Below are 123,895 nucleotides of genomic sequence, written 5' to 3' on the forward strand. Positions count from 1 at the left end.
TATCCTTCTGGGGACGAAACAACGCCACCTAAGGTCTGTCCATGACAGGACCTCATGGTTCGGGCGTTCCCTGGATGGGTAGGACAAGACTTCAAAAAGTGACCTGCCTGGCCACAATAAAGGCACAATCTCTCTCTCCTCCTAAAGGCTCTCTCACCCGCAGAGACCCGTGAAGCACAGGTGCATGGGTTCATCTTCACTGACCGACTCGGTGCCAGGAGGCATGGGAGGTGAGGGAGGCATGGGTGGGACTACAAAGCTTGGAGGCAAACGTACAGGAGGCTTCCGCAAGTGCTCCTTAAGAGAAAGTCTTTCTCTGAGTCTGGAGTCAATGAGGATGGCAAACGAGATCAAGCTCTCCAGCTCAGTGGTTATATCTCGGGCTGCTATCTCATCCTTGATGGAATCCGAGAGACCATGAGAAAAAGCAGCCACGAGGGCCTCATTGTTCCAAGCAACCTCTGCTGCCAGAGTACGGAATTCAATGGCGTAGTCGGCAACAGTTCTTGTACTCTGTTTGATGGACATGAGGCACTTGGCAGCAGAAACGGAGCGTGCGGAAACGTCAAATACCCTTTTAAAGGAGGCCACAAACTGAGGGTAACTCAAGACAACAGGTTTTTGCATCTGCCATAGAGGGTTAGCCAAGACCAAGGCTCTCTCAGAAAACAAAGATATCATGAAACCTACTTTGCTTCTGTCCGTGGGAAACGCCTGGGGCAGCATCTCAAAGTATATCTCAACCAGATTGAGAAACCCTCTGCATTGAACTGGATCACCCCCAAATCGCTGGGGAAGCAGAGTGGAACCAGAGATATCTCTTATATAGATAATACTCGAGGCAGGCGCCTGCACAGAGACTAGCGCAGCAGCAGGGACGGCCTGCGACTCAGGTTGTACCAGAGCAGCCACCGTGGAAAAAGCGTAGTCAAAGCATAGCCAGAGTCCAGTAACCGATAGAGTAGTCAACCAGGCCAGAGTTCAATAACCAGATTGGGTAATCAGCCAGGCCAGAAGTCAGGGATCCAAGTAGAGCCACAGGAAGCAGAATAAGGAGCCAGAAGGGATGTCAGCAAGCCAGTCTTTAAACAGAACCGCAGGAGATGGTTTATTGTGATGTGACCAAGGCGAGGGCAGAGGTGAAGTGAGCTGGACAGCTTTAAGTAGGCTGATCAGACGAGCAGGATCAGGAACAGCTGATAGCTGTGGAGAGAGATGAGAGCTGGCAATTAGCCGACAGCTGAGCAGCCAGCCCAGAGAAGGAAGGGCTAAGCCAGCCCTGACACTCAGCCAGCAAGTAATCCAATGTGATTTCCATAGAATTCCATAGGTAAGCTGTCAGGGCCGGATCCTTACCCACTGAGAAAGACTTTATAGAAAGTATTATTACTTCCATGGTGAAATCTGCAACTAGGAGATTCCTATCTGTGTCAGAGAGCCAGCCTAACACCAGGGTATCTAAAACAGCGCTCATGGGCATGGGGTCATCTGGAAAGGAGGAGGTGTACACTGTAGTATAAAATCTAGTGGATTCAGTTAGAATATCGTCCTTAGAAACAACCATAGTACCATCTGCTGTGAGGAGTTCGGATACAGCTGCAAAGGGTCTATCCTGTTGTGCCAGCAGTGCCAACGATTTACTGTTCTTGTCTCCAAACTCAAAATATTCCTGTCTACAAGATTTTATGCCAAGTCTAGTGACTTCGGAGACATGAAGATGTAATTCTTGTCTGAGCGAGGAAAGGTGGTCAAAATTTGTGGCAGCAGGTGAAGTGGTGTATTGTTCTAGGGCCTGGTCTACTTTCAGTTGCAATGATGAGACTATGTCTCTTTGATCTGCCTTCACAGCAGCCACAGCAGAAATGTACTGCCCCTAGCTATGAGCCTTGAATGTGTCCCAAGTCATATGAGGGGAGGCAGACTCCGCATTATGTGCCCAATACTCCCGCCAAGGAGGAGGAATTCGTTCTTGAACTGATTCATGGTTAATCCATTGGGGTTGCAGTCTCCAAAGGGCATGGTTATGCAGCCTCTGAATTCTAATGGTCAATTTGAGCGGGTTATGATCCGAAAGGCCAGAGGGAAGATAACATGCCTCCTGGATCTTGCTAAGAAGGGCTGTGTTTGCAAAAGCCAGATCTCTACGTGAAGAGGTCTTGAAGGTGATAGAAAAACAGGAATAGGTTCTGTTTTGAGGATGCAACCACCTCCATACCTCAGTAAAGTCTGTAGCATGCGCCCAAGTGCTCAGGTCGGAGAGGGTCAGCAAGAGTTAAGCCAGGAAACTGCAGCAGGGGTTTCAAAGCAGCGTGTAGAGCCGCCATCCACAACCCTAAGCTTGCTGGGGTACAGGAGGCGGTACTTTAGCCCATTCTCTCTGAGGCATTTGCTGATCTCCACAAATGAGCCCGGGTGCGTTCCTGGCATGGTAGGGACCCTGTAAGCCTGCTCCACTTACAGGGTCCGTGAGGCCTAGCAGTGTGATGAGGAACCATTCAGCGAATTCCGCAGGTTTGGCTCCCTCAGTCCTTTCAGGGAGCCCCACCACCCGCAAGTTATTGCGACTGAGCCTGTTCACCATATGCACAGTCTTGCCATGCAGAGACTGCACCTTTTTTTGCAGGATCTTCAGCTCCCTGGAGTCAGTGTGAACCACATCCTCCCCTTGGGAGATGTGGGATTCTGCCTCAGATAGCTGGGACTGAAATGTGTCCATATCATGTCTGATGAGATTAACCTCCGTGGTCACCGTGTCCATTTTGGTGATCAGTGTCTACTTCAGTGAGGTTATAGCCGCCATCATGTCTGCCGAGGATGGCTCCGTGTCTCCCGTGCTTGCAGATGCCATCTAAGCACTCGCGGTTACACAGGACGAGGAGGAGGGGGCAGAGAACGTGGTCAAGATGGTCACCAAAGGGGAAGAGCGAGCCTGTGGTGATGCATTTTTGCAGTTTTTTTTCTCTTTCCCGGAGCCATCCAGAGTATTAGGAGTAGTGTCAAGTTGGAGAGGTACTGATCAGGCACCAAAATATGAGTATGTAAGTGTGGACTGCGATGTCAGGATGCTCAAAATGATAAGGTAGAAGGATAAGGTAGAAGCGGAGCTTAGCTACTGCACGTCTTCCTTGCTCCTTGCTTCATATCCGTTCACACCCCCCCCCCCCTCCCCCACAGCTTTTTTTCACTTTTAATGACAATAGTGAGCAGGACAAATAGAGAGTATGAATCTCCCTAACGGGGGCACAAATATCAATAAATATCGACAAGCACCCTAATTCCTCTCCACTCTATACAAAACAAAAACAAAAAAAAAGTTTTGTCTTTAGTTATACTTTAACCACTTTCAACCCCTTCCCCTTCCTTCCTAGCAGTGGGGGCTGGTGGTATATATATATATTTTTTTTGGGGGGTGGCAAACAATCCACATGCCGATACCCCTCTCGGTTGGTCGGGTCACAGGCACTCCCCTGATTGGTTGGTCACCAGCTCCGCACTTACCCCACCTTGGTCGTGGACAGCGATCCTCTGGGCATGCGGCTTCACCCTGCGTCTCTTCCTCCTCGGCTTCGGGGGCTTCCCCTGCTTCTTCTCCCTCCTCCTCCTTGGCGGCCAATAGAATCGCTTCTCCTCTTGGCCAATCGGTCGACGGGTCTCAGGACCCACTTCCTGATTGGCCGGAAGGAGAATCAGGAATACAATAGTTAATAAAAATAGATCTAAAGATCTAAATCTAAAAAAAAATAAAAACTGTATGGACGGTCCCCCACTGCTGCCTAGGCCAATTTTCAGATTTCAACGCTGTTGCACTTTGCATGACAATTGCACGGTCATACAACACGGTACCCAAATTATATTTTATCTTTTTTTTTTAGACAGATAGAGCTTTCTTTTTGTAGTATTTAATCGCCACTGGGTTTTTTATTTTTTGATAAACAAACGAAAAAAGACCAAACTCTTTTTTTTTTTTTTTAAGTTTTTCTTTGTTACATAGTTACATAGTTACATAGTTACATAGTTAGTAAGGTTGAATAAAGACATCAGTCCATCCAGTTCAACCTGAGTGAGTGTCTACAATTGTCCCTATCGCTTTACATTGCACACTCACATTGGTCGCTACCCTCAAGGAGCCACAATCCAAGATCCCCAGTTGTATACTAGGGCCAATTTTAGACAGAAGCCAATTAACCTACCTGCATGTCTTTGGAGTGTGGGAGGAAACCGGAGTACCCAGAGGAAACCCACGCAGGCACAGGGAGAACATGCAAACTCCAGGCAGGTAGTGTCATGGTTGGGATTTGAACCAGTGACCTTTTTTACTGCTAGGCGAGAGTGCTAACCACTACACCACTGTGCCGCCCTAAACTGTGCCGCACTGTGCCGTTTCTGTTATAAAATGTGGTAAATAAGTATGTTTTCTCCTTCAAGAGGAAGTAAACCCTAATGGGTTTACTTCCTCTTTGTCTCTCGCAAAGGTAAAGCATAATGGGCTACTATGCATCGCATAGTAGCCCATTATGTGTCACTAACCTGACACAGGAGCCAGTGATGTCACCGCTGTCCCCTGTAGTCCGGAGTGTCCATCTTCTTCTGGGTATTGCTGCTCTGGCCACTCACAGCGCCAGAGCAGTGATGACGTCACTCCCGCGCATGCGCACGGGAGCCGCCACTAACGGCATATCGCCCTTAGCAGCGGCATGTCGCTAACGCCTATAGTGAGCCGCATGCGCAGTAGACAGCTGTGACTGTCTTTTAGTAAATATCTCCTAAACCGTGTAGGTTTATGAGATATTTCTTGGACCTACAGGTAAGCCTTAATCTAAGCTTACCTGTAGGTCAAAGTGGTTTGTAAGGGTTTACAACCACTTTAACTGGTGTGCACTGATTAGGCTGCCCTAATTTTTAGCACTGATAGGCGGCACTGATATGCAGCACTGATCAGCGGCGTCACTAGGGTTGGTATCACCTGGTGCGGAAAAAAACAATAGTGTCAACCCCCCTCCACCAACTATAGTCCCCACTCAGTACAGACCCACCCCCACTAAGTACAGACCCCCCCCCTCCCTCAGTACAGACCCCCCTCCCACAGTATAGATACCCTCACTAAGAACAGACCCCCCTTCCTCAGTACAGACCACCCTCCATCAGTATAGAATCCCCCATAGTGCAGACCTCCACATTATAGACACCCCCTTAGTGCAGACCCCCCCATCAGTATAGACACCCCCTTAGTGCAAACCGCCACAGTATAGACATCCCCCATTTAGTACAGACTCCCGCAGTATAGACAACCCCCTTAGTGCAGACCCCCCCCATCAGCATAGGCACCCCTCTCCCCTCCCATAGTGCCCCGCCGCACATGTCCATCTACTTATATTAAAGTGTACAGTACAGACCTTAGAACAGCGTGGCTGTGGACGTATACACACAGCGGCGTGTGTCCCTCAGGCTCCTCCTCTTCATTGGATGTAAACAGAGAGGAGGAGGCGCCGGTGGCTTTAGTCTGCTCCACTGACACAGAGCGAGGCACAGATCATCAGGGCAGCGGGCGGTGTTAGCGGTGCCGCAAACCACGAGTGTAACCCCTCTGGCGGGTGTCACCCAGGTGCGGCCTGCACCCCCTCCGCCACCTAGCAACGCTACTGCCACTGATGAGGTGGCATTAATATGCGCACTGATGGGCATTGATATGCAGCCTTTATGGGCACTGATAGGTGGCACTGATGTGCACTGATAAGCAGCACTGATGAGAAACACTGACAGGCATCACTGATGGGTACTGAAAGGCATCACTGATGGGCACTGATTGACATCACTGATGGGCACTGATTGACATCACTGGTGATACTGGTGGGCATCACTGGTGGGCATCACCGCTGATGGGGGTGCTCTGACAATCACTGCGCTGATTATCAGTGCAGATCCCCCTGTCAGGAGAGCTGCTCATCATCTCTCCTCTACTCACGCTCTGTCAGCATGAATAGAGGAATGCCGATAAGGCCCGGTTCACACAGCGGGCGATGCGAGGCGACACGACTCGCCTCGCCTCGCTCCCGCAAGTCGCCCCCGTTCTGTACAATGGAACCGTTCTGAGAGGAGCGACTCGAGTCGCTCCGACTCAGAAAAAAGGTTCCTGTACTACTTTCGGGCGACCTCGGGGCGACTTGCATTGACTTCTATACAGAAGTCATTTGCAAGTCGCCGCCGAGGCCGCTGCAGGTCGCGGCGAGGCAAGTCGGAGTCGCCTCGCCTCGCCTGCAGTGTGAACCGGCCCTAACCGGCACTTCCTAGTTAAGCTGTGATCAGCTGTGATTGGACACAGCTGATCACATGGTAAAGAGCCTACATCATAGGCTCTTTACTGTGATTGGAGATGCGGTGTGTCTGAGTGACACACTGCATTACCGATTGCCACACTGCGCACACAAATGGCTTGTTCTAATGTCCAATCAGAACGGGAGAGCCACCGGCCGGCCATCAACCTGCTATAAGCCGGGTGGGAAGGGGTTAAAGTCTATAGTTCACTAGTACTCAATTAAACATTGCTACTATATCCTCCTTTCAGCTAGAAACATGCCACCTAGTGGCATATGGATACAGTACTACCAGGTCCCTAATGGGCATAAAGAGCAGTTATATCAATATCACTTTCAATAAGCAACATAGATACAATGAAGCTGAATCTTGCCAGAGCCCTGAAAAACAAAGCAGGAAAAGGTCTTATCTAATTTGAGGTATCTAAATATTTACATATGTACAGGACCTGCTTTTAAATAGAGCTCTCTAGAAATACTTAGATCCCTTTCACACCACTCCGCCCATAGCGTCGGCGGTAAAACGCCGCTATTTTTAGCGGCGTTTTACCGTCGGATTTGCGGCTCATTTTGGCCGCTAGTGGGGCGCTTTTACCCCCCCTAACGGCCGAGAAAGGGTTAAAACCCCCCGGCAATACACCGCAATAGCAGCGTTTTGCTGGCGGTATTACAGCGCTGCCCCATTGATTTCAATGGGGAGCAGCAGTGGAGGAGCGGTAAACACACCGCTCCTTCACCGCTCCAAGGAAGCTGCTGGCAGGACTTTTCCTGACGTCCTGCCAGCGCACCGCTCCAGTGTAAAAAGCCCTAGGGGCTTTCACACTACAGACAATGGTGCAGCTGTTTTAGGGCGGATTGCAGGCGCTATTTCTAACGCTTTAGCGCATGCAAAACGGCCTTGGTGTGAAAGGGGTCTTAGCGACAATATAGCAACAGTGGAAGAATCCTTTATCCACTTCAGCCCTGGAAGGATTTGCCCCCTTAATGACCAGGCCATTTTTTGCGATACGGCACTGCGTTATTTTAGCTGACAATTGTGCAGTCATGCAACGTTGTACCCAAATAAAATTGATGATCTTTTTTTCCCCACAAATAGAGCTTTCTTTTGGTGGTATTTGATCACCTCTGAATTTTTTTTGGGGCTATAAACAAAAAAAGACAGAGAGTTGTGAAAAAAAAAAACAATATTTTTTATTTTCTGCTATAAAACATACCAATATATATATATATTTTTATCAAATTTCTTTATCAATTTAGGCCAATTTGTGTTCTGCTACATATTTAACCACTTTCAGACCGGACCATTTTGCTGGTAAATGACCAGAGGTCTTTTTACACTTTGGCACTGCGCTGCTTTAACTGGTAATTGCGCGGTTATGCAATGTTGTACCCAAACAAAATTTGCGTCCTTTTCTTCCCACAAATAGAGCTTTCTTTTGATGGTATTTGATTGCCTCTGCGATTTTTATTTTTTGCGATATAAACGTAAAAAGACCGCAAATTTTGAAAAAAAATGATATTTTCTACTTTTTGTTATTAGAAAAATCCAATAAACTCAATTTTAGTCATACATTTAGGCCAAAATGTATTCAGCCACATGTCTTTGGTAAAAAAAAAGTCAATAATTGTATATTTATTGGTTTGCGCAAAAGTTGTCACATCTACAAACTAAGGTACGTTTTCTGGAATTTACGCAGCTTTTAGTTTACGACTGCCTATCTCATTTCTTGAGGTGCTAAAATGGCAGGGCAGTACAAAACCCCCCCAAATGACCCCATTTTGGAAAGTAGACCCCCTAAGGAAATTGATAAGAGGCATGTTGAGCCCATTGAATATTTTATTTTTTTGCCTCAAGCGATTGAATAATGACAAAAAAAAAATTTTTTTTTTTTTTTACACAAAGTTGTCACTAAATGATATATTGCTCACACATGCTATGGGCGTATGTGAAATGACACCCCAAAATAAATTCTGCTGCTTCTCCTGAGTATGGGGATACCACATATGTGGGACTTTTTGGGAGCCTAGCCGCGTACGGGGCCCCGAAAACCAAGCACCGCCTTCAGGCTTTCTAAGGGCGTAAATTTTTGAGTTCACTTCTCACTACCTATTACAGTTTTGAAGGCCATAAAATGCCAAGATGGCACAAAACCCCCACAAATGACCCCATTTTAGAAAGTAGACACCCCAAGCTATTTGCTGAGAGGCATGTTGAGTTCATGGAATATTTTATATTTTGCCACAAGTTGCGGGAAAATTACAAACTTTTTTTTTTTTTTTTTTTTTTTAACAAAGTTGTCACTAAATGATATATTGCTCATGCATGCCATGGGCATATGTGAAATGACACCCCAAAATAAATTCTGCTGCTTCTCCTGAGTACGGGGATACCACATATGTGGGACTTTTTGGGAGCCTAGCCGCGTACGGGGCCCCGAAAACCAAGCACCGCCTTCAGGCTTTCTAAGGGCGTAAATTTTTGAGTTCACTTCTCACTACCTATTACAGTTTTGAAGGCCATAAAATGCCAAGATAGCACAAAACCCCCACAAATGACCCCATTTTAGAAAGTAGACACCCCAAGCTATTTGCTGAGAGGCATGTTGAGTCCATGGAATATTTTATATTTTGCCACAAGTTGTGGGAAAATTACAAACTTTTTTTTTTTTTTTCACAAAGTTGTCACTAAATGATATATTGCTCACGCATGCCATGGGCATATGTGAAATGACACCCCAAAATAAATTCTGCTGCTTCTCCTGAGTATGGGGATACCACATATGTGGGACTTTTTGGGAGCCTAGCCGCGTACGGGGCCCCGAAAACCAAGCACCGCCTTCAGGCTTTCTAAGGGCGTTACAGTTTTGAAGGCCATAAAATGCCAAGATGGCACAAACCCCCCCCAAATGACCCCATTTTGGAAAGTAGACACCCCTAAATTTAGGGGTACACTAGTGAGACTAGGTAATAAATGGCGGGTGCCCTGAAACTATAAAAAAATAACTAACCAACCAGCGTCACCTGTAACAGTTATATGGTGATCACTGGTGAAAGGGTTAACTAGGGGGCAATTAGGGGGCTTTATGCGGTAGTATATGGGGGTCCCTGGCGGGTTCCCGCATCGCATGCCTCCCGGCGGCAGTTCACACTGCCCTATGCGAACTGCTGGGAGTGTCAGTGAAATGTTACTGACACCCCCAGATCAGTTCGCATATCGCAGTGCGATCTGCAAACTCGGATCGCATGGTGTGAACACCCATGCGATCCGATTCTGCTGCGGGCCAAAAAAAGGGTCCCGTGCGAATTTGCGGCGGGTGCGGCGGGTGCGGCGAATGGCTGAACTCGAATCGCACAGAGATCGGATGTGATTTGCACTGCAGTGCGGTGCGAATCACATCCGTTCTCATAAACCGCTGCAATGTGAACCCAGCCTTAGTGACACTGGCGACGGGGGGTGATCACGGGGTTAAACCTTTATTGGGGGGGTTAGGGGGGTACCTTAGAACTAAAGGGGGCTAACCCTAACTGCCCTAACAGTTATTAGTCACAAATGACACCCGCCGGGTGATCAGGGGGTTAAACCTTTATTAGGTAATAAATGGCGGGTGCCCTGAAACTATAAAAAAATAACTAACCAACCAGCGTCACCTGTAACAGTTATATGGTGATCACTGGTGAAAGGGTTAACTAGGGGGCAATCAGGGGGCTTTATGCGGTAGTATATGGGGGTCCCAGTGCTATAAAAAGCTGCGGCGAACCTAAATACCTACCTGCCTAACTAGCGTCACCTGTGACACTAATACGGCGATCAGAAAAATGATCGCTTATTAGGCTGGGTTCACACTGGAGCGATGCGGAAACGCCGCGAATCCGCGGCGGGTTCCCGCATCGCATGCCTCCCGGCGGCAGTTCACACTGCCCTATGCGAACTGCTGGGAGTGTCAGTGAAATGTTACTGACACCCCCAGATCAGTTCGCATATCGCAGTGCGATCTGCAAACTCGGATCGCATGGTGTGAACACCCATGCGATCCGATTCTGCTGCGGGCCAAAAAAAGGGTCCCGTGCGAATTTGCGGCGGGTGCGGCGGGTGTGGCGGGTGCGGCGAATGGCTGAACTCGAATCGCACAGAGATCGGATGTGATTTGCACTGCAGTGCGGTGCGAATCACATTCGTTCTCATAAACCGCTGCAATGTGAACCCAGCCTTAGTGACACTGGCGACGGGGGGTGATCACGGGGTTAAACCTTTATTGGGGGGGTTAGGGGGGTACATTAGAACTAAAGGGGGCTAACTCTAACTGCCCTAACAGTTATTACAGTCACAAATGACACCAATGCAAAAAAAAAAAAAAATGACATTGGTGTCACTGTGACTGGGGGGCAGGGGTAATTGGGGGGGTGATCGGGGGGTAAAGGGGGGGTGTGAGTGTGCCTGGCATGTTCTACTGTGTGTGTAGAGTGTTGGTGCAACTTACTGATCCACTCTCCTCCGTGTCGGAACGAAAAATACCGACACGGAGGAGAGAATACATCACTTCCTCTCCTGTGTTTACATTACAGGAGAGGAAGTGATGTCACCGGGGATTTCTATTCGTCGGGAGCGATCGCGAGGGGGTGGCCATGAATGAATGGCCGTCCCCTCGTCCGGGATCGCTCCCGAACGAATACCGACCGCCGCAGGCACCGGGCGGGGGCCCGATCGGGCCCCCGACCCGCGGGAGGCAAGGGACGTACATGTATGTCCTTATGCCTGCCCGTGCCATTGTACCGACGTACATCGGCGTGCGGCGGTCGGCAACTGGTTAAAAGGTATTTATTGATTGGTTTGCCCAAAAGTTATAGTGTCTACAAAATAGGGGATAGATTAATGGCATTTTTATTATTTATTTATTTATTTTGTACTAGTAATGGCGGTGATCAGCGATTTTTGACTTTGTCCTTGTGATTTCACCTCCCCAGACTCCAGATGGGGGCAGGTCTGGTTACGGTACGGCTTAGGCATGTCCATGAAGTTCCAAACATCTTCTTGGCAACGGGCATATTGTGTAGACCCCACTTCCGCCATGATTTCTCTAGCACATAAGGGAAGTTGCAACCATATTTAAGAGCCACCCGTCTCTGTACAATAAGCTGGAAATGGGAGAATCTAGGCAGGTCTTCAGGCCAGAACAAACAACACAGCCAAACTGATTACAGTGAGCCAACACTAAATTTGCCTAACAACTAAATACAGCTCCACTGGTTCCTCCACCCCAAACTCGCTCATTCATGTCTTTACGGACCTTGCTTTGTGCACTGGTGGGCAGTCATGTTGGAACAGGAAGGGGCCATCCCCAAACTATTCCCACAAAGTTGGGAGCATGAAATTGTCCGAAATGTCATGGTATGCTGATGCCTTAGGAGTTCCCTTCACTGGAACTAAGGGGCCAAACCCAACCCCTGAAAAACAACCCGACACCATAATCCCCCCTCCACCAAATGATTTGAACCAGTGCACAAAGCAAGGTCCATAAAGACATGGAGAAGCGTGCTTGGGGTGGAGGAACTGGACTGGACTGCACAGAGTCCTGGCCTCAACCCAATAGAACACCTTTAGGATGAATTAGAGTGGGGACTGCGAGCCAGGCCTTCTCATCCAACATCAGTGCCTGACCTCACAAACGCGCTTCTGGAGGAATGGTCAAACATTCCTATAGACATACCCCTAAACCTTGTGGATAGCCTTCCCAGAAGAGTTGAAGCGGTTATAGCTGCAAAGGGTGGGCCAACTCAATATTGAACCCTACGGACTAAGACTGGCCATACACCTATAGATTATCTATGGTCGGATGGAAAAAGTGGAACAGATTCCTCCATCGACACTGAACTGTGTCAATGGAAGAATCTCCCACTGGCCCAAGCTTCCATATCTTGCTAGTTGCTGGCTCTCACAATACCTGAACATTCTGATTGGGTGTAGGCATTGTTTAGGTTGAGAGCCAGCGGGGACAACTAGCAAGATACTGAAGCTTGGCCCAGTAGGAGATTCCTCCATCCACACAGTTTAGCATACATGGAGAAATCTGTTGCACTTTTTCCATCTAACCATAGAAAATGGCTGGGATACCATCAGACCCCTTTCACACTGAGGTGCTCAAAAACTGCCCATAAAAAGTTGGGTGTTTTTTTTTTTTTTTTTTTGCAAAATAATTTTTATTAAATTTTCCATTTACATACAAACTTGCCCACGCAGGGGCCAAACATTACCCCGCAGGGGGGGGGGATTCCTCTGGTGCAGTCAAAAACCACACCGGAGCATAACTTAGAACACATCACCCAACCTGTTGCATACACACGGTCGGACCAAGTTGTCGGAAAATCCGATCATTCAGAACGTGATGACGTTATTTCGTTACGATGGGACTACGTTCAGGCTAGTAGCCAATAGCTTTGGTGTAGGAATTTGATCTGAGCATGCGTGGCACTTTGTCCAATCGGAATTCTCTACACATGATCGGAGTATGTCCGATCGGACCAGTTTGCAGGAAAATATTTCCAACAAGTTGGAAAATTGGGTCCGACGGATATTCCGATGGAATCAGTCCGATGCATACCACACACGGTCGGATTATCCAACAACACTCCGACAGATTCTCCGACCGTGTGTACAAGGGCTTAGAGTGGTAGGATATTAAAGTTGGGTGTTTTTAGCGGCACTTTAGTGCCATTTTTGTGGCGTTAGTAGTGCGTTTTTTTTTTAAATTCACGTGACCATAGAAAAAAAGAAAAAGCCATTTTGCGGTGCTTTTGAAGCGCTTCCCATTCATTTCCATGAACAGGGGCATTTAGAGGTGCTTTTTAAAGCGATCCAAACATGCCCCAAAGATGCTGCTTGCATAGTTGCCAACTGTCCCGAATTTCCTGGGACTTTCCCGGGATTAGGACCCTTGTCCTGATTTAAGTTTGTCCCGGGAAATTCGGTTATTCACGATTTTTCACCGCCGGCTGCTAGAGGTCCGCGGCCATTTTGAAGAAGACCAGAAGGCATGGCTATTTTTCACAATAGAAATGCTGCGGCGCTGCCCACCCCCGCCCTGCTGCCAGTGTCTGTGAACTGTAATGGAAAGGGACGGAAGGTGGGCGGCACCACAGCTCAATCTCTTTCCATGCAGCAACGATGGTCTGGATGACGGGGGCCAGTCTGGATGTCGGGGGCCAATCTGGATGTCAAAGGGGGCAGTCTGGATGTCAGAGGGGGCAGTCTGGATGTCAGAGGGGGCAGTCTGGATGTCAGAGGGGGCAGTCTGGATGTCGGGGCCAGTCTGGAAGTCGGGGGGCAGTCTGGATGTCGGGGCCATTCTGGAAGTCGGGGGGCAGTCTGGATGTCGGGGCCATTCTGGATATGGCTAGTGCTCATGGCTCCCACTGATTCTGCATTATGGTGAGTGTAATGATGTAATAATAGAAATAATGCGCTTCAATCATCCTGATACCATAACAATCATGGCGCCGGGATGATTGAAGCGCTAACACCAGGTATTTGGAGTATCTTTATGTGCTGATTGTCAAACTCTGGAAAACACATATTGCTATTGTGGTGTAGGATCAGGGGCTGCTGTCCCTCCATCCCTCCCCCCCTTTCCCTCTCCATCCCGCATTCATCTCAGACTCTAACCACACCCCTTTGAGTCACGACCATGTAAGCCACGCCCAATATTTTACGTAAACCACGCCCATATTTTGCGCCACATTTCCCCCTTTGCCACTCCTATAACAGCATGCCCCGCCCCCTAATTATAATACAACTCTGCCTACAGCCAAAAAAGTGTCCCGGAATTTTTCGCAACTATGTGCTTGCAGGACTTTTTTCACTGTCCTGCCACCGCGTGAAAGTATCCATTGGAATGAATGGGAAGCAGTTTTCAGGTGCTTTTTGTGAGATATTTTTAGCACAAAAGCGCCTGGAAAACGCCTCAGTGTGAAAGGGGTTCATATGCGTACAAAAGCCGGCATCCCAATACTTTTAACGATATCGTGTGTGTGTGTATATATATATATATATATATATATATATATATATATACACATATATTTCATTTTTTTTTTACATAAAAGCCGAATAATCCAAGTGATGACGTCAGTGATCAGTCTAAATAACAGCATTATGAATCCAGCTGGTAACAGATGATGAGGGTTGGAATGGCTGACATCTCATATGTGGAAGTTGGAATGTTTCCCGGAACGTGCAGGCGTGTGCTCACTGTGCTGTACTCGTATAGCGGCGGGAAGGCTGCTGGGAGATGTCCTCTATATCGCACACACAGGCCGTAGCGGCATCTCCCATCCTATAGGACAGCGGTGACCGCCCATCCTCCTCCGTACAGCTCTGAGCTGGGAGCACCTGTGGGGGAGGAGCCAATCACTGACACATTCCCGGCCACATACTCCGAGCTTCAACCAATGGCCTCCAGCATCGCCCAGGACTGAGCACAACATGGAGCACATCAGGCTGCCGAAGGTTAGTGCGACAGAGGAGATCGGAGGATGGGGAGGAGGACATCCCTTCTCCGGAGCATGCACCCCGCTACTCATCCTCCATCCTTCCTTCCCTCCATCCTTCCATCCTTCCTTCCATCCATCCATCCATCCTTCCCTCCCTCCTCACTCTCCTTGTTTATCTGCTTCTTCCTCCCGGACAGTCCTCTATGAGCCCCGGCACCATCCGGCTCTATGATATCCCAGCATAGAGTCATATCAGTGCTGATGGTGACAGTGTGGGCTCCATCCATTCATAGCATGTAGAGATGGAGGCCTGTCTAATCTGAGATTAGGATGATGTGCTTAGTGCTGCCATTCTCATGGTTTTCCTTTACATTGCTCATGGCTAGTGATGTCTTCCCTCCCTCCTTCCTATGTGTGAGATCCTCATACAACCCATCCCTCTTGTTTTGGGGTACATTGACATTCATATTCACCATTCATCCCATACAATCATATCCACCCGACATCTCCATATCCATCATACATCCCATCTACAGTCATATCCATCATACATCTCCATATCCATCATACATTCCATCTACAGTCATATCCATCCTACATCTCCATATCCATCATACATCCCATCTACAGTCATATCCATCCTACATCTCCATATCCATCATACATCCCATCTACAGTCATATCCATCCTACATCTCCATATCCATCATATCCATCCTACATCTCCATATCCATCATACATCCCATCTACAGTCATATTCATCCTGCATCTCTATACCCATCATACATCCCATCTACAGTCATATCCACCCGACATCTCCATATCCATCATACATCCCATCTACAGTCATATCCACCCGACATCTCCATACCCATCATACATCCCATCTACAGTCATATCCATCCTACATCTCCATATCCATCATACATCCCATCTACAGTCATATTCATCCTGCATCTCCATATCCATCATACATCCCATCTACAGTCATATCCATCCTACATCTCCATATCCATCATACATCCCATCTACAGTCATATTCATCCTGCATCTCCATACCCATCATACATCCCATCTACAGTCATATTCATCCGACATCTCCATACCCACCATACATCCCATCTACAGTCATATCCATCCGACATCTCCATATCCATCATACATCCCATCTACAGTCATATTCATCCGACATCTCCATACCCACCATACATCCCATCTACAGCCATATCCATCCGACATCTCCATACCCACCATACATCCCATCTACAGCCATATCCATCCGACATCTCCATACCCATCATACATCCCATCTACAGCCATATCCATCTGACATCTCCATACCCACCATACATCCCATCTACAATCCTATCCACCCGACATCTCCATACCCACCATACATCCCATCTACAGTCATATCCACCCTACATCTCCATATCCATCATACATCCCATCTACAGTCATATTCATCCGACATCTCCATACCCACCATACATCCCATCTACAATCCTATCCACCCGACATCTCCATACCCATCATACATCCCATCTACAGTCATATCCATCCGACATCTCCATACCCACCATACATCCCATCTACAGTCATATCCACCCGACATCTCCATACCCATCATACATCCCATCTACAGTCATATCCACCCGACATCTCCATACCCATCATACATCCCATCTACAGTCATATCCATCCGACATCTCCATACCCACCATACATCCCATCTACAGTCATATCCACCCGACATCTCCATACCCATCATACATCCCATCTACAGTCATATCCACCCGACATCTCCATACCCATCATACATCCCATCTACAGTCATATCCACCCGACATCTCCATATCCATCATACATCCCATCTACAGTCATATTCATCCAACATCTCCATACCCACCATACATCCCATCTACAGTCATATCCATCCGACATCTCCATACCCACCATACATCCCATCTACAGTCATATCCATCCGACATCTCCATACCCACCATACATCCCATCTACAGTCATATCCATCCTACATCTCCATACCCATCATACATCCCATCTACAATCGTATCCACCCGACATCTCCATACCCACCATACATCCCATCTACAATCATATCCACCCGACATCTCCATATCCATCATACATCCCATCTACAATCCTATCCACCCGACATCTCCATACCCATCATACATCCCATCTACAGTCATATTCATCCGACATCTCCATATCCATCATACATCCCATCTACAGTCATATTCATCCTGCATCTCCATACCCATCATACATCCCATCTACAGTCATATTCATCCGACATCTCCATACCCACCATACATCCCATCTACAGTCATATCCACCCTACATCTACATATCCATCATACATCCCATCTACAGCCATATCCATCTGACATCTCCATACCCACCATACATCCCATCTACAATCCTATCCACCCGACATCTCCATACCCATCATACATCCCATCTACAGTCATATCCATCCGACATCTCCATACCCACCATACATCCCATCTACAGTCATATCCACCCGACATCTCCATACCCATCATACATCCCATCTACAGTCATATTCATCCGACATCTCCATATCCATTATACATCCCATCTACAGTCATATTCATCCAACATCTCCATACCCACCATACATCCCATCTACAGTCATATCCATCCGACATCTCCATACCCACCATACATCCCATCTACAGTCATATCCATCCTACATCTCCATACCCATCATACATCCCATCTACAATCCTATCCACCCGACATCTCCATACCCATCATACATCCCATCTACAGTCATATCCACCCGACATCTCCATACCCATCATACATCCCATCTACAATCGTATCCACCCGACATCTCCATACCCACCATACATCCCATCTACAATCATATCCACCCGACATCTCCATATCCATCATACATCCCATCTACAATCCTATCCACCCGACATCTCCATACCCATCATACATCCCATCTACAGTCATATTCATCCGACATCTCCATATCCATCATACATCCCATCTACAGTCATATTCATCCTGCATCTCCATACCCATCATACATCCCATCTACAGTCATATTCATCCGACATCTCCATACCCACCATACATCCCATCTACAGTCATATTCATCCGACATCTCCATACCCACCATACATCCCATCTACAGTCATATCCACCCTACATCTACATATCCATCATACATCCCATCTACAGCCATATCCATCTGACATCTCCATACCCACCATACATCCCATCTACAATCCTATCCACCCGACATCTCCATACCCATCATACATCCCATCTACAGTCATATCCATCCGACATCTCCATACCCACCATACATCCCATCTACAGTCATATCCACCCGACATCTCCATACCCATCATACATCCCATCTACAGTCATATTCATCCGACATCTCCATATCCATCATACATCCCATCTACAGTCATATTCATCCAACATCTCCATACCCACCATACATCCCATCTACAGTCATATCCATCCGACATCTCCATACCCACCATACATCCCATCTACAGTCATATCCATCCGACATCTCCATACCCACCATACATCCCATCTACAGTCATATCCATCCTACATCTCCATACCCATCATACATCCCATCTACAATCCTATCCACCCGACATCTCCATACCCATCATACATCCCATCTACAGTCATATCCACCCGACATCTCCATACCCATCATACATCCCATCTACAATCGTATCCACCCGACATCTCCATACCCACCATACATCCCATCTACAATCGTATCCACCCGACATCTCCATACCCACCATACATCCCATCTACAATCGTATCCACCCGACATCTCCATACCCATCATACATCCCATCTACAATCGTATCCACCCGACATCTCCATACCCATCATACATCCCATCTACAGTCATATCCACCCGACATCTCCATACCCATCATACATCCCATCTACAATCATATCCACCCGACATCTCCATACCCACCATACATCCCATCTATAGTCATATCCACCCGACATCTCCATACCCATCATACATCCCATCTACAATCGTATCCACCCGACATCTCCATACCCATTATACATCCCATCTACAATCATATCCACCCGACATCTCCATACCCACCATACATCCCATCTACAATCTTATCCACCCGACATCTCCATACCCATCATACATCCCATCTACAGTCATATCCACCCGACATCTCCATACCCATCATACATCCCATCTACAGTCATATTCACCCGACATCTCCATACCCATCATACATCCCATCTACAGTCATATCCACCCGACATCTCCATACCCACCATACATGCCATCTACAGTCATATCCACCCGACATCTCCATACCCATCATACATCCCATCTACAATCATATCCACCCGACATCTCCATACCCACCATACATCCCATCTACAGTCATATCCACCCGACATCTCCATACCCATTATACATCCCATCTACAATCATATCCACCCGACATCTCCATACCCACCATACATCCCATCTACAATCGTATCCACCCGACATCTCCATACCCACCATACATCCCATCTACAGTCATATCCACCCGACATCTCCATACCCATCATACATCCCATCTACAATCTTATCCACCCGACATCTCCATACCCATCATACATCCCATCTACAATCATATCCACCCGACATCTCCATACCCACCATACATCCCATCTACAGTCATATCCACCCGACATCTCCATACCCATCATACATCCCATCTACAGTCATATCCACCCGACATCTCCATACCCATCATACATCCCATCTACAGTCATATCCACCCGACATCTCCATACCCATCATACATCCCATCTACAGTCATATTCATCCTACATCTCCATACCCATCATACATCCCATCTACAGTCATATCCATCCTACATCTCCATATCCATCATACATCCCATCTACAGTCATATTCATCCTGCATCTCTATACCCATCATACATCCCATCTACAGTCATATCCATCCTACATCTCCATATCCATCATACATCCCATCTACAGTCATATTCATCCTGCATCTCTATACCCATCATACATCCCATCTACAGTCATATTCATCCTACATCTCCATATCCATCATACATCCCATCTGCAGTCATATTCATCCTGCATCTCTATACCCATCATACGTCCCATCTACGGTCCATCCTACATCTCCATCTCCATATCCATCATACATCCCAGCTATAGTCATATCCATCCAACATCTCCATATCCATCATATCTACAGTCCTATCCTTCCTACATCTCCATATCCATCATACATCCCATCTACAGTCATATCCATCCTGCATCTCTATACCCATCATACATCCCATCTACAGTCATATTCATCCCGCATCTCCATATCCATCATACATCCCATTTACAGTCCTATCCATCCTAGATCTCCATCTCCATACCCATCATACATCTCATCTACAGTCATATCCATCCAACATCTCCATATCCATCATATATCCCATCTACAGTCCTATCCATCCTACATCTCCATATCCATCATGCATCCCATCTACAGTCATATCCATCCAATATCTCCATACCCATCATACATCCCGTCTGCAGTCCTATCCATCCAACATCTCCATACCCATCATACATCCCATCTACAGTCATATCCATCCAACATCTCCATACCCACCATACATGCCATCTACAGTCATATTCACCCAACATCTCCATATCCATCATACATCCCATCTACAGTCCATCCTACATCTCTATCTCCATCATACATCACGGCTACAGTCATATCCATCCAACATCTCCATACCCATCATACATCCCAACAACAGTCATATCCACCCGACATCTCTATACCCATCATACATCCCATCTACAGTCATATCCACCCGACATCTCTATACCCATCATACATCCCATCTACAGTCATATCCACCTGACATCTACAGTCACATCCATCTCCATATCCATCATTCATCCCATCTACAGTCCTATCCATCATACATGCCATCTACAGTCATATCCATCCGACATCTCCATATTCATCATACATCCCATCTACAATCATATCCATCCTACCTCTCCATATCCATCATGCATACCATCTACAGTCATATCCATTTGACATCTTCAAATCCACCATACATACAATCTATAGTCCTATCCATATGATGTCTCCATATTCACATGCATCCCATCTACAGTCATATCCATATAATCTCTCAATATCCACCATACATCCCATACACAGCCATATCCATATGACATCCTCCGTATCCACCATACATCCCATCTACAGCCATATCACATCTCCATATCCACCATTCTTCCCATACACAGCCATATCCATATGACATCTCCATATCCACCATACATCCCATCTACAGTTATATGACATCTCCATATCCACCATATTCCCTATACACAGTCTTATTCATATGACATCTCCATATTCACCATACTTCACATTCACAGTCCTATCCATGTGACATCTCCATATCCACCATACTTCACATACACAGTCATATCCATCCAACATCTCCATACCCATCATACATCCCATCTACAGTCCTATCCATCTAACATCTCCATTACCCATCATACATCCCATCTACAGTCATATCCACCCTACATCTACTACATATCCATCATACATCCCATCTACAGCCATATCCATCTGACATCTCCATACCCATCATACATCCCATCTACAGTCATAGCCATCATACATCCCATCTACAATCATATCCATCCTACATCTCCATACCCATCATACATCCCATCTACAGTCATATCCATCTGACATCTCCGTACCCACCATACATCCCATCTACAGTCATATCCACCCGACATCTCCATACCCATCATACATCCCATCTACAGTCATATCCATCTGACATCTCCATACCCACCATACATCCCATCTACAGCCATATCCATCCGACATCTCCATACCCACCATACATCCCATCTACAGCCATATCCATCCGACATCTCCATACCCACCATACATCCCATCTACAGCCATATCCATCCGACATCTCCATACCCACCATACATCCCATCTACAGCCATATCCATCCGACATCTCCATACCCACCATACATCCCATACACAGCCATATCCAGATGATGTCTCCATATGCACCATACATCCCATCTACAGTCATATGACATCTCCATATCCACCATTCTTCCCATACACAGCCATATCCATATGACATCTCCATATCCACCATACATCCCATCTACAGTCATATGACATCTCCATATCCACCATACTCCCTATACACAGTCCTATCCATATGACATCTCTTTATCCATCATACATACAATCTATAGTGATATCCTTATCCATCTGACAGCTTTATAATGATCATAAATCCAATCTACATATAGGCGCATGCACACAGCACAGGGCTTAAAAAATGCCTCTTTTACAGGTGTTTGGATTTTTTTTTTTTTATGAATCTGTAAAAGCACCTCTATGTTAGCCTACTGTATGTGTCTATGTACACATAGGCATTTACAAGCATATTAGTAGAGGACGATTTAAAGGCTTAAAAAAACAACAGTTACCAGTGTGTTCAGGAGAGGAGCTTTTGAGCAGAAAAAAATGGGAAACGCACTTAAATCCAGATGCATTTGGGAGCTTAGCGCGTTCTAATGGCTAAAATAATATTCTGCCCAACAGAATGTATTAACACCCAACGCCTGAACGTGCATAAATGTGTGTGCAAAACGCAGCTTTATGTGCATTTTTTTAAAGTTCTTTTTATTAGTAGGAGTGAAAGAAGTTCAGAGGGAAAATTAAATGCCCAGGGTGCATGAGCCCTATCCATATAACATCTCCATTACCACCATACATCCTATCTACAGTCATCCATGTGATCTCTCCGAATCCACCATACATCCCATGTGATCTCTCCACAGCCACCATACATTCCAACTACAGCCATATCCATGTGATCGCTCCATATCCGCCATACATGCCATCTACAGCCATATCCATGTGATCTCTCCATATCCGCCATACATGCCATCTACAGCCATATCCATGTGATCTCTCCATATCCGCCATACATGCCATCTACAGCCATATCCATATGATCTCTCCACATCCACTATACATCCCATGTGATCTCTCCACATCCACCATACATTCCATCTACAGCCATATCCGCCATACATGCCATCTACAGCCAAATCCATGTGATCTCTCCATATCCACCATACATTCCATCTACAGCCATATCCATGTGATCTCTTCATATCCACCATACATTCCATCTACAGTCAAATCCAAGTGATCTCTCCATATCCACCATACATCCCATCTACAGCCATATCCATATATTATCTCCATATCCAGTATACATTCCAACTACAGTCATATCCATGTGATCTCTCCATATCCACTATAACATCCCATCCACAGTCATGTCTATATGTATGCCTACTGCAGGGATAGGCAATTAGCGGACCTCCAGCTGTTGCAGAACTACAAGTCCCATGAGGCATAGCAAGACTCTGGCAGCCACAAGCATGACACCCAGAGGCAGAGGCATGATGGGACTTGTAGTTTTGCAACAGCTGGAGGTCCGCTAATTGCAGATCCCTGGCCTACTGTTTACTAGGACAGCATCATACAGCTTGTCTGTAGAATGGAAAGTGTTTTCTCTTCTCCTTTGGCCATTTCCTGTTATCTGATTCATAGTGTCCTCATTGTCTGGGCAAGTGATGTGATGGGCAGAGTACCGGGAGATGATCTGAAGGAGACGATGCTGTAATGAGGTTACATATAAGTGGTAGCTAATGGGACCCTGGTCCATCCCAGAGAAAGCAAAAATCATTCTTTGCAGTAGCCAGTATATGCAATGCTTCGGTATTTTCTGAATAGATTAGAACATGCGTTTCATTCTGCCTTTATAACCTTTATTTTCTTAGTTAGGCTTCTATACTGGACCTAATAGAGTGTACAGTCTTCCAGTTCTGATGGTTTCGTATAAGGCTGAATATTAAACAGTATGCAGATATACACTGATCAGCCATATCTTTACAGTGCCTTGAAAAAGTATTCATACCACTTGAAATTTTCTTTATTTTGTCATGTTACAACCAAAAAGGTAAATGGATTCCATGTGATGGACCAACACAAAGTGGCACATAATTGTGAAGTCGCAGGAAAATGATAAATGGTTTTCAGATTTTTTTTTTTTACAAATAAATATGTGAAAAGTATGGGCTGCATTTGTATTCACTGGTTCCACTCGATTTTAGTTAGGGGTATCGGAGTAAAGCGGGCTGAATACAAATGCACGCCACACTTCAGATATTTTTATGTAAAAAAAATGAAAACCATTTTATTATTTTCCTTCCACTTCACAATTTTATGTGCCACTTTGTGTTGGTCTATCACACAAAATACATTTACATTTTTGATTGTAATATGGAAAATTTCTTTGTGAAGTCACTGTATGTCTGTCTATAAAACAGCATTTTCTTCATTAATAGCTTTCCCTAAATGTTTTCTGTTTTAAGGTTGAAAACGTCCGTCTACTTGACCGGATATCTTCTAGAAGGGCAGCATTGGGTACATTATATCTTACAGCAACCCATGTCATTTTTGTTGAAAATATCTCGGAGACCCGCAAAGAAACTTGGGTATGTTCATACTTTATCTTCACTGTTGCAGAAATAACCGGTTGTGTAACTAAAGCTAAATACACTGATATCATTTTGTTTGAAAATTGTTGTTTTTTTGAAAATTGACATTCGTTTTCCGACTGAAGTGATGAGAAAACTCGGGAGCAGGATGTAAAGCATGTCTCCAATGAATTTCTAACAGTGAATGTGGTTTTCATTCAGTAAAGTCCAAAATCAAATATTATACACCACACTTTCTCAACCTATTTGCCCCAAAAGAAACCCTTGAAATAATTTGCAGATCTCAGGGAACTCTTAGTAAAGCCTCATACACACGGTCGGACTTTGTACAAACTTTTCCGTGGACTTTTGTACAAAGGGCGTGGTCCACAAGTTTGTATTGCATACACACGGTCGGACTTTTTGACAACAAACACGAACGTAGTGACGTCACAACGTACTGACGCCACTTCAAAAGAGGACGTTCAATGACTCCAGCGCCACCTTTGGTCAACTTCTGTATTGTAGTCTGATCTTTTGCATTGGTTCTGAGCATGCGTGTTTGCACCTTGTACAAAAATCTGATGCTTTTGCGTACACACTGTCGGACTTTGCTCCATCGGACTTTTGTTGCCAGAAAGTTTGTCCGTTCGCACAGCCAACAAAAGTCAGATGAAAACAGAAAAAGTTTGTCCGATAGAGCGTACACACAGTCGGATGTTGCTCCAAAACAGCTAATTTGCATGTTTGTTGTCAAAAAGTCAGACTGTGTGTACGGGCCTTAAGATTAGTCTTTCAGGGGTCATTGGGAAAATGCCCCCTACATTGGTGACTAGAACAACATTGTTGTAGTCATGCTGCTTGCTCTGCCGTGTGGCGCTAGAACCATGAAGACACCAACAGATGGGGTTTAGTTAGCCACAGCTCAAGGAACCCTTAGCTCAGGGCTCGACAAACCCCAGGCGCCAGGTCGCCAACGCGACCAGAAATCGCAACCTGGCGCCTAAGCTGCCACCAGCCCACTCACTATCGATGCCCCAGACATGCAGCACTGACTGCCGTCCTCCTCCCTCCTCCACACTCAGCAGCGCCATGCTGAGTGTGTGAAACTGACAAGCAATGGAGAGAGGATGATCTGTCAGCCTGATGTCAGGGTGGGCGGGACGCGGCCGGTGTGGGCGGGACCCGGCCGGGGTGGGGGCGGGACCCAGCAGCTATCAAACACCAGACAATGGGATCTGGGCGGGCCGCTACGTGTATGTGGCCCGCCCCTTTTCTTAAGCAGCCCAATCGTTGGCTGATGTTTGATAGCTGCTGAGTCCCGCCCACCCCGACATCAGGCTGAAATCTGACATATCCGCCTCTCTGTTACTTGTTGGTTTCACACCCCGGCCGGGTCCCGCCCATTCCGATCATCCCGCCTCAATTCTGACAGCTCCTCTGTTACATTTCAGTAACAGAGTGCTCCGTGTGAAACCTACCAGTGCCACCTGCCAGTGTCAGTGCCACCTGCCACCACCAAACAGTGCCTCCTGCCACCAATCAGTGCCACCTGCTAGTGCCAACCAGTGCTACCTCCAATCAATACCACCTGCAACCACCAACCAGTGCCAGCTGCCACCGCCAATCAGTGCCAGCGCCAACCAGTGCCACCTGCCAGCGTCAGTGCCACCTGCCACCGCCAATCAGTGCCACCTGCTAGTGCCAACCAGTGCCACCGCCAATCAATACCACCTGCCACCACCAACCAGTGCCAATCAGTGCCACCTACCAGTGCCAATCAGTGCCACCGTCAGTCAGTGCCACCTGCCAGTGCCGAGTGTCACCGTCAATTAGTGCCACCTGCCAGTGCCACCTGCCACCGCCAATCAGTGCCACTGCCAACCAGTGCCACCTGCCAGTGCCAACCACTGCCACCTGCCACCACCTACCAATGCCACCTGCCACCACCAACCAGTGCCACCTGCCACTACCAATCAGTGCCACCTGCTAGTGCCACCGCCAATCAGTGCCACCACCAATATGTGCCAACTAGTGCCACCGCCAACCAGTGCCACCTGCCAACACCAACCAGTACCACCGCCAATCAGTGCCATCTGCCAGTGACAACTAGTGCCATCGCCAAACCAGTGTCACCTGCCAGTGCCAAACCAGTGTCACCTGCCAGTTCCAACTAGTGTCACCTGCCGGTGCCATCTGGCAGTTCCACGTGCCTTCCAGTGGCAACCAGTGCCACCTGCCAGTGCCAGCCAGTTCCATCTGTTGCCAGCCTTACTCTTTCTGGTCAGCCCATACCCCTGATGTAACAGCGTCTCAATGGAGTTATTGACTGGGTGCTCCATTGTGAGTTAGGAATAGGGGGTGAAAATTAGTGGCCTTACCCCAGGAGCTGAAAAAAAACAAAACTGGCTCCTAACTTTTTTAACTGGCTCCTAAATTCAAAGCAAATTTGTCAACCCCTGCCTTAGCTAACCTTGGAGGAACCCTGGAGTTCCACGAAAACCATGGTTGAGAGTGGCTGTTATACACAAATTCAAGCAACATTCGTCAAGCCATGGAATATACTGAGAATTTTAATATACGGTTGTTCTTTTGAAATTCTATTATTGTATGGCCAGCTTTTTTTTTTTTTTTTTTTTTTTTCTTTTTTTACAACCGCTTTTAAGTATGCTTGTCTTTAGGGGCAGTCAAGGATCGGGCTATATACATATTGAGGTTCATATGTTTTAAGAAAATGCATCTTGGGATCACAGTTTGATTCTTCAATATTCATGCTTTATGGACATAACAAAATCAGAACCAGATAGCGATTGGTTCTATTTTAGTTCTATTTTAGGACTGGATTTTCATTATTGAAGCCCTGCAAATGGTAAAACTGGTCCTGATTGGCAATGAACAGCCTAAGTAGACTTTGATGCGATGGCCTGATGCAAGTCTTAGACAAGGATTGTGTCATTTAGGCAAACCCCTGGGAGCAAATAGCTTGCATTTTCTATATACTGTTTGTAATTATAGATCTGGCCAAAAGTATTAACTGTGTATGCATGAGAGCAGAATAGCAGGTCCCAGCAGTGCAGATGACGGGAGATTATTTTACTACCCATAATTCTTAGTGATTACATCTTTCTGTCTGTGACAAGCCCAAGGTAAAGCTTGTTTTTTTGCTTTGACTGTTCATGAAATTTAGTACATATTACGTATTTTTTTATATTGGGACCTTTTTCATGATTAAGAGTTGTCCCATGCGTGAAGCATATTTGGCAGTATTTTGTCTTTTTTTATTCTGGAAACACTTGTATATCGCTAAAGATATACTTGGGAAGGCTGAAAAGGATGATGGTGATCCACAGCCCAACCATCACATTTTCTAGATCTTTGACATCTCCAATGTTCTCCACAGCAGGCATGCTGTTAAACAGAAATTCTAGGGTCATTGTAGTTTTCCAATCTGTTGGTTACATCTGACTAAATCCATAGGATGTCAACTCTATGGTATTATGAATATTAGTTGCTTAAAGTGGTCGTAAGCCTCAGACATGAAATCTGAACAAAACATATCCCTCTATAGTGCATACTTGTCTGAATTCGGAGCATAAAACTGATTGTAAAGTCTTGTTTTTTTTTTTCAAAAAAAATAATAACATACATGTTATATTTACCTGCTCTATTGCAGTGGTGGGTGCACAGAGCAGCTGTAATCCTCCTCTTCTCGAGTCCCTCTTCTGTGCTCCTGGCCCCTCCCTCCTGTTGAGTGTGCCCACAGAAAGCGGCTTGCCTTCGGGCACCCAAGCCGAGCTGTAGCTCCGTGTGTCCATTCAGACACGGAGCCCCGATTTGGCCCCACTCCCTCTCTCTCTTGATTGGCTAACTGAGTTTTATTGACAGCAGTGGGAACCAATGCTGTGTTTCAGCCAATCAGGAGGGAGCGTCTCAGATGGCTGAGACACTCGTGGACATCGCTGGACAGAGATAGGGCTCTGGTAAGTATTAGTGGGTCTGAGGGGGGCTGCTGCACACAGAAGGCTTTTTATCTTAATGCATAGAATGCGTTAAGATAAAAAACCTTCTGACTTTGCAATTTCTTTAAGTGTAATTTTTGTCTGATGAATCACTTTTCACAAGTTTTCCTAACACAATAGAAAATAGGTGACAGAGGAGGGACCTCCCAGCAGATTGACAGCTTCAGCTCTGTTCTGGTGTGCTGTGTGAACGGGGGTATGTCCCTTCCCTCCAATCAGCTCTCAGAGCTCTCCTCACTGAGCTTTGCAGAGTGTGACTTCAGCTCTCCGCCCCCTTTTTTCTAACCGCTCAGACGAGCTTTATAAATTCTGGACTTTGAACAGATGTAGAGGGGAGACGACTGCAGATAAACAGGTACAGCTTATGGAGGAGGATTTGTTTCATCTCTGTGTATCACCTGAGTCCAGTCGCTTTACAACCACCTTAAGTATACGCAGCACTATTGGCCAGAGGTCTATTGCTTGATTGAACTGATTTGTCCCTTTATTACACATCTTTAGATTCTTCACAGCCAAATCTCTTCTATTGAAAAACAAGCTACAACTGCATCAGGCTGTCCTTTACTTCTCCGCTGCAAAAACTTTCAAGTAATTCAAATCATCATCCCCCAAGAGAGAGATTGCCATGACATCTACATATCGCTAGCCAGATTGTCACGACCAGGTACTGTATGAATTGTTTTGTACTAACTACCCTTATAGCATCCTTGGGTTTACCTGAACAGAGCACACAAAGCTGGCATAACCGCTTTGTTAAAGGGAATGTATACTAGTCTATGCATACATTTGATTTCTTTATTGTAATCATGACCAATTTTTTTATTTAAATTCACATACCCTTGTATTTATATGCAATTGTCCACTAGCAAACTCCACCTCTCCAGAATATAGATCTACCGCTAATGGACCTTAGAGTTAAAACCCTTTTTTCTGAACAAACTTCTTATTGCTGCTCTGTGTATGGAATCTGCTTTCTCTCCTTTTTTTTTTTTTTTTTTTTTTTCTACAGTAAGGCCTCACTCGCATAGGGGTTTAACTTACAGCTGCGGCAAGAATCCAGCATATGGATGGGGAAAGCTGCAGCCTCTCGGCTTGTACAAAGCGGACAGCAGGCACAGCTGTCTGTAAGTTCTCAGATGTAATTCCACATAGAGCAAGTGCCTGTGGTTTGGGACAGATGATCGCTCTTGGATGCAAGCTGCTTGCGCCCAGGTGTGATCATCTCTCCCTAACCGCAGGTAATCGCTCTATGTTGGATTACATCTGAACACACAGACGGCTGCTGTCAATATCAGCCTGTTATTGCTTTGCACAGCTGAGCAGCTGCAGCTATCCACATTTATCTGTGAATCCAACCACAGGAATAAGCTGGATTCTTGCTGCAGCAGTGAGTTTAATTCATTGTGAACGGGCCCTAAGATTAGTTTTGTACATTTTAAACATTAAGCAAGCTTTTGCTTTTTTAACAGTTAAATATGAAGAGCTGTACTGCTTCTCCTTCAACCCCAAACTGGACAAGGCAGAGCGGGAAGAAGGCTGGAGGCTGATTGACTTGAGTGGAGAGTACAGTAGAATGGGGGTGCCCAAGAGCCTGTGGCAGCTCAGTGAGGTTAATCGTGACTATCGAGTAAGTCTAATGTGGCACATGCCATAAGTGTTGGGGTGACTATTATCAGAACCTGTGTAACGTGGCACATACATAAGCGTTGGTATGACCATTATCAGAATACATGTAATGTGGCACATGCTATAAGTGTTGGGATGACCATTACTAGACTACGTGTAATGTGGCACATACCATAAGTGTTGGGATGACAATTGGCAGAATATCTGTAATGTGGCACATACCATGAGTGTTGGGATGACCATTACTAGACTACATGTAATGTGGCACATACCATAAGTGTTGGGATGACCATTACTAGACTACAGTTGTTACCGTTTCTTCTTTAACCTCCCTGGCGGTAATCCCGAGTCTGGCTCGGGCTGGGATTTCAGCACCATAAGCGGTAACCCCGAGCCAGACTCGGGATCGCATCGCTGAATACAGGGAGGACACAGGGAGAAGTTACTTACCTTGTGCCCTGGATCCAGTGATGTCCTCCACGCTGTGTGATCGAGCTGTCCTCCGCTCGATTCACACAGTGCCCGAATGCCGCCAATCTCCGTTCCCTGCGACGTTACGGTGCACGGGAGCGGAGACCAGCGCCAAATTCAAAAAAGTAAAAAACACACAAAACACACACAGTATTGTAATCTTACAGATTACAGTACTGTATAAAAAAAAATGACACATCCCCTTTGTCCCTAGTGGTCTATGCAGTTCCCTGCATGCACTTTTATATTATAAATACTGTTTTTTCTGCCTAAAATTTGGAGATTGTCCATAGCAACCAAAAAGTGTCCCTTTATGTCAAAAGTGATTTTAGACCAACTAGAAAAAGGGCAATAATAAATTACAATCACTTGCAGAATTGAGTGATAGCGATTTGTGGGGAAATTCGTCATCAAACACTAAATCTAATGACAGCGACAAATGAGCAAATTTCAGTGTTTTTGGATTTGATTACATTATTGAATAATTTTTATTCTTTATTATATTATGAACTTTATCATACCCGAGATGTCTGCTAGACTCTGGTTTGAACAGATTTAAGAGAGTTATTCCTAAGAATTACAGGACTACAATATAAAACGCCAAATTTCCATGCAAAATAATGGTACTGCTTTCAGCACCTAAAACCAGAACTAATCATACCGCCAGGGAGGTTAAGAAAGAAGTGTCGGACAAAGATTTAGACTTTAATTGGTTAAACTTCTTGCATTTACACTTGTTTAAAAACTTGGCAGACTGCCTGGATTTGTTTTCTTTACACACAGCAGTTTCCCTGTGATCTAAGAAGGAAGTTGGTTACAATGTTTCATTTTAAAAACTTGTCAGACTGCCTAGATATTTTCTTTTGACAGCTGCTTAGCAGATAAGTCTCTCCACTTGTTATATGAAAGAATCAGCAAACTCTGCATTAGAGATGTCAGAGGGGTTGGATCGAGATTAGGATTTTTTTAACCATTAGTTGTCCAGCTCTACAATGCAGCCTCGCCCGTGTCCACCAATGCAGCCTGCCCGTGTTCATTGTGCTGCCTACCTTTGTCCATCATGCAGGGGAGCAGAGGAGAAGAAGAGCATTGCTGGCCGGATGATAAGAGCGCCGAGGGACATTACTGGAACAGCTTTGATTTCAGTTGCTGTGTGTTCCCGCTGCTCGGCGTCCCATACAGCCTCGCCCCCTGGCCAGGGAACTTTGATACACATCACTCATCCTGGGTTGGACGGGTGATCTGTCTATCAAATTCCCTCGGACCAGGGGGGCGGGGCTGTGTGTGACAGCGAGTGCGGGGAACACTCGGCTATTGAAATGAAAGCCGCTAGTGATGTCCCTCGTGCTCTGATCATCCAGCCAGCTCTCTCCTCTCTCCTCCCCACGGTAAGCGCTGAGAAAAGGACTCCAATACAACCCGCCGACTGGCAGTGCTCGCCCTCCACCCCCCCTCGCTCTGAGGCAGCCCTTCCTCGCCAGCCCTTAAAATTCACTCGCAAAATGTGAGAAAAAAATACGAGACTTTACAATCTCTTTCAGTAAGCCAGTTTCCAGATTCTTCCTCGGCTAAAGCCAAAACTTTTTTTTTTTTTATAGTTTTGGATACTGTGGTGTGAGGGGCATTGCTGTCCATTTTTCTGTAAGTACTCGTTCACATGTGAGGTTGGGGGAATAAAACCCCATGGTTGAGCCACACTTTTACTGCCCCCCAGTCGCTACCCCCTTTAGCAGAAGAGGCAGCGCCCGGGTGTGTACACATGCCATGGACATGATGCTTTGCTTCGTGGTCTCAGCAGCAATATGATGAACACGGTCAGCGTCCATACCAATACAGACATTTCTGAGGTCTTCCCACACTGAAGGGGAAGCAGCCAAGGCTGCGTCCCCCCCCCCCTGTTTCTTTTGCTCTTGTGATGGAACACCTTAGTGGCCTTTTAAATCATTTACCTTTTTACATATAGGATAAATTCACATTTGAAACATGTTGAACGTTAAATCTGTATTTAGGGTGTAACTTAAAATTTTCCAGCACCTCTCCCTCCTCCACCACTGATGAGCACCCTTGTAGTCCCCTGACACTTCCTCCAGCATTCATACTAAAAGCCTGTACAGGGGTTGGAGACAAAAAGCTGGAGGATGTGTCTGCAGTAACCTTATATTGCACCTCCGATCCACTGATTACGGGTGCCATGCTTTTCAAGCTGCTGTGGGAAAAAAATAAAAATGCAAAACAATGCTTTTTTTTTTTTTTTCTTCTTCTTTTTCCCACGTTAAGCGAACTTACCCTTTTCTTCCAGAGAGCCCCACCAGATGTCCTTAAAGGCTATATCTTTAGGAAGATGATGCCTTTGTGTATTTGGTTGGTGGTCCTTAGTCCTTCTCATTACTCAACATTGATGACTACATAGCTGCTTGATCTTGGTTGAAGATGAGCTGGGAAAAATATATATCCTTCCAGACTGGCCCCTGTCTTGTATGTTTCATACTTTGGGGATTTGCCAAATTTAAATTCCTGGGGGCTACTAGTTCACAGTGATTTGTCTTTCTTCTCTGTGAATATATATCTCAAATCGTCAGCTAAATTAAGAATATGGAGTTTGCTACAGTGAAACGTAATATAGGGAGACTACATATGATAATACATTTGCCCAAATGTTTCTACCTGTTAAGGCCTTCCCTTATATTGCTCCCCAGCAACTTATTCCGCACCATTCATTCTGCCATTTTCTTATTTAAGCTGTCCATTCTGAACCACATATTTCAAGAATGCCACTATACGTAAGTACCATTCTTGGAAGGAGGACTTGTGTTGCCAGATTTTTACCATTATTTCTTAGCCTTCCAGCTCACCTCGACATGAGTGGTTAACCTGTATTGAGAAACCACTTGGCCACTGTGGTTGGTGCTGCAGCTATGGGTTCTTATGAACAATTTACTGCATAGGACCCAAGGCTCTACCTGCAAACAGACGTCCTTTTATAGAGGTATCTGTAATGGCTTTGCACTGCACCAAGTAAAAGTTGAACTATTTTCCAACTCAGACTTCTCCAAGATCGCCTCTCTGGTACAACCCAACACTGCCTGAACTCTATGACCAACAGACACGGTTTGGTGGGCCAAAGGAGGGACCATATATCTTCCCCTCCTTTCCCTCACAATGTCTTAATTGATGTTACCATGCTGAAAGCAAAGAAACAACTCACAAAAAAGGACATTTTCAAATACATTTTGTTGAGACACGCAATTGGAAAGCAGTTTGCCTCCCTCTGTGTCTCATAGCAGTCTTGTCACCTTGAAGTTCTGGATTAAAAAAAAAAAAAGTAAAGAATGGTGTGCGGTGGATGTGTCTATCCCCAGAAATTAGAAAAATCTGCAAGTTTAAATTTGCTCTATCACACTGTCTCTGGGAGAGTATACAGTAATTGAGGAAAGGGGGGGGGGGGTTGTATGAATTGTTTAAAAGCATGAATGTCAGTTTGTTTGTCTCTTTTTGTATTTTAAAATGCAAACATTTTTTTACAATTGTAAACGTTATATCTTGCGCTTACCAAACTGCTATGTATGGCATGATGCAACATAATGTCCTTTCTTTTAGGTTTGTGACACATACCCAACTGAACTCTATGTACCAAAATCTGCTAGCGTGCCAATCATTGTTGGGAGCTCAAAGTTTCGTAGCCGTGGTCGTTTTCCTGTTCTGTCCTATTATTATCAAGATAATGATGTAAGTGTCTTTGTACGTGTCCCCCCCCCCCCCCCTTTCATAGTCTAATTTGTAAACACATTTCCAATATTTAATTCATCGCATTGTCTTGGCTATCTTAAGTGTTACTAAACCCACAACAGTAAAATCAGTCTGTATATGCAGCAAAGCATGCTTGTTATACTCACTGTGGAACCTAAGGGGTTAATCCTCTGCATTGTGTAAAATGGCTGTTTGATACTGTATGCACAGATCCTCCCCTTCTTGTATTCTCTTTAACACATGTCCGGATAAGACAGTGTTACTGGAGTCAGGCTACACATGCTCAGTTTGGGTGTATTGCTATAATGTTTTTTTTTTTTTTGTGGAGGGTGCATGTGATCAGCACAGGGTCAATCAGCACTGTCCAGACAGAGTCAGGGGTCCTGCATCCTAATAGGACAGCCAGTGCAGTATAAAAACTCCTCCTACAAGCTTTAACCAGGCACTGATAGAAGTCATAAGACTGCTATATACTGCTGATGAGAAAAGGTGTTTAGCAGTTTATCTTTACTAAAATGATTGCATTTCCATGTTCTTTGTACTGTGAGAGACCAGATATAGTGAATGCTGGGTCCTGGGTTTAGTAACACTTTAAAGCCTAGTACACACGGGAATGAATGTCTGATGGCTTTGGCTGGTTCAATAGAAGCCGAGCTAGTTCATCTATGAGGAAAGATTAGCTGAACTGAGTTTATTTTCTTTTGAGAAGAGGAGATTAAGGTGGGGATATGATCAACATTTATAAATGCATAAGTGATCCATATAGAGTTCTTCACTTTAAGGTCAGTACAGAGGACAAGTCCACTTCCAGTTCACTTCTCCAGAATACAGGCTCCACAAATAACCCAGCTAGAAATTTGACATTTCTGCTTTGTAGATAAGTGGATTCCACTGTTGGAATATCTTGCCTCTGGAGTCCTCAAGAGGTTTATTAAGAAGGTGGGTGATTGTAAATCTAGCGATCATGCAAGTGTAGTTTTCCGTTTTGGGTGACCTTTTGAGGTTTGGATACATTTTAGACTTTTTTGTCAGGACAAAGGCATGGGAACTGTTTCTGCCATTGCTGTTTCTTGAAGGTGGAAACTTTAGGGTCATCATCCATAGTTACTTTTTGCTATGCAGTAAGTCACTTACCTGGTCCTGAGACACCTAAAATGCACATGATCCTTCAAGGTCAGTGACTCACTAAGTAGTAAAACTAATATAAATATGACCTCCCCAGGACATGCACCTTCAGTAACCAGTCAGCATGACAGCTCACATATTTTCTCTCCTGAGAGCCTTCTATTGAGTATGATGAATGATCAATAATAGAAGTACATTAAAGAAATGATGGAAACCGGTTAACGTGTCCCACTGTTGCTAATCTGCAGAGAACTTCCCACTATAAGGTGCTCAACTCTCTTTAATGTGGTTTCACAAATTCCATCATTTTTTTTTAATGCATGCAGATCCTGGCTTCCAACACCCATTGAGAAACACTAAAGAACAATGAGCAGCTACTAGAGGTGGTGGCCTAAAAACTGCTCAGTACTGCTGTTAGAACGGCGAATATGTGGAGGTTCTGATTGTGGAGAACCTGGGTAACCTACATGGGAATGTTCTGTAAATACGTTTTCTGCTTTCTACTGCTTATATAAACGTTACTGAATAATCTAATGCCGCGTAGACACGTAGCGGACTATCCAGCGGACTTAGTCCGGCGGACTTCCCGCCGGACTTTCCGAACGTGCTACTTGCCCACACACGGCACTTTTTAAGCGGACTAATGCGGCGTACTAAGTCCGCCGGATAGTCCGCTACGTGTGTACGCGGCATTAGATTATTCAGTAACGTTTATATAAGGAGTAGAAAGCAGAACACTTAATTACAGAACGTTCCCATGTAGGTTACCCAGGTTCTGCACAATCAGAACCTCCACACTATGTCCGGCGTCGCTGGCCCCGCCACCTGGTATGGACTTAAAGGGGAACCCCAACGCTGAAAAAATCAGCGTGGGGGTCCCCCCCAGGTCCACATCAGACCCTTGTCCGAGCACGCTACCCGGCCGGCCAGGAAAGGGGGGGAATGAGCGAGCGCCCCCCCTCCTGAGCCGTACCAGGCCCCGTCATTGTGAGCAGAGAGAGCGACGAGGCAACATCTGAAGAGAAGAACAGAAGACCGGGCCACCGCCTGTAAAAGAGCTAGAAGAAGGCGCGGTGACCCGGCAAGAAGAACCAAAGAGGGGGACAAGACCCCCAAAGTCGGAAGAAGAGGGCGGCGGCGAAGAAGAAAGCCGGGCTCCTCTGCTAGCAAAAGAGCTAGCAGAAGATAGCGGAGGAGTCTGGCGAGAAGACCCCCGAAGACAGAAGACCCCCTTTAAGTCCATACCAGGTGGCGGGGCCTGCGACGCCTCCTTCGCGGGCCCCGCCCACCTGGAGACGCGCTCAAAATGAGCAGACTTTTCTCCGGGCAGGAAAGTCCGTTCATTTCAAAAGTACGGCGGACTGGCATATGCACGGCCGGATTGTCCGCCGAAATGCGAGTCCGGCGGTAAGATTGGAGTGCAAAACTACTTTCTAAGTCCGCTGTACTTTTGGGTAAAAAAAAAAGTCTGCCAGAGGCTACACACGGGGGGGATTGTCCGGCGGACTTGAGTTTGCCAGACTTTTCCACCGGATTGTTTGATCGTGTGTACGCGGCATTAGTGTAAGTTAAATGAACTATCTATTATTGCTGGTCACATCTTGTGTTGCCAGTGGCCCATCTCCTTCCCATATGTTTATACTAATTCCCATGGCCACAAACCAGTTCCATGGTATACAGGCAGATGAAGTGAGGTGCTGAGGCTCAACTCTGGTGACATTGTTGTACTCATGTGGTTTGTCTTTCCCTGCAGGCCTCTATATGTCGTAGTAGTCAGCCCCTGTCTGGATTCAGTGCTCGCTGTCTTGAGGATGAACAGATGCTGCAGGCGATAAAGAAAGCAAATCCTGGCAGTGATTTCCTCTATGTCGTTGATACCCGACCAAAAGTAAGTCAGCTGGAATTTGTATTTCCTACAGTGGCCTGGATAGTTTTTACTGAGCTTCATTTAGTTGATGTAACTGTCAGCAGTGGGGGGGGGGGGGGGGGGAGGACAAATTAAGTAAAAAGTTGATGCTAAAGGGTTATCAAAATCAATACAGAACAAGTTGTATATAAATGCTATACTAATTGTTTTCCAATAGACTGAAATGAAAAGGGCATTCAATCAGGATTTACTATAACTGCCAAAAATGCCATTACAAAAGTGTTTTGTTTTTTTTGTTTTTTATTTTGTCTTTAACCACTTCAAGATCAGGCCTATTTCTGTCACTTGTTTACAAGTTAAAATAAGTATTTTTTGCTAGAATTATTATTATTATTATTATTATTATTATTATTATAATACAGGTTTTATATAGCGCCAACAGTTTGCTCAGCGCTTTACAACATGAGGGCAGACATTACAGTTACATTACAATTTGGTACAAGAGGAATCAGAGGGCCCTGCTCATTAGAGCTTACAATCTAAAAAGGAAGGGTCAAACAAAAGGTAATAGCTGTGGGGGGGGGGGGATGAGCTGATGGAGGAAGTAAAACAATGTTAGTTAGAAGCAGGATATGCTTCTTTGAAGAGAAGGGTTTTCAGGGATCGTCTAAAGATGGATAGATTAGGGGACAGTCGGACTGATTGGGGTAGGGAGAAGCTCTGGAGAAATCCTGGAGGCGAGCATGGGAGGAGGTGACAAGGGAGCTAGAGAGCTGGAGGTCTTGGGATGACTGAAGAGAGCTGCTTGGTTGGTATTTTGGGACGTAACTAGGGGCAGAGTTATGGATGGCTTTGTAAATTATTGTTAGTACTTTGAATTTTATTTGTTGGGTCAGTGGAAGCCAGTGGAGGGATTGGCAGAGAGGGGTGGAGGACACTGAATGGCTGGTAAGGTGGATGAGTCTGGCAGCCATTCATTATGGACTGAAGGGGGGATAGTCTATGTAAAGGTAATCCAATGAGGAGGGAGTTGCAGTAGTCGAGGCGAGAGATGACCAGGTAGTGAATTATAAGCTTGGTGGTGTCATTAGTTAAAAAGGGGCGTATTCTGGAAATGTTTCGTAGGCTAAGGCGGCATGATTTGGACAGGGCTTGTATGTGGGCCTGAAAGGACAGTTCGGAGTCTAAGGTTACCCCTAGCACCCTGGCATGTGGGGACGGACTGATAGATGTGCCATTGATCTTGACAGAGAAGTCAGGCGAAGGGGCACGTGGGGGAGGAAATATTAAGAGCTCGGTTTTAGATAGATTAAGTTTGAGGAAGTGGTGTGACATCCAGGCTGATACGTCTGTTACTAGATCAGTGATGCGTGAGGAGATTGATGGGGTGAGCTGAGGGGCAGAGAGATAGATTTGGGTGTCATCAGCATATAAATGGTAGTGAAAGCCATGGGAGGCTATCAGCTGACCCAGGGAGGACGTGTAGATCGAGAATAGTAGAGGTCCAAGGACAGAACCTTGGGGGACCCCAACGGAAAGGGGAGTTGGAGAAGAGGAAGTAAAGTTGTGACACGAAAGGTGCGATGAGATAGGTAAGTTTCAAACCAATGGAGAGTACAGTCATGGAGACCAAGCAAATTGAGTTTTTTGAGGAGGAGGGGGTGGTCAACTGTATCAAAGGCAGCAGAAAGGTCCAAGAGTAAGAGGATGGAATAATGACCGTTGGTTTTGGCTGTTAGTAAGTTTGTGAGTTTTAGGAGGGCAGTTTCTGTGGAGTGCTGTGGGCGAAATCCAGACTGAAGAGGATCAAGAAGGTTATTTTCAATGAGGTTTTTGCTCAGTCGGTTGTAGACTAAACATTCAAGGAGTTTGGAGGCAAAGGGGAGTAAAGAGACGGGTCTTAAGTTGTTAAGATTGGTGGGGTCTGAGGCCTTTTTTGGTATGGGAGTGACTAGTGCATGTTTTAGAGGGTTGGGGAAGATGCCAGAGTCAGTAGAGAGTGAGAGGTTGAATATATGAGTTAAGGAGTGTAGGATTGAGTCAGATGGTGACCGTAGTATTTGAAAAGGAACAGGGTCCAGGGGGGCAGGAGGTTAGGTGGGCATTAGAAAAAAGTTTAGTGACGTCCTCCTGCACAATCAATACTTTCCTCTTTTAACCCAGCTACTATAGGAGGAAAAGGAGTGTAAGGTGAGGGAGGGTTCTGTAGAGTGGAGATCTCGAGACGAATCGTCTTAATCTTATTTTTGAACTGATAAGCAATCTCCTGGGCAGTGAGTAAGTTAGTGGGTGGGGGTAATGGAGGACGAAAGAGTGGTAAAGTTAGAAAAGAGTTGACGGGGACTGCGTGAGAGGGTGTTAATGAGAGTGATAAAGTAGGTCTGTTTGGCAGCGTGCAGGCAGGAATGGTATTTTTGGAGTGCAGATTTATATTGGCTGAAATCTTGCTGTGACTTAGTTTTACGCCACAGACACTCAAGAGCACGGCTACGTTTTTTGAGGCTTCTGGTATTCTCTGTCTGCCAGGGTTGTAGCGGTTGGGGCCCGATTCTGTGCGTAGTGAGGGGGTCGAAGGTATCCAGGGTGGATGACAGTGAACTGTTGTAGACAGAAGTAGCCAATTTTTTTTATTTTTTTTAGCAGAGACCCTAGAGAATAAAATTGCACTATTTTATGTCACACTGTATGTGCGCAGCTGTCTTGCAAATGCAATTTTTTGGAAACAATACACTTTAACAAATGTAAAAAATAATTAAACATTAAAATTAGACCAATTTCTTTGTATAATGTGAAAGATGATGTTATGTCTAGTAAATTGACACTAACATGTCACGCTTTAAAATTGTGCAGACTAGTGGCATGGCGACAAACTACGGTACTTAAAAATCTCCATAGGCGACAATTTAAAACATTTTAACGGTTACCCGTTTAGAGTTGCGGATGAGGTCTTGTGCTAGAATTATTGCTCTTGCACTAACAATCATGGCAATACCTCACATGTGTGGTTTACATTTGTGGGTGTGACTTATGGATGCGTTTTCTTTGGCATGTGAGCACGGAGGGATGGGGGGCTTTAAAAAAAAAAATCTTATTTCTTATTTTACACCATCCCTTTAAAAAAATAAAATAAATTCCTGATCACTTTTATTACTGTCACAAGGAATGTAAACTTCCCTTGTGACAGTAATAGGCAGTGACAGGTACTCCTTTATAGAGGGATCGAGGGTCTAAAAGACTCCAAACCCTCTATCTGGTCTTCAAAGTACAGGCTCTCCTCACTTAATGACCAGGTTCTGATTCAATGACCAGGTCGTTAAACAAGGAACCACAAGTAATCAATATTTTAAGCATTTTTTACTATTGTACTATATTGTGAAAAAAATGTCTAAACACAAAACTCCAGCTTAATAACATTGTTTTAGTTTGCATAAGTACAGAACACAAATGAAAATACTGTACTGTACAATACAATGATGTATATCGGGTCGCTAGGGTGGGGAGAGCTGGTTGTAGGTCCGAGTGGTCGTTAAACAGGTAAGTCGTTAAAACGAGGAGTATCTGTATTCAAAATGCCAAAAACGTAATTTTTTGAATACTTTGGATTTTTTCAATTTGGCACTGTTGGCTGTCGAGTAAACCGGAAGTGGCAACGTGACCGGCTTTGTTTTGAGGTCTCCGGCCAGCTGGCGGATGTGCTGTCTGGTGGCTCAGGTCTCTTTTTGGGACGGGAGACCCGGGCAGAGCGGCAGAAGGCTTCGGGTTGGGGCCCCTCCTGCTGCTTGTTATAACTGTAGAGCGGCCAATTAGCCGCATCGGTCGTTACCACAAGAAAGCCGACCGTCGGCTCTAAAAACGGTACCAGGTTGGTGCCTGCAGCCCAGTACAACCACTACAGCAAATGACATACAGGTACGTGATTTTGCGTGTAGTGGTTAAAATGATACTAAACATGCATTGTTCACTTATCAATTACCATTATCTCTTCTATTTATGTATAAAGATCATGCCACTGTATTTAACCACTTCCAGACCGCCACGCGATGATGTACGTCCTTACTCTGAAGGGGGATATCAATGTTATGGCAGCAGCTAGCTGCTTCTTCAGCCAGCGGTCTGGTTTCCGATAAGAGTGGTCTCTGTGGCGGATTTGCCGCAAGATCACTTTTATCGGGGATTGGAGAGGGCCCCCGCCACACTTCGGTGCCCTTCACTACTTACCGGAGCTATCGGCAGCGGAGGCAATCGGATCTTCACCCTTGCTAGGCATGGAGACGAGTGAGGGGAAGATGGCCCCCACCCGTCTCCATAACAATGCAGGGCGGAAGCGACGTCAATACGTCACTTCTGCCTATAGCTCTTAAAGGACCATTTTTTATTTATTTATTTTTTTTTAATTACAAATTTTTTTTTTTTTATTGCATTTAAGTGTAAATATGAGATCTGAGGTATTTTTGACCTCAGATCTCATATTTGAGAGGTCCTGTCATTATTTTTTTTTCTATTACAAGGAATGTTTACATTCCTTGTAATAGGAATAAAAGTGACACAAGTTTTTATTTTTTATTTTTTTAAAACTGTGTGTAAATTTTTTTTTAAACGCGCCCCATCCCATTAAGCTTGTGCGCAGAAGCAAACACATACGCGAGTAGCGCCCGCATATGAAAACTATGAAAATGGCTGAGTATTGCAGGGTATCGCCGAGTATGACTGGGTATGGCTGGGTTTTGCAGGGTATGGAGGGATGGCTGGGACTGCAATTGTCACAGAGCAGCTCTGTGGGCACTACAGATCCAGCCCACAGCGCTGCTGCCATCTGATCTCTCCCCCTCCACTGTACTGATTGGTACACAGAGGTGAGAGAGGAGCCGACGTCATGACACCGGTTTGGTTATAAGTGATCGCTCCATTATTTGACTGAGTGATCATGTGGTAAACGGCCGATATCAGTGGCCATTTACTGTGATCCGTGATGTGCCAGGTCCTCTGGACCCGGCGGTCACGGATGTTGTTAGGTGCGTGCCCCAGGGGGTGCGCGAGAGCGGTATTCTTGGAGGAAGTCACTGTACGCCCTCCCAGAGTTATGTAACCGCCCTGTAGCCGTTATTCGGCTATGGGCCGGTTGGCATGTAGTCAAGGTAATTTCATAATGTGCTAGTATACATCGTATACTAGCACAATTTATTAAACTTGCCTTTAAAACAAACCTCTACGGGGGGGGTTAAAGGCTAAAAAAATTTTAAGAGCAACAATTGGTTGTGCGGATCATCTTTATGGATTACCTTTCTCAGACAAGTGACTGTGGATCAAGCACTCGTAGGCTCTAATAATACGTTGTGTGGGCAGAAGCACAAAATTCCTTTTGCTTGCAATTCCTTGTACCTACAGGCGAGCTTTATTATAATCTTACCTGTAGGTACAAGTGTCCCAGCGGCGTTTACTACTCCTTTAACAAAAGACGATTACAAAACTGACTGAGCCATTTGAAACATTATCAGTCAAACGGTCTATCAGATGCAGTTACTTTTCGACAGCACCATAGTATTCAGGTAACCATGGGGCCACAAGGGCCGTGGCTAACTGAATACAATAGTGGACCAGTTTCCTCCATCTACACTGGTAGCATGGATGGGGAAATCTATTGGTTTTCTCTTGTTTGGCTCATGCGTTGAATGAGAGAAAATCAAGTTGTGTATGGCTACCAGTAGTGTATATAGTTGCATAGTAGGTAAGGTTGAATAAAGACAATAGTCCATCCAGTTCAACCTGTGTAGGTGCACATGTGTCAGTGTCTATAATAATTTCCCTGTATGTTGTGCTCTAACCACTTGACAACTGAGCACTTAAACCCCCCTCATGACCAGACCAATTTTCAGCTTTCGGTGCTCTCACATTTTGAATGACAATTACTCAGTCATGCAACACTGTACCCAAATGCATTTTTTGTCATTTTTTTTCCCCCACAAATAGACCTTTCTTTTGGTGGTATTGGATCACCTCTGGGTTTTTTATTTTTTGCACTATAAATGAAAAAAGGCCAACATTTTGGAAAAAAAACAAATTTTTCTTTGTTTCTGTGATGAATTATAAATTTTTCTTCGTGCATTTTGGCCACAATTTATACTGCTACATATCTTTGGTAAAATAACCCAAATTAGTGGATATTATTTGGTCTTTGTGAAAGTTAGAGAGTCTACAAGCTATGGTGCAAATCATAAGAAATTTATCACATCTGATATACTGGTGGCCGATCTCATTTCTTGTTTCCCGAACAAGTCAGCAAAGTACAAATACCCCCCAAATGACCCCTTTTTGGAAAGTAGACATTCCAAGGTATTTAGTAAGAGCCATGGTGAGGTTTTTGATGTTGTCATTTTTTCCCACAATTCTTTGCAAAATGAAGATTTTATATATATATATATATATATATATATATATATATATATATATATATATATATATATATATATATATATATATATATATATATATATATATATATATATATATATATAAATTTTTTTTTTTTTTTCCCACAAAATTGTCATTGTAATAGGTTATTTCTCTCACATGGCATGAGTATACCACAAATTACATCCCAAAATACATTCTGCTACTCCTCCTGAGTATTACGATACCACATGTGTGGGACTTTTCCACAGCCTAGCCACTTAGAGACGCCCAACATGCAGGGAGCGCCATCACGTGTTCTAGGAGCATAAATTGCACATCTAACTTGTTGACTACCTATTACAGTTTTGAAGGCCCTGGAGCACCAGGACAATGACACATGACACTGACGTGGCACTGATAACAGATGACAGATGTCACTAATACGTGGCACTGATGACAGATGGCACTGATGACAGATGGCACTTATACGTGGCACTGATGACAGATGGCACTAATACGTGGCACTGATGACAGATGGCACTAATACGTGGCATTGATGACATGTGACACTGACAGCACTGATACGTGGCACTGATGACAGGTGGCACTAATATGTGGCACTGATGACAGATGGCACTAATGTGTGGCACTGATGACAAGAGACACTGATGTGGCACTGATGACACGTGGCACTGATGACAGATTGCACTTATACTTGGCAGTGGGGACAGATGGCACTGGCACTAGATGGCAGTGGGGACAGAGGGCACTGGCAGTAGGGACATGTGGGTACTTCATTTTTTGTTTTGTTTTTTGATTTACTCACTGCAGCGTTCATCTCTCCCTCCTCACTCGCTGTCTGTGGAGGGAGAGCCGGTGATGAGAGATGATCTCATATGTAAACATATGAGATCATCTCTCATTGGACACGCCGATCGCGCTGTAAACCCCCCTCATGACCAGACCAATTTTCAGCTTTCGGTGCTCTCACATTTTGAATGACAGGCAAGCTTTATTATAATCTTACCTGTAGGTACAAGTGTCCCAGCGGCGTTTACTACTCCTTTAACAAAAGACAATAGAAATTCCCCAATGCGCGCTCGCGGGAGAGAGCATCCTGGCAATTGGCGTCCATGCTGCAGCCGTCTTTCGGCTATAGCGCGGATGTCTAGTGGTTAAGATGCACATCCAGGAGTCTCTTAGAAATATCAATACTCCCTGCCGCTACCACCAGTTGTGGAAGAGAGTTCCACATCCTTATTGCCCTTATAGCGAAAACCCCCTAGGCAGTTTAAGGTTAAACCACTTCTCCATTCTCATTGTGTGTCCCCATGTCCTCTTACACTCATGGAGACTGATTTGTTTTTTCCTATGCTGGGATTGCTATCATATCCCCTCTCAAGCGTTGTTTCTCCAGTGAGAATAGATTTAGTGTATGCAGTCGTTCCTCGTAATCGAGGTCCTCCCAGTCCCCTTAGTTTTGTTGCCCTTCTTCTTTTGGACTCTCTGCAGTTCCAGCACATCCATCCTGAGGACTGGTGACCAGAACTGGACAGAATGCTCCAGATGTGGCCTAACCAGAGTTTTATAAAGTGGCAGGATTATAGTATATAATTATGTTATGGAAAATGTTAAGTATGTACATAGCTCTATGCAGTTCCTTGTAAAGCAGACAGAAACAAATCCATGGAATATGGTCCATCTGGTTCAAGGAACTTCCAAATATTTTTAATATGAAAATAAGGAAGAGAAGAGAAAAGTTAGGTAAGGTATTGTCTTAAATGTAATTAAAGTAGAAGAACAGGGTGAATGTATCTAGGGACTGTATGCAGCACATATGATGTTTTCTTTCCTTTATTGATTACCATGCTTTGTTCCATAGAATGTGCTGCCACCTGGTGTTTTCTATGGTTTGTGCAGTCTAGAAATACAACCATATCCAGCCCCAACTTATTGCCTGTGTTTTTTATTTTTTTTCCTTTTATTTTTTTGCAAAGAGAATCCGGTTTGCTGTTTGTCGACTTAGTGGTTTTCTGGTTGAATTTGGACTGGAGCAAAGCTGGTGAATCTCCAGAGAGGGAGAGGCGATATTGCCTGTAATCATAATTGCTGTGGCTATTTTAATGTACTTTTCCTGCAGTGGGTTTTCCCAAGTTCAAATGGTGCAATTTTGTGCTGATTTTCCATGAAATGTGGGCAAAAAAAAAAAAAAAAGTAGCTGAACTATAAACTGCATTGGGGGACTTGACCTGTGAGATTTTATAAATGGGTCATGTTGTGAAATGGAAAAACAGAACGGAATTAACCATTGGGAATCTTTATATTTCAGCATCTGAGCCTAATCCTGAATTATCATCCAAGGAGCTTCCGTGTATTTGATACTTGAAGGTTCATCTGTCCCTGAATAAAATGAAAAAGACAGCACAGGATTGACGGAAAATTCTATCAGAAGATTAGATTGGCCCTTTTGTTCTATAAGTAGGATATGATGGGATAAGTTCTTACAGTGACCCCGATGATAAAAGTGACATTTTTAGAGCTGATTTTTATAGTTCCCTTCAGCCCAGCAATAATGTTGGCAGATATGTGCAAAAGTTCCATCTCTAATCCATATATTGTTTTAAATTGCATTCTATTAGCCCAATACAACTAGTAGCTGCCTTTATGTAATTTGGAATGGCAGAACATTGGACTATGTGTTATGAATAATTTTGTCTATATGAGTGGATAATTCAGTCTAATAATTACTATGGTGTTGGTCTAGACTGCTGGTCTCCAAACTTTCTAAACAAGGGACCAGTTTACTGTCCATCAGACTTTAGGGGGCCGGAGTGTGGCCAGTAGGAGTAGAAAATGTCCTGGTGTCAGTGGGAGTAAACAATGCCACATCTTTAGTGGGAGGAATAGTACCCCATCATTGGTGTCAGTGGGAGGAATCGAGCCCCATCATTGGTGTCAGTGGGAGGAAGCGAGCCCCATTATTGGTGTCAGTGGGAGGAACAGTGCCCCATCATTGTTGTCAGTGGGCGGAACAGTGCCCCATCGTTGTCAGTGGGTGGAAGAGTGCCCCATCATTGTTGTCAGTGGGTGGAAGAGTGCCCCATCATTGTTGTCAGTGGGTGGAAGAGTGCCCCATCATTGTTGTCAGTGGGTGGAAGAGTGCCCCATCATTGTTGTCAGTGGGTGGAAGAGTGCCCCATCATTGTTGTCAGTGGGTGGAAGAGTGCCCCATCATTGTTGTCAGTGGGTGGAAGAGTGCCCCATCATTGTTGTCAGTGGGTGGAAGAGTGCCCCATCATTGTTGTCAGTGGGTGGAAGAGTGCCCCATCATTGTTGTCAGTGGGTGGAAGAGTGCCCCATCATTGTTGTCAGTGGGTGGAAGAGTGCCCCATCATTGTTGTCAGTGGGTGGAAGAGTGCCCCATCATTGTTGTCAGTGGGTGGAAGAGTGCCCCATCATTGGTGTCAGTGGGTGGAAGAGTGCCCCATCATTGTTGTCAGTGGGTGGAAGAGTGCCCCATCATTGTTGTCAGTGGGTGGAAGAGTGCCCCATCATTGTTGTCAGTGGGTGGAAGAGTGCCCCATCCCTGTTGTCAGTGGGTGGAAGAGTGCCCCATCATTGTTGTCAGTGGGTGGAAGAGTGCCCCATCATTGTTGTCAGTGGGTGGAAGAGTGCCCCATCATTGTTGTCAGTGGGTGGAAGAGTGCCCCATCATTGTTGTCAGTGGGTGGAAGAGTGCCCCATCATTGTTGTCAGTGGGTGGAAGAGTGCCCCATCATTGTTGTCAGTGGGTGGAAGAGTGCCCCATCATTGGTGTCAGTGGGTGGAAGAGTGCCCCATCATTGGTGTCAGTGGGTGGAAGAGTGCCCCATCATTGGTGTCAGTGGGTGGAAGAGTGCCCCATCATTGGTGTCAGTGGGTGGAAGAGTGCCCCATCATTGGTGTCAGTGGGTGGAAGAGTGCCCCATCATTGGTGTCAGTGGGTGGAAGAGTGCCCCATCATTGGTGTCAGTGGGTGGAAGAGTGCCCCATCATTGGTGTCAGTGGGTGGAAGAGTGCCCCATCATTGGTGTCAGTGGGTGGAAGAGTGCCCCATCACTGGTGTCAGTGGGTGGAAGAGTGCCCCATCACTGGTGTCAGTGGGTGGAAGAGTGCCCCATCACTGGTGTCAGTGGGCGGAACTGTGCCCCATCACTGGTGTCAGTGGGCGGAACTGTGCCCCATCACTGGTGTCAGTGGGCGGAACTGTGCCCCATCACTGGTGTCAGTGGGCGGAACTGTGCCCCATCACTGGTGTCAGTGGGCGGAACTGTGCCCCATCACTGGTGTCAGTGGGCGGAACTGTGCCCCATCACTGGTGTCAGTGGGCGGAACTGTGCCCCATCACTGGTGTCAGTGGGCGGAACTGTGCCCCATCACTGGTGTCAGTGGGCGGAACTGTGCCCCATCACTGGTGTCAGTGGGCGGAACTGTGCCCCATCACTGGTGTCAGTGGGCGGAACTGTGCCCCATCACTGGTGTCAGTGGGCGGAACTGTGCCCCATCACTGGTGTCAGTGGGCGGAACTGTGCCCCATCACTGGTGTCAGTGGGCGGAACTGTGCCCCATCACTGGTGTCAGTGGGCGGAACTTTGCCCCATCACTGGTGTCAGTGGGCGGAACTGTGCCCCATCACTGGTGTCAGTGGGCGGAACTGTGCCCCATCACTGGTGTCAGTGGGCGGAACTGTGCCCCATCACTGGTGTCAGTGGGCGGAACTGTGCCCCATCACTGGTGTCAGTGGGCGGAACTGTGCCCCATCACTGGTGTCAGTGGGCGGAACTGTGCCCCATCACTGGTGTCAGTGGGCGGAACTGTGCCCCATCACTGGTGTCAGTGGGCGGAACTGTGCCCCATCACTGGTGTCAGTGGGCGGAACTGTGCCCCATCACTGGTGTCAGTGGGCGGAACTGTGCCCCATCACTGGTGTCAGTGGGCGGAACTGTGCCCCATCACTGGTGTCAGTGGGCGGAACTGTGCCCCATCACTGGTGTCAGTGGGCGGAACTGTGCCCCATCACTGGTGTCAGTGGGCGGAACTGTGCCCCATCACTGGTGTCAGTGGGCGGAACTGTGCCCCATCACTGGTGTCAGCAGCAAGAAATATACCCCCATTGTTGGTGTTAGTAGGAGGAATAGTGCCTCAAGGACCAGAAGGCAAGCAAAGGGCCGCATTTTGGAGACTACTGGTGTAGTGAAGGCAGCTTAATGGCGGCTCATTGCAGCCCAGGTCTTACCCATATTAACCTCCCTGGCGGTATGATTAGTTCTGATTTTAGGTGCTGAAAGCGGTACAATTATTTTGCATGGAAATTTGGCGTTTTATATTGTAGTCCTGTAATTCTTAGGAATAACTCTCTTAAATCTGTTCAACCCAGAGTCTAGCAGACATCCCGGGTATGATAAAGTTTATAATATAATAAATAATAATAAAAATTATTCAATAGTGTAATCAAATCCAAAAACACTGAAATTTGCTCATTTGCAGAATTGTCGCTGTCATTAGATTTAGTGTTTGATGACGCATTTCCCCACAAATCGCTATCACTCAATTCTGCAAGTGATTGTAATTTATTATCGCTGTTTTCTAGTTGGTCTAAAATTACTTTTGACATAAAGGGACACTTTTTGGTTGCTATGGACAATCTCCAAATTCCAGGCAGAAAAAACAGTATTTATAATATAAAAGTGTATGCAGGGCACTGCACAGACCACTAGGGACAAAGGGGATGTGTCATTTTTTTTATACAGTACTGTAATCTGCAAGATTACAGTACTTTGTGTGTTTTGTGTATTTCGACTTTTTTGAATTTGGCGCCGATCTCCGCTCCCGTGCGCCGTAACGTCGCAGGGAACGGAGCTCGGCGACACTCGGGCACTGTGTGAATCGAGCGGAGGACAGCTTGATCACACAGCGCGGAGGACATCGCTGGATCCAGGGGACAAGGTAAGTAACCTCTCCCTGTATCCAGCGCTGCAATCCCGAGTCTGGCTCGGGGTTACCGCTTGTGGAACTAAAATCCCAACCCAAGTCACACTCGGGATCACCGCCAAGGAGGTTAAAGAATGTATTTTTTTTTTTATATATTGCATTGTTTATGCATGTTCATTATGTATTTATCAGTACAAGAAGATTTTTTGTGCAGATGATGTTGTAATATAAATGGCCTCTGTGTATATAACAGAATGCAGGCCGTCACTACTTCATAAAAGCTTTATAGTGGTATAAAGAGAACCGGCCCCATGACGTGTTTCACCCCCAATGGCTTTATTAGCCTTTGTGCATATCCTAATTATTAATAAACGATCAGGAGATATTGTGGCATCTGGTTCACACATATATACAGTATCTCACAAAAGTGAGTACACCCCTCACATTTTTGTAAATATTTTATTCTATCTTTTCACAACACTGAAGAAATGACACTTTGCTACAATGTAAAATAGTGAGTGTACAGCTTGTATAACAGTGTAAATTTGCTGTTCACTCAAAATAACTCAACACACAGCCATTAATATATATTGATGTTGGTGTATTGAGCATTATTTACTTGAGTTTTAAAAAAACAGTCCAGGCTAAGAAACCTTTAGAACTAATGGTAGCAGAAGGGTGAATATTTTCTATTCGGTAATGCAGATTACCTTAGAATTATGAATGTGAAGAAGAGATCTGGGGTCATATATATATATATATATATATTTCTTGTGTGCTGGGATTGGGGTAAATGTCCTTTTACCACTGTATGAGCAATAGTGGTTAGGGCGGCACAGTGGTGTAGTGGTTAGAACTCTCACCTAGCAGTAAAAAGGGTCGCTGGTTTGAATCCCAACCACAACTCTACCTGCCTGGAGTTTGCATGTTCACCCCGTGCCTGCGTGGGTTTCCTCTGGGTACTCCGGTTTCCTCCCACACTCCAAAGACATGCAGGTAGGTTAATTGGCTTCGGTCCCAAATTGGCCTTGGTATATGAATGGGGACCTTGTATTGTGGGCTCCTTGAGAGTAGGGACCAATGTGAGTGTTTGCGATGTACAGGGATAGGGACAATTGTAGACACTCACTCAGGTTGAACTGGATGGACTGGTGTCTTTATTCAACCTTACTTACTACAACTATGAACACCAGGCAGGTGGGTCAGTAATGATGAAGGTTTTTGATTTTCTTCAATTTATGCAACACATGAAGATTTGTCCAGTCTACAGAGAATCGTATAGTGGCCATACACATAGTGCTTGGTTATTGATCTAGTTACAAGCGATCACAGAAAAGCCATTCATCATCCATTAAAATAACATACAATTTTTTTTTTCACATCTTGTGATCAGACCAGCCTAAAATATGGGCAATCTTTCATAAATGTAAGTGATCATTGTAAGTCGATCAGCTGGTGCACACGTATGAATGTGTTCATGTGGTCAGAAGCTATTTGCCAAAATTCTGTTGTGGTCAAGCAACAGGGCAGTCTAAATTGAGCAAAAGCTCTCTAAATCAATGAAAGTGGAGGGTCACTGGTTTGCTATGTTTATTAGTCACATTGAATGAATATCACAAATGCTTTTTCTTTTATTTGTTCTTGATTTTTTTGTTTCTAGTTCTAGAATAACCCCTTGATCTCTCTTTTATAGCTGAATGCCATGGCAAATCGAGCAGCTGGGAAGGGCTATGAGAATGAGGATAACTACTCCGACATAAAGTTTCAATTTATTGGCATTGAGAACATCCATGTGATGAGGAATAGTCTCCAGAAGATTTTGGAAGGTAAATCCAACTGTAAATTTCTTTATTTGCTCAACAAGATAATAAACTGATAGAAAGGGGACACAAGCATATGTACGTGAAATGACAACGGCTTGTTTACTGGAGAGTGCAGAGAATTCTATATCCATTGACAGAGCATATAACTGTTATATGTTCATTGTCTGCTAGCACGCATTGTCCTACAACAGGGATATGCAATTAGCGGACCTCCAGCTGTTGCAGCACTACAAGTCCCATGAGGCATAGCAAGACTCTGACAGCCACAAGCATGACACCCAGAGGCAGAGGCATGATGGGCCTTGTAGTTTTGCAATGGTTGAAGGTCCGCTAATTGCATATCCCTGTCCTAGAACATGCTTATGTTACGCACACTGTCACAGAGGACGCTGCTACCATGGGTTCATGGTGGATTCCAAATTCGAGGTTCCAGCTAATTTAATGTGGAAGTTTGCAAGACTGAATATTTTTTTCTTGCGACCGTAATGCACTGCCTGATCTTTCAACTGTGGTCTGTGTTAAAGTGGGCAACATAGGGACTTTATGTGTCAGTCTCCTCAGTATTAACCACTTCAGCCCCAGAAGAATTGACCCCCTTCCCGACTAGAGCATTTTTTGCGATTCAGTACTGCGTCGCTTTAACTGACAATTGTGCGGTCGTGCAACGTGGCTCCCAAAAAAATGTTTTTTCCCCACAAATAGAGCTTTCTTTTGGTGGTATTTGATCACCTCTGTGTTTGTTTGGTTTTTTTTTTTTGTTTTTTTTTGCGCTATAAACAAGAAAATAGCAACAATTTAAAAAAAATTTTTTTTTACTTTTTGCTATAATAAATATCCCCCAAAAAATATAAAAAAAAAATCTTTTTTTCCTCAGTTTAGGCCGATATGTATTATACATATTTTTGGTTAAAAAAAATCATGATAAGCGTTTATTGATTGGTTTGCGCAAACGTTATAGCGTCTACAAAATAGGGGATAGTTTTATGGCATTTTTATTGATAATTTTTTTTTTTTTTTTTTACTAGTAATGGCGGCGATCAGCGATTTCTATTTTTTACATTTTTGTATTTTTTTTTTTTTTTTTTTTATCGTGACTGCGACATTATGGCGACACGTCGGACAATTTTGACACATTTTTGGGACCGTTGGCATTAATACAGCGATCAATGCTTAAAAAAAATTGCATTGATTACTGTAAAAATGTCACTGGCAGTGAAGGGGTTAACCACTAAGTGGTGCTGTAGGGGGTTAAGTGTGTCCTAGGGAGTGATTATAACTGTAGGGGGAGGGGCTGTGTGTGATGCGTCACTGATCACCGCTCCCGATTACAGGGAGAGCTGATCAGTGACCATGTCACCATGCAGAATGGGGAGATGCTTGTTTACATTAACATCTCCCCGTTCTTCCACTCCGTGAGAGGAACGTGGGTATCCCCGTGAACATTGGGTCTGTGGGACCCGCGATCGTGGTCATAGAGCTCCTGGCGGGCGCCCGCGAGCTGCCTCTTAAAGGGCAACATACATTGTGTCATTTAAAAAAACGTAATATGCATTTTTTTTTGTTTATTTAAAATAATGAAAAAAAAAACAAAGTGTTACACAAGTATACACAGATCATATACAGGTATCCTGCCATGATGGGGTTTATAGTACAAGAAACCCCCCAGGAACATCAATGATGGGGCAACACTATTCCCCCTTCCAGAAAAACTGACGGGGCACTATTCCTCCCGGGAACATCAATGATGGGGCACTATTCCTCCCGGGAACATCAATGATGGGGCACTATTCCTCCCGGGAACATCAATGATGGGGCACTATTCCTCCCGGGAACATCAATGATGGGGCACTATTCCTCCCGGGAACATCAATGATGGGGCACTATTCCTCCCGGGAACATCAATGATGGGGCACTATTCCTCCCAGGAACACCAATGATGGGATACTATTCCACCCGGGAACACCAATGATGAGGTACTATTCCACCCGGGAACACCAATGATGGGGTACTATTCCACCCGGGAACACCAATGATGGGGTACTATTCCACCCGGGAACACCAATGATGGGGTACTATTCCACCCGGGAGCACCAATGATGGGGTACTATTCCACCCGGGAGCACCAATGATGGGGTACTATTCCACCCGGGAGCACCAATGATGGGGTACTATTCCACCCGGGAGCACCAATGATGGGGTACTATTCCACCCGGGAACACCAATGATGGGGTACTATTCCCCCCCCCCCCCCGGAACACCAATGATGGGGTACTATTCCCCCCCCCCCAGGAACACCAATGATGGGGTACTATTCCCCCCCCCGGGAACACCAATGATGGGGTACTATTCCCCCCCCCGGAACACCAATGATGGGGTACTATCCACCTGGGAATACCAATGATGGGGTACTATCCACCTGGGAATACCAATGATGGGGTACTATCCACCTGGGAATACCAATGATGGGGTACTATCCACCTGGGAATACCAATGATGGGTTTCTATTCCACCCTGGAACACCAATGATGGGTTTCTATTCCACCTGGGAACACCAATGATGGGGTACTATTCCCCCCGGGAACACCAATGATGGGGTACTATTCCCCCCGGGAACACCAATGATGGGGTACTATTCCCCCCGGGAACACCAATGATGGGGTACTATTCCACCTGGGAACACCAATGATGGGGTACTATTCCACCCGGGAACACCAATGATGGGGTACTATTCCACCCGGGAACACCAATGATGGGGTACTATTCCACCCGGGAGCACCAATGATGGGGTACTATTCCACCCGGGAGCACCAATGATGGGGTACTATTCCACCCGGGAGCACCAATGATGGGGTACTATTCCACCCGGGAGCACCAATGATGGGGTACTATTCCACCCGGGAGCACCAATGATGGGGTACTATTCCACCCGGGAGCACCAATGATGGGGTACTATTCCACCCGGGAATACCAATGATGGGGTACTATTCCACCTGGGAATACCAATGATGGGGTACTATTCCACCTGGGAATACCAATGATGGGGTACTATCCACCTGGGAATACCAATGATGGGGTACTATCCACCTGGGAATACCAATGATGGGGCACTATTCCTCCCGGGAACAGCAATGATGGGGCACTATTCCTCCCGGGAACAGCAATGATGGGGCACTATTCCTCCCGGGAACAGCAATGATGGGGCACTATTCCTCCCGGGAACAGCAATGATGGGGCACTATTCCTCCCGGGAACAGCAATGATGGGATACTATTCCTCCCGGGAACACCAATGATGAGGTACTATTCCACCCTGGAACACCAATGACGAGGTACTATTCCACCATGGAACACCAATGACGGGGTACTATTCCACCGGGGAACACCAATGACGGGGTACTATTCCACCGGGGAACACCAATGACGGGGTACTATTCCACCGGGGAACACCAATGACGGGGTACTATTCCACCCGGGAACACCAATGACGGGGTACTATTCCACCCGGGAACACCAATGACGGGGTACTATTCCACCCGGGAACACCAATGACGGGGTACTATTCCACCCGGGAACACCAATGACGGGGTACTATTCCACCCGGGAACACCAATGACGGGGTACTATTCCACCCGGGAACACCAATGACGGGGTACTATTCCCCCCGGGAACACCATTGATGGGGTACTATTCCCCCCGGGAATACCAATGATGGGGTACTATTCCCCCCGGGAATACCAATGATGGGTTTATATTCCACCTGGGAACACCAATGATGGGTTTCTATTCCACCCGGGAGCACCAATGATGGGTTTCTATTAGAGGTCGACCGATATATCGGCCGGCCGATATATCGGCCGATATTTGCCGTTTTTTAAATAATCGGCATCGGCCGATTTGTGCTGATAAAAAGCCGATTTAGAACTACAGCGGGACTTTGAAATGATTTCTGTATAGAAGTCAGTCTAAGTTGACTGAGTCGTCATAGCAACCCTTTCCTCCTCTCTGGGCAGGCTGCCAAGAAAAGAACTAAATGATACAATGTTTACACTTGAATGAATTAAGTCATCTCAGTGTGTAGAAGTTCTCAGTTTAACCATTTAAAGACTAAATCTTTTCTGACACTTGTTGCTTACAAGTAAAAATCCTGTATTTTCTGCCAGAAAATCACTTAGACCCCCCAAAAATGATATATATTTTTTTAGCAGAGATCCTAGGGAATAAAATAGCGGTTGTTGCAATATTTTATGTCACACGGCATTTGCACAGAGGTCTTTCAAATGCATTTTTTGGGGAAAAAAAATACACCATTTAAAAAATAAAAATAAAATAAAAACAGTAAACTTAGCCCATTTTTTTTTTTGTCCAAAAGTTTTGACTACCTGTTTTTATTTAATAAATATATATATATATATATATATATATATATATATATATATATATATATATATATATATATATATATATATATATATATATATATATATATAATTTTTTTTTTATCTAAATCATACATACAAGTAAACTGATTGGAGGTTTGTTTTGTTTAATAAATGTTTAACTGTAAGAAATTTTCTGTATCACTTATGAAGACTGCTTTCACACTGGAGCGGGCAGGCGTTGATGGTAAAACGCAAGTTTTAGCGGCTCTTTACCATCATTTTAGCGGTGCTATTTGGCTGCTAGTGGGGCACATATAACCCAGCTAGCGGCCAAGGAAGAGGTTAAATGCGCCCATGAAGCACTGCTGCCAAATCGCATTGCATGCGCTTCGGCAGTGGTGCCCATTCATATCAATGGGCAGGAGTGGTGGAGGAGCGGTATACACCACTCCAAACGTGCTGCTCTGTCTTTCACACAGACTGCAGGGGAGCCATTTTGCAGGCACTTTACAGGCGCTATTTTTAGCCCAAAAGCGCCTTAAAACGCCACAGTGGGAAAGGTGTGTTAGATCAAGGGGGATTAAAAATAAATAAATAAATAAAATAAAATCGGCCTAACATATCGGCCCAAAAAAAATCGGCATCATATATCGGCAATCGGCCGCCATGATTTCTAAATATCGGCATCGGCATCGGCCAGAGAAAAACCCATATCGGTCGACCTCTAGTTTCTATTCCACCCGGGAGCACCAATGATGGGGTACTATTCCACCCGGGAGCACCAATGATGGGGTACTATTCCACCCGGGAGCACCAGTGATGGGGTACTATTCCACCCGGGAGCACCAGTGATGGGGTACTATTCCACCCGGGAGCACTAGTGATGGGGTACTATTCCACCCGGGAGCACTAGTGATGGGGTACTATTCCACCCGGGAGCACTAGTGATGGGGTACTATTCCACCCGGGAGCACTAGTGATGGGGTACTATTCCACCCGGGAGCACTAGTGATGGGGTACTATTCCACCCGGGAGCACTAGTGATGGGGTACTATTCCACCCTGGAGCACCAGTGATGGGGTACTATTCCACCCTGGAACACCAATGATGGGGCATTACTACTCCCGGGAACACCAATGATGGGGTACTACTCCTGGGAACACCAATGATGGGGTACTATTCCACCCGGGAACACCACTGATGGGGTACTATTCCACCCGGGAACACCACTGATGGGGTACTATTCCACCCGGGAACACCAATAATGGGGTACTATTCCACCCGGGAACACCAATGATGGGGTACTATCCACCCGGGAATACCAATGATGGGTTTCTATTCCACCTGGGAACACCAATGATAGGGGTACTATTCCACCCGGGAGCACCAATGATGGGGTACTATTCCACCCGGGAGCACCAATGATGGGGTACTATTCCACCCCGGAGCACCAATGATGGGGTACTATTCCACCCGGGAGCACTAGTGATGGGGTACTATTCCACCCGGGAGCACTAGTGATGGGGTACTATTCCACCCGGGAGCACTAGTGATGGGGTACTATTCCACCCGGGAGCACTAGTGATGGGGTACTATTCCACCCGGGAGCACTAGTGATGGGGTACTATTCCACCCGGGAGCACTAGTGATGGGGTACTATTCCACCCGGGAGCACTAGTGATGGGGTACTATTCCACCCGGGAGCACTAGTGATGGGGTACTATTCCACCCGGGAGCACTAGTGATGGGGTACTATTCCACCCGGGAGCACTAGTGATGGGGTACTATTCCACCCGGGAGCACTAGTGATGGGGTACTATTCCACCCGGGAGCACCAGTGATGGGATACTATTCCACCCTGGAACACCAATGATGGGGTACTACTCCTCCTGGGAACACCGATGATGGGGTACTCCTCCTGGGAACACCAATGATGGGGTACTACTCCTCCTGGGAACACCAATGATGGGGTACTATTCCACCGGGTACTATTCCACCAATGATGGGGTACTATTTCACCTGGGAGCACTAGTGATGGGGCACTACTCCTCCCGGGAACACCAATGATGGGGCACTACTCCTCCCGGGAACACCAATGATGGGGCACTACTCCTCCCGGGAACACCAATGATGGGGCACTACTCCTCCCGGGAACACCAATGATGGGGCACTACTCCTCCCGGGAACACCAATGATGGGGCACTACTCCTCCCGGGAACACCAATGATGGGGCACTACTCCTCCCGGGAACACCAATGATGGGGCACTACTCCTCCCGGGAACACCAATGATGGGGCACTACTCCTCCCGGGAACACCAATGATGGGGCACTACTCCTCCTGGGAACACCAACGATGGGGCACTATCTCCCCACCCCCAGGAACACCAATGGGGCACTATTTCCCCCCCCCTCCCAGGAAAACCAATGATGGGGCACTTGCCGCACCCATAAATACGTTTGGATCATGGGCACTTGTCTTAGAATTGAATGTACTACTGTACTGAGTTGTATTGACAGTGTGCAGCTCTGCTCTTATGGCTGCTTCTTGCCTCTCTGTCCCCCTCAAGGCAGCAGCGGGCGGGGGTGAGAATATCAGTGGGGGGCTGACGTCAGCGAGGGAATGCCTGGTCACATATGGTGGCGCTGCCGCGTTGGATTCTAACGGACCGGCAGGGAGGAAGGTGCGGATCAACTAATCGATAATAATCATCGTTTTCAGAGATTTTCATTATCGATAATATTGATTAATAGTTCCAGCAGCTGTTTGTCAATGCTTTTTTGGAGTAGTTTAGGAAGAGCTGACAGCCTGTATAGAGAGAATTAATTGCTATACTGTGCTATATTGCACTAAATTACTGTGGCTTGTGGTGTGATGGGCTGCACCCACACCCTCACCACCATTGCCAGCTCTTGCCACCTCATCTGTCCTATTTCAGTTCTCCAGCACTGTAAGGGCTCATTTACACTTGCTTCGGCTTCAACACACATTAACAGCTATTTTACACTTGCTTCAAAACAAGTCTTCAGACAGGCTTTGTGACAGCTCTCTGAACACCAGTCAAAGCCCCTGTCACTAAATAAAATGGTTGCTTACAGTCCTGTTTACACCTTGCTTTTGCTTTGCTTTGGCTTTGCTTCAAAAATTATACCCCATGTAGCTTTAGTGGTGCTTCAAAGCGTCTTCAAAGCCTCCATAGAATTTTTTGGCAAAGCTCGCTCAAAGCCTCACCAAAGGCTCTTTGAAGCACCATTGAAGCTCCACCGAAGCCTCACCGAAGCCTTATCTAAGCACCAAGCAAAAGCAAGGTGTTAACAGGACTGTGACTGTAAGTTAACCATTTTATTTAGTTAAGGGGCTTTGACTGGCATTCAGAGAGCTTTAACAAAGCCTGTCCGAAGCCATGTTTTGAAGTCTAAACTAGCCCTAAAGGTGCCACATGACCCCAGCTGCCATAGGTCCCTTTCCAGCTCTACAGAAAAACTTTTTGCTTTGTTAAATGTCTCCTATGGCAGTGCCCAGCTCACCATGCCCTTTTTTGACAATAGCTTACCTATTCGCTTTGAATATGGCCAGAGTTTAGTAGAAAGATCTGCCCTCCCCATAGACTAATGCATTTCGACAGCTAAGTTTTGGGTTTCATTCATTTCAAACGGTATTTGAAAAAGCCAAGAAAGTGAACTTATGTTTGTCACACAGGGCAAGGCAATAGGCTCACGTAATTTCTTCCTCCTTTCCACACTGCTTCTATGGATTTTTCTACTTTCCCCCACCACCCTATTTACCTGCCAGAGCAGTGAACAAAGAAACAAACCCAGTGTAAGCTTAAAGTTGATCTGGTCAGAGATTATAATGCCTTTCTCAAATAGGTTTCCTCAAAAGATTGCTAGGGGTTTCTTGAGAGATGAGCAATTTCTGGCTCCCAGAAAAGTAACCACTGACATCAATTATCTTTTTAACTATCTGTAAGTGGGACATTCTTCCCACTTACCACCAACGTAAGTGCCATACTTTCCGCTAAATATCTAAGGAGCATTCTTCCCACTGACTATTAGTAAGAGGTGCCTTCTCCCGCTAACTACTGGTGTAGAGGTGTGCTTTATCCAGTGATCATCACTCTAAGGGGGCCCTTCTTCTATGACTACCAATGTAAGGAGTATTTCACTGACCACCAGTGTAAGGGGACACTATGCTGACCACCAGTGTAAGGGGGGTACTATATTGACCACCAGTGTAAGGGGACACTATGCTGACCACCAGTGTAAGGGGGGTACTATATTGACCACCAGTGTAAGGGGACACTATGCTGACTGCCATTCAAGAGAGCATTTCACTGACCACTATTGTAAGAGGGTATTTTACTGACCACCAGTGTTAGGGAGTACTACATTAATCACCAGGTCAACGGAGCATTTCCCTAAGACCTGAAAGGTACTTTACCTGCTTACGGACTGCCCCATGCACATATACTGCGGCAGGGCGGCCTCTCTGTGCCAGATCACGTACCTAGTACGTTATCTGACAGTTCTGGGTCCAGAGGCGTGCACAGCGACCCACTCCTGCTGTGATTGGACACAGCAGATGCCAATCAGTGGGTCCGGCAGACGCGATGTCCACCGGGACCCGCCGATCATTCGGGGACACGATGTAAACAAAACAGACCACTGTTCTGTCAGACAGGAATGTACGGATCCTGTGTTTCTGCTAAGCAGGAACACAGATCTTTACCTTCCCCCAGTATAACACCCCCCCCCCCCCCCCCACAGTTAGTAAGCACTCCCTAGGAACACAGTTAACCCTTTAGTGCAGTGACAGTGCATTTTTTTTTTTTTTTAGCATCGATCACTGTTTTATTGTCACTGGTCCCCAAAAAGTGTCAGGTGTCCAATTTGTTTGCCGCAATATCGCAGTCCCGCTAGTCGCTGATCGATGTCATTACTAGTAAAAAAAAAAAAAAAAATATCCAATTGTTTGTATACACTAGAACTTTTGCACAAACCAATCCATATACGCTTATTGGGAGTTTTTTTTTACCAAAAATATGTAGCAGAATACATACTGGCCTAGATTTATGAAGAAATGTGATTTTATTTATTTTTTATTTTTTACATTTTGTTATTGGATATGTTTTATAGCAGAAAGTAAAAAATCTATATATATTTTTTTTTTCAAAAGTGTCTGTCGTTTTTTTTGTCTATAGCGCAAAAAATAAAAACCGTAGAGGTGATCAAATAGCACCAAAAGAAAATTCTATTTGTGGGGGAAATAAAAAGGCAAACATTTTATTTGGGTAGAGTGTGGCATGACTGCCCAATTGTCAGTTAAAATAAGGCAGTGCCATACTGTCATGAAGGGGGTTAAATCTTCCGGAGCTGAAGCGGTTAAGGGTATTAAAAAAAAAAAAAAAAAAAAAGGTTTAGAAAGTCTTTATTACCATGTATTCCTCTTCACATCAGGCAGCTGAATGGAGTGGAGAAAAAGCAAGCGCAAGGCAAATAGACACAGTGGCGGGGTGGGTAGGTTGGGTGTCCATTAACCACTTGACCACTGGGCACTTAAACCCCCTTCCTAACCAGAGCAATTTTCAGCTTTCAGCTATATGAAATGTTTGTCCTTTTTTCACACAAATAGAGCTTTCTTTTGGTCATATTTATTATTTTTTGGAAAAAATTTAATAAAAGTTGAAATATTATATTAGAAGTTGTACTTATAATTTTTTGTAAAGTTATCCAAAGGATTAATTATCTAATCACAAAAAGAACACACTAGATTAAGTAAAAAAATAAATAAAAAGAATCGTTCTAGTCGATGACTAAGGCCTCTTTCACACTGAGGCGTTTTTCAGGCGCTACAGCGCTAAAAATAGCGCCTGAAAAAAGTGGCCCCTTTCACTCCAGTGTGAAAGCCGGAGGGCTTTCACACTGGAGCGGTGCGCTGGCAGAACGGTAAAAAAAGTCCTGCTAGTTGTATCTTTGGAGCGGTGTATTCACCGCTCCTACCCATTGAAATCAATGGGGCAGCGTGGCTATACCGCCGGCAAAGCGGCGCTGCAGCCGCGCTTTGCGAGTAGTTTTAACCCTTTTTCAGCCGCTAGCGGGGGGCAAAACCGCCCGCTATCGGCCGAATACCGCTGCTAAAATGACAGTAAAGCGCCGCTAAAAATAGCGGCGCTTTACCGCCGACGCCTGCACCGCCCCAGTATGAAAGGGGTCTTATCGAAAAAATAATCGATAGATTAGTCGACAGACAAACGAATCGTTAGTTGCAGCTCTAATCACCGCTGGCTTTTTTTATTTTTTGCGCTATAAATCAAAAAAGACTGAAAATTCTGTAAAAAAAATAATAATAAAAAAATCTTTGTTTCTGTTAAAATTTGTTGGCAGAGTATTGTAAAGTATGGGGAGAGTATTGGCACAGAGCAGCTGTGAGCTGTGAGCTGGATGTGTAGTGCCCACAGCGCTTCTGCTATCTCTCCGCCTCTCCCCTCTCATTGTACCGATCGGTACAGAGAGGGGAGGGAGGAACCGGCGTCATGACATCACGCTGGTTTGTTTACATGATGGATTGATCACATGGTATCACATGGCTGTTTACCGCTATCCATGATGCGCCGGGTCTTCCAGACCCGGCATTCACGGATGTTTGCGGGAGCGCGCCCCGTGGATGTCCACCCAGGAAAACGCGACATCGCTGTCGGCTGTGGCGCGGTCGGCAAGTGGTTACAGAAAACCTGTTGAATAATGGACAAAACACGAATTCACTTTTATAGTAAACCTGTTTTGAAAGAAATGGGGAATCTGAATTTGACTTTTTCTGAAAGTGCTAGTCGCCTGGCTCTTATCCAGTGGCATCGAGACATTGAGTTGCTAATCCCCTAATCCAAAACCGAGTCTGAACTCTTTATCTGATTACCTGTTCTAGGTACATAAGCTAAGCTTTTGAAACAAGAGTGTGAGCATGCTATCCATAGACATTAAAGATAGTAGTGCAGCTTAAAGATGGTTGATCTTGCGTTTAATATTTCAAATGGTTACACGGAAGCTGCTACAACCCCCAAATATCAGATAACGTAGTGAATAAAACAGTGTTAGGCCCCTTTCACACTGGGACGGTTTTCAGGCGTTACAGCGCTAAAAATAGCGCCTGTGTAGCGCCTGAAAAAAACAGCCTCTTTCACTCCAGTGTGAAAGCCGGAGGGCTTTCACACTGAAGCGGTGCGCTGGCAGGACGGTGAAAAAAGTCCTGCTAGCCGCATCTTTGGAGCGGCGAAGGAGCGGTGTATTCACCGCTCCTACCCATTGAAATCAATGGGACAGCGCGGCAATACCGCTGGCAAAGCATTGCTGCAGCGGCACTTTGCGGGCAGTTTTAACCCTTTTTCGACCGCTAGCGGGGGTTAAAACAACCCCGCTAGCGCCCGCAGAACGCCGCTAAAACGACGGTAAAGTGCCGCTAAAAATAGCGGCGTTTACCGCCGACGGCCGCACCGCCCCAGTGTGAAAGGGGCCTAAGGCTGGGTTCACACTTATGCAAATTGGATGTGGATTTCCTCACATCCAATTCGCATGACAGGAGAGTGTGACCGGCTCTCAGTGCAGCCGGTTCTCACACCTCAAGGGCGGCCGTCGAGCACACTGCAGAAGAGTCCTGTGCTTCTTTGGATCTATTACAGGTCCAAATTCAGGCAAAAAATTACCTAATTTGGGCCGGAATCGGTGAACAGGGACGCACCGGACCCCTGCTGCGAGCCGCTTCACCGATGGTGTGAGCCCAGCCTTAGGGAGGTTTCCAGCGTTTGCCAGAGTGAATGACAACAGTGTAAATAGCAACTGTGGTTCCTGCATGAACAAGAACAAAAATTCATTCCTGTTCACTGAATTGGAAACACTTTATACTGTGCGGGAATTGCTGTTACTATTTATTTACACTGTTGCCATTCACTCTGGTGAATGCAGGAACCTCCTTTAGGCCCTGGTTCACACCAGTGTGACTTGTCATGGGACTTGACAGTTCAAAGCCGCATGACAAGTCGCACCCCATTTGCGGCAATGGACCTATTGAGTTGCAGCGATTTTGAAAAAGGTTCCTGCACTATTTCTGTGCAATTTCAGTGTGACGTGCATGGACATCTGATAGATGTCAGCAAGCTGCACATGAAATCGCACTGATCTTTGGCTTTGAAGTAGCACAACTTCAAATCCACACTGGTGTGAACCGGGGCTTACACTGTGTTTTATTTAGAGCATGACATCAAGACAACAAGCATGTTGAAGATAGAATGATCAACAGTGGCAGAATTTGTTTCATTCATTCGTTTTTTCTTTTATTATTATTGGCGCTTATTTAGTACCGCCAATTTACGTAACGCTTTTCATATAAATGATACATTCACATCAGTCGCTGCTTCAAGGAGCTTACAGTCCAAGGTCCCTAAAGCAGCCCATAGACAATTCTATTTTTTTTGTTCAACCGGCGGGTTGAACAAATAAAAAACTGATCTTATTCCCCCATGTTCTGATAGAGACTTCCCCAATGTCTGAATACACTAATCGACTCCGATGGCTTTAGTCTGCATTGCTGATCAAATGGCATTAACCTGAAAAACTGTCCCCATACATGGATCAAAAGTCCCCGTTGAACCATGTAGGGTCAGCTTAACTCACAATTATACATACAGACGGGAGCCAATTAACCTACCAGCATATCTTTGGAGTGTGGAAGGAAACTTATGCAAGCTCTGGAAGAACAGGAAAACTCCAGGCAGGTAGCATCATGGTTGGGATTTGAACCGATGACCCCAGTGTTGCCAAGCAGAAGTGCTAACCACTACATCACTGTCCTTTACCCTAGGTCAGTGATGGCGAACCTTGGCACCCCAGATGTTTTGGAACTACATCTCCCATGATACTCATGCACTCTGCAGTGTAGTTGAGCATCATGGGAAATGTAGTTCAAAAACATCAGGTGCCAAGGTTCACCATCACTGCCCTAGGTCTACACTATGGCAGCTTCCCGGCAGCCACATTCATGTTGTCTTTTGGCTTTCAGTTTTCATTGTGTTTCATGTTCTTAGTGATAAAGTTAATTTTTCAGTCTGACTGACCCTGTTTTGTATAGTGTCCCTAAACCTGCATCATAAAAAAGAAAAAGGACCAATAAATGGTGTATTACATACTGTTTTTACCCACTTAGTCACTATGAGATTAGTTTTCTGTGTTCTGCAAAAAAACTGGTTTATCCTGCTCCTCTTTATCTCCACCTTCTGCTCCATGTCCCAAATTCAGCTAGGGATTTTGTAGCTGTGGTAGCAACTCTGCACATGCTCAGTTTTCAGTGAGTTTCTACACTGAGTATTTTCTTCCCATCGCATCTGATTAGCCAATGTGACTAAAGAGTCACAAATGTGGGAGTATACACAGTGGTAAAATGATAGGCCACTCCCTCCCTCTTCCTCTATGCTCACTAACCAGCTAAATACAATGGGGGTCGGATAATACATGTAGATTAATGGTGGCTTCACCTCCCTGGCGATAGGAGTGTGACCTGCAGAAATCTGCCCACACCATGTTTTTTCCACAAAATAATAAAGATTTGATTTCAAATAAATATTTGTATGACAATTTAAAATAGTTTATTTTATTTATTTTTACTCTGTATCCCAAGGCTGTTTTATTTATTTTATTTTATTTTTTTTAAATATGTGATCAGCAGTAGAGGACTAGAAGCTCCTCCTGCTTATGTTTACCTGCAGACAGGCTGAGAAAGATCTGGGTCAGGTGACAGCTATATACCAATTAGAAAAAAGGTACTTGGATGTGATGTGTTTGTGTGTCACCCGCTCTGTGTGTACTACTGTCTGTCCTACAGAAGCTGGTCTAACCACCCACCGGCTTCTGTTGAACGCTCATGCTGGAAAGTCACTCCCCCCAATACAAAAAAAATAAAAAATTCTGACATGAGAACATGCAAACTCAATGCAGATCATATCCTGGGATTCAAACTTAGGCCCGCTTCTTTTTTTTTTTTTTTTTTTTTTTTTCCATTGATCATAGATTATAATATGTCTGTTGTGTCCATTTTGCTGTCCTGATAAAAAAAAATTGAGCCTTAGTTCAAGGAATTGTTTTTGACTGCTGTATGTTGAATGTCTGAGCTATACACCATGTAGTGTGTAGCTGTTTTCAGGCTAGTAAGAAATCCAAGACGTTCAGGTAACCTGATCTGGGTGAAGAGTGACACCAGCAGGACTACGGGACTAATTTTAGAAGGACGTGCGTCAGTAACCTTTGGCGTGTCAGATAAACAGATCACATTAGTTCACTTTCATTTTGGATCTCAAGTCTAACCGCAGGTAGTACATGAATGAAATACCTTCATAAAGGGTGTCCAAACTTTCCACATATATCAGTCATTGCACTATAGAGCTTCAGTATAGACCTGCCTAAGATCAGAAGTTCTCCTTTCATTGGCAAGAATGAATACACAGAAAGGTGTCCCTAGACATTAGATGATCATTATCTGATTTTGCAGATGCTACTTGCCTGGCTGTCATGGTTGACCCTCTGGTTTCAATACTTGGAGTCACAGATATGGAGCAAATATATTCATAAGGACTTGATCTTCATAATTGTTCCAGGCTAGTGGCTCAAAACATATTCAACCGGAAAGACAGCCAGGCAACTAGCATTTTCAGAAAGAGATCAGAAGTAGCAGTGTTTATATTGCCTAGGTAGAGCGAGGATCATGACGTGTGTGTAGTCCAAGTCCTCCGCAGACCTCTCACAGGCGAAGTTGCTTTTTTTCACCATCCTGCTGTTCCCCCTGAAAAGATTAGCAGGGGTTTGAAACTGGCAGCCCTCCAGCTGTTGTGAAACTACAAGTCCCATGAGGCATTGCAAGGCTGACAGTTGCAAGCAGTGGCAACGGTGGCTTTCCCTGCTCGACAGCAGCAGCTGCCTCCTGTTCCCCCGGCTCTCCACGGGTCATCACGGTGGCAGCTTCTGTTCCCTGCCTCCTCCTGGGCAGCCAATCGGAAAACAGGTCTCACACCCGCTTCTGATGGGCCGGACCCAGGGGTGGACTGACAATTCATGGGGCCCCCAGGCAATCAGACATTATGGGGCCATACAGTATACACAAACACACACACAGTATACACAAACAGAGTATACACAGACATGTTTCTATTGGCTGATAAGGTACTGGAGAGTTGGGGCAGCTATAATCTCTGGATTTTTAGACCAAAAGGATGTTGGTAAGGGACATTTCAGAGACGGATGTAAAAAAAAAACACAGATTTTTACATACTTTCCCTGGTTTTACTGAGGCTGGCAACCCTGATGGGCCCCCTAGTGGCACGGGGCCCTCGGGCAGTGAACGAGTGGCCCAATGGTCAGTTCGCCCCTGTCCGGACCCCATACACACTATTAGATTTTTTTCAGATTTACAAAATTTATGATTGCATAAAAAATTTAAACTCTTAAGGTTTGACCACATATTATATGGTTTTGGTAAATCTGAAGACAAAAACCTGCAGAAAATCTGGGGTCTTGGAGCCTCTGCATCTAATCAAGTGCTTAAAAAAAAACAAAAAAAAAAACATGGCCGATGTAATTCATGCACCCGGTGACTCTTTGATGAGAAAAGTATGGAGGGGGGCATTGTCAAAGGGAAAGATCCATAAGCTGCACATCATGAAGCAGACCCATGTGCATGAAGTGAGATGAATGGCAGCCTCAGCAGGACACGCCCCCAACACGTTTCTCTCCGCCCCTTGGAGGTTAATTATGGGCATGGATTGGCCATTATTGGGCCATTTTGTGAAAATTCTAGCTGCCTGACTGTTTGGCTTTAATACAGACAAGCGTCTGAGAATGTTAGGTCCCTGGCAGGAAGTAATCCTGACGGTTTTCTAAGGAGGTTTCAGAAATGACAGGCTCTGTGATTTTATTTGTGACAGAGACACTTTAGGCAGGTTTGCTGTGAACACAAATCAGAGCATTCATGTTGCTTTCTCTAATAGTGATGTGTGAAATAATCTAGATCAGTGATGGCGAACCTTGGCACCCCAGATGTTTTGGAACTACATTTCCCATGATGCTTATGCAGTTGAGCATCGTGGGAAATTTAGTTCCAAAACATCTGGGGTGCCAAGGTTCGCCATCACTGGTCTACATCAACTACTTACTGACCAACATACTGTACATATAATGGTTATAACAGACAGCTATGATCCTTTTTTTTACAATTTTTTTTTTTCTGCCAGCAATTGACTTTATAGCGGCCTAATCACTTTTGCTGTGCTGCTAATGATGCTTCTGAATGATTTCAAAGCTGTCATTCTGTAGCTGTTCCAGTGAGGGAAGCAGCTTATTGAGCACAATCTGTGCTTGGTTAGTTGCTTTGAATGGCAAGGAAAACATCAGGGGTCTAAGAGACCCCAGATGTCTCCATAAAGAGTACCTGTTACCTGCTCAAAGCTTATTACAAGAAGAATTGCCTGTCCCCTTGTTAGGTTAAATGAAGAAACTATTATTATTATTATTATTTTTTTTTTTTTACAGTGTGAAAACATTTTTTTTAAATAAAAAGGATTTTTAAAAAATGTAGGCGCGCACATACTGGCAAATGCACATGTCGGCCTGGCACACATATGTAAACGGTGATTGCACCACACATGTGAGGTATTGCCCCAAAACGTCAGAGTGAGAGCAATAATTCCAGGACCCCATTTCACAAATCACTCTAAACTGATAACTTGTAAAGGTTTTTAAAGTGGTTGTAAACCCTAGGACAAAAAAAACCTGCAAGACAAAGGCATAATGATCTAGTATGCATAGCATACTATGTGAAAAGATATAAAGAAAATATACCGCCCTGTCTGCAATCAATGTAAAAAAGCAGCTAGCACAGCAATAGATCAATTGCAAAGGATGAAAACATGTGAACAGTAAGTACAGCGCTCAGAATAAGTCTCAGAATAAACTGAAAAATATACCTGTAGCAAAAAGTGTGTTGTAGGGGTTTACAACCACTTTAAAGAAAGGCGCAAACACCTAGTGCATTATTGCAAAAAAAAAAAAAAGTTTTATTTAAAAACTATTTTTATCCATTTTATTTGCTCAAATACATTATTTGCGGCAATGCACTAGGTGCTTGCATCTTCCTGTTTCCTTGTTTTTGTAGTTGCCTCTCTTCTTGCTGTTCTCCAAATGGTCATGTTGCCAACCCTCTCGTTCATGTCATCACGTACATCGTAAGACTAGTGGTCACTACTTGTCCTGCGGGGTACATGGTGTGCCCACCCACAATATGGGGCTGGAGTGACAAGAACCCTTAATACTTTGTTGAAATGATACTAAAGTCATGTTTTGTTTTTGTTAAAAATAATAAACATGTTCTACTTACCTGCTCTGTGCAGTGGTTTTGCACAGACCAGCCTAGATCCTTCTCTTCTCAGGTTCCTCTTGGGCGCTTCTGGCCCCTCCCTCCTGTTGAGCGCCCCCACAGCAAACAGCTAGCTATGGGGGCACCCGAGCCAAGCCAGTCAGACACAGAGCCACGGCCTGGCCCAGCCCTAAGCTCCTCATTGGCCAATGGCGCTTTGCTGCTGTCCCAGCCACTCAGAAGGGAGAATCCCGGACAGCCGAGGCTCTCGTGCTCATCGCTGGATGGTAAGTATTAGGGGGGCTAAGGGGGAGCACACAGAAGGCTTTTTATTTTAATGCATAGAATGCATTAAGATAAAAAAAAAACTCTGCCTTTTACAACCACTTCAAATCTTTCTCATGAATATCCTTGAAACAAGCCTTATAAGCTGCATCGTTTTTTATAATTGATCAAGTGCCCAGGGTTCTCCTTTAAACTGTGAATTTAGCTGTTAGCCTGGACTTCTGCATTAATTAAGTTTTCTTGGAGTTTACTTTAATGAAAGCCCAAATTCACTAGATATTAGCAGTTACTTATTGATATATAGGCAGAATTAGTAAAATTGTATTTGTGGCATTGCATGATATAGCAGTACTGAAATAATGAGCTGAGCATAAAACATACTGAAATCTTTTTACTTCTTCCAGCTCTGTCCATAATAATTTCCCACTGGAAATTATGCTTCCCATAAGCTGCATGCAGCCGCTGGGCTCTGTACAGTATGATTTCAGTTCTGTGAAATGTCAGATATTCTCCCTTCCTTTTAACTTATTGTCCTAGAAAGAAGCGAGCAATCTGCAGGAGGTCAAATCATGAATCATCATTTCATTTTTATCCATATTTCTGAAGTCCTTCCACAGCGTGACGCTTTCCCTTTAGCGGAAGCTTTAAATTTTAAGATGTCACAGTTATGTATTGTTACTACTTTTTATGTTATGTGAATATTTCATTTCCAAGGAGCACAGACTGCCATGTCCTTCTTATATAAATATATATATGTATGTATGTATGTATATGCATCTAAAAATATTCCAAAGATAATATACAATTACAGTTGTTATACCTGGAATTGACTGCTCGGGACTTCCGACTTCCTGACAATTGTGTTTTGACCTTGTATGAAAAAAAGTTGTGTGACTTTGATTTAGCGTCTTTGACCTTGGGGTCTCTGCGAATGGTTCTGGATGATGCATAAGAAATTCTCTATAGACTTAGGTCTGATGGTTCACATGGAGTTTGGTTCTCTTTATTGAAACACAAAAAAAAAAAAAAAAAGAAAGCAAGGGTCATAGCTGCTAGTGTGATCCATAATATAAAATGAAAAGTGTGGACCTGAACATGTTTTCATACAGGGCATATACCGTATTTACAGGGCATATACCGTATTTATCGGTGTATAACACGCACCCCAAGTTTAAGAGGGAATTTAAAAGAAAAAAACTTTTAGGAGGGAAGTTTAAGGAAAAAAACTTACATTTAAATGCCCATCAATGCAACCTTGTCAGTGTCATTTGCAGCCTTGAATTGCAGCCTTGTCAGTCATTTGCAGCCTTGCATTGTATTGCAGTCTTCCATTGCAGTCTTCCACTGCAGTCTTCCACTGCAGTCTTCCACTGCAGCCTTCCATTGAAGCCTTGTAGGCTTTTCTCCTTGCCATTTTAAAAATTGCGCCGCTGAGATACAGAGCGGATGTCCTGTGTATCTCGGCGGCGCTCGTTCTCGGCTATTTTCGGCCCTTCTCGCCTATTTTCGGCCCTTCTCGGCGAGAACGGCCGAAAATAACTTAAAGCCGCCGAGAGCGGCAGAAAAGGTTAGGAAGGGCGGGGGATCGGCGTATAACACGCACCCCCGATTTTAGTGTTATACGCCGATAAATACGGTACATATTTCTTCTTTAGCTTGGCAGTGACAGCGTGACTTTCTTTTGCTTCCATTTCCTTTCCTTCCTATGCCTACATTTCTTGTTTTAGAACATTTCTTTTTCATAGAGTACTCTGGATACATATAAGATATTTATTTATTACAGATATTTATATGGCACCGACAATTTACACAGCACTTTACATATGTTGTACATTTACATCAGTCCCCTGCTTTTCAAGGAATTATCAATCTAAGGTCCCTATCTCATACAGTAGGGGAAATAATTATTTTATACCCTGCAGATGTTAATTTGCCCACCTAAAAGGAAGGATCTATAATTAACATAGGTGTATTTTAAATGATAGAGACAGAATATCAACTAAAAATCCAGAAAAAAAACACATGATACAAATTGAGTTGCAGTTCAGTGAGTAAAATAAGTATTTGATTTCCAAGCAAAACATGACTTGGTGCTTGGTGGAGAAACCCTTGTTGGCAAGCACAGAGGTATGATGTTTCTTGTAGTTGGTGACCAGGTTTGCCCACATCTCAGGAGGGATTTTGGTCCACTTTTCTTTACAGATCTTCTCTACATCCTTAAGGTTTCTTGGCTGTTGTTTGCCAACTTGAAGTTTCAGCTCCCTCCATAAATTTTCTCTAGACTTAAAGGGGTTATAAAGGCAGAATGTTTTTTTTATCTTAATGCATTCTATGCACCAAGATAAAGAGCCTTCTGTGTGCAGCAGCCCCCCTAACATTTACCTGAGGTCCCTGTCTGTCTGGCGATGTCCACGAGTGCCTCAGCCATCCAGATTCGCCTTCATGATTGGCTGAGACACAGCAGTGGCGCCATTGGCTGTCAATCAGTCACCTAGCCAACCAGGGGAGAGAGGGGCAGGGCCAGGTCGGGGCTTTGTGTCTGAATGCACATAGGGAACTGTGACTCTGCTCCGGTGCACCCAGAGCAAGCTGCTTGCTCTGGGGGCACTGAACTGGAGGGAGGGTCCAGGAGCACAGAAGAGGGACCTGAGAACAGAAGGATCTGGGCTGCTCTGTGCAAATCCACTGCAACAGAGCAGGTAAGTATAACATTTTTGTTATTTTTATAGGGAAAACTAGACTTTACAATCACTTTAAGGCCTGCAGACTGGCTATGCCACTCCATGATCTTAATGTGCTTCTTCTTGAGCCACTCTTTTGTTGCCTTGGCGGTATGTTTTGGGTCATTGTGCTGCTAAAAGACCCATCCTGGACCCATCTTTAGTGTTCTGGATGAGGGAAGAAAGGTCTCATTCAAGATTTTACAATACATGGCCCCATCCATTGGCCCCTCAATGTGGCAAAGTCGCCAATACATTTAGCAGAGAAACTGCCCCAAAGCATAATGTTTCCACCTCCGTGCTTGACTGTAGGGATGGTGTTCTTAGGCCGCGTACACACGCGGGGACTGTTCGCCCAACTTTGTCCGCTGAACAGTGTTTCGGCGGACAGTCCGCCCGTGTGTGGGCTTTCAGCGGACAGTTTCAGCGAACAGTCTGCTGAACAAAGTTTTTCGGAAATTCCGAAAAACTGTCCGCTGAAACTTGGTTTCAGCGAACAGTCCCCTCGTGTGTAGGCTTGTTCGTCAAACTAAGTTCCGCGCATGCTCAGAAAGGATTTACACGCCGAAAGTTGTAATGCAGTGTATAGGACGTCGTATTTTCCGTCCCGTCGTACGTGCCGTTCGCGTCATCGCGCACGGTTTCAGCAAACCGTTCGTTCGTCGTGTGTGGGCAAGTCCGTCCATGCTAATTTTGAGCGGACTGTTCGCTGAAACTGTTTGACGGACAAAGTTGAGCGAACAGTCCCCGCGTGTGTACACGGCCTTAGAGTTATAGTCATCATTTTTCTTCCTCCAAATACGGCGAGTCGAGTTAATGCCAAAGAGCTAAATGTTGGTCACATCTGACCACACCACTTTTTCCCAATCTTTCTCTGAATCATTTAGGTGTTTATTGGCAAATACAGGCCTCTATATGTGCCTTCTTGAGGGGGGACAGGTGGGATTTCAACGTATTGTGTTACCAATATTTTGTTTGGGTTTGTTTGGCATGTGTGGTTCCAACTGCCTTGGGATCATTCACAAGCTCCTCCCATGTAGTTCTGGGCTGATCCCTCACTTTTCTGGTAGTCCTCCCTACCCCATGAGGCAAAATGTTGCATGAAGCTCCAGATTGACAGGACTACTCTATGTACCACATGAGCACATACTGTAGCCAGTCTGTGGGAGCCAAAATTATTGTTGGTTGGTAGAGGGATCAAACACTTATTTTACTCACGTGTTTTTTTTTTTTAATGAATTTTTGGTTGATATCCTGTCTCTATCATTTAAAATACACCCATGATAAAAAAAAACATAGACTCTTTATTTCTTTGTAAATGGGCAAGCTTACAAAATCTGCAGGGGATCAAATAATTATTTTTGCCACTGTATGCATACATGCACACACATACTAGGGCTGGTTTGGATGGGAACAATTTAACCTACCAGCATGTATTTGGAGTGTGTGAGGAAACTGCAATACCTGGAGATTGGGATGCCAATCGATTAGTCTAGTGCAAATGGATAGATCGGGTGAAGAATTACACATAACCTCTCAGTAACCACTTTCTGCTGCAGTGTACGACCTAACACTGGTAATAAGCTTAGGAAAAAAAATCCAGTCTTTACTCTTCTCCAATTACACCTCTATTCATTCAACCACAACTTTTTAGCAACCACTTTTAATATTAATCTTTTCCTAAATTGCTATGGTCATTGAGATGTTTTTGTTACATAGTTATCATAAAATATTACCTTATCCAATGAGGGATTGCATGCTACAGTATAAAATTGTATATGATGGGTTCAGGAAATAGTAAGTAAAAAGTAGCAGTAATATTGTTCATAATAAATCACACAGTATGTTACGCAAATCAGAAACTATGGTATGTATTATATAAAACCATCTGTTTTTACTCCATCAAGGGATGCAGCTTATAAATGTACTTGTCAAGTGTTTTTAGCATATTGTGACCCACGCCTGGGGGTACTTGGTAAACTCTGCCCTTTGTAAAGGGTACGCACTTTAGCCATGGCTGTACTTTTCTGGACTGTAGTGCTAAGCAACAGGAATGTACTAAATCCTGATTTGATCAGTATGTAGTAATGTAATGATAACTTACCGCTTGCCATCATACCCTCTACACTCCTCTCCAGCACATACTGCCTGCTGCCACACCACCTACATTCTTCTCCAGCACCTACTACCAGCCATCATAGCCTGTAGACTCTTCAGCACATACTATCTACTATCATACTCTCAACACTACTCTTAAGCACATTGGACCCTCTGTCATACCTTTAAAATTCCTCTCCAGCAGATACTGCCTGCCGTCATAACCTCTGGTGGTTATGACTAAGGCCTTATAGGCTGAAACGCGTCAACCTTTGGTCACTGTGGCTTGTTAATAAATGCTACATTTTTTAAGAGCAATCACCGGAGTGCGGATCATCTTTTCCTCATTTGCCTGCTGTCATACACTCTACACTCTTCTCCACATACTACCTGCCGTCATACCCTCTACACTCTTCTCCACATACTACCTGCCGTCATACCTTCTACACTCTTCTCCACATACTACCTGCCGTCATACCCTCTACACTCTTCTCCACATACTACCTGCCGTCATACCCTCTACACTCTTCTCCACATACTACCTGCCGTCATACCCTCTACTCTCTTCTCCACATACTACCTGCCGTCATACCCTCTACACTCTTCTCCACATACTACCTGCCGTCATACCCTCTACACTCTTCTCCACATACTACCTGCCGTCATACCCTCTACACTCTTCTCCACATACTACCTGCCGTCATACCCTCTACACTCTTCTCCACATACTACCTGCCGTCATACCCTCTACACTCTTCTCCACATACTACCTGCCGTCATACCCTCTACACTCTTCTCCACATACTACCTGCCGTCATACCCTCTACACTCTTCTCCACATACTACCTGCCGTCATACCCTCTACACTCTTCTCCACATACTACCTGCCGTCATACCCTCTACACTCTTCTCCACATACTACCTGCCGTCATACCCTCTACACTCTTCTCCACATACTACCTGCCGTCATACCCTCTACACTCTTCTTCAGCACTTACTACCTGCCGTCATACCCTCTACACTTTCTCCCACACATACTACCTGCCGTCACACCCTCTACACTCTTCTCCTGCACATACTACCTGCTGTCATATCCTCTACACTCTTCTCCTGCACATGCTACCTGCTGTCATATCCTCTACACTCTTCTCCCGCACATTCTACCTGCTGTCATACCCTCTACACCAGGGATATGCAATTAGCAGACCTCCAGCTGTTGCAGAACTACAATTCCCATGAGGCATAGCAAGACTCTGACAGCCACAAGCATGACACCCAGAGGCATGATGGGACTTGTAGTTTAGCAACAGCTGGAGGTCCGCTAATTGCATATCCCTGCTCTACACTCTTCTCCCGCACATACTACCTGCTGTCATATCTTCTATACTCTTCTCCTGCGCATACTACCTGCCGTCATACCCTCTACACTCTTCTTCAGCACATACTACCTGCAGTCATACCCTCTACACTCTTCTTCAGCACATACTACCTGCCATCATACCCTCTACACTCGTCTTCAGCACATACTACCTGCCGTCATGTATGTAACTACAGATGGTGCATTTTCACATAAAACCAAGGTTTATTGGTTATCACATAAGCGTGATTTATATTGCATTTCTTTTGATGACCAGCAGTGGGAAAACTGAAAAATTGGCATTTGTAAGACAATGTGTCTTTTTTCTTTCTACTCGTAGTTCTTTATAAATTCCCATTAGTATATCCTTGTTTCATAGAAATCCGGATAAAGACAAGTTGTAATGCTATTTATTTTAAGCCGTTCTTGTGGATTGTCAGCGTCAAAGCATTTTTAATGTAACTTGTCCTAGGACAAGGTGACCACACAGCAGGAGGGGATTCTTGCCATTTCCATTTACCCTAAATATCTCTCTGATGTCGGCTTTTCACAGCGTGATGCTTTCTGTTTGGATACATTGTGCAGAAGCTTTAAGTTTAGTACGTTAGTTATATATTGTCACTTTTTTTTCATGTTTTTGTCCATGTTATTAATTCTTGGTAAAACTTTTAGGAGTGTTCCAGATCTAATGTTATTCTAAAAATATTACTTATGTCCGGATGCGGATGTCTCCTTGTAGGACTATTTAAAAATGACTGGGCAGAGACATAAGTTACCATCCCTAGGTGTCAATATTTAAAGCGGGAGTCCACCGGGACTCCGCGTTTTTTTTTTTTTTTTTTAAAAGCCAGCAGCTACAAATACTGCAGCTGCTGACTTTTAAATAGTGACACTTACCTGTCCAGCGCGCCCGCTATGTCGGCACCCGAAGCCGATCGCTCGCTCGTGCCGCCGCCATCTTGGGTATGGGAATCAGGAAATGGAGCCTTTCGGCTTAATTTCCCGGTTCCCTACTGCGCATGCGCGAGCCGCGCGGCGCAATCCGGACGGTCCCCACTGCCTCTGGGAGCTGTGTGTTTCCCAGCAGGCAGCGGGGCACTTGCTGAAGGGGGCGGGCGCTTGCGGAAAGGGGCGTAACGTACGCCCCTTTCCGCAGAGAGCTAGCCCGGAAGTGGGTGCAGTTACCTGGATTATCCAGGTAACTGCACCCCCCTCCCCCCTGAAAGGTGCCGATTGTGGCGCCGGAGGGGGGGGGGATTCCGATGAGCGGAGGTCCATTTTAGGGTGGACCTCCGCTTTAATATATGTAGATTACTACTACAGCCTGGTTCTTGTACTTTTGCTAGGTTATACACTGCCGTCTGATTTCTGTTTAGTTAACCTGTAGAAGGACAGCAGAATCTGATGAAAATTGTGTGTCAGTTTAAAGGTAATCCTAAATCTGGTCGGCAGCCACATAGTTGGAACCAAGTTGGAAGTTGTGGGTACAATTGGTGGAGTAGTTTTTTTTCAGTAAATGAGGAAAGGCCCCTAGAATATCAGGTGCTGGGAGTTAATATAGCAAGGGGTTCACACATTTTCTGCTGTCCCTAGATATATATATATCTATATATATAATATGTTTTTTTATATGCTTATTAAGAAATAAAATATTTAGAATGTAAAAAAAGTGGACTGAATCCAGCAAATCAACCAATATTGGCTACTAGAGATGAGATCAGGTGTTTTTGGGAACCTAGCCCCAACCCACCTGCCTGATGCCACCAGGAAGCCGACGCTGCATTCCGCTAAGCACAGGCAGTGAGACGTTTCCCAGTCTGTTGCTGCACAGACTGGGAAATGTCTCACTGTCTGTGATTAGCACTGTGCAGTGTCGGCTTCCTGGTGGGATCGGGCAGGTGGGTTGGGACTAGGATCCAGCTTGAGCCCGTCTCTATTGGCTACTCAATATAGATATATATTACATATACACAGTGGGGATAATCATTTTTTGATAATTATTTGATCCCCTGCGGATTTTGTAGGTTTGCCCACTTACAAATAAATGAAGGGTCTATATTTTTTATCAAAAGTGTATTTTAAATGATAGAGACAGAATATCAATCAAGAATCCAGAAAAAAAACACGATACAAATGTTAGGAAATGGGTTGCAGTTCAGTGAGTAAAATAAATATTTGATCCCCAAGCAAAACATGACTTAGTGCTTGGTGGAGAAACCCTTGTTGACCAACACAGAGGTAAGACGTTTCTTGTAGTTTTGTTACCAGGTTTGCACACATCTCAGGAGGGATTTTGGTCCACTCCTTTTTACAGATATACTCTAAATTTTAAGGTTTCTTAGCGGTTTCTTGGCAACTCAAAGTTTCAGCTCCCTCTATCCTATTTTCTATAGGATTAAGGTCTAAAGACTGGCTAGGCCAATCCATTACCTTAATGTGCTTATTCTTGAGCCACTACTATGCTGCCTTGGTGGTATGTTTGGGTATGTTCTCATTCAAGATTTTACAATACATGGCCCCGTTCATTGGGCCCTCAATGTGGCAAAGTCAGCCTGTACCTTTAGCAGAGAAACAGCCCCAAAGCATAACGTTTCCACCTTTGTAAGCCCCATATACACTATCAGTTTTTCTGCTGAGTTTTTCCTTCAGATTTACCAAAACCATATAATATGAGGTCAAACCTTAGGAGCTTCAATTTGTATGCAATCAGCCAGGCCCTTTCACTACATGGTTTTGGTAAACCGGAAGGAAAAAATCAGCAGAAAATCTGATGGTTTGTATGGGGCATTAGAGTCGTACATTTAGCTTTTTTCTTCCTCCAAACACAGCGAGTCGAGTTAATCGAAAATAGATCAATTTTGGTCCCATCTGACCACAGCACTTTCTCCCAATTCTTCTCTGAATCATTTAGATGTTCATTGGCAAACTTCAGAAGGCCCTGTGCATGTGCCTTCTTGAGGAAGGGAACTTGCGGGTGCTGCAGAATTTCAATCCATGGCAGCATATTGTGTTACCAATGGTTTGTTTGGTGACTGTGGTCCCAACTGCCTTAAGATCATTCACAAGCTCCTCCTGTGTAGTTCTGGGCTCCCTCCACTTTTCTCATTATCATCCTTACCCCATGAGGTAAAATCTTGCATGGAGCTCCAGACCGAGGGCAATCGATTGGTTATTGTGTATTTCTTCCATTTGCAAATAATCGCTTCAACAGTTGTCTCCTTCTCACCAAGCTTCTTGCTGATGGTCTCGTAGCCCATTCCAGTCTTGTGCAGGTCTACAATCTTGTCCCTGATGTCTGTTGACAGCGCTTTGGTCTTGCACATAATAATGAGGTTTGAATGGAAGAAAAAGATTCTGTGGACAGGTGTCTTTTATACACATAACCAGTTGTCCTTTGGAGCACCTTCCTAAATTGACAGGACTAAGCCGTGTAGCACATGAGCACATACTGTTGCCAGTCTGTGGGAGCCAGAAATATTGTTGGTAGGGGATCAAATACTTATTTTACTCACTGAAGTGGGCAAACTTACAAAATCTGCAGGGGATCAAATATATATACAGGCATACCCCACTTTTAAGTACACAATGGGGTTTATTTACTAAAGCTGGAAAGTGCAAAATCAGGCTCCCTGCTGCATAGAAACCAATGAGCTTCTAACCTCGGCTTGTTCAATTAAGCTTTGGTAATAAAACCTGGAAGCCCATTGGTTTCTATCCAGCTTTAGTAAATAAACCCCAATGCATACTTAAGTGGGGTGTGTGTGTGTGTGTGTGTGTGTATATATATATATATATATATATATATATATATATATATATATATATGTATGTATATATATATATATATATATATATATATATGTGTGTGTGTATGTATATGTATATATATTATACATTAAAAAAAAATCTTTTTTTGTATTCCCTGTTCAGCAGCACTCGGTCTTGGAGCTAAAGGAGCAGCATTAGGAGGCAATCAGGTGTGGTCACAACATGTCAACAAAGGCAGAAAAATGACCCCATCAGTCAGTTGCTATTTATTCATTTTACAATAGCATGCTGGAGACAGGAAGGTGATCAATCTGTGTTGTTGCACTGCAGTAGAGTAAAGTCAGGTCACCAGGCTGGCTGTGTTTGTCAGAATCTCAGAACTGGACAGACAATGCACACAAAACAGCTTTTATATTTTTATATATAATTAGGGCTGTTACTGATTAAAATTTTCATGTTCGATTAATCGATTTTTTTTTTTTTGACAAATTTCGATTTAATTATAACGCACATACAGATCCAACTACTTTTAGCTGATCTCCTTGCATTTCAACTCTGCATTAGTCAGTGGTAAATGTGGTATAAACTATATCACCCGACACTAGTTAGGCCGCGTACACACGCGCGGACTGTTGGCCCAACTTTGTCCGTCCAACAGTTTGAGCGAACAGTCCGCTCAAACTTAGCATGGACGGACATGGCCACACACGACGAACGAACAGTTTGCTGAAACCGTGCGCGATGACGTGAACGGCACGTACGACGGGACGCAAAATACGACGTCCTATACACTGCATTATAACTTTCGGCTTGAAAATTCTTTCTGAGCATGCGCGGAACTTAGTTTGACGAACAAGCCTACACACGGGCGGACTGTTCGTTGAAACAAGGTTTCAGTGGACAGTTTTTCGGAATTTCCGTAAAACCTTGTCCGTCCAACTGTCCGCTGAAACTGTCCGCTGAAAGCCCACACACGAGCGGACTGTCCGCCCAAACACTGTTCAGCGGACAAGGTTGGGCCAACAGTCCGCGCGTGTGTACGCGGCCTTAGTTTCCACAATCCATGACTTAAAGGGGTTGCAAAGGTAAATATTTTTTCACCTTTAATGCATTCTTTGCATTAAGGTGAAAAAACATCTGACAGTGGCAGCCCCCCCCCCCCCGTTTTACTTACCTGACCCCTCAAAAGTCTTGCGATCGCCTCCGACTTCCTCTTCGCCTCTCAGCCTGGCTGCTGATTGGCTAGAATGGATGGACCGCTTAAGTATAAGATTAAATTTTTGTGTTCAAACACAAACTACTCACATAAAGATGATAAAAACACAGCATGTAAACCTGACAATCGTGTTCTGTAGGGCAGCAGCGGGTGACATCATGCTTAGCTCCTCCCCCGTTACATTCAATGAGAACTTAGATGTCACCAGACTCCTCCCCCTTCCCTTCGTTAGCAGATGGAGGCACTTGGGGAAGGGGGGGGGGGGGGAGTCCAATGACATCGATGTCCGTGACGTCCCCGGATCTCCGACAGAACTCCCTGAGGACCCGGAAGCCGGCCCGAGGAATTAATCTTTAATTTCCACAGCCCTAATAAATATATATGTGTGTGTGTATATGTGTGTATATATATATATATATATATATATATATATATATATATATATATTATAATATTTTTTTATTTTTATCTGTGCCTTTAGAGTAGCTGTATAATTGGAAGAATTCTTGAATCATTATCTTCCAAGGCTGGACGTTCTTAGGAGGATGTATCACACCTAGAGCTTTTTGTAAAGATACCAGGTTTTTACACAGCATTTGTTTTACTTCTTCTAAATTGTTGCAATTGCAGTATGTGAACTTCGATCGCCATCTATGGGTGAATTTCTGTGGGGTCTGGAATCATCTGGGTGGTTAAAGCACATCAAGACCATACTGGATGCCGGCATCTTCATTGCCAAGGTAATGTTCCTGCATCTCATTTTCATAAATTAGGTGGCTTAAAATGCATTGTCCCCAGGTTCAATTTGATATCTTAATTATATTTGATATCTTAATTGCAGTCCAGACTGCACTTCTTTTACAGATTTCACCATGTTTAATGCTCTAATCAAGGGTGCCCTTTTGGAACCACTGAAGCGTTTGTTCTTTTTGATGGTAAAAAAAAATCTGATTTGGACACAAACAATTGGTGTGTGTCGCTTTCCTCTCAAAAACAGAGGGGAGCTGAACCATGGCCCCTATTTTCCATTGAGCTTGCTAGATACACCAGACAAGACACCCAGTCAGGGTCCTTACTCAAATCAAGAGATTCAGTGCTCCACACCATCCTCATACCAAGTCAGTTAGGAAACATGGCAAGGCACATGCCAAGTTAAAAGACAAGAAACTATTTCCCTTAGAAGAGAGAAGAATTATTAGTAGTAAACAGTTTGGAAAAGGGACGTTGTGGCAGCACTTTGTTAAAGGTTTGGGATTCGGTTACATTGTTTTGTTGTTTTTAATGGCTCATGGCCGCATTCTTAGAACAATGATCTTAAAGTGATTGTATAGCTTGTTTGCTATTTAAATAAATAAAAAAATTAACAATTATACTTCCCTGCTCTGTGCAAATTGTATTGCACAATGGCCTGAACCTCCTCTTCTCAGGTCCCCCCGCCGGCAATCCTGTTGAAAAGGCTCTCCTAAGGTGGACACCCCTGCTTCTGTGTCCATTCACACAGAATGCAAGACTCAGCCCCGCCCCTGGCGCCCGCGCCATTGGTTTAGATTGACAGCAGTGGGAGCCAATGGCTTTGCTGCTATCAGTCTATCCAATCAGGACACGAGACACCAGCTAGAGCTGGTGTACTCCCTCCCGGCCAGAGAAAGATCGGTGTCAGATAAGTAAGACAGGGGCTCGGGGTGGGGCTGCAGCACCACAGAAGGTTTTTCACCTTAATGGATAGAATGCATTAAGGTGAAAAACCATGAGGGTTTTTTTACAACCCCTTTAACCCCAATGAAAATCTGTGGAAGGACTTGAAGACTGCAGTCCCCCAGCGGTCATCATCACATTTTACTGAACTTGAGCAGTTCTGCAAAGAAGAGTGGCCAAATATTGCAAAGTCTGGATGTGCAAAGATAGTAGAGACATATCCCAACAGACTAAAGGCTGTAATTAAAGTAAAAGGTGGTTCAATTGAATACTGACATAAGGGGGTGATCCTTTTTCCAACTGAAATTTCGAAATGTATTTTATTTTTTTAAATGTTGTGTGTTATATCTTTTATTTGGATGTTATAAGTTGCACTAGTAATTACAGCTGGATAAAACAAAAAATGTGTCTGTCCTTCATTTCAGGCTGAAAAGCAACAAAATGTAATTATTGTAAAGTGGGGTGATTCTTTTGTATACCCGCCGTATATGTTAGATCATGTTATTTATCAGCTGTTTTTTTTCTTGTAGGCAGTAGCTGAAGAAGGGACTAGTGTCCTCGTCCACTGTTCTGATGGGTGGGACCGCACATCTCAGGTTTGCTCAGTGGCAAGTCTACTCCTTGACCCATACTACAGAACCATGAAAGGCTTTATGGTAAGAGATCCAGTGAAGTTGTGCTATAGTTGCATAGTTATGTTGTGAAAAATCAATTGTTTATGCCCAGATACAGTCTAATGCAATTATTTGTCTTGTCTTCAGGTATTGATTGAGAAAGATTGGATTTCGTTTGGTCATAAATTTAATCACAGGTAATATTGGAGAAAGTAGTGTTATATAGACATGTTTTTTTTTTTTTCTTTCATCCACAGGCCTAGCCTGCGCTCTTCTTTGTCCCTCTTTCATCTCTGAAAGCAAACATGGGGTCTATTTATGAAACATTCGTTGGACAAATGTCAAATACATTTGTGCATGCTGCACCAATTTTAGCTGTGATTTCTAAAATTATTACTACCATTATTATTATTATTATTACTACTATTATTATTAATTAGCACCCACAGTTGGCGTAGTGCTTTACAATATACAGGGAGATGGTACAATTCAATACAAGAGGGTTAGGAGGGCCCTGCTTCTGAGAGCTTACAATCTAATAATCCCTATGATTGTTCGCTCCATCTATCAGCCAAAAAGCAGTATATTTTCTCATTGAGGTATTTAAAAACATACACAGCATGCACAAATGTGTGTGACATTTGGCAAACAAATGTTTTATAAATAGACCCCGTAGAATGCAGGGAACACCATAGAGAGAGGGCACTGCTGATAGCAAAGACGGCTAGAGAACTTGAACTCCAGACAAGTAAAAGTCATCCAGAATGTGCCTTGGTGCTGAATTCCAGGCCATACAGTTTAACATTTGGGTCTTACTAGGGACCAGTAGAGGTAAAGGAACTGAAAGAATCAATTTTCTGTGGAGATCTCTGGGCAGACATGCTTTGTCACAAAGAGTCGCCCCCTGCTGGGAGTGTGGGGATGAGGGGGACATAGAGAATTGCACAAGAGAACATGGGCTTTAGAGAGGAGGTGGACCTAAGGCTCGGTTCACACAGGGGCGGCACGACTTGCAGTGCCGCGACCTGTACACGATCAGCGGCGACTTGCAAAACGACTTCTGTATAGAAGTCAATGCAAGTCGCCTGAAGTAGTACAGGAACCTTTTTTCTAAGTCGGAGCGACTTGAGTCGCTCCTATTAGAATGGTTCCATTGTACAGAACGGAGAGCGAATTGTCAGGCGGCTAAATTGCCTGGACAAGTCACCCCTGTGTGAACCGAGTCTAAGGGAGCAAAGAAGTGATGGCTCAATGGAAGCCGCCTTCAATCCGTAGGAGTTACATTTCTTTGTGGAAGGTATTATCATTACCAGGGCTACACTTTTCATTAGGCTTGAGATGATTTTCCCACAGTCCTAGATTACTAGAAAAAAGTCTTCTGCATGAAAATTAGAGGTTCTGGGCAGGTAAACTGTCTCCCCTGTATGCATTTAAAGGTTTTGTATGTTTTACGGCACTATAACTTTTATGTGCAATGTGGACAGTATTTTCTGACAATCATACCAAGACTGCATAGGCCTGTGGTATAAGAACTGTTTCTATGACTGCTCAGTACTTTTACAACCTTCACTGCTTGCATTGTACATTTGCCGGCTTACATTTTCTAGCACAGAAATGTTAAAGAAAAGCTCGCCATAAATCTCCAAACATTTAGCACATCAATAAAACATTTAGTGAAAGTTTTTAAAAAGAAGTACCAAATGGTGTATCTTTTATGTTTCTTGGGTCTTTCTTGTTATTCTCTACAGGTATTTGTGCATTCAAAGAAGGCCAGCTCCAGAGGGAACCCTGTGGGATGCCATCTTGTAGTTTTGTACTTTACACCCTACAATGATCAGCATCCCTTGTGCTGATACCTATCTAGACTGAGGTTTGGCTTGTCCCAGAACATCATCTAGCTACCAGTGGGTGGTGTTAGGTGGGTATCAGGAGATCATGACACACACAGCAGCCCCCTACCTGTACCTAGAAGACCTTGGGACAACGTCTGGAGTTCAAAACAGTGGCCAGAGAGGAGACACACGAATGGCAGTCTTTTATAGCAGCTTTTTAGTTGTGGCGTGTAGAGGGTTACTGAATTGGGTTGTCATGAAGGAGGTGCAAGGAGACAATAATAATACTTGATACAGGAAATGTATTCGCACAATTGTTTTGACCCAGATTCTGATCGCTAATCTAAAAGTACATACAGCTTGTATGTTGCTTGGTAAAAAACGTGTAGTTAATGTTCTGTTTTTTTTTTGTTTTTTTAATGTATCAGATATGGACATTTAGATGGAGACCCAAAGGAAGTATCCCCAGTGATTGACCAGTTTCTAGAGTGTGTCTGGCAGCTTATGGAACAATTTCCATGTGCATTTGAGTTTAATGAGAGGTTCCTCGTCCATATTCAGCATCATATATACTCCTGCCAGTATGGAAACTTCCTGTGCAATTGCCAGAGAGAGAGGAAAGAACAGAGGTGAGGAAAACCAACATGGCTTCATACTATGTATCTATTTGGGCCGAGTGATATGAGAGCTATACATTACAAACTCTTCTCTGTACTTTTCTGGGTTAATTAAATTGCTGTATTGTTGTACCTATACCCATCTGTTAGTTTCCCATCCATTTCTAGCCGTAGTACTCTCTAGGACATTGACCCTGAACAAGATTGCAGATAAAAAAAGTCCTGATATGCATATTCTTTTCATGTCCAAAAATGTAGACGCCACTGGATCAGCATGGCAGCCAGGGATCTATGATTTTCAGAACGAGAGGTCTGTAATGGCTTGCTCTGCTGTTTCCCGTCAAACCTATGACCAACCGTACATGTACTGTATATAAAAACTCCAGTTCATTTCATGAATCTGGTGACATAGGAACACCATAATATAGAGTATATGAAGGTTCTCATTTATCTAGGTCAGTGGCTGGTAGTCCATAGACTACATCATTGTGGCTAGTAATGATAAGTTACATTCAACTGAATGTGTTCTGTTGTGTTGAAAAAGTTTGAACACTCACTGAATGGCTTCCTCACTTCTAATGAGTGTCAGGAATATGCCCCACCATTTTTATTGATAAAATGAACCTTCAGCCATGTAACTTTAACTGCTGACATATGTCCTTGACTCCATGGTGCCATGGTGGTTGGATTATGTAAACTAGAACAGGGTGTTCTTACTAGCATCACGTTTCTATGTTCTTGGATAATCAACATCTACGTTGACGCATTCTATGGGGTTTTGAGTAAGGTGACTGAGTTGCTGAAGTGGCTCCAAGTGTTAGGGTGTGTTCCCAACAATTATATGAACTGAGTGGTGAAACCTCTTCAGCAGTGGTCTCCAAACTGCGGCCCTTTGCTTTCCTTGCCCTGGGGGCAAAATTCCTCCAACTGACATCAATGACGGGGTACTATTCCTCCTACTGATACCAATGATGGGGCACTATTACCCCCACTGACACCAAGGATGAGGCACTATTCCTCCTACTGACACCAATAATGGGTCCCTATTCCCCCCACTGATACCAAGAATAGGACACTATTCCTCTGAATGATACTATTCTCCCGCACTGATATCAATGATGGGGTACTATTCCCCTCACTGATACCAATGATGGGGTACTATTCCCCTTACTGATACCAATGATGGGGTACTATTCCCCTTACTGATACCAATGATGGGGTACTATTCCCCTTACTGATACCAATGATGGGGTACTATTCCCCTTACTGATACCAATGATGGGGTACTATTCCCCTTACTGATACCAGTGATGGGGTACTATTCCCCTTACTGATACCAGTGATGGGGTACTATTCCCCAACACTGATACCAATGATGGGGTACTATTCCCCAACACTGATACCAATGATGGGGTACTATTCCCCCCACTGATACCAATGATGGGGTACTATTCCCCCCACTGATACCAATGATGGGGTACTATTCCCCCCCCACTGATACCAGTGATGGGGTACTATTCCCCCCACTGATACCAATGAAGGGTTACTATTCCCCCCCCACTGATACCAATTATGGAATACTATTCTCCCGCACTGATATCAATGATGGGTACTATCCCCCCACTCATACCAATGATGGGGTACTATTCCCCCACACTAATACCAGTGATGTGGTACTATTCCCCCACACTGACACCAGTGATGGATTACTATCCCCCCCCCCCCCACTGACACCAATGATGGGTACCATTTCCCCCACTGACGCCAATGATAGGGTACTATTCCCCCCACTGATGCCAATGATGGGGTACTATTTCCCCCCACTGATGCCAATGATGGGGTACTATTTCCCCCCACTGATGCCAATGATGGGGTACTATTTCCCCCCACTGATGCAAATGATGGGGTACTATTCCCCCCACTGATACCAGTGATGGGGCACTATTCCCTCCACTGACTCCGATGAGGCACTGTTCCCCCCACTGACTACAATGATGAGGCACTGACTCCAATGATGAGGCACTATTCCCCCCCCCCCACTGATTCCAATGATGAGGCACTATTCCCCCCCCCCCCCCCCCACTGACCCCAAAGATGGGGCACTATTCACCACACTGACACCAATGTTGACACTATTCCCTGCAGTGACACCAATCATGGGGCACTTCATCCCACTAATACCAACGACCGGACACTATTCATACCACTGATCACAATAATGACGACACTATTCCCCCCACTGATATCAATGATCAATGATTGGGTACTATTTCCCCTACTGATATCAATGATGAGGTACTATTACTCCCCCCCCCCCCCACTGACACCAAGGATGTGACACTTCTTCCCACTGACCCCAATGATGGGTCCTTATTCACCCCACTGATACCAATGATGGGACACTATTCCCCACACTGACTTCAAAGATGGGGCACTATTCCTTCCATTGACACCAATGATGAGGCACTATTCATCCCACTAACACCAACGACGGGGCACTATACATCCCACTGATCCCAATAATGTTACTATTCCTCTCACAGACAAAAAAGATAAGGCACAATTCCCCTAATGGACACCAATGTTGGGCCATTATTTCTCTCAATACTGGCGCACTATTCCCCCACTGATGCCAATGATGGGACACTGTTCACTCCCACCGATGCCAGGACATTTTCTACCCCCATTGGCCACAATCCAGCCCCTCTAAAGTCTGAAGGATAGTAAACTCACCCTTTGTTTAGAAAGTTTGGAGACTCCTGATCTTCAGCGAAGTCCAGATCGATATTATTTACTTCTAGATTCTTAACTAGATAACACAGTTAAGAATATTTATTTTATAGAAACAATTGTAGCTTTTCTACAATGATAATAGAAGTATATTGTTTGTCATTTTAGAGGCAAATGTTAGCCAAGTTATTTAGTGATATGTCTGTCAAGCAGATAAAACAGATCCTTATTTTTTGATGCTGCAATATTTATCTCCTGTTTATTGATTAGGGTTCAGGAGAGAACGTACTCCCTTTGGTCATACCTGTGGAAGCAGCATTTGGATTACATGAACCCCCTTTACAGACCAAACCACAGTCAGACATTGGGCATGCTGCGACCTAATACAGCACCATCCTCTTTCAAGTAAGTTTTCTATTTTTCCTTTCATGTTATTTGTCAGAACCAATTCATTGTTCTCGAATATATCCAGCGCATGGGAGCTTTTTTAAAAGGGAGGTTTAATCCAACAGTTTTTGCTGCTGAAATTCTTGAATACAGGACTGCAGGATACCTTCAGGTTAAAAATTAGGTTCAGGTGCTAGGACTAGGAATTAACTTTAGAGGGTTGTTAAGGGTTGAGTTAAATTAGGGAGTTAGGTTGAGATTTACCTTGGGTTAAAGTGACACTAAACAATATCCTTAGTCTCCAAAAATAATCTATACTTATCCACTACTTAATGGCCCTGTAATCATGTTTTTTACTGTTTTTTTTTCTGTGTTTTTCTACTTCTGTTCAACATCTTCCATCTACTTGAATAGAATATATTATTATTATTATTCACAATTTATATAGCGCCAACAGTTTATGCAGCGCTTTACAATGTAGAGGTATTACAGTACAGTTCAGTACAGGAGGGCCCTGCTCATAGAGCTTACATTCTAAAGGCAGGGGTTGGTGGTACAAAAGGTAATAGATGCAGCGAATGATTTGATAGGGGTGGCTCGGGGACAGTTCGGTGGGTGTGGGATAGGCTTGCTATTGAGTTTCAGGGATCTCCTAAAGGCAGACAGGTTAGGGGCTGATCGGATATACTGGGGCAGGGAGTTCCAGAGGATGGGAGAGGCTCTGGAGAAGTCTTGAAGGTGAGCATGGGAGGCGGTAACAAGAGAACTAGAAAGCAGGAGGTCCTGGGAGGAGCGGAGGGGATGATTTGGGCGGCGATATCTACAGATGAGGTTGGTGATATAGCTGGGGGCGATGTTGTGGACGGCCTTGTATGTTGTGCTTAGCATTTAGAATTTTATATGGTGGGGTAGGGAAAGCCAGTGAAGGGATTGGCAGAGAGGGGGCAGCAGTCACGGATCGATTAGTGTGGTGTATTAGTCTGGCAGCAGCATTCATAATAGACTGGAGGGGGGATAGCATGTGTAAGGGTAGGCCATTAAGGAGAGAGTTGCAGTAGTCAAGGTCGGAAATAATCAAGGAGTGAATAAGTTGCTTTGTGGTGTCATTAGTCAGGAAGGGGAGAATTCTGGAGATGTTGCGGAGGTGAAGGCGGCAGGATTTAGCCAGTGATTGGATATGGGGGCTGAATGAGAGGTCAGAGTCAAGGATTACACCCAGTACCCTGGCAAATATATATTTTTAAACCAGAGTTTAGTGTCACTTTAAGATTTAGGTATATAAATGAAAAATGGGTGTTATTCCCACACTATCAATTAGTGACTTAATGCCAAATTATGATAAATAGATTAGCCGCTGCAAGCACCTATAGTGTTCGCACAACTATGGTGTGAATAAATGTGCAAACGGAGTGGTGCTGCGCTGTTAAATGCTACTGTGCTACAACTAAATAATCTATAACCTAAATAAAATACTTTGAGGTCTGTGTACAAAAAAGCATAAATCAAAAACGGCGATTAACCAAAAAAACAGCTAAATTAAATAATAATGTCCCATGATGCTTCAAATAAAAATGAATAATATATAAATTCAGTCTCTCTTTACCTTTTCTTTACCCTCGCCTCTTGTGCTTAAAATAATATTCTGTGTGATATGGGTGTCACTCAATCACCACTGTGCTCTCAGAACTCTCACCTCCTTATTACTTCTCAGCATAAAACCATGAATCCTTCAAGACAAAGTAAAGCCTTTGAAAAAAAAACAAATACACCCTGCAAGACAAAGGCATAATGAGCTAGTATACATAGCATTGCATACTAGCTCATTATGAATTATTTACCTGAGATCAAAGCCCCAGCATCGGCCCTCATTCATCTCCTCCAGAGCCGCCACTAATGGGTATCGCGGCTCTGGTGCTGTGGCTGATGGCGTCACTCCCGCACATGCGTGCTGGTGCCGCCACTAATGGCATGATCGCCATTAGCAACGGCACGCTAAGTGCGCCTGCGCCCGATGTCTATGGCACATACGCCGTAGACATCGGTGCCTCTATTTCTGCAAATATCTCCTAAACCTTTTAGGTTTGGGAGATATTTCTTGCACTTACAGGTAAGCCTTAATCTATGTTTACCTGTAGGTGAAAGTGGTTTTAATGGGTTTACAACCACTTTCACATACATGGATCTCTCTAGGGTTTCTCTCCACTAGGAGCCCTCTTAGTGGGAGGTGCCACTGATGTAAATGTATTCTTGGCTTTCCTTTTTTAAGGTACTCCTCTATGCTCCAAGGTAGGTCTCATCCAGATTATGGATATATATGAAAAAAGCCTCCCATTGAGTTAAAACTACTTCATTTATTACGCTAATTATTACGCTAAGATATTTTCAGTTACAATAAAAACTTGTTTACAAGCATAGGACACAAGAACCAGACAAACCCGTCTGCTTACTTCACTTTCAGTCCCTTGTGTGCCTCCGCTCAAGCCCTGCGCCTTAGGTCACCGTCACGTGACTCACGGGATCGCCTGAGGAATTCACATGACAGTGACGTAACGTGTAGGGTATGAGTGGAGGAACATCATCTTTTATATTCTACCAAACAATTGAGTATTATACTGTGTTTTGTGCATTAAAATGTTTTTTCCTGAAAAATTGCACAATTATTGTGTGACAAAAAAATATACAATGCCCACCATTTTATTCTCTATGGCCTCTGCTAAAAAAAAACATTTGGGGGCTTTCTAGCAAATAAGTCATGTTTTTTTAGGAGAGAAATGCCAGAATGGGCCCAGACTGGAAGTGGTTAAGAAAGTGTAGGATACATTTTATTTTTTTAGATGACTGAAAATTTGCACATTTAGATAACAAAAACATACATGTTACATCACAATTACAATTTAATTTAAAGGATGAAAACCGAGGCGTTCTGCAAACACTAATTTCACAAAAGGTTTTCTGGAGGTTTTTTGAATCCTCTAGGGCCTAGGGCAGGGGTGCTTGCAATGGTCAGCTTTCATTTATTTATGTAAAACCTTTATGTCAAAAGAATGAAACTATTTGCTGTAACTGATTATAAACTAGTAGTTGGGCTTGACTTAAATTTGTTAGTGCATCTAAAGCCTGGTAAACACAGGCGACATTTGGCCCATCTGTAAGGCAGCCGACTCCCGATCAGCGCTCTCAGCCAATGGCTAAAAACGCATGAAATCTTAATGAGGAAAAAAGATCATGCTGGATATCTATACTGATATAGACTGGGTAATGTGTTAGGCATGAAAAGATGCCACAATGTTTACTGGAAATGAAAATTATCAACCTACATAGGGCTGAATTCAAAGACACCCCAAAAATCAAAGTGAAAAAATTATGCAGCAGGCTAGTCTGTTTTGCTGAAATTTCATTGCAGCAACTCAAAATAATACTCAGTAGTTTGGCCCCTGTGTGCTTGTATGCATGCCTGACAATGTCAGGGCATGCTCCAAATGAAACGACAGATGGTGTCCTATTTCCTCCCAGATCTGAACCAGGGCATCACTGAACTCCTGACAGAATGAGGTGCAACCTGGCGGCATCGGACAAACCGAACCATAATGTCCCAAATGTGTCCTATTGGATTTAGGTCAGGTGGGGGTAATTTAGTGGTATTCCTTCATCCTCCAGGAACTGGTCGCATACACGTGCTACATGAGTCCAGGCGTTGTCGTGCACCAGGAGGAATCCAGGACCCACTGCACCGGTGTAGGGTATGACAATGGGTCCAAGGATTTCATCCCGATACCTATTGGCAGTCAGGGTGCCAGTGACTAGCCTGTATGGGTCTGTGCTTCCCTCCAAGGATACGCCTCCCCAGACCATCACAGACCCACCACCAAACCGGTCATGCTGAACGATGTTACAGGCAGCATAACGTTGTCCATGGCTTCTCCAGACCCTTTCACGTCTGTCACGTGCTCAGGGTGAACTTACTCTCATCTGTAAAAAGCATAGGAAGTCAGTGGCAGACCTGACAATTCTGGTGTTCAATGGCAAATGCCAATCGAGCTCCACAGTGCTGGGCAGTAAGCACAGGGCCCAATAGAGGACGTTGAGCCCTCAGGCCACCCTCATGAAGTCTGCTTCTGATTGTTTGGTTGGAGACATTCACACCAGTGGCCTGCTGGAGGTCATTTTATAGGGCTCTGGCAGTGCTCATTCTGTTCCTCCTTGTACAAAAGAACAGATACCTGTCCTGCTGATGGGTTAAGGACCTTCTTTGGCCCTGTCCAGCTTTCCCAGGGTAATTGCCTGTCTCCTGGAATTGCCTCCATGCTCTTGAGACTGTGCTGGGAGACACAGCAAACCATCTGGGAATGGCACATATTGATCTACCATTCTAGAGGAGTTGGAATGCCTGTGCAACCTCTATAGGGTCCAGGCATCGCCTCATGCTACCAGTAGTGACACTGACCCTAGCCCTGGGGGTCAGGACCCCCTCGGGGGTTGAATGATGATTTGCCAGGGGTCACCGAATCCTGGGCTGTTCCTGAAGTCCGCACCCCTCTCTCAGCCTTTTTGTGGCTGCCCAGCAGGGCTGTCCCTGGAGACTGTGGCTGCCCAGCTGGGCTGTTCCTGGAGCCCACTCAGCCTCTTTGCAGCCGCCCATTCAGTTCACGACATGGCTGGAGGTCAGAGACTAGAGGTCAACTGACTGGTGGGGAATGTGAAGTGGGAGGGGCTGGAGGAGACCCAAGCTCCTGATTTCAGCATAGGTGTCACTGCTAGTAGACAACACAAAGTCAGAAACGCAGTGAGTAACACTGCCTGTTATTATAGTTGCCATTAAAAGTCCCCACTACAGTTCTCAGATCAGCAGATGACCGTGATCAAGAGCACCTAAGTTGGATGATCAGAACTCCTCCCAGCATTACCACTCATTCCAACTGCCACTCATTCCCCCCCCCCCCCCCCCCAAGGAGTAAGAGAAGGAATAAAATAGAGAATACATGGAAGGGAGAGAAAAAGAGGGGGAGGAACAAAGAAAAAGTGAGCGCAAGAAATAGAGAACAGGAAAAATGGCTAGAGAGAGGGGTGGGGGACAAGAAATTAGGATAGAGAGAGATAAAGGGTAAAGAAAGGAGAACAAAGAGAAAGAGTGGTACATCGTAAAATGTACCATAAGGGATTTTATTACTGTGCGAGATACTAAATGTCTGTGGGTTAGGGGCGCAAATTACTTGTCTTGCCTTGGGTGCTGACAACCCATGCTACGAAAATAATTTTACTGTTAGGGGTCCCCACAACCTGGGGAACTTATATAGGGACAAGGGGCGGGGTCATCGGTTGATGTCACATGGGTTGATGTCACATGGCGACAGTCCCAGCATCCTCCGGGACTGTGACATCGTAAGGGGTGGGGGTCACCATGTGACATCAACCGATGACCCCGCCCCTTGTCCCTATATAAGTCGCCGCGCAGCTCGTCCCTGGCATTGCGGCCGGAGAGAGCGTCGAGTCAACATCTCCAGGAGAAGAAGAAGAAGAACGGAAGCCGGCGGCGACAGAAGACCGGGCCACCGCCTGTAAAAGAGCTAGAAGAAGGCGCGGTGGCCCGGCAGAAGAACCGAAGAGGGGGACAAGACCCCCGAAGTCGGCAGAAGAGGCCACGGCGAGGAAGAAAGCCGGGCTCCTCCGCTAGCAAAAGAGCTAGAAGAAGATAGCTGAGGAGTCCGGCGAGAAGACCCCCGAAGACGAAAGACCCCCGGAGGTGTGCAATAAACTATTTTATCTTGTGTTTTTTTTGTACTTTATTTTACAGGTGAATGGGTAGGGGTACATTGTACCCCATACTCATTCACATAGGGTGGGGGGGCCGGTATCCGGGGGCCCCCTTATTAAAGGGGGCTCCCGAATTCCGATAAGCCCCCCGCCCGCAGACCCCGACAACCAACGGCCAGGGTTGTCGGGAAGAGGCCCTTGTCCTCATCAACATGGGGACAAGGTGCTTTGGGGTGGGGGGGCGCGCGGCCCCCCCTTCCCCAAGGCACCCCCCATGTTGAGGGCACGTGGCCTGGTACGGCTCAGGAGGGGGGGCGCTCGCCCCCCCTTTCCTGGCCGGCCGGGTAGCGTGCTCGGACAAGGGTCTGATGTGGACCCGGGGGGACCCCCTCGCCGATTTTTTTTCGGCGTTGGGGTTCCCCTTTAAGTCCATACCAGGTGGCGGGGCCAGCGACGTCTCCTTCGCAGGTCCCGCCTACCTGGAGACCCGCTCAAATGAGCGGACTTTTCTGCGGACGGGAAAAGTCCGTTCATTTCAAAAGTACGGCGGACTGGCATACGCACGGCCGGATTGTCCGCCGAAATGCGAGTCCGGCGGGAAGATTGGAGTGAAAAACTACTTTCTAAGTCCGCCGTACTTTCGGGTCAAAAAAGTATGCCGGAGGCTACACATGGGGGGATTGTCCGACGGACTTGAGTTTGCCGGACTTTTCCACCCGATTGTTTGATAGTGTGTACGCAGCATAAGTCCGCCGGATAGTCTGATCGTGTGTACGTGGCATAAGCACCACTAACCAAAAACCCTATTTAATTCATTTTTAATATTCAAAGGAAACTCATGCCTTCATCCATCTTTGTGCTTTATTTTGCTTTATTTTGCAGAGAAATAACATCTGTAAGGACAGATGATTCATGTAGCATTTACTTCCTGGAATCCATCTGTTCTTGGCTCAGGCATGTAGACAGGGGTGTGCTTAACTGACAAACCCCTCCTGAAGACTTTCTGGAATGTATGACATAATTTGTCTAGGCCTGGAAACCAGGAAGTAACTGAAGAAATGTTAAAAAAAAAAAAGATTAAAACAAGTAAATGTGATATACATTCCTATCTATTTACCAATGCTGGAAGCATAAGGATTAAAAATAATCAATGTTGATTGAGAGTCCAGTTTTACCTTGATATTTTAGGGACAATATTAAAAGTAAATTGAGGCACCATTACTAGGACAGTAATGGATCTGTAACTATGTTAGTAAGTGCGTCTTATGGAGCGAAAAAAATACGGTAGTTGGGCTTTGAGATGAGTCCTACCTGCAGCCTTTGCATCACACCTTTGATCACAAACCCCTCGCTTTGCTTATCTTTGTACTCGTGGTGATCCCTTCACTGTGTACCTCTTCACCCTTCCTGTTCTCCTTTGCTTTCCAAGCAATAACCCCTTCACTCTACTCACCTCTAATGAAGGGCTGAAGTACTCTGCAAGTACAGTGTTTGGTGGGAGGCTCAATGGGAGTAGAAGTGGCTGTTTACATCCTTCAAGCTGGGCGGCATGCAGAGGAGGGGGGCGTATAAATAGCGGGCAGTTTACATGTGAATGCCCAACCTGTGGGGGTTAATTACAGAACAATTCCTTGCATTTCTCTCCCTCTAGTAGCTGAAGGTGGGGGGGGAAACGGGCTTTCAGCTGGTGCAGAGAGCTGCACAGGGCATCGTTCTACCGCGACAGTGATCCCCCTATCAGCAGCCCTGCCTTTCAGTGTATATATGTTTTTTTTCGCTCCATAAGATGCACAAACATTTCCCCCCCCAGTTTTTGGGGGAAAAGAGTGCGTCTTATGGAGCGAAAAAAAATACGGTAGTTGGGCTTTGAGATCAGTCCTACCTGCAGCCTTTGCATCACACAAAAGTATCTACAATAATTACAAATGATTTAGGATTACCTTGTTTTCTGAATGATTCAGGTTTTGGAGAGGACTTTACAATCGCTTTGAGAAAGGTATGCACCCCAGACAGTCCGTGACTGACTATCTTCAGGCAGTGAAGGAAGAAACTCAGCAACTTGAGGAAGAGCTGGACTGCATGGAAAAGGTACATGTTCCCTTTGACTTCATGTATTTATTACAGAGTATTACTGTCTCAGCGTACAGCACGGTGACTTATGAGGTTTGATGTAAAGTGGCAAGAAAAAGTATGTGAATCTCTTGGAATTAAGGCTGACATAGACTGTTCGAATTTCGGCCATGTCAGCAGGAACCAATCTAGATTTGAACCATGTTTGGGCAGGCTGAATGTACCAAGTTGATCAATACAACCAACCTGCCAGAATTACTTGCAACTGCTATAGCTGCTAGCAATAATAACTGTCTTCAATACAATGTCTCAGCAGGAGGGATTCCCCTGTCAGCACTGTCTGTGTTGATGGGGAAATCGTGCAAATTTAAATTTGCACCTTCAGTGGCTTGCCTAACTGTTTTTCTGCAGTAATATGCAATAAATGTGATCTGATCCAATAGACAGAAACAATGTGTTTAAGTTTATAACGCACAAACCGTTCTAATTTCTCCTGTCTTTATTGAACACACCCATTAAACATTCCACTATTTAAGTGAACCTTTGGAGTTAAAGTGATACTAAAGTCTTATTTTTAGCAAAAAAAAAAATGTTATATTACCTGCTCTGTGTAATGGCTTTGCACAGAGCAGCCCAGATCCTCCTCTTCTCGGGTCCCTCCTCGGTGCTCCTGGCTCCTACCTCCTGTTCAGTGCCCTGAGCCGAGCTAAAAGCTCCCTGTGTCCATTCAGACACGGAGTCGCGGCCCTGCTCCGCCACCTTTCTCTCCTCATTGGCTGACTGACTTTAACAGCCGTGGGAGCCAATAGCACAGTGTGCTGTCTCAGCCAATGAGGAGGGGAGTCCCTGGCAGCCAAGTCATTCCTGCAACATTGCTGGATGGAGATGAGCTCAGGGTATTAGGGAGGCTGAGGGGGGCTGTTGCACAAATACGTTTTTTTTTTTTTTTTTATCTTAATGCATAGAATGCATTAAAATAAAAAAACCTTCTGCCTTTACAACCCCTTTAATAATGGCCGAATCTTCTTTGGAGCAATGAATCCAAGCAAGCACTTTCGGTACCTCTTGATGAGACCAGCATAACATTCAGGATGAATTTATGACTATTCCTCTTTACAAAACCGCTTCAGTTCAGACACATTTATAGGATGCCTGGTGTAAACATCTTTCTTGAGGTCATTCCACAGCATCTCTATGGGGTTGAGGTCTGGGCTCTGACCGGGCCACTCCAAAAGGCACATTTTCTTTTTCTGAAGCCGTGGTGGATTTACTTTGCGGTTTAGGGTCGTCATCCTGCTGCATCACCCAACTTTTACTAAGCTTCAGCTGGCGGGCAGCCACCCTGACATCATTCTGTAGAATATTTTGGTAAACTTTGAAATACGTTTTCCCCTTGGTGACGGCAAGTGGTCCAGGCCCTGAGGCAGTGAAGCAAGCTTGAATCATGATGTTCCCTCCACCATGCTTCACTGTTGCGATGATGTTTTGATGGTGGTAAGTTGTGCCCTTTTTGCACTATACATAGTATTCTTCCGAAACAATTCAACTTGTTTCATCAGTCCACAAAGCATTTTCCCAGTAGTGTTGTAGTTTGCCAAAGTGCTCTTTAGCAAATTTCAGGTATGCAGAAATGTTTTTTTGAAGAGCAGCGGCTTCCTCCTAGGTGTTCTGACATGGACACCTTGCCTGTTCAAAGACTTACATATGGTAGACTCATGAACAGGGATGTTTGCCAGTTCCAGTGATGTCTTCAAGCCTTTTAGCTATTACTCTTGGCTGGGCACTCGCTTCTAGGAGTAGCCACAGCAGTGGCTACTGCCATAGCGACCCATGTGGGCGCTATGGGGCAAGCAGCCGAGGAGGGCCCATCCGCTTGGCACTTGTACAGTCACACTGACTGTACGAGCGGATACAGCTGGGTGGCTCGGCAGCAGCTGGGGTGGGGGGTTTCTGCCAGCTGGGAGGCTCAGTGGGTGGTCAATCAGTGGGTGGCGGAGCAGAGAGATTGCATCATCTCTCACCGCCCCGCGCCCGCCCTGCATCCTGGCAGTTCCGCCCTCACTCACTGTGCAGGCAGCAGAGAGATAAAATCATCTCTCTGCTGCCTGACTCAGACTGGGAAACAAAAGTTACAATCGCCATTCCCCACCTTAGCAGTAAAGTGACAATCTGCAACTTGTGGCAGGTGATGTGGCAAGTGGACAAGCCGCAATGGGTGGCAGGAGACGTGGCTAGTGGACAATTTGCAACGTGTGGCAAGTGACAATCTGCAACTTGTGGCAGGTGCCGTGGCAAGTGGACAATCCACAATGTATGGCAGGTGATAGTGGACAATTTGCAACGTGTGGCAAGTGACAATCCGCAAATTGTGGCAGTTGACGTGGCAAGTGAACAATCCGCAATGTGTGAAAGGTGACGTGGCAAGTGACAATCCGCAACTTGTGGCAGGTGATGTGGCAAGTGGACAATCTGCAACGTGTGACAAGTGACAATCTGCATCTGGTGGCAGGCGACAGTGGCAAGTGACACACTCGGAGCTTCCACTGATTCTGCATTATGGGGAGTTGAACTATTACATAACATTTTTTCTACATTCTCTATAATGTAATAATAGAAATTATGTGTTTCAATCATAATTACATAGTAGGTGAGGTTAAAAAAGACACAAGTCCATCAAGTGTGTGATTACCGTATTTATCTGCGTATAACACGCACCTTTTCCCCCTTAAAATCAGGGGAAAATCACGGGTGCATGTTATATGCCGATCCTCCACCATTTTGGAGCCTCTGGGCGGCTTTTTAGCTGCCTTCAGACATTCTCGGCGGCTTTCGCCCGCCTTCGGCCCTTCTCGCTGGCCAAAAACCGCCGGAGAACGTCAGGGAGCGGCCGAAAGCCGACCAGAAGGGCTGAAGGCGGCTGAAAGCCGACGAGAAGGGCTGAAGGCGGCCCGAAAGCCCTCGAATAGCCGATCACCGCCGAAATAAGACAGGACAGGACATCTCGGCGGCGCCATTTTAAAAAATAAAAGCTGCAAATAAAGCTGACAAGGCTGAAAATGACACTGACAAGGGTACAACGGTGGACAAGGCTGCATGACAAAGCTGCATATGACACTGACAAGGCTGCAGATGGACACTGATAAGGCTGCATTGATGGGCATTTAAATGTAAGTTTTTTTTTTTTTTCCTTAAAATTCCCTCCTAAACTTGGGGTGCGTGTTATACACCGATAAATGCGGTATATGTCAATATTACATCGTATATCCCTGTATGCTGTGGTCGTTCAGGTTCTTGTCTAATAGTTTCTTGAAACTATCAATGGCCCTCGCTGAGACCACCGCCTGTGGAAGGAAATTCCACATCCTTGCCGTTCTTACAGTAGAGAACCCTCTACGTAGTTTTAAGGTTAAACCTCTTTTCTTCTAATTTTAATGAGTGGCCACGAGTCTTGTTAAACTCCCTTTTGCAGAAAAGTTTTATCCCTATTGTGGGGGCACCAGTATGGTATTTGTATATTGAAATCATATCCCCTCTCAAGCGTCTCTTCTCCAGAGAGAATAAGTTCAGTGCTCACAACCTTTCCTCATAAGTGATATCCTCCAGACCCTTTATTAACTTTGTTACCCTTGTTTGTACTCGCTCCATTTCCAGTACATCTTTTCTGAGGACTGGTGCCCAGAACTGGATAGCATATTCCAGATGCGACCGGACCAGTCTTGTAGAGCGGGAGAATTATCATTTTATCTCTGGAGTTGATCTCTTTTTTTAATGCATGCCAATATTCTGTTTGCTTGTTAGCAGCAGCTTGGCATTGCATGCCATTACTGAGCCTATCATCTACTAGGATCCCCAGATCCCTTTCCATCCTAGATTCCCCCAGAGGTTCTCCCCCCAGTGTATAGATTGCATTCATATTTTTGCCACCCAAATGCATTATTTTAAATTTTTCTACATTAAACCTAATTTGACATGTATTTGCCCACCCCATTAATTTGTTCAGATCTTTTTGCAAGGTTTCCATATCCTGCGGAGAAGTTATTGCCCTGCTTAGCTTAGTATCGTCTGCAAATACAGAGATTTACCCCATCCTCCGGGTCCTTTATGAACAAATTATTGGTCCCAGCACAGAACCCTGGGGGACCCCACTACCCACCCCTGACCATTCCGAGCACTCCCCATTTATCACCGCCCTCTGAACTCACCCTGACACCATAACAACCATGGTGCCGTGATGATTGAAGCGCCAACATCAGCCATTGCCCCGATAAATTACCCCCCAAAAAAACGTATTTTCTAGCAGTGCTCCTCCCGAGATCAGACTCTGTATCCGCCCCTGGGTGAGGGTGGGGGGCCCATACAACATTTTGCTATGGGGCCCTGTGATTTCTAGTTACGCCCCTGTGCCACAGTACTAAACTATCCCTATTTCTAGACAATGGGGTTGATTTACTAAAGGCAAATATACTGTGCACTGCAAGGAAATCTAAATGTAGGCATGGACCCTGCTATCCTTCCCTTAGGCATCTGTGACACTGTTTCGTCTAATACCCATAAACGGTTGTTTATCTTTTATGCCAGAAAGGCTGCCCTAACTAAATGTAAGCAGCCTGAACCTCCTACGGCTTTGCAATGGAGATCTATGATCTTGAGTTAACCCTACCATTTTATAAACTTGCATATATGAGCCGTAAGTGTCTGAAAACATGTGAAAAGATATGGGGTAACTGGGTCAAGAGTTAAATGTCTAACAATTATAGAGGATATCTGGACACGGACTGAGAATATTGGATGATATCATTGTGACTCCCCACCCTCTTGATAGCCTACCCCTGTCTCCCCTCCTCTCTTATCCTTACCCTTCCCTTTTTCTTTTCCCCCTTCCCCCCCCCCCCCCACCTCACCCCAGGGGTACTGTAAATTCATTCCAAACAAGAATCTGATCAAATTAACAAACTGAAGATTCTTCTACTTCTATCGTGCCGACTACTGTTGTAAAAGCGATTTGAGATATGTTTCTATATTTTGTATTGAATTACATTATGTGCCTTAATGTATAATATTATGTTTTTTTTTTTGTTTGTTTTGTGTTCTTTTGTATATACGCTACTTCTCCTTTTGGAGATAAATAAAAAACTTTTAACTGTTGACTGATGGATGCCTAAGCACTTTGAGTTTGCTTTGTTCCCCTTTCCAGCCTTATGCAGGTCATGATTGTATGCTTTCAGAGAGTTCCTTTTTAGTAAAGCATTATTTTACTGATGCTTCTTATGAACACCGGTCTTAAAATGTTGGTGTCCTTTATCAAACACAGTAGCTCTAAACCACACCTCCATACTTATTTTAAAATATACTCCAGGGGTGCAAACTACTGACTCCAGTTAGCGTTTGTTGAAATAATCAGCCAATGGGTTCATTAGCTTTTTGCTCCAGCACTCTGAATGTTTAATGGGTGTGTTCAATAAAGATACAAGAAGTTACTTGTGTGAAGAAGTGTGTGTGTGTGTGTGTGTGTTATCAGCTTTAAGCACATTGTGTTTGTCTATTATTGTGACTCAAATGAGGATCAGATCACATTTGTGGCAAATTCCTGCAGAAAAGCAGTTAGGGGTTCACATTCTTTTTCTTGTCATTGTAGGTAAACAGCCTGGAAAGGTAACACTAACCTTGACTTTATTTGCCATTCAAGACCATGCATGCCTGCAGAAAGTATGTTACGCTCTCAGGCACACTCCTTGTTAGTGAACCAAATCCTTAGAGGTGAAATATACTATAGTCTATGTATTTAAAGGTATTTTCAATGAGCTTTAGCAGCATGAAGAGTAGTTTCATTTATTCCCGTTAGCAGCCTGAAGAATACAGTATTTTTTGTATTATCCATAAATGAAATGCCATGCTCATTGTGGCATTCTTTGTGAAATTAAGTAGTCGATCATCTAATCTCCTGGAGAATGTTAGTGAAAATGTATTTCAGGCTTGTGCACATGGGTATTTGCTTGGAGCAATTTGAAGGAAGCCAGCATCTGACGTAGCTAGCTGAACATTCCTGAAAGACATAGAAAAAACGTAAAGTGTTTGTAACATAATATATAAAACAAAATAAATAAATTAGCTGTCTTTTTAAGGTATTGCTTGGTTTTATTAAAGTGGTTGTAAAAACAAAAAAAGGCATAGCATACTAGCTCATTATGTATTACTTACCTAAGATCGAAACCCCCACAGCGGTCCTTGTTCACAGCTTCGGCCGGCGACATTGCTCCTGGAGTTACTTCTGGGTATCGCAGGCTCCGGCGCTGTGATTGGCCGGAGCCGTGATGATGTCTAGCCGCTGGTAACAGCACAGTCAGCGGAATGTACGTGCCATTACTTCAATGTACCTGGGCCGATGACGGCACATACAGGGGATATCTCCTAAACCGTTCAGGAGATATCCAGGATAGCTACAGGTAAGCTTTATTATAGGCTTACCTGTAGTAAAAAGTGTGTTGTAAGGGTTTACAACCACTTTAATAACATTATTGTCATTGTGGTGGCAGTGCTTCTTGATTACCTGGTTAATCCTGATGGTTCCTGCCTTCCTGTTAATAAACTGACCACACTACCATAGAAGCCAATCTGCTTACGTCTTCTGCCACTCCATATTTAGTTACAAGCATACCTGTATCTTCTGTGGTCAGGTTATTGACAATAAAATTAGTTGTACGTGTATTTAAATTAGACTGCCTCTCCTGTAGCAAGGTACATGCAGTTTTTGCTGTGTTTTGCAACACCCATGTCTGCAGTCCTGAGCAGGTAACTGAGACAGATTTTCAAAGGTGACAGATTACCTGCTGTACATTAGACAGAGGTTTACTCAAATACATGTACAATATTATTGTAGTGCTACTTTAGGCCTGGCCACACCTATGTGTTTTTCAGTGCACTTTCAGTTTTGCAGAAACGCACTACAGTCCATTTCACATGGTTTCCTATGGGTCAAGTTCACATTTCTGTATTTTTCCGGAAAGGGTCAGGGATTTTTTTTTCCCTACAGCAGGTTGAGCAGGTTGAGTTTTTGGTTTCATAGACTGCAATGGAATGCACCAGGAAAACACATGAACCGCAACCTTCATAGGTGAGAACCAAGCCTTAAAGTAGTTGTAAAGGCAGAAGGTTTTTTATCTTCATACATTCTATGCATGAAGATAAAAAGCTTTCTGTGTGCAACAGCTCCCCTCAGCCCCCGATACTTACCTGAGCCCCATCTTTGTCTAGCGATGTCCACGGCTGCCTCAGCTGTCCATGACTCCCCTCCTCATTGGCTGAGACACATCAGCAGCGCCATTGGCTCCCACTTCTGTCAATCAAAGTCACTTAGCCAAGTAGGAAAGAGGGGGCGGGGTCAACCTGCAGCTCCATGTCTGAATGGATACATGGAGCTGCAGCTGGGCTTGGGTGCCCCTATAGCAAGCTGCTTGCTGCAGGGGCCATTTAAAGGGAGGTAGGGGCCAGGAAAGCTGAAGAGGGACCGAGAAGAGGAGGATCCAGGCTGCCGTTTGCAAAACCAACTGCACAGGGCAGGTAAGAATAACATGTTTATTTTTATTGGAAAAAAAAAAACAAGACTTTACAATCACTTTAAGGGCAGTATGGTCCGAATATCGGGTGGTATTGACTGATTCTATAGAATCCAGCTGACATTTGGCCCGTGTGTAGGGCAGCCAGGCCAGGAGAAGCCAGCCAAACGTCTGGCTTCTGTCGAAGGGACATAACTGAAAAAGGCCTGCCAATCGTCATCCAATTAGCACTCTCAGCCAATATCTGGAGTGTTCTTGGGGGGGGGGGGGGGGGTCCAGTTTTCCTGTCGGAACACAATAACTCAGTAAGGGAGATCACAGTACTGACATTGGATTGTTGGTACAGGTTTTTTTTCGTTCAGGCCACTTGGTTGAACGAAAAAATACTGATCGTGTGTACTAGGCTATAAAGTAGCAAAAGAAGAGATTTATCAATCTCCCTATGATCTTATAATAAATCTGCCTAATTCTATGTCTAATTGCGCCTGTTTAGCGTTGCCTTGCTATGTGACAAAATTTGATAAACCTTTTCCACTATCAGCAACTGATCTAATCTCGTGTAAAGCATGTTAACTGAAACTGATAATGAGATGTTTTTATGTCACAATTCTTCATATAGAGACTAGCAAAGCTGGAGACTCGTCAAACCAATGAAGTAAACAAGAAGTTCGACGACCAACCGAAAAACAATACATTCCAGATGTGTATCACCAAGAACTCTCCAGTTAACACACCCCAGGATTACAGCAACAACCTGAAGTTGTTCCCTTCCCGCAGCCCATCCCAGGGTGAGGATGATTCAGCCCTCATTCTTACTCAAGACCACTTGAAAAGCTCTGATCCAGACCTGTCTGCCAACAGTGACCAGGAGTCTGGGGTGGAGGACTTAAGCTGTAGGTCCCCAAGTGGTGGAGATTCTCTACCCAGTGAGGATAGTGGAAAGGACCCCGATTCGGATGAAGCCATGTTTCTGAATGCTTAGGTCTTTTCCATATTTATTTATAGGGAGTTGTGCAATGTTAACTGGGAACGATATATTGAAAAGAAAACTACACCCCTCCTTGGTTCATAGTTTGGGAGAGTGCACCATGCATTGAAGATTCTACATCACAACCTTGCTGGTGTGGTAATCACAAGCATTATGAACTGAGGAGTATTTATTATCCACCTGAGTACTTGGACACCCCTGTGATATTCTTTTAGTATAAAGTCACCCAGTGGTGGCTGCCATTTCAAATGCAGTAGAACAGTTACAGAGTCTGTTTATATGGCTGACCATAAATGATGACTTCTCAGACAATCTGTCATTTGGGTAATGACAGTCATGCCTTTAGGGAAAAGTTGGAAAATGTACTGGAGAGGGACAACTTTAGTCAGAGATCAGTTTCTTTATAACCGACAAAGATTTTGTGCACAGGATACCCTTTAGCACCTATTTACACCTTACTGCTTTCAGTGTGGTTTAATAATCTTTAACAACTTGTCCCTCCACCCTGGAAAGACAGAACACATTTAAGGGCAGAATGATGTTTTAAAATGTATTTATTTTTTTGCCCTTGTGCACCCGTAGGGCGTGCATGAGCACTATACTGTGACCACAATGAAGACTGGACAGTGCAGTTCACAAACAGAAGGTACAGAGCCAGTGAAATTGGCTCAGAACCACGTGATCGCTGTGACCAATCACAGAATCACACAATGTAAATAATGGCTGCAGTTAGCAGACAGAGTTCACTTTCCTTTCACACATCAATCTTTGTATGAGAGGAAAGTAAGCTTTCTGATTGCAGCCATGTAACTATGTAAATTAGTACAAGTGTCATCGAGTACCATAAATATTATCCAATAATTCATCCAACCCTCTATTGTCATTCATCCATCCACAGTATATGGCCTCTTGGACATGGGTGCCTGAAATCATGCTACCTACATTTCAGCATATTTCCCCTGCCTGGAAAGCCTAGGTGCTGCATACAGCCATCCATGGACATGAATGGCTGTGTGTGGCTGTACTGCAGCATACACCAGTGCTCATGTAATGCACAATTAGCGTGTATGGGTATATGCAAAAAATAGAAAATGTTCTATTTACTTTGCATGGGCTCAGGCATGTATGCAAGAGGCCTAGCTCTGCTCCATCCGATCTCTGGTCTGACCTGTATATTAATCCTTCCTATTCTTACATATTTGCACATTGACCCCATCATCCTCCTACTTGTGTAACCTGAACATTAACCCCATTCCCCTCCTGATCCCTCTGTGTATGACCCTATACATTTAATATATCCAGTGCTCTGTGTTTTAACCCCTTCAATATCTGCATGATTTTTTCATTTTCAAATGTGGTAAAAAAAATAAGATCACACCATGGCATGTCTACTATACTAAAAAGGGTAATTGTATGGGTTTTATTAGTGTCCTGGCATTTTTATTTGCTATGTTTTATAACAAAACTTTTTTATTTTATTTTAATATTCATTTGGGTACAGTGCATCATGATGCAGTAATTGTCAAACTATCACAGTGCCGAAAACTGTCAGGAAGGTGGTGTAACAAGCCGGTCCTCAAGTGCTTAGACCGTACCTAAAGCAGAAACATTTCAGGTTACTCAGCCACATGAGTAGTTTTTTTTTTTTTTCCCCTGAGTTTCATATTTTATAATGGTAATGGTATAATTTAAATTCAATTCACATACAGAACTACTGCCGAGTTGTGGAAGTGTTAACTCTTGTACAGTTGTGCTCAAAAAAGTTTGCATCCCCTTGGAGAATTGGTAATCTATACAGTATGTACTATTGTTAAAGAAAACATGAGTGAGCAGGCATAACACATTTCTTTTATTTCTAATGGGATTCATATTCAACCATAGGTTATAACAGAATGACACCTAAATAAATCCTATAACAAAACATGGCAACAAGTAAAGAAATGAAATGACCCCTGTTCAAAAGTCTGCATCCCCTTAGTTCTTAATACTGTGTATTTCCCCCCTTTAGCAGCAAAGACAGCATGCAGTCTTTTGTAATAGTTGTGTATGAGGTCCCGAATTCTTGCAGGTGGTATAGCTGTCCATTCATCTTGGTAAAATGCCTCCAGGTCATGCAAAGTCTTTGGTTGTCTTGCATGAGCTGCACGTTTTGAGATCTCCCCAGAGTGGCTCGATGATATTAAGGTAAGGAGACCGATGGCCACTCTAGAACCTTCATGTTTTCCTGCTGTAACCACTGGAGGGTCAACTTGGCCTTGTGCTTAGTGTCATTGTCATGCTGGAAAGTCCAAGAGCATCCCATGCACAGGTTTCGTGCAGAAGAATGCAAGTAGTCTGCCGGTATTTTCGGATAACTGCTTTCATCTTGCCATTCATTTTCACAAGATTTCTCTCTTAGAGCTCTCACACCCCCAAAACATCACCACCACCATGGTTTACAGTTGGGATGATATTCTTGTCGCTATAGGCCTTCTTGACCCCTCTCCAAACATTTACAAAAATAAGTGATCTTAAGGGATTTATGGTCTGGTAGGGCCATGTATTCCATCCCTTGGGATTTTAGTCGAAATTATGACCTGGTAGGGTCATACATTTCCATCCCTGTTATGAGCAAAAAAGAGGGATGGGGCCAAAAAATAGGACTTTAAATGAACCTATTTACCTTTCTGGCTAACCACAAGCTTCATTTAAAGTCCCATTTTTTTTGCTCCGCCGCTCTTTTTTTGATCCCCTCTCCAAACATGGCGCTTATGGTTATGATTTACTTTTTAGTTGTCTCATCACTCCAGATTACAATGTGCAAGAAGCTGTGAGGCTTGTTGGGGTGTTGTTGGGCATATTGTAACCGGGCGATTTTGTGGCTCTGGCGCAGTAAAGGTTCATTTCTGGTAACTCGACCATGCAGCTAATTTTTGTTCAAGTATAGTCGTATTGTGCTCCTTGAAACAACAGTTGTGGCTGCAATCTTTCCTTGTTTACCTGACCTTAGCTTTGTATCAAGAGATCCCCAAATTTTCCACTTCTTAATAAGTGATTGGACAGTACTGACTGGCATATTCAAAGCTTTGGATATCTTTTTCCATCTTTATAAATTTCTACTACCTTTTTATGCAGGTCTGTTGACCATTCTTTTCTGCTTCCCATGGCTCAGTATCTAGCCTGCTCAGTGCATCCACGCGAGAGCTAACAGACTCATTGACTAATTATACACCGACACTAATTGCAATTAAAAAATCCACATATGTGGGAAATGAACCTTTAATTGCCATTTTACCCAGGTGTGTCACCTTCTATGTCTGTACCACGGCCAAACATTCCAGGGTATGTAAACATTTAAAAGGGCCATTTGTTATTCTGATTTAAAAAGAAGCCAAACAACTATGTGATAATAAATGGCTATTTATGCTCACTGTCCTTACATAAAAGAGTTTTTTGGCATGATCAGTCATATTTTCAATATCAATGCCAAAATTTCACGATTTCTGCCAGGGTATGCAAACTTTTGAGCACAACTGTATATGAAATAAGTATTTAATTACTGAAAACCTTTTTTCCTCATTAACTTGTATTTTTTTTCCCCCCACTAGAAACTACCCTATTTTCTGTCCTTAATGGACAACTGATAGAAACTCACATTTAACACCATCCAGAAAAGACCATAATCACCAACTGAAAATCCTTCAAAACCCTACAGTTCTGGGAATGTTGATTTCCTGCTCCTCACTGCTCATAGTAGTTTAATCTACTGACTCCTACGTTACCGTAGTATGCTGTAGTGTCCTGTAGTGAGGTAGGAGCTGGTGGATGATTTGCTGGATCTTCAGCTGGCGGTTATTCTTTACGCAAGCGGTGGCTCAGGCAGTTGGAGAGGTGAGTATTCAGTGTCTTCTTTGCAGGGGCAGCTTTATTGGAAAGTTGTTTTAATCACTTTCAGACCGGACCATTTTGCTGGGTTAAGACCAGACCACTTTTTGCGATTCGGCACTGCGTCGCTTTAACTGACAATTACGCGGTCGTGCGACGTGGCTCCCAAACAAAATTTACGTCCTTTTTTTTACCACAAATAGAGCATTCTTTTGGTGGTATTTGGTCACCTCTGCGGTTTTTATTTTTTGCGCTATAAACAAAAATAGAGCGACAATTTAAACAAAAAGAATTGTTTTTTACTTTTTGCTATAATAAATATCCCCCAAAAATATATAAAAAAACATTTTTTTTCCTCAGTTTAGGCTGATACATATTCTTCTACATATTTTTGGTTAAAAAAATCGTAATAAGTGATTATTGATTGGTTTGCACAAAATTTATAGCATTTACAAAATGGGGGATAGTTTTATGGCATTTTTATTAATCATTTTTTTTTACTAGTAATGGCGGCAATCGGTGATTTTTATTGTGACTGCAACATTATGGTGCACACATCAGACATTTTTGACACATTTTTGGGACCATTGTCATTTATACAGCAATCACTGCTATACAAATGCAGTGATTCCTGTGTAAATGACACTGGAAGCGAAGGGGTTAACCAGGGGGTGGCAGTGTAGGGGTTAAGTGTGTCCTAGGGGCGTGTTACTAACTGTGGGGGGCGTGGCTGTGTCTTAAGGAACACTGATCTCTGCTCCAATCACAGGGAGCAGAGATCAGTGTCACTTATTGCTAGACAGAACGGGGAGATGCTGTTTACATCGGCATCTCCCCATTCAGCCTCCCCGTGAGACGATTGCAGGTATCCCCGCAGCAATCGAGTCCCACTACCAGACTCATGGGGGTCCCAACCGGCACGCGATGGCAGGGCGGCAATTTCAAATGGACGTACCTGTACGCCAATTTGCCTGCCCGTGCCATTCTGCCAACGTACATCGTCGTGCGCATGTCGGGATGTGGTTAAGGAGTGATAAGCTCCATGATAATCTGTGAATTAACTTAAAGCAGAGTTCCACCCAAAAGTGGTCATTCCGCTCATTAGCCTGCTCCCCCCATCTTGTGCCACATTTGGCACCTCCGGGGGGCAGGAGGGAGCGGATACCTGCCTTTCACAGGTATCCTGACACCACTTCAAGGAGTCCAGACCACAGCCTTTGACATCATCACTGGGGCTCCCTCCTCCTTTCCCCTACCGTCGGGAGAGTAGGATCGAGGAGCAGAGCCTCGTGCTTGTGCAGTAGGGTTTCCAGCGTGAAGCCGTAAAGCTACACTGCCGGGTTCCCTTACCCGCAATGGTGGCGGCAGCACCTGACAGCTGATGGAAACATCAGCTGCGGTGCCGACATCACTGCACTCCAGGACAGGTAAGTGTCATATTAAAAACCAGTAGCTGCTGGTGTTTCGTCTCATTCAGCGACCTATCACATTTGGCTATGGAAGTGACGGTCCACTGAGAAATTTCGCACTGCACATGCGTAACTTGCCCATATGTTTCATCAGATTAAGCGACCCGTCAGAATGTGTAACGGAAGTGACCTTTAGTCGCCGCCATCTTGCTACACCCCACACTGTTCTACAGTAAGGATACACTGAGAAGGGGGAAAGCGAACATCTTGTTAGACCCACTGGAGTTTTCCATTTTACACTTATTTTTAACAGTAAACTGAGCTAATATAGTGAAATACAGTACTTAGAACTCCATCTGACTGGTTAAATGTTGAATTTTAAAAGCAGCAAAGTTCAGCAAACCTGTGAGGTGAGCAGGCTTCCCGCTACTTTTAAAATTCAACATCTAACCAGTCAGACGGAGTTCTAAGTTCTGTATTTCACTATATAAACTCACTTTACTGTTAAAAATAAGTATAAAATGCACAACTTCGGTGGGTGTAACAAGATGTCCACTTTCCTCTTCTCAGTGTATGCTTAATGTAGAGAAGTGCAAGGTGTAGCAAGATGATGGTGGCGACGGAACGTCACCTCCGTTACACATTCTGACGGCTTGGGGAATCCGGCGTCGCGCATGTGCACTCCAGCGGGTAGACAAATGTGATAGGTCGCCATATGTGTAACGAAACACTGGCTTTTAATTTTTGCAACGGAGGGCGGATCTCTGCTTTAATATGCAAAACACTACAAAAATCTGTAATATTACATTTCGCTAATCCATGAGATCATATCTTTATTAGGTGGAGATGGAATAAATTGGCTTTAGCAAGTTCTCTTAATTATTTTCAATGGGACAGATGTTGCTTGTAGTGTTGTGTGCTTTTAGTAAATCCTGCTTCTTCAAAGTTTAAATTATTTTGTTTTATTACCTACACATACTATTTTTTTTTTGTTATTTATTTAATGATTTGATAATGTTATTTATAAAACCGTATCATTCCTTTTTTGTTTACAAGTGCATTTTTCCATAGGTACTGCTTTTAAGATGTACATATGTGCATGAAGCTGCACAAATAATATTCTTATTTGCTCTTTGGAAAATCACAAATTCCATTCTATAAATTCTCTTACAGGATAACATTCTAAAGAGTTATATGTGGTTTACTTTGTTATTGGGGGGCATATCATGCTACGCACACACACGTCTCTAAATAAGCTGTGTTTTCAGTTTCTGGACAATGGTATTTCTGGTTTTAAAAAAGCCCGTTTTGCAGTGTCCCAGTTCTTATTCATGAACTTTTTCCATTTCGGTATACATTAGAGCTGCACGATCAATCGTTAAAGAGTCGAGATTGTGATTCTACCCCTTTGCAATCTTAACATAGCATTTTCCCAATTCAGTGCAGAGAGTTCTCTGCTCACAGCTGATAGCTGTAAAAAAAAACAGGCAGCCTGCCAAGTTTAGTGGAGATAAAGAGAAACGTAACAATTTAGTTCTTTAGATTAAGGGCCGGTTCACACTGCAGGCGAGGCGAGGCGACTCCGACTTGCCTCGCCGCGACCTGCCGCGGCCTCAGCGGCGACTTGCAAATGACTTCTGTATAGAAGTCAATGCAAGTCGCCCCGAGGTCGCCCAAAAGTATTACAGGAACCTTTTTTCTGAGTCGGAGAACGGTTCCATTGTACAGAACGGGGGCGACTTGCGAGAGCGAGGCGAGTCGTGTCGCCTCGCATCGCCCGCTGTGTGAACCGGCTCTAAGGGATGGACTTCTGTCTATAAATGAAGTCAGTTTAACCACTTAAAGACTAAACCTTTTTCTGACACTTGTTGCTTGCAAGTTAAAATCCGTATTTTTTGCTAGAAAATTCCTTAGAACACCCAAACATTATATTTATATATATATTGATAATTGATGCAGTTTGGATCCCTCTTTAAAAAAAACCAGCGCTCCCTGACAGGCCCTGCCGTTTGTCTTATGGTAGCTGCAATTTGTTTGCCCAAAAATGGTCAAAATCCATTAAGGAGATCTCTCTGCTTTTGGCAGTGAACACTTTACTGGAAGAGTGTTGTGCAGATATAGCCTACTGGAGGCATCTGGTTGGTTTCCTGTGTTGGACGTTTGTCAGTACACAAATGTGAAAAACACTCTGGTTAAAGTGCTGCTCTGCGGACTCTGAATCCAAGGAGCACCTGATCAGCATGGTCTTTAAGGAATGTGCCAGAGACTTGATAATTTTATGGCAAGAGCAAAAACCTGCCTCAGTGTAAGAAGCCTAGGGAAAAGTCTACTAAGTCTAATCTACTAATCTACTCCCTTTTGGAGACCAGATTGCAAATACTTAATGTGGAACTAAACCCACCTATACTTTTCAGCCAAGGAAGCTGCAATCTTAGCCTCTGTATGATCTGCAACTGCCATGGTGCTGCACATGTAATCAGCCATGACACCAGCCATTTGACATTTTTCTTGAGAGCACAATCAAATGTAACATTGTAACAATGTTAGCATTCCTGGCATGTAACTGTTTGTTGAAACTGTTAAATTGATGGGTTTAGTTCCACTTTAAGGCCCAGTTCACACCACAATTTCTGCATTCCAGATGCATTTCTGCATATACATTTGTATGCTTTTGTGATGCATTATTTATGTGTTCCTGTGCAATTTTCCCCTCTTTTTCTTCATCTCAATTAAGGACATGTGTTCCGATGCATTTTGCTGTGTTCCAGATGTGTTCTATACAGGAAAATTGCAACGTTTTACTTTTGTTGACTAGACTGGAATGAACTAGGGCCATTGGAATTCTTGTTAAACATGCATTTTTGATGCAGAATAAAAACGCTCTGGACTGCATCAGGTGTCAAAAATAAAACCAAAAAGAACACGGCGCTAACGCACTAAAATGGATATAAAGAATATGCAAAGTGTAGCGCTAAAAAGAAAAATTTAGTGCATAAATCTATAAAACAATATTACACATACGTGAAAAACCACATGAATATTCGTGATTCGTATAGCATATGTTAAACCAATTAACAGCAAAAAAGTGTCCTACCACTTCCATATGCACTTGTACTCATAAATGATTGTACATAAATCTATAAAAATATCCCTCATACGTGAAATGCCTCTTAAATATACGTGATTCTTATAGCATTTATCATAACAATTAGCAATCAAAAGTGTCATAACACTTCCATGAAACGTAATAAATGAACAAATAATCAAAGTGAAAAATCAGAAAAAAATAGTGTATAAAAAGTCCTTTTTGAAAGTGAAAAATTCAAGTCCCACGTGTGCAGTTAAGTATCAAATGGGCCGTCCAATCCTAAAGGTCTACGATGCAAACAGCAGTGTGCCAGTACCACCACCTTAGTAGATGTAGTCTTACCAGATGATTCTGACCCAAACGAATATATATTCTAAGGGTCATACATGCTTTTTATGGTGACTGTGGGGAAATAAACCTCCCAGGTCCTAGATTGTCGAATTCAATAGAAGAAATTTCTTCCAAACACAAATGGATGTAAACAGATTCTCTCCAATTATAAAAAAGGCCCAACATCAAACGGTGTGCATATAGGATAAAAAGATAAGGCCATATAGCGTAATTCCATTTGTTAAATGAATTTATTAAAAAAGGTACTAAACTTACATTTAAGTAGTTATTAAAACGCTTTCAGTATAAAAATGGTAGCAGTGGAGTCCTTCAGACGAGTTTCGTCCTCATAGACATCATCTGGGGTGTTTCACTTTCAAAAAGGACTTTTTATACGCAATTTTTTTTCTGATTTTCTTTGTCACTTTGATTATTTGTTCATTTATTACGTTTCATGGAAGTGTTATGACACTTTTGATTGATAATTGTTATGATAAATGCTATAAGAATCACGTATATTTAAGAGGCATTTCATGTATGAGGGATATCTATTTATAGATTTATGTACACTCATTTATGAGTACAAATGCATATGGAAGTGGTATGACACTTTTTTGCTGTTAATTGGTTTAACATATGCTATACGAATCACGAATATTCATGTGGTTTTTCACGTATGTGTAATATTGTTTTATAGATTTATGCACTAATTTTTTCTTTTTAACTGTACACTTTGCATATTCTTTACACTGCATCAAGTGTCAACTAGCCCTAATATAATAATAATAATAAAAATGTGTAGTTTAGTGTTTTCAGCACAGGATTTAGTCCTCTGTGAAATGTAGTTGCATAAAAAATAAGTGTACACATTTCTGATAAGCTGTCACTTTTGCAAGCTACCTAGGTGCTGTATACTTGAAGCAATGCATGTCAGCAGGGTCTGAGAGCCATAGTCATTTTTCTCCTTAAGTGCTTCCGACACAAGATTTCATAACGTACACACTATATACCTTTTATAATATTGTAACCTTTTCTGTGTGGTGATCTAGTGTGTTGACTTGATTATATCACATTAGGCATTAGATCAGCTACTCCTCTTAGCTAGTTGTAGTAAAATACCTTTTAGTGTTGTACATATTCTTTAAAAATCGTTGTTGCATATTGACTTACCCTGTAACGTGTTTGCCTACTGTACATACAACAGGGGTGTTGCCACTTTTTAATGTTTTCTTAAGCTGCTATTTTTTTGAAGCTGTTAATAACTGCATGGAATATATAAAGTAACCAAGGTGGAGTTACTCATTTGTCCCCCTTTGCTGCTGTGATCAAGACCCCGCTCTTTCTGTATGATGTAGAATCGTTATAGAGCTAGCATCATAAATGTTCACACTTGCAATATGGAAATGGCAACAGTATAAATGACGTTTTCAGAACAACCTGGCAATCATTTTTTGTTTAATCTCTTCATTCCTTTAATCCTGATCTGCCGCACATAGGCATTCGTGGGAAACTGCTTTTCTTTACTTGAGCGTGCGCTCCCAGCAGAGTCAATAAGCTGTCGCAGGCAGCTCCTGATGTACACTTGCGATCGGGAGCTTCTGATCACGTGACCGCTGTGACAGCCAATCAGCAGTCACATGATTGGAAAGCCTACCTCCCGGCATTTAGATCTTCATAAAGGGCTGGAGAACGGCGGCAGCAAGGGGATAGTTCTCAAAGTGTGCTGAAGATGGCTACCCTTGGTGTAAGCATTGTTTACACACCTCCTGTTCTTTTTGATTATTGTTCATCTTAATTTATTTGTAAACAAAAGTGTTGAGAGCTATTTTTTTATTTTAGCTGTTTGCATATTTTACATTGTTATTTATATAAAGCATATTGATTTATGTTTTCACATATTGTAGAGAATATGTTGGCAAGCAATACAAACCAATTAAATTGTGACTACATAAACACAAAGTGAGTTAAACTGTAGATTAATCTGTAAGGTGTAATTAAAGTATTTTTTTATAACACACTACTTTGTTGTTCTTTATTGTGATATACTATAAAGCAGCGGTTGCCAACCTTCCGGACCTTATGGAACACTAAACTCACAATCTTTAATTAATCCCACGGACCACTAACATTAATTTTATATGCCTTAGCCTAGGTTCACATTGATGCGATTTGACATGTCAAATCGCATGCCAAATCGGCGGCTATTGCCGGCATTGCACCACACCGATTCCCGAAAGAAGTTTCTGTACTACTTTTGGTGACTTCAGGTGCGATTTCAATAGACATCTGTGCAGGAATCCATACAGATTACTCTGAAATTTCCCCTGAAGTCAAACTGACATGCAGATATGAAGTTGTGCAAGTTCAGCTGAACTCTGACAATTTCAATCCCACTGTCAGTGTGCACCTAGGCTTATACATACAAAGCTGCCTTACACAGACTAATCCATTGGATCTCACCTCTTTATCCATTCATGTGCTGTGCATCCTCACACAATCTGTGATCAGCGCTGCCATTGGAAGTCCCCTCCTCCTTGACCCCCCGATCACTGCCCCACTTCCGGTGCCTCCCTCTGAGTTCACAGGAGCCAGAACCACAGAGGAGGCATCGGGTGTCAATACTGTCAGCGTGCATTGATAATCAGCGCGCATTGAAAACACTGGAAACAATATTGGGTGGTATACATCCGCCACAATGTTGATTTGCGGAAGAACCCCTGGGGATCACCAAAATTTTCTTGTGGTCCATGGACTACTGATTGGTAACCGATACTACAGTGCTTTGAACAAGTATTCAAACCCCTTAAGATTTTGTCATGTTACAACCAAAAATGTAAATGTATTTTATTGTGATTTTATGTGATAAACCAACACAAAGTGGCACATAATTGTGAAGTGGAAGGAAAATGATAAATGGTTTTCAGAATTTTTTACAAATAAATATCTGAAAAGTGTGGGGTCCGGAGTAAATACTTTGTAGAACCACCTTTCACTGCAATCACAGCTCCAAGTCTTTTTGGGTATACCTCTATCAGCTTTTGCCTATCCTTGTTTGCAAAATAGCCCAAGCTCTGTCAGGTTAAATGGAGAGCATCTGTGAACAGCAATTTTCAAGCCTTAACTGTATGTGGTAGTGCCGCGCAGTATATAGGGGCAAAAAAGAAAGGAAAGGGAAGTGATAAAATTAGAGAGTAGATGGGGGGAAATACAGTGAAGGGTGATCAGTCAGTAAGGTGGAAACAGGGAGAATGAAATGGGGATATAGGGATGGACATATATTATAAATACGCTGTATCAGTGGGCACCTCAGTCTAACATACACGTAGGATTTCCCTGATGAAGTCACGTGACGGTGACGAACACGTGTCGGAAAGAGAGAGAGACACCGGAAGTGACGTTTGAGCTCACCGCTCGTCCTATGTATTTACTGCTGTTTACTCGTGCTCCTAAATGTGAGTACCCTGCTGCTATTTTTAAATAAATTTATATATAAAATTACTACACCATGAAGTATCGTTTCTATGCTCTGTGAGGTATACCTGCCTTGGGACATCACGTTTGGGGACGCAAGGAGACCCTTATTACTATTGTGATTACGCTGTAACCTTACAGCTGTAAGGTAAGGGAACACCCACTCACCCACTGGACGGAGGGAAAAAAAGGATTGCTACACCTCTGTGTTTGCATGATTCATAAAGCACCAACACTTGATTTTGGAATGATGTATTGTTGAAGGTTGCACTGGCAGAATTTGCACACTCAACTTTATGGACTGTTTATTTTTATGATCTTATGATTACCTAGAGCACTAGCACTTTATTTTTTGATTCCTTTGCTGCTCGCAGTGTTTGCACAATGAATTATACAGATTGCACAGAGAATTAATCTATGTTCATTTGTTGCTATATATCTTTGTGTGGCTTTACATTTCTGGCACACTGAAGGTTTGTCACTTGGCACTTTTTTGTCATTAGTTATTTTACATAGATGCTTTTTTTGCACAAACAAGTTCTGGCACTCGGCCCTTTCTTTGTGATGTTTATATTTGAGTTGTTTTTACTGTATACAAGCACCTAGACTCCACTAGGTTTGGATTACTGTTTTTGGCACAAATTTTTTTTGAAGCACACATATATTTTACAGTGAAATCCTACGTGTGTTAGACTTAAGAGGTGCCCATTGATACAGCGTATTTATAATATATGTCCATCCCTATATCCCTATTTCATTCTCCCTGTTTCCACCTTACTGACTGATCACCCTTCACTGTATTTCCCCCCCATCTACTCTCTAATTTTATCACTTCCCTTTCCTTTCTTTTTTCCCCTATATACTGCGCGGCACTAGAAACTACAGTTAACATTTTTTGGGTAGAAGTAACCCTTTCCAGTGCATGCAGCATTTTTTTCACTCTTTATTTAACTAGTTGGCGCAGAGGTACCCTACATATTACATTTTCAAGTCTTGCCACAGATTTTCAATTGGATTTTAGGTCTGTAGCTCTGGCTGTATGTTTATGAATGTATGTTATTGTTGTCCTGCTGGAAGGTGAACCTCCACCACAGTCTCAAGTCTTTTGCAGACTCTAACAGGCTTTCTTCTAAGATTGCCCTGTATTTGGCTCCATCCTTGTATGTCCCTGTTGAAGAAAAGCATCCCCACAACATGATGCTGCCACCGTTTCACGGTGGAGATGGTGTGTTCAGGGTGATATGCACTGTTAGTTTTGTGCCACAAATAGAGTTTTTTTCTTTTAGGCCAAGAAGTTCCATTTTGGTCTCATCTGACCAGAGCACCTTCTTCTACATGTTTGCTGTGTCCCCCTTTTTATGGCTTTCTTTCAACAATGGCTTTCTTGTTGCCATCCTTCCATAAAGGCCTGGACAGATTCTCCCACCTGAGCTGTGGATCTCTGCAGCTCCTCCAGAGTTACCATGGGCCGATTGGCTGCTTCTCTGATTAATGCTCTCCTTGTTCTTTTTGTCAGTTTGGGTGGACAGTTGTGTCTTGGTAGGTTTGCAGGTGTCCCATACTCTTTCCATTTGTGGATGATGGATTGAACAGTGCTCATGTTCAATGTTCAAAGCTGGAGATTTTTTTTTTTTTATAACCTAACCCTGCTTTAAACTTCTCCGCAACTTTATCCCTGACTTGTCTGGTGTGTTCCTTGGCCTTCATGATGCGGTTTGTTCACTAAGGTTCTCTAACAAATCTCTGAAGGTGTTACAGAACAACTGTATTTATACTGAGATAAAATTACACACAGGTGGACTCTATTTACTAATTAGGTGACTTCTGAAGGCAATTGGTTCCACTAGATTTTAGTTAGTGGTATCAGTTAGGCTGGGTTCACACCATTGCGAATTGGAATACGGTTTCTCTGCATCCAATGTGCAATAGCAGGAGATTTTGACTGGCTCTCTATAGAGCCGGTTCACATAGCTCCGCAGCAAGTTCGGTGCGTCTTTTGGTCCATTTCAGGTCTGAATTCAGCCGAAAATTCGGGCTAAAATCGGACCTTAAACTGTGAACCAGGACGTACCAGGCCCCTGCTGTGAGACGTATGCGGTGATGGTGTGAACCCAGCCTAAAGGGGGTTGAATACAAATGCACGCCACACATTTCAGATATTTATTTGTAAAAAAAAAAAAAACCTACTGTGTTGGTCTATCACATAAAATACATTGACGTTTTTGGTTGTAACATGACAATGTGGAAAATGTCAAGGGGTATGAATACTTTTTCAAGGGACTGTATAATGCAAGTTGGTGTAATATTCCATCATGTGGAGATAAGGAGCCTCATTTTCTACTTTAAGCAATAGTATGGTCTTTAAAAAAAAAAAAATCCTGTTCCCCTGCAAGGTAATGTCATAATGTGCTAGCATGCGCGGTATACATGTAAAAGGAGAGGGATCCCTTCAGCAGCACACTGTCATCTCTTACAGGGCTTCAATCTTCACTGGTCTTCCTTCCAAGCCATGATGACATCACTCCCGAACATGTGAGTCACGATCGTGGCACAGTGCTCTGAATTGACAGCAAATTTAGTGTGTTCTCAATTCAGAGCGCAAATGTTGTGGTCATCGGCTCCTGAGATTGTGAATAACTTTGAAGCGGTGCACGTTTGTGAAATATGCATTGTTGTACCTACGGATCAGCTTTACTATAAACTTACCTGTGGGTACAAGTGTCCAAGCAATGTTTACTACCGCTAGAAACAACTGCTCAACAACCTGCAGGTAAGATTTGACTAGAGTGAAAACATTATTTTTTCCAATCCCACATGTTACAATGAGACAATTAAAGGAAAATCCTTAATTAAAGCATTGACATTAAGTGCTTTCCATAGGTTAGCTGATAGTTCCTATATGTGTGCACTCTCAGCATACACACTTGCCAAACTTTTTTGGGTGGTTGGTCGAGTGTATTAAGATGGATTCGATTTTCCCAGCTGATAACGATAGTTTCTTCAGCCACCGACATGCTACAGTACTTCTGTAGCCTACTTCAGCCTTTCTCAACCTGGGTCTCCACTGTATCCTGGTTGAGAAAGACATTCACATCAGTCGAGCTGCTGCTCCTCTGCCGAATTGTATTTTAGTAAAGAGCATAGTGGAAGTGGCTTCTCCGCCTCCCCCTACAAGGCTGTACCAGGCAGGTACAGAACTGCAAATTTTAAGTAGGCTGTGTGTGTATATACACATATGTAGAGTATCTTTGTTTATATGCGTATGCACAATGCTTTTAATTCTGACCCCTAATCTTGTACGATCAGATTTTGCTTTTTAGGGCTTATTCACAATAATGGTAAACCCTGGTCCTCCTCTGAAAAGTGACCATGTGTGGATTGGCAGGTGGTGAAGAGACCATGTTTTTTTTTTTACTTTTAAAAGATTTTTATTGGGTAATCAAACAGGGTTAACAAATTAAGTCAAATACAAAGTTGTAGCAACATACATTTTGAGAATGAGTTGCATGTATCTAAAATCATATTAAGGTATAAAGAGGAAGGACACTTAACAGGTAGCAGCCTACTATATCAAACAATATGAATGGCTCTGGATAGTAACAAAACAGTGAACAAACCTATTCACCCCAAAGGGATCTAGGTGTAAATAGGGTTACTTGAAGAGGATGACAGGTAATAAACCATTGAGAGAAAGGGGAAGCAAATGACGTAATATTAATGAGTTAGTATTCAGCTCTAAAAGAGATATTTAATAACCGAGAGTAAAATTACATTAGTTAAGAGTGGGAGTAAAGTTCTTTCCAAACTTTAGAGGCTTTAGGATGGGTGATCCATACAGTATCTCACAAAAGTTGTTGCCAGTGGTTTAGACAATAGTTGATTTATTTTGAGGGGACACCAAATTTACACTGTTATACAAGCTGTACACTCACTAACTTTACATTGTAGCAAAGTGTTGTCACATGAAAAGATATAATAAAATATTTACAAAAGTGATGAGGGGTGTACTCACTTTTGTGAGATACTGTATGTGCCAGTGTTTCTTATAGAGGGTTATGTTATAGTTTTTTTTTTTGAGGCTAGCATTAGTAGTGTGCTTGGGTGTTGAGTCTTAAAATGACATCTGTAACGTTTGGCGCTTCGTTAAATTTCGACATTTTGGTAGTAGTAAAGCCCCATACACTCTCAGATTTTCTGCCGATTTTGGTCTTCAGATCTACCAAAACCATGTAGTGCAAGGGCCTGCCTGATTGCATACAAATTGAAACTCCTAAGGTTTGACCTCATATTATATGGGTTTGGTAAATCTGAAGACAAAAATCAGCAGAAAATCTGATAGTGTGTATGGGGCTTAAGTCTTGCAGCTATAAGTATGTTTGCCACTATTATTCTATATTGGAGCAGAAAGACAAGGTAATATTTAAAAGGGCTATAGCTGGTGAGAGTTTTAATAGTTTGCTTGTAAGGGAGGCAATGAATGTTGATACTGAATTCCAAAAGCTAGTTACATTTTTACATCTCCATTATGTGTGATTATAAAAGGAGTCAATTTGGTCATGAATTTTATGCCGCGTACACACGATCGGAATTTTGGTCAAAAAAAAGGTCCGATGGTTTTCCCGACAGAATTCCACTCAAGCTGTCTTGACTACACACAGTCACAAAAAATTCCAACCGCCAAGAACGTGGTGACGTACAACACATACACTGGGACTATAAGAATGAAGATCAATAGCCAGTAGCTTCCATCTCATAGTTGAATCTGAGCATGCGTGAGTTTTTGCGCGTCGGAATTACATACACAATCAGAATTTCCGACAAAGTTTTTCCTTCGGGAAAATTGAGAAAATGCTCTCAAATTTTTGCTGGCGGGAATTCAGCCAGCTAAATTCTGATGGAGCATACACACGGTCACATTTTCCGATAAAAAGTTGTCTTTTGCTGGCCAAAATTCCAATCGTCTGTATACAGCATTAGACTTCTCAAATTTGTTGAGTGTGAGATGTTTCCATATAGAGGATGGAATGTCAAAACCTGTGTGGGCTAAAGTGCTTCAAATGCCCGAGTCTGTGTAGTTTATTGACTATTATTTATATTTTTTTTCCCCGAGTTGAGAGATTTATAAAAATGAAAGCCTTGGTTAATCCAGTTATTCATCAAAAGTCAGGCTCTGCAATAATCTGGGGCTCTTAAGGGAATAGGCATATTCTGTAAATCGCCTAGAGAAGTGAATTTTGACGCAATACATTTCCATGCTATCGGAGAAGCTTTAATGGATAGTAGTCTAGGTATAACTACCTTAGGGTACAGAGTATAAGCTATTGTTGGGGCATACAAGTCATTGCCTTTAACATATTATTTTTCTATGAATAACCATAGTTTGTCATCGTTAGGGGTGAAGCAATGTTTCATTTGGTTTAAGACTGTGACATAATAATATGTTTGCACATCAGGTAGATGCATGCCTCCTTTGTTTTTAGAGGATGTTAGGATGGAGAATGCTACTCCAAAATTAGGTTCCTTAGTTTAGTGTCAAGTTGCTTAAAATTTTTTTTAGGGCATTGGAATAGGTATGGATCTGAAAAGTATTTTGGGTAGGGTTTGCATCTTGAATGCCACAATTTTCCCTATCCATGAAAAATAAAACACAAAAATAAAATTTTGAAAACCTCTAGAGATCAGATCTAAAAGGTTAGGGAAATTGGCTGAATATAATTTATAGGGAATGTAAGGTTGATTCCTAGATATGTGATGGTCTGTCCTTCCCAGTTGTATTTTAAACGTCTCTTTAAGGGTGGTAAACATGTTGCTGTTTATATTCATTGGTAAGACAAAACTTTTTTTTTACTATTATCTTTGTACTAAGATACTTTGCTGAAGGAATCAAGTACATTTTGTACCATTTGTAGGGATGTGTCAGGATTGGTTAATGAGAGGATTATATCTTCGGCGACTTGCCCTATTTTATGTTCCTTTTTAACAATTTTTATTCCTGAAATGTTTTCATTGAGTCTAATTGTTGACGCTAAAAGATTAAATTACTAGAGAAAAAATTATGGGTGAAAGAGGGCAGCCTTGTCTAGTACCGTCGGTTGAAACCCTTAAGCCACATACACACGGCCGGAATTTCCAATGGAAACCATCCGATGGGAGCTTTTCATCAGATTTTCCGACCATGTGTATGCCCATCAGTCTCTTTCTGTCGGCATTTTGGACGGTCTTTAGATTGAGAGCCTGTTCCTAATTTTTCCAATGGAAAACCTTTCTATTTTATTCTATTTTTTGATTGTGTGTATGCAATTCCGACACGCAAAATTCCGACGCATGCTCAGAAGCATTAAACTTCCCTTTTATAGTGCTAAATATGTTGTATGTCGTGGTGTTATTGACCGTTGGAATTTGGTGCGACCGTGTGTAGGCAAGACAGTTTGAGCGAAATTCTGTAAAAATTCCGATGGGAAAACCATCAGAGCTTTTTTCCGATGTCTAATGCCGCATACACACGATCGGAATTCTCAACATTCCAGAAGTAGATACTTTTGCTGAGGGTTGTGAGTAGAGAGACATAATTGCCTTATATATGAAGCTTGTGAAACCAAATTTCTCCAAAGCTTTGGAGATATAACCCCAATGCACCCTGTCGAACACCTTATCTGCATCCAAGCCTAAGAGCAGGGAAGGCTTTTGGGTGTACTCTGCATGGTTAGTCAAATGAACCATTCTTCTCATGCTGTCGTGGGCTTGTTTGCCTTTAACAAATCCAACTTGATCAGG

At 44.0% G+C, this 123,895-nt stretch overlaps 1 protein-coding gene across 1 annotated transcript; it reads left to right on the forward strand.

The window, feature by feature from the left end:
• Positions 1 to 14,653: 14,653 nt before the first annotated feature.
• On the forward strand, positions 14,654 to 109,167 carry MTMR7 (myotubularin related protein 7). Its single transcript, XM_077477404.1, has 14 exons — positions 14,654 to 14,811; positions 24,374 to 24,496; positions 28,999 to 29,161; positions 29,967 to 30,124; positions 34,192 to 34,320; positions 37,220 to 37,354; positions 51,387 to 51,519; positions 81,353 to 81,462; positions 82,948 to 83,073; positions 83,179 to 83,228; positions 85,292 to 85,492; positions 88,481 to 88,615; positions 96,310 to 96,436; positions 104,591 to 109,167. The coding sequence occupies exons 1-14, from the start codon at positions 14,788 to 14,790 to the stop codon at positions 104,951 to 104,953; spliced, it is 1,977 nt and encodes a 658-aa protein (XP_077333530.1). The 5' UTR covers positions 14,654 to 14,787; the 3' UTR covers positions 104,954 to 109,167.
• The last annotated feature ends 14,728 nt before the right edge of the window (positions 109,168 to 123,895 follow it).

The sequence above is a fragment of the Lithobates pipiens genome, unplaced genomic scaffold (genome assembly GCF_037356315.1).
Source record: "Lithobates pipiens isolate NorthernLeopardFrog02 unplaced genomic scaffold, aLitPip1_a1.2 Scaffold_13, whole genome shotgun sequence".
NCBI classification, from domain to species: domain Eukaryota; kingdom Metazoa; phylum Chordata; class Amphibia; order Anura; family Ranidae; genus Lithobates; species Lithobates pipiens.

Coding starts and splice junctions, on each gene's coding strand:
- MTMR7 (XM_077477404.1), top strand. CDS start 14,788: ATGGAGCACATCAGGCTGCCGAAG. Junction 83,074..83,178: donor GAACCATGAAAGGCTTTATG/GTAAGAGATCCA, acceptor TCTTGTCTTCAG/GTATTGATTGAGAAAGATTG. Junction 96,437..104,590: donor AGCTGGACTGCATGGAAAAG/GTACATGTTCCC, acceptor TTCTTCATATAG/AGACTAGCAAAGCTGGAGAC.